Source organism: Sebastes fasciatus, chromosome 1 (assembly GCF_043250625.1).
Source record: "Sebastes fasciatus isolate fSebFas1 chromosome 1, fSebFas1.pri, whole genome shotgun sequence".
Taxonomy (NCBI): Eukaryota; Metazoa; Chordata; class Actinopteri; order Perciformes; family Sebastidae; genus Sebastes; species Sebastes fasciatus.
Genome location: NC_133795.1, coordinates 7,130,668 through 7,274,846, shown reverse-complemented (window position 1 = coordinate 7,274,846; position 144,179 = coordinate 7,130,668). Strand labels below are relative to the sequence as shown.

The 144,179-nt window shown below is 41.2% G+C and overlaps 4 protein-coding genes across 5 annotated transcripts; 2 read left to right on the top strand and 2 right to left on the bottom strand.

The window, feature by feature from the left end:
• Positions 1-28,265: 28,265 nt before the first annotated feature.
• On the bottom strand, positions 28,266-32,209 carry LOC141753859 (potassium channel subfamily K member 15-like). The gene is made up of 2 exons (XM_074612518.1): positions 31,927-32,209; positions 28,266-29,409 (listed from the first exon to the last, which is right to left on the bottom strand). The coding sequence occupies exons 1-2, from the start codon at positions 32,207-32,209 to the stop codon at positions 28,466-28,468; spliced, it is 1,227 nt and encodes a 408-aa protein (XP_074468619.1). The 3' UTR covers positions 28,266-28,465.
• An 8,523-nt stretch (positions 32,210-40,732) lies between these two features.
• Positions 40,733-46,392, top strand: LOC141753685 (opioid growth factor receptor-like). The gene is made up of 8 exons (XM_074612297.1): positions 40,733-41,329; positions 41,815-41,877; positions 43,353-43,388; positions 43,497-43,551; positions 43,928-44,006; positions 44,083-44,149; positions 44,234-44,382; positions 45,476-46,392. The coding sequence occupies exons 1-8, from the start codon at positions 40,808-40,810 to the stop codon at positions 45,858-45,860; spliced, it is 1,356 nt and encodes a 451-aa protein (XP_074468398.1). The 5' UTR covers positions 40,733-40,807; the 3' UTR covers positions 45,861-46,392.
• A 1,245-nt stretch (positions 46,393-47,637) lies between these two features.
• Positions 47,638-93,430, bottom strand: LOC141776449 (uncharacterized). Its single transcript, XM_074650066.1, has 35 exons — positions 93,177-93,430; positions 87,177-87,244; positions 86,770-86,915; positions 83,751-83,972; positions 83,469-83,582; positions 82,689-82,781; positions 82,502-82,589; positions 82,108-82,163; positions 81,122-81,199; positions 80,886-81,001; positions 80,293-80,801; positions 80,090-80,218; positions 79,770-79,925; positions 78,568-79,104; positions 77,916-78,434; positions 77,640-77,831; positions 76,733-76,809; positions 76,555-76,633; positions 76,218-76,457; positions 75,895-76,067; positions 68,208-68,292; positions 66,880-67,951; positions 64,600-65,002; positions 62,909-63,283; positions 60,444-60,666; positions 57,133-57,769; positions 56,860-57,019; positions 56,606-56,722; positions 56,353-56,514; positions 55,869-56,031; positions 55,393-55,774; positions 54,181-54,328; positions 53,974-54,063; positions 53,687-53,882; positions 47,638-52,606 (listed from the first exon to the last, which is right to left on the bottom strand). Exons 1-35 carry the CDS (start codon positions 93,188-93,190, stop codon positions 48,255-48,257), a joined length of 12,171 nt encoding a protein of 4,056 aa, XP_074506167.1. The 5' UTR covers positions 93,191-93,430; the 3' UTR covers positions 47,638-48,254.
• A 7,554-nt stretch (positions 93,431-100,984) lies between these two features.
• LOC141783381 (nuclear receptor coactivator 3-like) lies at positions 100,985-142,821 on the top strand. 2 transcript variants are annotated; one of them, XM_074660766.1, is made up of 23 exons: positions 100,985-101,123; positions 122,570-122,637; positions 125,262-125,369; positions 125,644-125,804; positions 128,373-128,473; positions 128,668-128,842; positions 129,143-129,334; positions 129,647-129,733; positions 130,710-130,853; positions 132,118-132,265; positions 132,361-132,983; positions 134,121-135,106; positions 135,191-135,314; positions 135,846-136,088; positions 136,213-136,425; positions 136,578-136,689; positions 137,463-137,634; positions 138,054-138,416; positions 139,051-139,269; positions 139,378-139,615; positions 139,712-139,904; positions 140,058-140,271; positions 141,061-142,821. In XM_074660766.1, the coding sequence occupies exons 3-23, from the start codon at positions 125,281-125,283 to the stop codon at positions 141,070-141,072; spliced, it is 4,809 nt and encodes a 1,602-aa protein (XP_074516867.1). In that variant the 5' UTR covers positions 100,985-101,123; positions 122,570-122,637; positions 125,262-125,280; the 3' UTR covers positions 141,073-142,821. The 2 variants fall into 2 exon arrangements, with proteins under 2 accessions (XP_074516867.1, XP_074516795.1); XM_074660694.1 differs by having other exon boundaries at positions 139,378-139,624.
• The last annotated feature ends 1,358 nt before the right edge of the window (positions 142,822-144,179 follow it).

The following is a 144,179-nucleotide window of genomic DNA, read 5'->3' as shown; positions in this document are numbered from 1 at the left end:
GAGGAACCGCCAACACACCCGCCTGAGCCAATCACAAGCCGAACACGGCCACAACTTGTTAGCGTGAGCCACCCAGCTTCTACATTAGTACCACAGTAGACTCGCTAGAAAGACACAACAACTAACCATAATATCTCTACATTTATGATTAAATTGACACATTTTCTATACTGGCATGTGACGGTTATGGAAAGTTAAAGTTACATCTCCTCTCTCATACAGTTCCTGAGCCTCCAGCTCCGCAACTACTTCACTCAGAGCAGCTGTCAATCATGACGTCTCACCCCTTTTTATAGCATCAAATAACTAATTTAAACCAAAGTTATCAGAAAAATTAACACTTGAACATACGTCAACATGATAAGAACTACCTAAACTTTGACTTTTTAGTTTGGCTCATGTCCCATCCGCTACCAACATGGAGGGGGCGGGCTTTATGACCTTTACTGCAGCCAGCCACCAGGGGGCGATCAAGATGTTTTGACTTCACTTTTAGGGAGCTGTCATGTCGTCCATCTTTATATACAGTCTGTGGTTTTATAGAGTGGGTGTAGGACCTTCAGATCTACAAGCCAAATGCCAACTACACAATCACCCGCACAAAGGTAAGCTAACGTCAGCTAATACTATGCTAACTGAATGCAAACAAAACGTCGGCTAATCCTGCGTGCATTAATCTAGCAGTATCTTGCAAAGTGAAACCCATAACGTTAGCCTAACATTGTGTCCGACTGTATACTATATATACTACATTTTGTGTTTTGAATCTCATTTGCTGTGACGTGTTTTGTTTTAGTTCAGAAGTTCTTTTGACACGTGAAAAGTAAACAGTAAACTCTTACCCTTTATCCTCCAAAAATGGCCATCCTGCCGTCGGTGACGTCACATTCCCGTTCCCTATACACCAGGAACAAAAGGTTGGAACGCCGGCTATGAAAAGCAAAGACGAACTGGCAACAGACAACAAGGAGAGCACAAAGACATACAGGGGAGGAAGGGTAATGAGGGACAGGTGAAACTAATCAGGACAGGTTAGGTAAACACACAGGTGGGAAACACACAAGGGCAGGAAGTGAGAAGTGAGACAAAGGTGAGTATACCAAAATAAAACAGGAAATAATACATGAAAACTGGGAACAAGGAAAACATAACCTGTACATGCCTCTCCTACTTCAGACCTTCCTCATATATAGTCAGCAATAGAGATATTTTGCCTATTCTCTCAAGTTTATGACATTGTTCAATAACATTTGTTTATTAATGTTGGTCATTAGTTAAGCGACTGGATGTTTTGTTTTGTAGTTTGCCATGTAATTACTTTAAAATGTTATGATTTTCTCATTTGTTTCATGAAGTGCAGAGCTCCTCTTGGCTGTAATATTGTGGCAACGACATTCATACAAAATTGGACGCAGAAAGAAATATTCTTTATGAGGCTCACACCAATATGAGGCAGATGAAAAAAAGGAATTTTTCTGTTTTTACAGAACGTCTTTTCATCCAAACTCAATTCCTCCCAATAATGACCAAGTTCATACTATCATGACAGCAGCATCGTATTCATCAAATGAGCATCACTCAGCCAGTTCATCGCCGCACTGAGTCGAACAGAGGAGGGAGAGAAAAACAATAATGTTTCTGAGCTCTAAATTGTGTTTGCTGATAGCGCTGCTGCTTGGCTGGCTGTTGATGGATATTACTTTCCATGCCGTTCCCCAGGCCGCCGTGTGAAGCAGTGCCTTTTTGAAATGAGCGATTGTGTGATGCTCCTCTTAAACTAGTTCAGCATGGCATCATTCATCATCTGCGGCACAGCCAGCGGGGAGCGGCAGCGTCCCCGTGTCTGCCAGTCACAATGGGGTTACAGGGAGAATTGCTGTGTGCAACCTCACAATGCTGCACTTTGCACTGGACCACTGAGATAGCACTGCTTTCACATTTCACATACGTCTGAAACAACTGAACCACAGCGGTAGCTATTTTAGGAGCTATTCTAAAAGGACTGCCACCCTGCATCCTGTATTAACACCAAAAGATTTGCCCAAGAGATTTCTCCTGAGGGCGAGGAACAGTGCAACAGCAATGTATCATCTACGCAAAAACTGGGACTAGAACATCTTTTACAACATATTGCTGTGTTTGAATAAACTTACTGTTATTTCACAGTTATGTCAACACATATGGAATGATGTTTAAGTCTATACAATCATCCAAATGGGCAGGATAAAGGTTTTTCCTCCTTACGTGTGAGGGATTTGGTTGCATCTAGTGGTGTGGTTGCAGATTGCAACCAACTGAGTACCCCTGCGCTCACTTCTCCCTTTCCAAGACTACGATAACGTGAGCCGCCAAGTGCAAAACCGTGGTACAGTGGAAACCGCTTATAGTGAATCCTTCCTATACAAATGCTTTAAATAATTTGCTTATAGTAATCAGTCATTTCATACATGACACCATATGGAAAAACATTTTAAAAGGCTGGTGCTGCGTGCACATTGATATCATGACGGGAAAAAGGAAAGTAATTTTCTCTGAATAAAAAACAAATGCTCACAGGTAAAGCACCTGTGGTTGAAGCCGCCCTCGTCAAGTGGATTGATAATGCCTGGTCATGTAATGCCCATCTCATCTCTCATCTCATCTTCAACCACTTATCCGGGGTTGGGTTGCGGGGGCAACAGCCACCCTCCTGAGAAAACCCATTTCGGTAGCTTGTACCCGCGATCTAGTTCTTTCGGTCATGACCCAGCCCTCATGACCATAGGTGAGAGTAGGAACGAAGATTGACTGGTAGATCGAGAGCTTGGCCTTCCCCTCTTTTTGTCACAATGGTGACGAAAAGCGAATGCAATACCGCCCCCGCTGCTTCCACTGTAACGCCGTTCGCCTTTAGGAACAACAGAAGTCAGACGGCGGCTGGCGGTACCACGGTTTTGCCTTCTGCAGCTCATGTTACCTCAGTTTCACAAGCACGTCGGAGAACTACGGTGGCCTTCAGGTAACGTAAAAACGTGAAAGGCTCTCTTTATAGCCAGTGTTTGGTTTGTCTGTTCTGGGCTACTGTAGAAACATGGCAGAGCAACATGGTGGACTCCATGAAGAGGACCCACTCCCTATGTAAATATGAAGGACTCATTCTAAGCTAACGAAAACAATTCTCAGGTGATTATACACTAAAGAAAACATAGTTATGAATATAATTTTTGCTAATAGATCCCCTGAAACGTTACCCACTGTTCCTTTAACACCTGCTGTTTACTGTTTCAGTCAGGTTGTTAGTGCTCCACTTTCAGGCTGTCCTTACTTTTTCTGCAGCACATTTAAAATCCACACCTGCCAACTCTTCAGTCTGTGTTTGTGTGTTTTGGAGAGGAAATTATTTGCATAGGGAGCAAACATATTGTTAGCAGTTAATTTAAGGCTGACTTTGGATGCGCTGCTATTGGGAAGCTTTACCCACAGTGTAAAGGGCAAAGCTGACCTCAGCAATTCCCAGGCACATCTGAATTCTGATTTCCAAAAACCTTTTTTCAAGTGACTTTTCTACCACATAATTGTCTCTGAATTTAATGGATTCAACTTGAAGTGCTTCCGAAGTGCAGCTGCTGCACCCACCACTTTCTACCTGCTGTATACGCGGAGCTGCAGCTCTGTGGGTTGATCGAGAGCTGTTGTTGTTGGCCATCAGAGACTGGCAAAAAACCTACATAAAACTGGCTGCCCTTTAAATGTACTGCAGTTTCAGAGTAGTTAAAGAAGAACATCCACAGTGTGTGAGATAGACGTAAGGCTTGGTTACACCAGCATTTAAATTTAATTTCGGAGGGAGTGCCGTGACCAGTAAACCATCTTCACCGTGCTGACCTTTGTAAGAACAAAGAGCCCGAGAGTCTGAAACAGGAGAAGCTCTGATCGCTTATTTAGCTCCACAAAATGTTTGAGAAATGTTTTATAGACTGTTCTTAGACTGGAGTCAAAGGTACAAATACGCCTCTTGAATTAAATGTGTAAACTTATTGTCCTGTTAGCGACTGACTTACATAATAGCTCGCTAGCTGAGAGTTAGCAAGCTTTCTACCACAGAGAGCTATTGTGACTAACTGACTCACTTATATTCCCAGCTGCCTTGCACATTAGCGGTTAGATTGCCAGGTTCAGTATTTTGCCAACCAGCATTACAAGTAGTCAGAAGTAGAATCATATTTATTTGTCAAGTATGTGTGCACATACAGGGATTTGACTTTGTTTTTTTTGCATCTCTCTCAATGTACTTACACGGAAATAAATAACAGCTATAGGGACAAGGACAACAAAGCTGGTAGACAGGACTGTTATGTACACAAGTATGTGAAAAAATAGGTGTATATCTATAAATATTATATAAACATTATATAAATATATAAAAAAAAGCACCAATGGCCAACAATAGAATAAGAAATAAAAAATATCCATATACAAGTCAAATGTTCTGACAGTTGTAAACAAAGAAAAAGTACAAGAGAGCGCAGCATTGAGGCTGCCATTCAATGTGCCATCTTGGATCTATCCATCATCTATCCATCTCCCTATAGTCACATCACAGAGCTTCCACAACCACACATTTCACGCATTTCGCTGTACCAGTTTCTGGTGTGATCGGGCCTTTAAAGGAACAGTTTGTAGGATTTTGGGGGCTTTATTAGCAGAAATTAAATATAACAGCCCCGTCGCACAGCAGTTCTTGAAATAGTCACAAAATTTAATGTATTGATTTGTGTACATAGACACAAATTTTAAAATATTTTCAGGGTGGTCAGCAAGAAATAAATTTGTATGTAATCCACGTAATTGTGAACCAGGAAGTAAAGAGAGCGTCGAACGCTGCGTAGCGGGGAGGTCGGGGTGTTGGGTCAAAAAACACAGGACCTTTGCCCAGGAGATCGTTGTTCATGTCCCGTGTGAAACCACAAGTCAGCATTAATTTATTGTCACATAATGTACATTTGCTAACTAAGTAGTTTTATTTTGAAAAGACTGGAGTGAAAATTGACACGTGTGTCAGGTGTTGGTGGACATTTGTAGGAAAATGCACATGTTGTTGAAAGTCGTGCTGAGCGTCCCAAAAAAAAGGGAAATTTGTGTCTATGTACACAAATCAAATAGATTCAATTTTGTTACTATTTCAGGAGCTGCTGTGAGACTGTGTTGAAGTAAGTATCAAGTATGTTTTCTATAATCACCTGAAAATAAGAATCGTTGTGCGTTCGTTAGCTTAGAATGAGCCGTTTATATCTACATACGAAGCAGGTCCTCTCCACGGAGTCCACCATGTTTCTACAGTAGCCCAGAACAGACAAACCAAACACTGGCTCTTTGCATTTGCGTTTACATTTTTTCGCGTCAGCCACCGTAGTTCTCCGACACGCTTGGCACACAGGAGAAGTTTCAGTTGGTTGCAATCTGCAACCTCACCGCAAGATGTCGCCAAATTCTACACACTGCACCTTTAAGGTGTTTTTAAACCCTAAATTATTGTGTTGAATATATAGGTTTAGTTCTGTACACACATACATGCATTTGAACATTGTCTTATAAATTGCACGCAGTATTAAGCTCATGTTATTTTCAAGGGTGAGAAACAACCCAGGCCGGGGTAGTTTTGATTCAATTATGATTAATTTACTGTTATTTCCATTCATGAAACACTGATAAATAAGCTTGTTTAAAATAAAAAGGGGGGTTCAGCTTTATTTCAGCAGCATAATGTGTTTTGTTTGTTGTTGTAAAAAAAAAAAAAAAGAGACAAGTTGCTGACACAGTCTTATCGTAGCTCGATAATGGTGCCTTCAGCTCAGTGTCTTCAGTCATTAGGCACAGTTAATCATGATGCTTTAAGGTTTGTAAAATGGTAATTGATTTCTGACTCACCCTGTGCTCTGTGTGGGATGATCCTCTCTCCAAGTGAAGACTCAGTCACTGGCTTGTAAGACCATCTTGGACATGTTTTTCTTCTTCTTAAATAGATTTATGACTCAGATTTCTTGGACGTGGAACACTTAAAAGACACAGTGTTTGCTTGTTTTTCACATATACTTTATTGCCAACACTTTTTCAATGCATGTTTTTTTTCTGTTATACCATACATAATAATGTTAAATACTATGTAGGCAGTGGATTGCCTAAACATCTCAAGCGACCATCTGCAAGTTGTTTTTCATACTGTGTGCACACACACCAAGGTGTGAAAAACGGACTTTTGATTCTATGTATATATTCAGCGCCAGGTGTAAATCTGTAAGATAAAAGCCAACAGGATTTCTCTAAAGGGCTGCATTTAGCTCTCAGCTCTGCCGCTGAATATTGTTAGCACCCACCTCTCTTATCCCTCAGCTGGCACCAGTGAGCAGGAAGCATTTGTTCAGAGGACATAAGTGGTGTTCAGCATCTCTCTCCGTTAAACTCTATAAGGAAAGGATGTCCTTTTTTTTCTTCAGATGTGCAGTAAAAACTGTATCTGTGAGATGAAACAGCAGCCAGAATGGAGCAGTGCCATCTCAACCTGCCTGTAAAAAAGGCTTTACAGCTTTAGGCTAAATTTATGTGGCCTGTCTAATTTTCAGTATTATGGGATTTGGCTAAAATATAGAATAGTGTGGGACCACATCCTAAATATATCTGCTCTCTCTGCATTTTTACATCCTGTAGATGTGATGTGAATTCTGATCAAGACACCCCAAACAAGTGTAGCTTGGCATTGATTCAGCGTTACATAGCTGCAGCCCTCAAAGGTCATTTACAACCATTCAGTATAATTTGCCAGCTAGTTTTGCATAATTTAAATTAATGTTCTTTTCTCCTTTACTCTCGGAGAAAATGCACCTTAAAACACATACAAACACACTTAATCAGGGGTTATCCTTTAAGGTAACACTTTATAATAACCAGCATTTATAAATGGTAAATTGATAGTTAATTTAACTTAGTTAATAGTTATTTATTAGTTATTACTAATTATTAGTAATGCTATAATTTCTGTTATTTTATCATTAGTTTATGTAATATGAAATAATTAGTTTAGAAATTATATATTGTATCATAGCCGATACGAGACGATAACAATTACGTTCTGATTACGTTAGTAAACTATTTATTAACTGTTTATTGTTGCACACATTATAACATTTTATATACTATATTAGGTATTAGTTAATGATTATCAGCCGATTTGTAAGCCTTATAAAACATCTATAAACATGACAGAGATAGATGGACCGGAAACCAATAATTAACCATTTATAAAACATTAACTATCTATAAAAATAATGTTCATAGATGATTTACAAACCAATTATTAACCATTAACAAATATCTATCAATGTAATATTTATATATGTTTTACAAACAATTTCTTTAAAGTTTACAAATAATATCTTAACAAATACTTATATATATATATATATATATATATATATATAGCATATAAAATAACATAACATAAATTATAGCATTACTAATAATTAGTAAATATTGTTAATTATCATTTCATTGTTTGTTAACAGTAAAATAACTATTAACTATCAATTTAACATTTATAAATGATGGTTATTATAAAGTATTACCTGTTATATTAGTTTTAACATTCAGTGTAATTGACAAACTATATTGCAGAATACACAGATAAACTTTTATAACATGTTTTCATTTAAAACTGCTTCATGTCGAACTGCATTTCATTTCACTGCGGCTTCATATTCGATTACATCAAGTCTGAAGTTCAATTACTTATGAGGGCCACCATCTGACAGCTGCTCCGTGAAGAAAACAAACACACTCTACTGTACTTCCTCTTACATACTGTAGGACTGGGCCTCTAAAAACCACAGAAGTGAACAAAAGCTGAGGAAAGACTACTGGTCACGTGACCGGTGACCAAAAACTGATTACTTTAGATCTGTGCCTAAAGACTAGATTTAGTGTGATAAGGAAAAATGCCACAACATTTGTTCTGATTGGTCAAAAGTCTGGAAATTTGGTGCAGACATACTTTGGGAAAGTATATAACAGTACAACTTCGACGTTTTTAGATCAAAAGAAATATCACACTTTTATTAATAGTCAAAGTCAGGATTTTTGGAAAAATTAGGAAAAACGCTAACATTGTGTTTATTAAATGTTTTAGAATTATTTATTTTTTTACACTGCATATGGCTGCATATGGCTCTATATAAATACCACAACATTACACGGACGTTCCGTTTGTCATGAGCATGCATTTTAGCCTTTTTGCCTGTCATTTGTACGCCATGCAAACGTCCACAGTTTGGTTCAGGCAAGAAAACCACTTAGTTAAGGTAAGGAAAAATGTCACGGTTGGGCTTGAAATAAGTACGTAAACTAAGTAAAATACATAGAGAAACAACTACAGAAAACACGTCATAAACATCAATAAAAACACGTGACAATCTTCACGTGACAAACGTCACTAACGTAACAAAACAACACTCTAGTCAACAACGGTCTGGAACACAGGTCTCAGGTTAAAAGTCCGGTGTTTGTTGGGTCTATCCAAATGGTCTTTCTTGCTTTTTATACTACGTCATTAACTCTTACCGTAGCATTTATAGCAGATGCATTTACATTGCAGTCAACACAGGAAACATGGCGTACAAATGACACACGAAAATCAATAAAGGCGTACTTATCATGGCATTTATACATCTTTTCGTGCGAACCGGCTGGCATACTGTATGTCTGCACATATTTGATATTAAACTTGTAATGAGTTCATAGATACCAAATACACGATTGTGCTCCTTGTAGTTTCTGAGATACAGACATTTTCTTGTCATATTACATCTAGTCTTTGGGCACATGGAACTACTGTTTTCTCCTAAAATATAACGAGTCTACTTCAAAAACTGTAGTCCCATGTACCCGAATACTATTGTAGATATAGTGTCCTGAGAAAAACTCACTTTACAGCCAAACAGTTTGACCGCTTTTGAAAATTTCTTCACATTTGTGCTTCGGCAAGCTCAGAGAAGACTTCCAGATTTATTCGTGTCACGCCTTTCATTAGCAGATATCACAAAGTGCATATAACGTAGTAAGACAATGAGATTTAAAACAACCACGAACCACACACTTGAACAAGCTATAAACTTGAACAAAAGCCAGTCTACACCGGCTGTGAGATGTTTTTTAAAAGTGTCTACAGTCCAGTGGGAGTGAGTTCCAAAGTCTGGGAGTTACGACCTCAAAAGAGTGATTGCCTTTGATGGTCTTAAAGGCTTCAGTGTGATACACGAAACAAGCCCCAGTCAGATGACCTCAGTGACCTCCTGACAAGATACAGCACTGTAGTGAGTCAGTCTGTGAGAAGGAGACGGACCATGTGTTGATTCTAAAGTGATAGCAAGGATTTTGAATTGATTTCTGAATTTAATGGGGAGCCACTGTAAGAATATCAATACGGGGAATCGCAAATGTGTCTGCGGCAACCGTTTGTGAAGCGTGACGCCGCCACCATTTGTGATCTTCGTTTAAGCAGCGCTTGCTTTTGTGAGACCAGCCCCTGGTACGAAGCAACCACTTGTAAACGATCGAGAGACGACCTGCGGAGTCGAGTAAACAGAGCGGATAATGAGCTCAGTGATATTCCTTGTGGTGGTCAAAACATATGCAAATGTCCTATAATTTGACTGTGCTGCTGGTAATAAACCTGATGTTCTACTATAGACAGTGAGTCAGTATGTATGTGGGACGTGTGGTTGATGTTAAGCAGAACAGGGACATACGTATTCTGCTGCACTCCAACAGAGAGAGACCTCTGGCTCTCAACTCTGTTTAATCACCTCTCCGAGGGATACACAGCTCCACTGAGCCAGGCTAGCTGCAGGTGTGACACACACACACACACACACACACACACACACACACACACACACACACACAGACACAAACACACCTACACTTACATCCCCCCACTTTTACCTAAACAACAAAGCAGTAAGCAGGATAGACTGCAAACCAATAAGGATGTGGTACATCAGTGGCTGCAACATCTAGTGGTGTGGTTGCAGATTGCAACCAACTGAGTACCCCTCCGCTCACTCCTTCTTTTCCAAGACTGCGGTAACGTGAGCCGCCGAGTGTAAAACCGTGCTAACACGGTTCACCTCACTTAGAGGTCATCCTTACCATAATAACACTACAATAGGAGCATCATTGGTCAGACGGCGGCTGGCGGTACCACGGTTTTGCACTCTGCGGCTCACGTTACCACCGTTTCACAAGCGTGTCAGAGAACTACGGTGGCCCTCAGGTAACGTAAAAACACAAAAGGTTCTCTCTAGAGCCAGTGTTTGGTTTGTCCGTTCTGGGCTTCTGTAGAAACATGGCGGAGCAACACGGCGGACTCCGTAAAGAGGACCAGCTCCCTGTGTAGGTCAAGCCCCCAGGAAGAGCACCAGTCGTTGATGCCAATTTTCGTAGTGGCCAAACGGCGGTACTACAACTTCCGTGTCTGTCACGTGATGCCATTGGGTCCAAAAATACTTTTTCCCATAGACTTACATTGGGAAAGAGACGTCTGTAACTCAGCGGATATTTTTTTTTTAGGTAAATCAACTTCCCAGTACCAACACTTGAATAGTCCTTCTTTAAATCATTAGGTCCTAAAAGTTGTAAAATGCACTAATAGCCGAATCCAGAGCTATTTCCCTTCATCCGTTCATGTGAATGAGACCCAGACTGAGGCTGGAGCGAGGGTTGGGAGGCGGAGTTAGCAAGCCGTGACGACAGCGCGACGGTTGTGACCCTGTAGCGACCAAGCGGACGCTACAGCGCCTGCTCTATGGGCCCAATGGATACGGAAGATCGCTGGAAGATCTGGGTACCATTTTGGCATCATGCGCCACTGAGCAACACTCATAGGAATGAACGGGCCCCACCACCAACTGTATCCAGTTCTCTTTATACATCCATGATGTAGATATGAAGGACTCATTCTAAACTAACGAAAACACAATGATTCTTAGTTTCAGGTGATTATAAATGAATGAAAACATAATTATGACGGGCAGACACAGAGCAACATTATAATTCATTTTGAGTCGTGTTTCTGGCCATCTGACGAATGTAAGTCTGATATTCACCCTCTTTTCACTGTTTTTGGTCTCCACCAACTCGTTAGTGACTAAATGATCCACTAGCTGCTCACTAGTTGTTGTCATATCGTCTACAGTTGGTTAAAAGCTTTGGTTGCTGCTGTTGAAATGATGCTGGTGGGAGCTGCTAAATTGCCAGTTTTTCCATTGTTAATATATAAACATAGTACAGCTTTTAATTGTATCATCTTTATTTCAAGGCTCAGATGCTTGGTTTTAAAACAGTTGGGCAGTATTTTGTCACAGTTACAAAAAAAAAAGTCCAGATAGGGCACTTCGCTCTCAAATGGATGAATCAGTGATAGACAGTGATTATCATTTATTTTTGGTCTCTTCCAACTCCTAATGGAGATATCTGACTCTTTAGCGGCTAAATGCTCCACTGTGTTCACCGGCTAGTCTCTAACTGTGTCTGTCTGCGGTTTGGTGCTCAGCAGGTGGTGTACAGTGGGTTTTTTTAACCTTTTTTGTTGAAAACAGCTGCCTGCTGCAGCCCAAAACTACACTGAGAGCGAACCAAAACAGCAAAGTTGCGGCCAGACAACGAGCTGAAACTCACTATAAAGTGAGTTATATCACTCTGTAAAGCTGAGGGGAACTGCAGATGCAGGTGATGAATCTCTGTAGGTTTATAATTCAGAGTGACCCCTTTCGCATTGTCATTGATATGATAAAAATGATTGATTATACAGACAGGGAAGAACACACACACACTGCCTCAACAGTCCTCGGATTGTCTGCAGAAATGCACAACAACAAGCAGCCCGGCACTCGCATCCACTCAATATGTGAACATTGTCAACTTAATCTGATCGTCTGTGTGAAATCAAACCAGATTAAGACGAGGGATTGATTCAGAACTTCATGTTAATTCAGCATCCAAATGAAGCTTAGCTGAAGTTCAATCAGAGGACTGTCTTCATGCTATTTATTTACATCCTCTCTCTTCCTTTTCCAACTCAAATCAGCTGACCGAGGGCGGCCACTCTTTCAGTAACACCGGTGAGAGTTGACCACGACCTCAGTGAGCCAATCACCTCGCTGCTGTCAAAACTGTTCTGTTCTCTGCTGCTGTCAGCTGTCAGTTCAGTGTCGGATCCGTACAACCCTCCTCCACCCCATTCACCTCCAGTTCTCCTCACCCATGGGTCCTTCAACTGAGCTCATACGAATTCCCACTACACATCACATCCATCCATCTTCAGCCATCGCTCTCCGGCAAAAACTCTCACATTTCAACCAGTGGGCAACCTCGGGGTCTGAAAAGTAAAGCTAATGCAGAAGTGCTTTAAACTTGTATTCTTTCTAATAGCCAGCAGAGGGCGACTCCTCTGGTTGCAGAAATAAGTCTGATTGTATAGAAGTCTATGAGAGAATGAGCCTACTTCTCACTTGATTTATTACCTCGGTAAACATTGTAAACGTGAGTTTATGGTCTCAATCACTAGTTTCAAGTCTTCTTCAATACAGCATGATGTTCATTTAGTAAATTATGGTCCCATTTAGAGTCAAATAGACCATAAAGCAGGGGATGCTTATTTGCCTTTTAGAGTTGTCCGTGTTTTCGTCTTACAACTTTAACCTTTTCACAGTGAGTTTTCAGTTCATGAAAGTTAATTGTAACATTTTGGTCGCCTAAAAATGTCTTATTGAGCGTTCGGTTGTGCTTAGCTTCACCCTCTCGTGTTACTTCTGGCTGCAAAAAAACAGGATGGCGACGGCCAAAATGCCAAACTCAAGGCTTCAAAACCATAGTCCACAAACCAATGGGTGACGTCACGGTGACCACGTCCACTTCTTGTTATATAAGTCCCTCTTGATTGAACTTTGTTAGCTGTAAAAATCCATATGCATCCAACACTTTTGAGCCAACCTGTGACATTTAAACTATACATTTCTGGTTTTGGGATTTAAGTATAAAATAAAATAATTTTGCAAGTTACAATTCAGAATTATAAATCAGCAGTAGCCTTGATTCGGATGATGTTTAGCGCTCCTTTATGCGGCACAGCAAATCTAAAAGCTGCAAAGAGAGCTTCTAAACAAAGAGACAAAACTCGAACCAAGGCATGCCTGCATTTTCTTTGGTGTTTCAAAGTGTTTCAAAGATGTTTTTATCTCTTAATGACTTGCACCTGGCGAACAACTGGTGTTTTGTGTGTTTTGAATAGCAATTATGCAAAGTGTCAAAGGAGCTATTATATAATAAGGATTTTCCCATAACAATCAGGTTCTCTGTATTGTTTTCCCCTGACACGTTCACACATTCATTCACACTTGCGTGGTTATAATATATTAGCTTGGCGCTGACCCTTGAGCTCAACAAGACCTGATTCTTATTCTTACTCTGACCTCCACCACCAGACTACATGTCTAAAGTGTCAAATTCAAGTCTCATTATGCAAAACATTAAAAAATTATCACTTTCCCCACACACATTTAAAAACACAAAGTCAGCATCCTCCAGCCTGACTTACAAGATCTCAACTTTCTTGTGTTTCTTGTGTGTTCTTGTTAGAGAGAGTGAGCGACTTAGAGAATCTCTGCAGGTGGCGGAGCAGTTTGGGGACGATGAGCGATGGTGTGTCTCGGGCCCATCTTTAATTCAGATGTCTTTGGTTCTGGTGGTGGAGAGAAAACAAGAGACTTAAGATACAAGATTGATGCTCAAGTGGGAGGCGTGCCGTGCACAGCCAGGGTGAGTCACACAGCTGAGGCATCGTGCAACGAAACAAGCGGTAGATTTACAGTTCATACGTCATGCCATATTGATCGACCGGGCTGTCTGGTTTGGTTGTTGTATTCGTAAATCACATCAGACGCTGCCTTCTTTATGGGGTTGTTTCTACTGAATCGTTGCTGACATATTAATAGAAATGCAGCTGAAATTAATATTTGAGAATTTGTCGTGTGAAGGACACTTTTGAAATAGAATAAACATGGCTGGAAACCCACAGGAGGGCCCTGGGGCAAAACTGAACCCCAGCTGACGCCTCTTCCTCTCACTCACTGTGTATTGGATCAACTTCAAGGACCCGTCAAGTAAACTACACTCCTGGCAGCTTAATCTGGAGCCACAGAAACACGCCAGCACTGTGTCAGTTAGTTTGTGATCATTTGATTGAATACAACATGATTTAGGATTAGGAGCCACATGAGTAAAGTATACACCAAAATAACAAATGTCTCAAAATGATCATTCAAATGGTCTCTGTACAAATTGGGGATGCAATGTCAGTTACACCTCACTATAGGGAAGTTGTTGGACAAAATGACCAATATAGACTGACATATACAAAGCTCGGCTGGTGTTCTGCGAATTAACAGAACATCATGTTTAATAACATGTTGACATTTTAACATCTATTTAAGGGATGTCAAAGATAAAACAACCGCCAAGGTTTCACTTCAAAGAGTAGGCCACAAATGCAAAACACCAGGCAGGCAGGTCAAATTAATGAAAGGCGAGCTTTAATTATAAATCTGGTAACAAAAACAAAACTGAGAGAGCTGGCGGAGGCAAAGTACAATGGAAAAACACCAAAAAAACTGGTATGGCATGAGGTACACCAGTAACAAATGCAAACAACCTGACACTGAAACATAGACTGCATGTAAGAAGTGAACATAGTCACTGTGACGTCACTCAATGGTTTGTGGGCTGCTGTTTTGAAGCCTTGAGTTCAGCATTTTGGCCGTCGCCGTCTTGTTTTTTTACAACCAGAGGTGACACAAGAGGGTGGAGCTAAGTACAACCGAACACTAAATAAGACAATTTAGGCGATCAAAAATTAACACGAAAACACGGACAACTCCCAGACCGGACAACGCCGTGGTAGCGACCTGTCAATCACAAAGTAGCCACACCCTAAAGCATCCCCTGCTTTATGGTCTATTTGACTCTAAATGGGACCATAATTTACTAAATGAACATCATGCTGTATTGAAGAAGACTTGAAACTAGCGATTGAGACCATAAACTCATGTTTACAATGTTTACTGAGGTAATAAATCAAGTGAGAAGTAGGCTCATTTTCTCATAGACTTCTATACAATCAGACTTATTTTTGCAACCAGAGGAGTCGCCCTCTGTTATGCATAATAAAGCATACCTGTATTAAAAAGAGTGGCTGTAACCTATTGAGATGAAGAGGTGAACAACCTTTAACTTCATTTCCTGTAATATAAAAGCACAAATTACTGATCATTGCATACAAATTTAAAAAGAAATCCTCCTGATATATGCCAGGTTGTGTCATTTTAAATTCTGAAATGTATCCTGCTATGTAAGTGAGAAGTCAAGAAGTCATATAAATCAGAAATGTGCTCAGTAAAGGCAATGGCAATCTGTTTATTTTATTAAGGGATATTTTGAGTTTAAAAGTTGACATTTTGACCTTATAGAGGAAATCAGTGGGTCACAAAAGCCAAACATGAATCATCTACTGGGGACTTTAAATATGTATCCATAATTGCCATTGTTTGGCCCGATCATATAGAGAGACAAGCCCTCATAATACACGACCAATATGAGCTCTCATTACCATAATTACCATGCAGGGCTGGATCACATGTTGTATAACTCTTTCTATAGATTTTCTTTCTAGCTGAAGTGTGGCCATTTCACAGTAAAATAAAACAAAGACATCCTTCAGAGGATAAATGGAAATGTAAGGAGAGGTACGAGTGGAGCGAAACTACAGGTGCTTGAATTAATTGTATGTACAGCAGTTCCCCATGTTCCCCCAGAGACAGCAAACCTCGGAGAACCAAACACAAAGGAAGCACATAAGAAACGCAAATCAGAATAAAGCGTAATGTCTCATCATTTGCCTGATAAACTGATTTCTGCCAGCTTCACATATATTCACATCTTGGCAATCCCATTTTAAATCCTGCTTTTTCCAAGTCCACTTTGTAAAAATGGATTGAAGCGATAATACAAGGGGTAGTGTGCCTATTTTAATACTGAAGTACAAAATCAGTGCACCATAAACTGGTGTTTTTGTGTGGATTTTTTTCTAGAGATTACTGGTTAATCACAGTACCAAACACTGTGAGGTCCTTTGTCTTAATTTTAATGCAGTTTAAGACTCTCTCTTGCTGCTTTTTGCTTTGTTCAACCACTGTGCTGCTTATACTGCCCAGTCCTACTCTTTTTATTTGAAGTAAAGCACTGTTGCTGTTGTTGTTCAATCAAAGATAAAAGCTTCCATAAACTGGAATCACTCCTATGATAAAAAATGAAAAAAGAAAGATAAACACCCACAGTTGTGATGTACAGCTGTCTACGAATGAGTGGGAGACTTTGTGGACTTAGTAGTCAAAGCTTAACATTCATTTTTATTCTCAGAAATATTATGATAATAAGAAAAGTAGTGCCTGTTGCTGACATAATTTACCATATGGGAAGCAATTATATAGAGTAATTATATTATATCTATAGACAGCTTGAAGGAATAACGACGTGCGAGTGGCATCTGTTGTTAAACTGTCATAGTGGGACGGATGTGATGTACGGCTGCAATGTGCTAAACACTGACATTTTTAAATACGGAAATGTCATGATGGTACCTATGATGACCATATGTGTGTTTCTCTTTGTGTGTGAGAACCTGTTTGAACCTTTAGTGGCAGCGTTTTGCATCCCTGATGGTTACAGGTGTGGTTTGGATAGCCTATAGGGAAGATTCGTAGTGGATTGTCTTCATAAGTAGAGAAATAATGAGTGTGTGTATCCACTTATTTTGTTTAGTTAAAGCTACAGTGTGTAGGATTTGGTGGCATCTAGTTGTGTGGTTGCAGATTGCAACCAACTGAGTACCCATCTGCTCACTTCTTTCTTTCCAAGACTGCGGTAGCGTGAGCCGCCGAGGGCAAAACCGTGTTAACGCCATTCGCCTCGCTCAGAGGCCATCTTTTCCATGACAACACTAGGAGCAACGGAAGTCAGACGGCGGCTGGCGGAACCATGGTTTTGCACTCTGCGGCTCATGTTACCGCAGTTTCTAAAGCGTGTCGGAGAACTACGGTGGCCTTCAGGTAACATAAAAACGCTAAAGGCTGATTCAGACTAAACAATAGCAGTCTGATTGTAGCCCAACACAGCCGTCGTAGGGTGTGAGCTCTGATCGGGAACGACAACCATTTTTTCTCGTATAGTGTGTCATAGCAGATGACAACCTGATGCCGTAGAAGTCTAGCATGTTTGATTTTTTTGCCTTCCATGACGTGTTCCGTCATTTTCTGTGACTTGCCACGCAGGCGCGCACTACCGTCAAACAATGGTGAAAGAGGAACGACGTTTGTGCAGTGAGGTGGAATTTTGAAATGGAGGAAAGATTTGTGGAGCTATGGCAACAACACCCCGGCCTTTTTGAGGTTTCCTCGAGGGACTACCAAGACAGAGCGAAAAAAAATAAAAAAGCTAACGTGAAATAGCAGAGGCACTTCAGCAACCCGGTGAGTTGGCTATGGCCATTAGCATCAAGCTTCCTTCCTAATGACTTCACGCACGACATGAAAGACTGCCAGCAATGATGTGGTCTGTCTGGTGACTCTCAAATCTGACATAGTGACTATCGTAACCAACAAAAATATCATGTAGTCTGAACCAGGCATTAAGGCTCTCTCTAGAGCCAGTGTTTGGTTTGTCCATTCTGGGCTACCGTAGAAACATTGCGGAGAAACATGGTGGACTCCGTGAAGAGGACCCGCTCTCTATGTAGATATGAAGGGCTCATTCTTAGCTGACGATTCTTAGTTTCAGTTGATTACACACTAATGAAAACATAGTTATGAATATTATATTACATTTCTACTAATAGATCCCCCAAAATATCACACACTGTTCCTTTAAACCGTTGAGTCCTCACTACACTCTCTTATCTCCTTCCATGCTTTAGGATCGGCTGTGATGGAGAACCATTGTGTTGTCCAACATTTGGCTTTTGCTGTCGCAATCCAAACTTCCACAGCCAAACCAATTTACTGCTGCCACCAGCACTCTTCATAGTTGCCTTGGAAACGAAACTTGCGGTAGCTTTTCTGTTTAGTGAAAGTGAAGTAATTGATGCATTATATGCTAATCAGAAATAACAGTGTGGGTAGGATGATGTGGATGTTCACTCAGTTGGCATACCAAGCAGATGCAGATGAGTGTAAAGCTGTCTGTTTCCTGGGCAGACCTTTGATGATGAATGCCAGGCGCGGCTCTGCTGATGGAAACGTCTGCTTCCTGCTCAGCAGACCAGCAAAGACACAGTCAATGGAATATTAAAATCATTATATCAGGGAATGAAAAAAATAGAGCGTCGGAGGCGGGAAATGATGGTGCGATAAACAGCAGTGATTGTTCAAAAGGAACCATTTCGCCCCGACTGTAATTTCTCAGATGCTGCTGTGGTCATCACCGATCTGCTCGGTGCAGGTAAAACGTCTCTATTTATGGTGGACAATGAAATGTTCTGCAGAAATGATTACTTTAATGACTTGTGAGACCCAATAAGGTCTTAATAGAGGAGCATATGCACATGCTGGAAAATCTATCAAAGTAAAACACATCACTTTTATGTCACCATGTGGACGAATAGCTTAAAAAGATGATCCCTTCTCTCATTGTTTCTCTTTGCTGTTATCACCTTCTCCCAAAAGGCTGCCCCTAATGAGCATAGCTCAATATGAAAAAAAATATACAGCAGCGCCTCAAGATACATGTTAGGCTCCTGACAGTTGACAGTGAGAAAAAAAAAAGAAGATGAGAATAAAACTGAAGTGCAGTATTGTGAATTATTTAGTGCACGAGGCCGTAGCAAAGATCTGACTCGGTGCTCATTTAGGAAGATTAACAGATGTGGCAAATCACTCCGTTGTCAATCTTTTACAGTTCCGAGCTGAAGAACTATGAATAAATCGGATTTCATATCTCCACTGGGAACTATTCTTTATGAGGGCCCTCTTTTCCTCTCTTCTCCCTGCACAGTATGTCTAAAAATAAAAAAGGATGCATTTGTTATCCAACCCGACTGAGGGCCATTGTGTTGCATTTTTCTCCGTGGCCTTATCTCACTCATTCAAATTCTGCCCCGACAGCAACTTCTGAATCAGTCTTACTGATTAAAGGAGGAAACAGTTCTATATAGAGCCGCACATAATGAGAAAAATACGGCGCTGCATGCTGGACAGGAGATAAGCGTGACCCGTACGACACTGGGAGGCCGACAGCCACCGATTTTGTAGAGTAGACAAATCTCACAAAGACGTATCTCTTCAAACTCTGTGTTGTTCTGAGACTCTTGTGTACCTTTACTGTCACGATAAGACGTAGTCCCAACTCACTTCTTACATCTTTACTCTTTATAAGCTGTCCTCCGACTGAGGAGCACTCAGACCCAATGAAGACACTTTCACTCAGACATTAATCTGCCACCGGCCCGCAGCCTTGCTTCACGGTCGCAGATATACCGTCCAAGGAGAATGAGAACCTCACTTCGCCACTTCCTCTCTCTCTCTTTCTGCCATCTCTCGCTCCATCTCCGAGCCACTGTTTAGACAGGAAGCCGAGTGCTCAGAAAAGCTGTTGTCTTGTTAAATGGTACAACTGAGGAGGAAATGGATAACAGCCAACCTTGATAATTGTACATCCTCTGCCTCAGACAACAGACTGAATCACTGGGAGTGATTTACCCCGAAGGCTTCTCTCCTTTCATGCTGCTTTATTAGTCAGCACCTTATCCAGCTTCACCGTTTACCTCAAATTCCTCAATATGTGACAGACAAGAGTCCATAGCCCCGCTAGCGGCTGTGTGAGGCTCTACCATCCAAACTCGTCACAAACTGATGTTTTATCAGGACCCCTTGGCGTCACTTTTTAACGCACTGGGTAGCCCAGCGCGTCAAACTATAACGCTCCACTATAGTCACAGTAAACACATGGTTAATGTTGTGAATTCAAACTAAAAACCCTTGCTTAGGTTTAGGTAACAAAACTACTTGGTTATGTTTGGGAAAAAACATCCTGGTTGGGCTTAAAATTGCTACGTTTAAGTGAAAATGAAACTGTGAAACACAACACATTGTTGGTTTCACACAGGACCCGAAACAACAGTGTTTTTCGCTCTTTAAACTTTGTCACCACACTCCCCGACCACTTTTTCCAGGCGTTTTCATATTGACGTGGCTGGGTTTACATTGTTGTTACTTGAAAGCCTGGTGCGTCTCATACAGACGCTAAAGGGTGCCTTGTGTGTCGCTATCACGCGTTGAGGGGCGTGACAAAGTGTCGATATTTGACGCCCTGGGAATGAGAACGGGCTGACTGTACTTACAGTGGTGTTTTGAGTTTAAAGGGATAGTTTGGGTGTTTAGAAGAGGTACTTATCGATAGTAGGTGTATTACCTACAGTAGACGGAGGTCGGCACCCCCAGTTTGGAGAAGCACACAGGAGTACCAGCAAGAGAGCAAAGCAATGTACTGCTGTGGACGGGGCCGGCAGCAAAACAGGTTTTAGTCACCTAAAAGAAGAAGAGTCATGGATCACCGAAGTCTGTAGGTTTTATCTTCTGGGGACCATGAATGTGTCAGCCCGGTCGCACTAAGAGGGCGTATGAATGACACAATAATTTGCAATTATAGCGTGCAATAAGAATGTAGTTCTTGCTTTCGGCGTGTCTTTTGTTCGCCATGTAGTCTGTACCGACTGCAATGTAAATGCATCCGTGTAAATATGCCACGTGAGGAAGACTGCGTATGGAGAGTGGGTGTTTGAGGCCGGTGTTTTGTTTTTTAAGCTACATTAGTGATGTTTGTCACGGGTTTTTTAGTGACGCGTTTTCTGTACTTATGTTACGTTGTTTCCGTATGTATTTTACTTAGTTTACATGCTTATTTTAAGCCCAACCATGATGTTTTTACTAAACCTAACTATGTGGTTTTGTTGCCTAAACCTAACTGCGGACGTTACCGTAGTTTTGTTGCGTGGCATAACTTACAAATGACACGCAAAAAGCCTGAAATGCATCCTCATGATATTTGTAATGTCGTGCTATTTATACCCCTTCCCATGAGATCGGGTTGAATGTGTACAAAATTCCATTATGATATATCTAATGGTTGTTAGACATTTCGCTCTAGACCAACCATTGCCAAACGTACCTGAAAACATCTTGGCTTCTACAGGACATAAATTCAGTGGAACATTTTGCATTAAGATGGAAAGACGAGGGGACGTTCGACAGTGTTTTGTTTGAGCAGTAAAAGTCAAACACCCAAAGCACACTAATGTGGTTACTTGAAGGCTCGGCTCTACTCACTCGGAGGTGACACCGACATTATGAGCAAACACAGAGAGTGGTCTCATTCATTTTACTTGAATGCCAGTTCATGATTTCTGTTATTAAATGTGGATGTCGTTATTGCGGCGATGTAGGCCCGTTGATTAGAGGCCGATTCAAACTCTCCTTTAAGACTTAATTTAAACTACGAGTGATGGAGCAGCGTGATCCCTTTGACACAAAATGTCAAACAGGCTCTGTGTGTCAAGCACGGCGTCTGATTGGAGAAGACAACCACGGAGTAAAAACAGCCCATTCACACTGTTCGACAGCAGCCGCAAATTGGCTGGAAATTAAAACTAATGAGCAATTACCCCACCAATGAACTTCTATTAATGTCTGTTTTCTCAATGCTCTCCAACTGAATCCTAATTTCTACTTATTTAATCAATCTGAATAAATATGACACTTGTTTTTAGTCCCCTAATCTTTCATTGTGCTCACTGTGAGTCACGGAGAGTGTGCGTTTGCATTCTGATGCACATCCAAGAAAATAACTCTTAATCTCCAAGCTCCTCCTGAAAGACTGGTGAATGCAGTGTACACAAACATATTTCTCTCCATAATCAAAACATGGCGAACGCTATTGGTTGTTTATTTGTACATTCATAAATACTTCATTTGCATGCGGCTTTTATTATGAACCTCCTGCCCGTATTTCTGCCATATAAAATGTATTGTTTACCCTTTAGAAAGAGATGAGCTGCACCCGGCTTGAACTGATGGCTTGTATCCGATTTAATCTGGTGTCCCTCACCATGAAACTGAACACATGAAAGACCCTTCAACACGGGACAGCAATGATTTAACAGGGTGTGTTCGCAAAGAGAAATATCTAACAATATACTCATTTATTCCCCCACTCTCTCAGCCCTGAGCTACTACGATACAGCAGAGGATAAGCATGTTTGCATCACTCTGATCAATGATCGGTGAGGTAATCTGAAGGTTATTGTTGTTTTTTAATGACCTAAAGCATTGTTGTGTGGGTATTAACATTTTGAATTACAAGTTTTATAGATTTTCTCTCCAACAGAGCTGAGCATCATGTTCAGCAACCTCAGCAGAGCTTATTGAGGAAACTGTGTGAAGATGCATCATTAAAAACAACCCATAACACCAAAACGACTGGACTTCCCAGAGGACTGCATTTTCTGTAAACGTGAACAGATGTTTGTGTGAGTGGAAACTGGACTCACCTGAAGAACATGGCTGTTTTAAAAAAGATCACTACCACCACCTGCAGCTCTCAGCCTGTAACAACATCCAAATATAGCATTACTTCTCTTATCAAACTGCTGAATGGATTGCCACTCACTGAGCCACATAGTAGGGATGGGTACTGTGGTATCGATACTCATAAGCTACTCATTTGGTACCGATTCCTTTGGAAATATATTGATATTAAAATGATATAAATACAAACGTGGGTGGTTGCATCACTTCCAAACGTCTTCACTACTTTTGTATGTTTGTGCCAAAACAACCCTGACATATTTAGCTGTGCTGTCTCACCTGAGTGTGGAAACCAATCAGAACCTGGCGCACAGCGGCGCACAGTCTCACACTTCCACATCAAACATGTGAGAGGATAATGTCAGAAAGGAAACATAGCGTGGTGTGGTGCTACTTGTCAACCGTAGATACAAATACAGCACTATTTCTGACAATAAAGTGCCAAACATAACAACACAAGTAGCAGCTTCACACATTTAAAAACTACACATCCTGAAAGGAGGTTTATTATTTAAAGCTGGAGTAGGCAGATTGGAGCAGATTAAAAAAAGTTATTTTTTATAAAACGGTCACTATATCCTGACAGTAGTGCATGAGACAGGTAATCTGAAAAAAATCATGTGCCTCTGTGTCCTCTAATGGCATCTGCAAGATTTCACAGACCGGAGGAAAACAACCAATCAGAGCCGAGCTGGAGCTTGCTGTCTCTGAGCAGCTGTCAATCACTCGTGAACTCCGATCAAACGGTCAAACTAGGCAGCGCTGATCAAATATGAATCAATATTCTGTTACTGTAATGCCTATTTCTCTCCTCAAATGTTTTCAGAAACATCTTGTAGTGTACTGTTTTGCTGTAAAATCTGAAAGTTTGTGACCCGGCCGCCATGTTGAGATCAGTTGAGGAAATACAGTACCAAGCATCGCGCACCAGCTGGAGCTAACGTTCTCATTTTACAGCTAAACAGTACGCAACAAGATGTTTCTGAAAACATTTGAGGAGAGAAATAGGCATTAACGTAACAATTATTGATTCATATTTGATCAGCGCTGCCTAGTTTGACCGTTTGATCGGAGTTCGCGAGTGATTGACAGCTGCCTCTGTTGAGTGTACAGCCAATAGGAACGCTCTCTCTCTCAATGACCTGTGATTGGTCAAAGTCTCCCATCACAGGCTAGATTTTCTGAAGCCTGAAAACAGAGGAGGTGCAGAAGTCTAGTTTTCTCTCAGAACACTTGAATTACAATATGCTGAAAGGTTATTATGGAATTTTTGCCCAATAATGGCAAAACGATTCTTCCTACTGCAGCTTTAATCACAGTATTTCTGTAAAAATACTGGACTATTGTTTTACCCTTAGTGGCACAAACATTGTTATTTAATTGTACTCTTATTTGCTTTTGTAATACATTTGTTTTTAATAGTTGCTATGTATCATGTGATTTGCCTTTGAGTGTAATTATCTTTTTTTCCTCTAACAATAACCATTATTTAGTAAAATCACATTGGTATCATTAAAACTGTAACAAAAATTATCTGTATTATATTGAATTAAAAAGGTTTGGTATCGCCCACCTCTGGAAAGCTTGGAAGAAGTTAAATCTCGGTGCTGCACTTCGCCACAGTCATGCATGAGATAATACAACAGCACAAAATCACCATACAGAGAGGCCTTTGTGTCGGAGGAAAGCTACTAATTCTGCATGTGCAATTCATTTCTGTGTTGTGGATATCTGTAGGTCTGCTCAGGCTCAGAGTGTTGGAGCAGCAACAGTCACAGATATGAGGAGGCATCTGAAGCATCATAACAGAATAAAGTGAAGCACCATCTGCAATATTAATGGGGTAATTATGCAAATTAGATTCCAGCTTTCATCACTCACAACATAGCGATCTTTATGTTCATTGTTCACACCTCTCCTTTCTTGTTGATAATGTTGGAAGGGAAGCTAATAATACAGCTTGTGCTCACGTATCTGAACATCTATTCCCGCAGACGTAACCTGTGTCATAGTTCATGCTGTCAGATGGAAACAAAGTCCTGCTGTCATGCTTTAATTCTGTATACAACACTGATGGCACGCAGGGGGAGTTAAAGCTCTCTGAGGACAAAGAGTCATCTCCTGTGCTGTGAAACACACAGATAATATGAGCATATAAGGTGTATTTACATTACTGCCATTCTTGAGCTTCCATAAATTCAACAATAAAACTTTATCATGCAAAGACTTCAGCAAACATGACTGCCTGTGTTGCAGAAGTCATCCTGACGTTTAAGTAGACCGATGCTGCCTCCTAGTGTCAGAAACGGGAACAAGAGGAACTTGAATGCATCGTTGGTTCCCACTAAAGCTTTCCAAAGTAGTCAAACTGGGAAGTACAATTACAGGCTGCTATCAGGCCCCACTGTCCTACCACCATGGCAAAGCAGTCCAACGCTTAAAAGGCAAAATCTTAGATGACCACAGCCATCCCTTACATCCCCACTTCAAGCTACTGCCGTCAGCGCAAAGGTACAGAGTCCCCTGTGCAAAGCATCTATAAAAAATATAGTTTGTCCCCGTTGCCATAAAGTATCTCAATCTGAAAGGACAGCCACTTTCTGAAGCCAGCCTTCTACCTCAGCACAGAGCACTTTATATCTATCTGACCTTGATTCAGTCCTGGTATGGTGCTTCTTTTTAATGTAGCTTCTATTGGTGTGTTGTGTTTTTATTTGAATCTACTTTAAAGCTGAAGTAGGCCAGATTGGAGTAAATATGATTTAAAAAAGTTATTATTATGGAGCGGTCGCTATATCGTGACAGTAGTGCATGAAACAGGTAACCTGAAAAAATCATGTGCCTCTGTGTCCTCCGGTGCTCCTAACGACATCCGCAAGATTTTACAGACTGGAGGAAAACAAGCAGTAAGAGCTGATCTGAGGTCCGCTGTCCATCTGCTGTCTATGAGAGCCAGCTGTCAATCACTCGCGAACTCCGACCAAACGGTCAAACTAGGCAGCGCTGATCAAATATGAATAAATATTATTTTACGTTAATGCCTATTTCTCCCCTCAAATGTTATCAGAATCATCTTGTAGTGCACGGTTTAGCTGTAAAATTAGAAAGTTTGTGACGCCGCGGCCATTGTGAAATCTGTTGAAGGAACGTCATGGAGCACAGCCAATAGGAACGCTCTCTCAATGAAATGACCTGTGATTGGTCAAAGTCTCCCGTCACAGGCTAGATTTTCTAAAGCCTGAAAACAGAGCCATGAGGAGGAGCAGAAGTCTAGTTATCTTTCAGAACACTTGAATTACAATATGCTGAAAGGTTATTATGGAATTTTTGCCCAATGATGCCAGAAATATATACTGACTACTGCCACTTTAATGTACTCTTTTAATAGCCGTTTTTACACAGGCAAACCAAAGACAAATGTCTGCCTTTTGTACATGAAAAGAAGACTATGAAGTATTTTCTATTCTATTCTAGAGGCTCCTGTTAATAATATAATATAATGCAGAGCTTGAGTGATCCTCCCCTCCACGGGGAGGTCAGAGCAGAGGTCAGATACAGATTACTGAAATATTAACAGAAGGAGATAATTATTGCTAATGAAGCTGTCCAGGGCAGCGGGCAGCGGGTAACCTTTACTGATTTTAAAATCAGCCACAGAGCAGAACTCCCGGAGCTTCTGTGTCAGTGGTGTTCATCAGGGCAGATGTTTGCAATGCATGAATATGGCTCCTCTGGTTAATGGACCACTGGCTCTTCTTCACGGTTTTTCAAGTACAACATCAAATGTGAGGTGTAAATTGGTCGCTGATTTGATTGCTACAATAAAAACCAGCAGGGTTGTTGTAATTGAGGTCAAGAATTTGTGAAACTGCTGCTCTCAGCACTGTGTCACCCTGCTGATTAAAGCAGAAAGAAAATAAGAAAAGATAAATGTGAGGCTGCAAAGGAAGAGGACTACACAAGCTGTTAAAATGTGTTTTACAGATCTGAGATCAAGCTATGAACAATCAACATGCCTCTCTTATTGTGTACGCCTTCTTGTGCCAGATTAAACACTCAGCTACAAGTGAATCAGAGATTTAAATGGTCACTCCAACAATTTAGTATTGCATTACAAGAAAGTTGAGGAACTCACAAAATTGATTATTAGTGAAGCTCCAAAAGCTCCACAGCCTACATTTCCCATAATGCAACGAATAGCATCATTTAGTTTGACCCTCCCTGCCTGGTTAATGCCCACGTTTTTCAACCTCCCGTTTTTAACGCAGGCTTTCTGTGATATATTTTCTCTTCTAAAGCCCAAGTCATGTCAACCCTAATGATGTAATCACCTGGTGATGTCATCAGGGTTATTTTTCAGACTTTAGAAAGCTCTTCCAAAGCCTCAGAGGCCATTAAACAACCATTGTCGCACGTTTAAAAATAAATACGACCTCACGTTGTTTCAATCACGTTTACACACCGACTCCGAAACCTTCTTCCGTCATCAGAGTTTGTGGAACAGGTTCAAATTTCTGCGTTTTTTCGCATCCGTTAAAAGGCAAAAGAGGGTTGTTTGACCACTCAGAGCTACCGTCCATGCAAACATCATCACCCAAAATGGCATGATAAACATTCACTTCGTCTCCACTTTAAGATAAAGAAATAAAAGAATACAGAGATGTGAAATTTAAAGGTAGATTACGGCAGGTGATCGCAGAACAGCTTAGAATCGAGGATGGTTGCAAAACAAAGGATGTAGGAAAGATCAGACAGTAGTGATTGTGCTCTCAGCAGCTAAACGATAGCTTCCTTCTAATGTCATTCATTCATTAGCCCCGTTTGGGGTAAAAAATAGAATAATAAAACGCATTGTTCGTAACATTTTTATTGGTTGACCGATTAAAAAAAGGCCTCTACATGCGTAAAACAAAAACATTAGTGGCCCTTTAAGTTAACCATTTTTACTAAATCCCTTATTTTCTACATTAAACAAAATCCTTTTTTGATTTCAAATATTTCAAAAGTCTGATTAAATGTATATTTTCCTTGTCTCATGTTTAGTATTCAAAACCTAATTTGAATAATTGCAATTTAACCACACATCTAAGACGGCAATTAAACCCTCATTTGGAGACTCATTTTCTAATTTGCCACTTTTTCTGTGCGACTGCTCATATCTCATATACTCTGTTGACACACTCATTCATCACAGAGAACACGGTTTGGACTGGAGGCTGCCTTCAGACGATCACCGCTCACTGTACTGTACGTGTCTGTCTCCAGTTTTCCACCGCACTAAGCAATGAGGATGGAAACGTTACCAAGGGAACCGGCCAGAGCGACGGCGTGTACGTTCCCTTTACAGGACACTGATAATTACTGACTGGAAATAACTGAAGGTCACAAGTGACAACACGGCAGAAAGTCTAACACCTAAACTATTAATGCAGATAACCACAACTTTCTCAGGCACATGTCACATTTCCTTTTATATAACACACAGTATACTGGGACAGTAATGGTGGAAAGCATAAGTTAATATATGACATACTTTAATTCGTTTTTTAAACATTTCTCTTTAGCGGTAATATTGAATGTAGAAAAATACATTATAAACTGTAGGGTTTTTATGATGTGCTACATTTTATCTGCTTTATTCATGACTAGGAAAACACTGAGCACTTGTTCCACCAAGCAGAAAATCAGACGGTTCTGTGTCGTGTACAAAAAGTCCAGAACAAAGGCCACTAAGTCAGAGGTTCAGAGGTTTATAAGGACATCCTCCTGGTGTGAGGGTTGTTCTGGCCCAGACACAACGCTGCGCTGCTGGGGGAGGCCTGCGACGACACGGTGCAGGAGCTGCACGAGCCCTGGTCCACCCTGTAGGAGATGGAGTCGTAAAAGACGGGGTTGCTGTGGCCACCAGAATGGTCGCGGCGTGGCGTAGAAGGGCTGTCGTAAATGTCCGGGCAACAGAACACGCAGGAGAACAAATCCCTGAGTCTGCTGGGTTCGGAGAGCTTTGGGTGCTCAGATAAAACAAGTCTGCGCTCCTCTACAGGAGAGGGGAGGAGGTTCATACAGCTGGTGCCCGCCTCCATGGGAAGGCTCAGGTTGCCCAGGCTGCTGTGTCCATCCTTATAGCCATCATCAGCAGTTTCTGCTTCCACCTCCCTCTCCGTGTCGTTAGGCTGCGCTCCCTGTTCCTCTGCCGCTGCCTCAGGCCTCACATCAGGCTCCTCGGTGCTGACGGTGAGAAACCTCAGGACTACCAGGTTAAGAAACGCCCCAATGACCGTCAGCCCGACCAAAATGTACATGAAGCTAAATGCCACGTAGGGGGGTCGCTTCTGGAGGGCATCCGTCTTCTGCAGGGCCACGAAATCCCCAAATCCAATGGTGGTGAGTGTGATGAAGCAGTAGTAGTAGGCGTTAAAGAAGGTCCAGTCCTCGAAATGGGAGAAGGCCGCAGCTCCGATACACAGGGTGCTCATGCACGACAGCAGACCCACCAGGACCATGTTCCCCATGGACACCTCCGTCGTCCGCAAACCCAGGCCCTGCTTGGCTCGGCGCAGGAGGTAGCGGACGAAAGTGTTGATCCTCTCGCCCAGGCTCTGGAACATGACCAGCGTCAGAGGAATGCCCAAGACTGCGTAAAACATACAGAAGGCCTTGCCAGCGTCAGTGCGTGGAGCAGCGTGGCCGTAACCTACAAAGTCACAGCATATTGCAGAAGTCACATAACGACAAGTACAACTGTTTAATGTCTAGAAAGATTTACAGTCATCACTGTTTTGGAGTTTAAATTAGGTCTCAAACACGGCTTAAACCAGAACTAATTAGATTTACTGTATGTAGCTGTTTCCATGGTTAAACCTACATGAATCAATATTTTGACACCATCACTTAATCACATGCCTCTGTATAATGCAAAACCGCTCATTGTGACAAAACTACTGAGAATTATCACCAAGCTCTGCCGCTCTATAGAGCTTTATAGCTCATTGTTTGAGCCGTTCTCATCAACCCAAGAGAGCAGGCATTTCCAAAGAAGAAAGTCAAACATTGTCTGCCCCCTACTGGCTAAAAAGTGATTAATGCTGCTTTAAAGGAGAGTGTAAAGGGCCTGACACACCAATTTCACCAGTTTCGGGCAGTTGATGAGCCTCCGTCTGCCTAGTTTTTGCGGTGTGTCCTGCATCGTCGGCTCTAGTCTGCCCGTGTCGGAGGCTTTTTGCCCGATTCAGCATATTGAATCGGCGGCGGAGCTCGTCGGTGAGAGAAATCACTCTGATTGGCTGTTCAGCTTAAACGAATCAGTGCACGAGAAGAGAAACGAAGAGGAAAGCAAGCTAACGAGTAAAACCACCACAGAAGGCTCGTCACATATTTTGACAATGACGTGGCCGTCTGGAATGAAGCTAAGCGGCGAGGGAGAGTGTTGTGAAAATGGTCGGCAAACGCTGCTTTATATCATGTACGTATCATAACAACGGCTTGTATATCCGTAGTCCTCGGTCTTTCAGTTCCCTTTTTTGAATGACGAATACAGACTACCGCCGCCTGCTGGTGTGGAGAGTTATTTCCTCTCACGCAGGCGCAGAACGTACATGGTAAATGGCCGTCGGCTGTAGTCTTTGTGGTGTGTTCGAGTGCAACTTTTTGCGCAACAGTCGACCTTCATCGCTGCCTGTTGTTTGATGTTGGTTTGGTGCATCTGGGCCTTAAGGTGGGTAGAGAGGTTAACCTACAGACAGAGAGCAAACATGTTTATAATATCTATAAAAGAAGAAAATGAAAGTCCAGCTTTTTATTATTAAAGGTCCTGCACACCCACACAGGTGTTTTCACTTAATCTGGTTTATCGGACCTCTGTTCAGGTGAAGTTGAGCAGGAATGCTGGAATTGAGGTTACCAAACTACATAAACTATTACAAATGAACGAAAGGTGTAACCTCTCCCACCCTAATGGAACGGTCACATTACACTCCACCCATTCACTTCTATTAATGCCCAAATGATGAATGTTAAATAAACAGGTCAAATGTCATGTACTGTATGTATATATGATGAATCTAATAAAGTTTAAATATAAGTTAAGTTATGAGGGATAAATTCAAGCAAGTGTTCACATTTGTTCAACTTTGACTGCCTGGATGTTTCCAATAGAAACACTGATGTTTGGAAGTTATTTTTGTAGCATGTTTTATCACCATGTTTACTACTTTATCACACTACCAAACTACACACTGGAGCATCCTCACACTGTTCACAGTTTGTGATCGATCTGTTCAATATTTATTTATAATCCACATCACAACATCATGTCCTCTCTGCGTGAGGGGCAATTTCATTGAACAGAAACTGAAATAGTTTTATTGGGTCAATTTTTTGCCAAAAAGGTAATTCAGCTGCTATTGTGTCATCATGCTTGTTTTGTATATCCAAAATCTAAATTATATTTAAATGCATTATGCATAAAACTTAAATAAGAACATTGGCAATTAAAATCTAGTAAATCTAGTAATTGAGTAACAAACAGTTACCATCTGTAAAAGGTTGTAGTTTCATCCTCAATGAGCACAGAGGCTGGGGGTCAGCTTGAATTTGACAGTTTCTAACAGTTTTTACTGTTGAATAAAGTTTTGAAAAGATGACAGAAACCTCTCAAAAATCCCTGTAATCCAACAGTATAATGTACTCCATCCATATGGCATAATAGGCCCACATTAAATAGGCCTATACCATCTCAATCCAGGTCTTGCATGAGGTTTAAGACAGGAACAGTGTATTTGGCACCGTATGGATGGAAAGCAGAAAAGTGAAATATGTTGTATGAGAAGTTTTGAGAAATGTTAAAGGAGTTTCTTAATGTTTTGATCATTTTTACCAAATGTGGAAACTGGTCATTGTAACCGCTGTGAATCCTTGTTGAGCACTTTTTTTGGCCAGCTATCAACCCTACAGAAGTCATGTTACACATCTAAAGAGTTTTGGTGGAATGTCCGTTTAAGAGATTGTAAGTCAAATTTCAGTTCTTATTTGCCAAATCACAATATACATGTTCATGCAACAGCTCCCACTGCAACACGGCTCTGGAAAGTTTCACCTGCTCCAACAAGTGGGCAGCTCCCTTTAATAAAAACGCAGAAACGCTGCATGCCCTCGATGTTTTTGCATGTTTTTTCGGATGATAAGTTTGCAGAAATCACTAACGCATACTTGCCAATCGTGGTGACGACCGTGATGGCGAAATAAAAGGATCCGGTGAACTTCCACTGGCTCCCGGCTCGGTGCGGCTCCGCCTGCAGGATGAACCTCTCCATGTCCCGGTAGTCCTCCTCCGTGAAGCCGAACCGGTTCTTCAGCTCGGTCAGCTTCTGCTCCAGAGTCTTCCTCCTGGAGCTCTCACTGTCCGACTCCAGAGCGTCAAACACGGCGGCTCCGATCAGCAGGTAGAAGACGATGGAGAGGATGAGAGAGACGGTCCGGATGTTCTGCTTCTTCATCCTCAACTCAACTCAGGAGTGAGCGGAGGAGGGAGGGAGGAGAGGAGGAGAGGATGAGAGGAGAGGAGAGGAGGGAGGAGAGGAGGGAGGAGAGGATGAGAGGAGAGGAGAGGAGGGAGGAGAGGAGAGGAGAGGAGAGGAGAGGAGAGGAGAGGAGAGGAGAGAGAGGAGGAGAGGAGGAGAGAGGAGGGAGGAGAGGAGGAGAGGAGGGAGGAGAGGATGGAGGAGAGGAGGAGAGGGGAGAGAGACGGTCCTGATGTTCTGAGTCTTCATCCTCAACTCAACTCAGGAGTGAGCGGAGGAGGGAGGGAGGAGAGGAGGAGAGGATGAGAGGAGAGGAGAGGAGGGAGGAGAGGAGGGAGGAGAGGATGGGAGGGAGGAGAGAGGAGAGGAGAGGACGAGGGAGACGGTCCGGATGTTCTGCTTCTTCATCCTCAACTCAACTCAGGAGTGAGCGGAGGAGGGAGGGAGGAGAGGAGGAGAGGATGAGAGGAGAGGAGAGGAGGAGAGGAGAGGAGAGGAGAGGAGAGGAGGGGAGGGAGGAGAGAGGAGAGGAGAGGACGAGGGAGACGGTCCGGATGTTCTGCTTCTTCATCCTCAACTCAACTCAGGAGTGAGCGGAGGAGGGAGGGAGGAGAGGATGACAGGAGAGGAGAGGAGGGAGGAGAGGAGAGGAGAGGAGAGGAGAGGAGAGGAGAGGAGAGGAGAGGAGAGAGAGGAGAGGGGAGGAGGGAGGAGAGGAGGAGAGGAGGGAGGAGAGGATGGAGGAGAGGAGGAGAGGGGAGAGAGACGGTCCGGATGTTCTGCTTCTTCATCCTCAACTCAACTCAGGAGTGAGCGGAGGAGGGAGGGAGGAGAGGAGGAGAGGATGAGAGGAGAGGAGAGGAGGGAGGAGAGGAGAGGAGAGGAGAGGAGAGGAGAGGAGAGGAGAGGAGAGGAGAGGAGAGGAGAGGAGAGGAGAGGAGAGGAGAGGAGAGGAGAGGAGAGGAGAGGAGAGGAGAGGACGAGGGAGGAGGGATGAGAGGAGAGAGGAGGAGAGGAGGGAGCAGGAGGAGGAGGGAGGAGAGGAGGAGGGAGGGAGAAGGGAGGAGAGGAGGGAGGAGAGGAGGGAGGAGAGGAGAGGAGATGAGGGCGGAGGGAGGAGAAGAGTAAAGGAAGGAGGAGAGGAGGGAGGAGAGGAGGAGAGGAGGGAGGAGAGGAGGAAAGGAAGGAGGAGAGGAGGAAGGAGAGGAGGAGAGGAGGGAGGAGGAGAGGGAGGACAGGAGGAGGAGGAGGAGAGGATGGAGGAGGGAGGAGAGGAGGGAGGAGAGGAGGAGAGGAGGGAGGAGAGAGGGAGGAGCTGCTGCTGCTTGGAGGACATAGGAGCATCCTCCATGAGCTCCTCTCCTCCTCAGTGATGTGTTGAGGCCCCTATAGGCCTGCTAGGATTACAGCATATGAGCCACAAACAGGTTGCGTGTTGAAATAGAAGCCTGTTAGCGTGTCAACAGGTGAAATAGCACCAAACCCGCATGTCTGCACAAGTTACCTGAGCTCAGCATCTGCCAGCATCTTGTCTTTCCACAGGATGTACAGTAGGTGTTCATATCATGACCTCATTTACTGTGCTTTAAAAGTATCTTACAGGTGCACTCACTCACACATGCACTCTATCCACAGATCAAGTAGAGTAAATTTTAAAAGAGGGAAAAAGTCCAGAGTGCTCGGAGGATCAAATCAGTGTGATGAAGGTGCTCTTTGGTGGGGTACACAAAGGTTAAAAAAAAGGGGGAGTCCAAGGCAAAGGCTCTTCTGACAAAAAAAATAAAAACCCTTTATTCAAATGTCAATTTCATGATGAAATGCTAAAAACAATGCTGGAACATGTTCAGATTGAGCTGAGTAACAACCCACGCCTCAAGTCAATTTTATTTGTATAGCCCAAAAGCAAAAATTTGCCTCAGGGGGCTTTACAATATGTACAGGATAAGATATTTTTATTTTACAGCTAAACTGTACACTACAAGATGATTCTGAAAACATTTGAGGAGAGAAATAGGCCTTAATGTAACATATTGATTTATATTTGAACAGCGCGGCCTAGTTTGACCGTTTGGTCGGAGTTCAGAGTGATTGACAGCCGGCTCTTATGGACGGCAGCTGGACAGCAGACCTCAGATCAGCTCTTACTGCTTGTTTTCCTCCGGTCTGTGAAATCTTGCAGATGCCGTTAGGAGCACTGGAGGACACAGAGGCACATGATTTTTTTCAGGTTACCTGTTTCATGTACTACTGTCAGGATATAGTGACCGTTTTATAAAAATAACTTTTTTTAATCATATTTGCTCCAATCTCGCCTACCTCAGCTTTAAGGTACATTTTGAACAGATAAAAAATGAGCGATCAACTATTTAAATCGATTGACAGCCCTAATCCGATTTTATTTAGTGTGTCACAGCCATTCCAGTGAGCCAGCATGCACAATACCAGGGCCCTGGTCCACCTAAATGAAACCGGGTCATAATTAATGTTATTAATGTTATTAATTACACCTGCGTTTACTCTGCAACAACATGTCAAAATAACTGCTGTGCAAAGGTCCTATCACATGTTTTCTGATCCAGGCAGCCCACAAAAAAACGACTGTGTCGTCTAATTTCACAGTTTGTGGGTTGGTAGGAACTCCAGATATCAAGACGTGTCTGCACAGCACCGAAAATGTGAGTTTTTCATGATATGTCCCCTTCAAGAATTCTACTGTAACTAGGAAATTGAATTTTTTTGTGAAGGAAAAAAAAACATATCATGCACAGTATTTATACTCTGTTCATAGAAAATTGTTATAATGTCAAAAACACGTCTGGAGGGGATGTTGCATTAATATAAATAACTAAATAAATACATATAATGAACAAACTTGCATGCATGTCTGTCTGTGAGCATGCATGCTTGAGCCTCCTATGTTCCCTAGGGAACACAAAGGCCACTTTCTGTCCCTATTTATTTAAATATTGTCCTAATTTTGTGCTGTAATTTTGTATTTATGCTGCAAACTCTCAGATTGACTCTCAGTTAATCACCGATTCTGTGGTTGGAGAGGTTTGGGATCCACAAGTATCAGAGAGAGTGTGTGTGTGTGTGTGGTGTGTGTGTGTGTGTGTGTGTGTGGGCGTGGGCGTGTGCGTGCGTGTGTGTGTGTGGTGTGTGTGTGTGTGTGTGTGTGTGTGTGTGGGCGTGGGCGTGTGCGTGCGTGTGTGTGTGTGGTGTGTGTGTTGTGTCTGCCACAGAGAAGCAGAAACAGCTGTGGTTCCCAGACTCTACTCTCTTGATTATTTTGCCCTGTGAAGCGTTCATGTGCGGAGTATTCACAATGCGCTCGGCTAAAGTATTACTCTGAGCAGTGAAGCATTAGCTGGTGGCAGCGCTGACCTTTATTGAGCACACTTAGTCACTGAGTGATCCAGCAAGCCTTCGTCATTAACTAAGTCCACCACACAGACTGAGAGAGGGAGAGAGAGAGAGACAGTAGAGATGATCTGTATCAGTGCAGCTACACAGAGGCCTGCTTCATGGAGCCTCGCTTTGGTTCTCAATAGGGCTGGCCTCTCTTAATCAATTAGTCGACTTGTCAGCCGTTTTGGTCTTAGTTGATTAAGATGTCTTTAGCTGATTAGTCGTTTTATATGCTTTTTTCATGCTGAATGACTTATTTCCAAGAAACTTATGAGCACATCTCTGGTGAACACCCGATTTAAAGGGGTGCTTTTATGTGATTCTTTGTGGAGGAACTCAGTTTCACAGATTTGATGATAAAATCATTTAATCGATTACTTGACAAAACCGCATGAGTGTCGACTAAGGGGCTGATCACACACAGAGACGCGTCGCTACAGGCAAAACAGCTGATTCGCCTGTGGCGTGGGCGGGGCTGTGTGCTGAACCAGGCGGAAAAATGTGCTCTCTTTGTCTCTCTCTCTCTCAAAGACAGTCGTCAACATGAAACTATCTCAACATGAGATATGAATTTCCCTTCCCCTCTCACAGTCCAACAGCTAACTAGCTAGCTAACCCTACCACATCCGGCATCAAAACAGCTTCACATTGGCCGCTCCTCATTTGCATAAAGTTGAAGTCTAGGCTACTTCATGCAAATCAGGGGCGCATGACGTGATTCGCCACCTCTGGAAACTCCCTAGAAACTTTTAAACTAACCGTTGTGGATCCAAAATAAAGACAGATTTGACAACTGCATAGATAATTTCTTGTATAAAATGTTTTCAGAAACACATGTGAACTATTTTCATAATATAAGAGCAGAAAGTTTCCATACGATCTGCCATGTTGGTTCTGGTGTGAAAGCTGGTAGCAGCAGCCATGGATGTATAAAGAGAACTGGATACAGCGTTGTAGGAGGCCTCCCATTCATTCCTATGATAGTTTCTCAGTGGCACTTGAGGCCATAATGGCTCGACTGCCAAGTGATAAAGTACCCGGATCATCCAGCGATCTTCTGCATCCATTGGGCCCATAGAGCAGGCGTAGTAGCGTTTCCTTTAACCCCGCCTCCTCATTCACATGAAAGGAAGAAGGGAAACAACTCAGCTATTAGGGTATTTTTACAACTTCTAGGACCTAATGATTTAAATAAGGGCTATTAGAGTTTTTGTACTGGGAAGCTGATTTAGCATAAAGTATCCGCTGATTAATGGACGTCTCTTTCCCAATGTAAGTCTATGGGAAAAAAAGTATTTTTGGGCCCAATGGCATCACGTGACAGACACAGAAGTTGTAGTACCGCCGTTTGGCCACTACGAAAAGTTGCATCAAAGCCCGGTGCACTTCCTGGCGGCTTGGCAGCAGCCCACGAGGGAAGGCGTTTGTCCAATCAGGTGCCTTGTGTCTAGTGACAGCCCATCAAGCGTCCAATGCTGGGAAGCGAGGCGATCCCTCGTGAGAAAAAACGCCCTTGTGGACATGAACCACCAGAGTGATCGGGGCCTAAGAATTTCTTTGGAGGAGGACAGCCCCAGTTTTTGCTCAGCGTCATGCTTACTGGGTTCACAGCAGAGCAACTAGAAAATAGGCCGACTGCTGTAGCTCCGTGCTGCAAGTTATTTCAGTTTCATATCCTGCAAGAAGTTCCCATCTATTTCAGGAGGACATTTCCAATTTGTGGGATCCATTCATGCACTAAAGCAGGCCATAAAGAGCCTGAGATCTGTCATTTGAATCCACATTTATTGCCTCCATCCCATATAGAACATATGGCTATCTCTACACTGTGTTTTTATCTTCCACAGACAGTACAGGACCTTATCCCGCTTTAGTAAGCACAAATGGATCTATTGCCGAGCAGATGTTAACAGTGTAACATGCAGACAAGTCTTGATTTTCTCTGCTGGCGGTAAGAGCAATTATCTCCTTTTGAAAGGAGTCCCTGGGAGATAATAGCCTCGCCAGAGTCCACTTAATGAGAGCGCACAGTGCTTACAGCAGTATTATTCAACATCACTTCTTTATGTAGATTTCACACTGTATATGTAGGAAACAAATAAACCAGAGGAGAAATCAATTCAGCAGTGTGCTGTGGAATCGCTGCGAAGGACGAGTGACTTTTTAAAAGAAGGATCCTGTGATTTAACAACTCTCCAGCCACGAAGTAATGATGCTGCATTATCTCATGTGCTCATCTCGTATCTCTCGACGCTACAGGATGGTTCATGCATCCTTTTATCTCCCACAGGAAGACATTAAGAGCAGGATGTCCACTGACTGGAGTCGAGACACTCATCTGTCCAAGTGCCTTCCCCGTCGAAAATGAGGCGGGGAAATATACTGCAAACATGATGCTATCTTTACACAGCAGATAACGGCGGTCGACGGCGGTGGAGATAAAGGCGGTCGTTATGAAGATCATACATTACAGACACACGGTGTATTTTGGTCATGAAAACAAAAATGCAGCATCTTTTCGAAGTCTGTTTAATTAAAAAAAAAGCTTTATAGGAACTTGCAGTCTCTTTGGAGACGAGTCGTTGATGTCACAGAGGGAAACAGGCTTGAACTTTGCAGCTAATGTGAGTCGTCCTTTGAGCCTTATTAGCCAAAAGGGCACGAAAGTGCTCTGTAATTCCTCTACGTCACCTTCAGGGACTCATTCTGGTGGAGGCACCTGGTGTGAGGATGGAGTCTGGTATTTTTTGTAGGGCTGTCAATCAGTTGAAATATTAAATCGCGATTAATCGCATGATTGTCCATAGCTAATCGCGATTAATCACAAATTAGTCACGCATTTTTTTATCTGTTAAAAATGTACCTTAAAGGGAGATTTGTCAAGTATTTAATACTCTTATCAACATGGGAGTGGACAAAAAATTTTGTTTTATGCAAACCTGTGTTTATATCTATGACTGGAAATCAATTAACAACACCAAACAATGACACATATTGTCCAGAAACCCTCACAGGTACTGCATTTAACATAAAAAATATGCTCCAATCATAACATGGCAAACTGCAGCCCAACAGGCAACAACAGCTGTCAGTGTGTCAGTGTGCTGACTTGACTATGATTGCCCCAAAACTGCATGTGATTATCATAAAGTGTCTGTAAAGGGGAGACTCGTGGGTACCCAGAGAACCCATTTTCATTCACATATCTCATATATAATACATGCCAGGGGTCAATATAAATAAATAAATAGTAACTGGAGTAAAAACAGTACATTAGGAGCACAGCCTCACCTTTTTACTAGCCTTTTGATATTTCGCTGAAGTTAATGTCTTAATATATAGTTCCATTACTTTCTTGAAAACATTAAAGTCCTCTCTATTTATTTATTTATTTGACAGGAAAAGTGCAAAGCTTCTTAGCAGTACATATATAGTAAATGAAGGGATGAAAATAAAATAAATTAAAAATAAATATATAAAATTAAATAAAATAACATAACATGATACATGCAAGGGGCCAATAATAATAAATTAATAAATAGCAACTTAACTAAAAACATTGAATTAGGAGCACAGTCAGCGTTTTGCTAGCCTTTTTGTTTTTTGCTTAAGTTATTGTTTTAATATTTAGTTATATTTCTTTCTTGAAAACATTAAAGTCCTCTCTGTAGAAGTGAAGGTATTTGGACGTCTCCACTGTTTTAACAGCACTGAAATAACTAATATATAGCAGTTATTTTACACTTCTTTACGTCTAAAACGTTACTTTTTCAACCACGTTTAGCCTAATATTAATATTAACCTGTAAAATACTGCTAATAAATTACATTAAAATGTCTCTTTCAAACTTTACCCACGAGGGAAGTAATACGTATTTGTTTATCTCACTTTAGCCATGTAACCTTTAAACTAGCAGCCTGAACCTGCTGATTTGGTGGTGTCCATTTTTTTTATTAAGTAAACTTTATTTTAATTTAGTTAACGATACAATAAACAATTAAACTGATGAATAGGTAGAAATATATAAAGGAAATGGAGATAAAAATAAAAACAAACAAACATAAAATTAAATAAAATTAAATAAAGTAACATAAATCATGCCAGGGGTTAATATAAATATATAAATAATTAGTAACTTAAGTAAAAACTTGAAATGGGAGCACAGTCTCACCGTTTTACTAGCCTTTTTTTTTGCTGAAGTTATTGTCTTAATATATAGTTATATTTCTTTCTTGAAAATATTATAGTACTCTCTGTAGAATTTTATTTAAATAGAATTTATTTGAAATGTAATGACATAATAAACAATTAAACCAATACATATGTAATATATATGTAAGGTATATATATATATATATACATATATATATATGTGTGAAGGAAATGAAGGGATGAAAATAAAAATACATTTAAAAGAAATATATAAAATTAAATTAAATAACATAACATGATACATGCCAGGGGCTAATAATAATAATAAATAAATAAATAGCAACTTAACTAAAAACTTGAATTGGGAGCACAGTCTCACCGTTTTACTATAATTTTAGTTTTTTTGCTGAAGTTATTGTTTTAAAATATAGTTACTTTCTTGAAAACCTTCTTTTTTTTTTTAATAGAATTTATTTTAAATGTATTGACATAATAAACATTCAAACCAATATATAGGTAAATATATGATACATGCCAGGGGCTAATAATAAATAAATAAATAGCAGTCCTCTCTTCAGAATTATTTTTTAATAAAATGTATTCTAAATGTATTGACACAACAAACCAATACATAGGTAATATATATACATAAAATAAATTTAAAATAAATATATAAAATGAAATAAAATAACGTAACATGATACATGCCAGGGGCTAATAATAAATAAATAAATAGTAACTTAACTAAAAATATTGAATTGGGAGCAGAGTTATTGTCTTAATATATAGTTATATTTCTTTCTTAAAAACATTAAAGTCCTCTCTGTAGAAGTGAAAGTATCTGGACTACTGACTGTCCTCTGTTTAGAAGTGAAAGCATGTGGACAGCTCATGTGTTGGTGTAACTCTGTAGCAGTGACTGCTGATGTGGGAGTTGCCGGCTGTCGACTAAGTTTCTGTTTAGAGTGAAGAGAGTTGAGTTGGTAGAAAGTGAAAGTGAACATGTCGTAACAGATGAAGGTTATGTCGCTGTTGTGTGAACTCGTCAAACTGCTGTTGATCATGAACTGGTTCACCTCCAGCAGACTTTACTCCGTGATCGAGAGTTTGTGGAGGCTTTTAGGGTCTTTATGGCGCTGCATGAGGAGAGGGATGAGAGGTATAGTCGGGTTCGCGTTTCTATCGATAGGCTGGAGGAAAGATCCAGGAAGTCAGAGGGAGCCTGAAATAAACAACGAAGACAAACTCACAGAGAGAAGCAGCTCAGAGGAGGTCCAGCAGGAGATCCAGGTCCAGGAGTCTCTCAGTGAGGGTCAACATGAGGCCACCTGGAAGAGGACCGCAGAGACCAACCAGGAGCTGACCAGCAAGCGTCCCAGGATTGAGGAAGAGGATGAAGAAGAGTCTGACAGCGTGGAAGACTACCGAGTTGAAACCACAGATGAGTTGTACTGCGACTATGACTCCACCTGGGACACCATGGAGCAGCAGGAGGACACATCCAGGAGGACCAGAGGACCAGCACCCTCCAGACATGTGAGTGAACCAGAGGAGGCCTGCTGGTGCTGGCGGGCCTGCTGGTGCTGGTGGGGCCTGTAGAGCAGCTCTGAGAGAGAGGGGGTTTATTTTAGGCCTGCACTGAAATCACTTTCTGTTTCATGATCTAATAGTGACCTTATTGTTTTATAATCTCCAGCTCATGTTGGGGAATTTATTTTACTGCAATTTTTTTATTTATTTAAATTTTTTTATGGACTTTTATTTTAAACAGAGTTTATTTCTGAGTTTTGTTAATACAACTCTGACAATCCATTGCAAAAACGTGTTTGGACTGATAGATATAATATATAAATAAATAAAAAAAATTTTTTTACTGCAATTTTAAGACGGTTTCAACACTTTTTTTTCCTTTTTTTGGCAAGGGTGACTTTACAGTGCAGTGTTTGTTGTTATTAGACCTCCTAAAACCATTAAATGTCTTGAGCTTAAACTAATATTGTCATTTATTTTCTGTGTACCAGTACAAGTTCAGCAGATTTGAAAGTTCCGCAAGAGACATGCAGAACTACAGGCATGGCTATCCTGTAAGTCACACACACACACACACACACACACCAATAACCATACTATTTAGTATGCCAGAAATAGATTTAGTATGTCCCAATACATAGTATGTCAAATGCAGTATGCCAAAAACACCAGGATGTCCTACTACATCCAGTAGCATTTTACAGTATGCAGGCCAGCATGCTTTTCTGGCTATTCTGACCCACAATCCTCTGCACAGCAGATATACAGTATGAGTAAGAGGGTCATGTCACATGCAGTTTGGGGCGAGTCATAGTCAAGTCTGCACACTGACTCACTGACAGCTGTTGTTGCCTGTTGGGCTTGAGTTTGCCACGTTATGATTTGAGCATATTGTTTTATGCTAAATGCAGTACCTGTGAGGGTTTCTGGACAATATCTGTCTTTGTTTTGTGTTGTTAATCGATTTCCAATAATAAATATATACATATATTTGTATAAAGCAGCATATTTGCCCACTCCCATGTTGATAAGAGTATTAAATACTTGAGAAATCTCCCTTTAAGGTACATTTTGAACAGATAAAAAATATGTGATTAATCAAGATTAACTATTTTTCTTGATTGACAGCCCTAATAATATTATGACATTTGAAAGGTGCTATTCTGCATAATGAGTACTTTTACTTTTGATACTTTCAGTACATTTAGCTGATAACACTTGTGTACTTGTACTTGAGTACCATTTTGGAAGCAGGACTTTTACATGTAATGGAGTATTTCTACACTGTAGTATTTCTATTTCTACTTAAGGAAAGGATCTGAGTACTTCTTCCATCTCTGACTAAACGTAACAAAACCATCTAAGTAATATTTTTTTAACTGTTTGTCATCGACAGTCACACTCATAACCTGCGCATCACACACACACACACACAATCTGTGCGTTCCAATACCCATACTACCATACTATTTAGTATGCCAGAAAGAGATTTAGTATGTCCCAATACATAGTATGTCAAATGCAGTATGCCAAAAATACCAGCATGTCCTACTACATCCAGTAGCATTTTACAGTATGCAGGCCAGCATGCTTTCCTGGCTATTCTGACCCACAATCCTCTGCACAGCGGATATATGAGCAAGAGGGTCAAAGTTCAAGATGAAATGTTATGATGAAGTCAGGTACTATGAAAGAGGCGGGGACACGGGTGTGGAGCTCTGTGGTATAACACAGCGCAGTGTAACTGGAGCTGCAGTCGTGCGTTGCTATTGGCTCAATTTCAGCGACTGCGCTTATGTTGTACCCCAATAATATGACGCCATGATGACGCATGACTTCTCCTCTTTCCACCCTCCTTGGATGAAGTAGCATGTCTCTATTGTATGCATACTGCCTGCAGCAGTACGTACTTTGTAAGGGCAGCTGCAGTAAAAGTAAAAAAAAAAACAGTATGTGATTGTGAACGTAGCGACAGTCTCATGTTAAAGCATTAACCAAACACACATTGTTCTTCTACATTTCCCCACAGTCCCAGATGAGGATGCAACGCTGCAAGCCAGTAACTGTAAGTACACACATGATGACTTTGTGTTTATGTGACTTATTATATTATGTGATTATTTCTAAGTATAAAAGAATAAACATCTAAGTGGAATTCTCTTCTGTTGAGTAGGACAACAAGCCTAATCTGAAGTTCTACCTCGGAGAGACGCCCTCTTTGCCCGACGGTAGGTCTACACTTACAAGCACATGGACATGACTTAAACAAGCTCTACATCAAATCAGTGTAACTGCAGTATAAATCTGCATTGTTTTTAATCAAAAATAAGGATTAATTCAAACAAATTGATGTCAGTCATCCCTCATCACAGAACGAGTCTCTGAGCAGTTTGACCAAAGAGTGATTTTCCCGTTTCACGTTGTTTCATTTGAATAACTTTTAGAGAGCAATTCGATATTTCACTAGAGAACAGCAATGACTATAGAAAAGTTAGGAAAAAAAGCATAATCTTGTATAGCAGAAACATCTGGATTCATCTTAATCTGTGTAACTATCCGAACATCTATCTACAATTTGATCTGGTGTTTTGTATTCGTTCTCAGGTGTCTATATACACAATTTCCACAACAACTGGTATCAAGAGTATGACAGCCTGGAGTATGTACACTCCTACATTCAATGGTAAGTTACTCTATAATAACACATGTCATTTAAAATGTTTAGTTGAGTGTTTATACAGTTTATTTGTTTCTCTCAGGTTGTTCCCTCTGCAGGAACCAGGCATGAACTATGAGGCCAGTCCACTGACGAGAGAAGAGATAGAGGTTAAACTGCTAAAAGCCACAAAGTTAAAACCTCAGAAGAAAGTTCTTCACATATTCTGACACAAGTTCTACTTTTTCCTTCAGGAGTTTCTTCAAAACAGCACCGCCAAGACAAACCTGTTGAAGTCGTACAAGCTCATGTTGGACTTCTATGGGATCCGGTTGTGTAATGAAGAAACAGGACAAGTCGAGAGAGCATCAAACTGGAGAGACAGGTTCAACAACCTCAACAGGTGAACTCTGATGCTATGCTACAAATACTTTTAATCCACTACATTTCAGAGGGAAATATTGTACTTTTTACTCCACTATATTTATTTATTTGACAAAAACACCAGGGCTGTCAAAGTTACGCAAATTTGTTTTAACGGCACTAATTTATTTAACACATTAACGCAACTTATTTTTATTATTTACTTATTTTTTAGGTTGCAGCGGGCTCAGTTTTAAAGCTAGAGTGAAGATACTGCATCATATGAAACTAGATAAATCTAAGAAATCCACTGGTACCAACCATGTCATACTAACTTGTTGTGAAGGAGGTTAAAAAACGCTCCAAACTTATGCTAAATTTTGGTGGGGAAAAACTGGCATAGCCATTTTCAAAGGGGTCCCTTGACCTCTGACCTCAAGATATGTGAATGAAAATGGGTTCTTCGGGTACCCACGAGTCTCCCCTTTACAGACATGCCCACTTTATGATAATCACATGCACTTTGGGGCAAGTCCTAGTCAAGTCAGCACACTGACACACTGACAGCTGTTGTTGCCTGTTGGGCTGCAGTTTGCCATGTTATGATTTGAGCATATTTGTTATGCTAAATGCAGTACCTGTGAGGGTTTCTGGACAATAGTTGTCATTGTTTTGTGTTGCTAATTGATTTCCAATAATAAATATATACATATATTTGCATAAAGCAAGCATTTTTGTCCACTCCCATGTTGATAAGAGTATTAAATACTTGAGAAATCTCCCTTTAAGGTACATTTTGAACAGATACAAAATGTGTGATTAATCAGCATTTACTATGGACCATCATGCGATTTATCCCGATTAAATATTTTTCTCGATTGACAGCCCTAATAATAATATGACATTTGAAAGGTGCTATTCTGCATAATGAGTACTTTTACTTTTGATACTTTCGGTACATTTTTCTGATAACACTTGTGTACTTAAGTACCATTTTGGAAGCAGGACTTTTACTTGTAATGGAGTATTTCTGAACTAGTATTTCTATTTCTACTTAAGTAAAGGATCCGAGTACTTCTTCCATCTCTGACTTAAAGTAACAACAATGTCTTCTTACTGTTTGTCATCGACAGTCACACTCATAACAACCTGCGCATCACCCGCATCCTGAAGTGCCAGGGGACCCTGGGGTTCCCTCACTACCAAGCCCCTCTGGTCCGCTTCTTCCTGGAGGAGACACTCGTCAACGGACAACTCCCGAATGTCAAGGACAGCGTCCTCAACTACTTCCTTTTCGCTGTCCTCGACAAGACGCAACGCAGGAGTCTCATCAAGTATGCCTATTCGAAGTACGACCGTAAAGATGAGTTCGTGTGGTGCCCAAAGAAGATTCAGATGATGTGGTCGAGGCGGTCAGAGGCCGAGCAACAACAGGGAGTGAAAGGCAACAAAGATGCTTGTGCGAGTGTTTTTATTGACGATGAAGATTTTACCGAAGACGAAGACAAGGAATATTAAGCTGCCAAAGCTTAATCTGTCACTGTGCCTGAAAAAGCCTTGTTTTATATATATTTGGTTTTACAGTAGTTTTAGTTTGTTTTTGTTAGGTTCAGGGATATAATGTCTCAAAAGTATGTAGCTATATACGTACAACATACAACTAAACTCTGTAGGAATGGCCATAATGTTTAATATTTGCGAAACATTGACTTAGGAACTGTTCATCTGTAATGTTTTCTTAAATCAGGTCCTAAACCTAATTACCATGGTTACCAAACAGTTAAGATAGGATCTGCAAGTTTAAAAAGTTTCTGTAATACGGCCCCTAGACTTTTATTATTATAATTTTATTCAGTTATATTCTTATTTGACTTTCACAAACTAAAAGGTGCAATATTTCCCGACAGGGTGGATATGTTTTAATCAGAAAAAGATCAAATGTAATAAAAGGGCTAATGTTGTAGTGTGTATAAGAAGGACTAATCAAGAATTGTAATAATTGCTCACCGGTTTGACTGTGGTTAATAAACCTGTCTTTCTATTGCCTAATGAATTCTATTTTCTTATTCAGTATGATCACATCCTGTTGTTTTCCCAATCACAGATTCCTCACCCTTGCATTTATTCCTATTAAAGTAATAGCATTATGTAGATTAATGATTTGATTCACATAACACTTTTATACAGATTATGGAGGAAATAATATCAAAAAGTGGTTCTGTACTGTAATCATAGTGTTGCATTTAAAGCTTTATGATCACTGAAAGAGAAGGTAGATATTACTATCAGTTTATCAGTATCATGTGTTTGGGGGAGTTGTGTTCCTGCTTAACTGCAGTAGAGTGATCTAACGGTTTAGGAGTAGTAGAAACTGTATGTTTTGATTTGTGTATTAATCCTGTTGATTAAATATAAGTGATTTAGTTCTACACATATTTCTCATGTCTTCCCTTAACAGGTTTCTCCACCTGGGTGCTCATATTTTGTATGATGATTTGGTTTTGTGCTTAGATAAATGTGGATATGAAGTTTAATTTAAGTATGGCCAGAATACCGAAAAGCAGTGAATTATTTCTCCTTTATGAACACTTTCATCAAGTTCGCATTTCTGCAGACTTTGCCTGAGGGAATTACCCACAATTCATAGCTTTGTGATGTTAAACACAGGGTTACCTGGGGAATCCCAGAGGCGTTAAAATAAAAGGTAACGCCTGGCATATTTAGATTTAAACAGAAATATTAAGGATTTAAGATGGTACATTAAAAACCACATGAAATCAGAGTAATGCAAACATTAGACTGTATTACATATCTGGTTTATTCATCAACCATTTATTTCCTTTAATTTTGATTATTGATATTGTTTTGACAAAAACGAGTAAATAGATTTTTTGACAATAAGGTTACCTCTCCTCTCGTAAGACGTTCATGTTAGGCAGTAAGAAAATGCAAAATATAAACCCACAATTGACGTCAAGATAACGTGATGTCGCCGCAAAGTGCTGTCCCATTCATATTTATACCATTTCAAGCACTTGCAGCCTCTCACACTCATTTACCAGGTGGCTTCAGTTAAATCCCTGAGGGTTCAGGGTTTAAGGCTTTACGGGGGACATTGGGATCGAAGACACCGTCATTGACATTGGCCTAACTGGCTGTCATGTGACTCCTCACCATCCAGAATCACATCTTTTATGTTTATGTTAAGTTAAGCAATTTCACATTTCTTTGGGACCAACACTTAATAATCTACTTTTTCTTTTTAACACGCATTAGCAACAACAACAGAGGAACATAGATGTCATCAAATGGGTTTAATTGGTTGAGCTGAAACAAAATCAGGACATTTCATTGACAACCATTGATGGGGTGTATACCGTAGATAGTTGGAGCCTTTAAAGTTCAATGCTGCTGGACATATAAACACACACTGGTGTGTCAACAGTGTTTCCTTTACTTTCACATTAACCATCTCAGATATATGGCTTTTATTTTCTCTACTTAGAAAAGTATGATTAAAAACATCAGTATATACAGAAATACATTCATATTTACATATTGCAAATGGTGTGTTACTCAGTTACATTATTGATTTCTTAAAAAAAAAACTGCTTGGACAGGTGAAAAGGTACATGTAGTAGGACTCAGTAACCTACTTTATACATGTTGTAGACAAGCAACTTAGATGGCCTTCAGTTTTCTTGTTCTTCAAATGTGATAAAACAAAGTTAGAAACCTTTAAGTGACAAAAAGAATACAAACAATGTCAAACTTTTTTTTCTCTAGTATGAACACAACTGGAAATTTAACAAAATACTGCTCATCTACATTTACAGTGATACAACTGGATTTTAACTGGTGAAAGAATGAAGTGTCTCTGAAAACCGTAATGTAGTGTCCATAAAACAGAGACTAGGACACGTTCTTGTCAGTTTCTGCCGTTTTATCTCTCTCCTTGGCTGCATCGTGTTTACTGTCCTTCTTCTCCTCTCTCTTTTCTCTGCTTCTGCTCCGGTCCCGACGATCCCTGTCTTTGTCTTTGTCCCTGTCTCTATCTCTCTCCCTGTCCCTGTCTCTGCCCCGGTCTTTCCCACGGTCTCTGTCCCGGTCTCGCTCCCTGCTTCGGGACTTGTCCCGTTTCCTGTCTTTTTCGCGGTCGCGTTCTCGATCTCGGTTTTTCCCTCTGTCGCGGTCGTGGTCCCTCTTGTCAGAATCTCTGGTTCTGTCTTTTTCCCTGTCTCTCTCCCGGTCTTTCCTCTTGTCTGTGTCTTGATCCTTGTGTCGCTCTCCCTCCGTCTCCCTGTGCTTCTCGCCCTCCCTGCCTCTGCTGCGCTCTCTTTCTCGAGTACGCTCCGGATCTCGATCTCTTTCTCGGGGTCGCTCGGGATCTCGATCTCTTTCTCGGGGTCGCTCGGGATCTCGCTCTCTTTCTCGGGGTCGCTCGGGATCTCGATCTCTTTCTCGAGGTCGCTCAGGATCTCGCTCTCTTTCTCGGGGTCGCTCAGGATCTCGCTCTCTTTCTCTGGGTTGCGCGGGATCTCGATCTCTTTCTTGGGGTCGCTCCGGATCTCGATCTCTTTCTTGGGGTCGCTCCGGATCTCGATCTCTTTCTCGGGGTCGCTCGGGATCTCGATCTTTGTCTCGGGTACGCTCCGTATCTCGATCTTTTTCTCGGGTACGCTCCGTATCTCGATCTTTTTCTCGGGTACGCTCCGGATCTCGATCTCTTTCTCGGGTACGCTCCGGATCTCGATCTCTTTCTCGGGTACGCTCCGGATCGCGGTCTCTTTCTCTGGTGCGCTCCGGATCGCGGTCTCTTTCTCGGCTACGCTCCTGATCGCGGTCTCTTTCTCGGCCAGGCTCCTGCACGCGGTCTCTTTCTCGGCCAGGCTCCTGCACGCGGTCTCTTTCTCGGCTGCGGTCTATTTCTCGGCTACGCGCCGGATCGCGATCTTTATCTCGGCTACGCTCCTGATCGCGATCTTTTTCTCGGCTACGCTCCGGATCGCGGTCCCTTTCTCGGCTACGCTTTGGATCGTTATCTCTTTCTCGGCTACGATCAGGATCGCGGTCTCTTTCTCGACTACGGTCTGGATCGCGGTCTCTTTCTCGACTACGGTCTGGATCGCGGTCTCTTTCTCGGCTACGCTCTGGATCGCGGTCCCTGTCTCTGGCTCTATCCCACTCTCGCTCTCTGCTCCACCGCTTCCCCGGGACCCTGTCCCATGACGGTCTGCCGGGGAGGGGGCCTTCCCGCTCTCTTTCCCTCCGGCGGTCCTCGGACAGCTCCCTCTGTCTCTCTTCAGAGGGTTGTGAGGAACCAGGAGCAGGTTCTCTGTGCCCTCCTTCAAAGCGACTGAAACGATCTGCGATGCGGAGTTCGGAGTCCTCTCGGGTGGTGCTGCTCCTCCTCCTCATTTCGGGAGAGAGGCGGCGCCAGGGGTCGTCCCGGTGCATGTCTGGACTGTGGGCTCCCATGCGACTTGGAGGACCTATGGGAGCCTCTGGAGGAGTTGGCAGTAGTGGCCCACTGTGGCGAACAGGTCTAGGCTCATCAGATAGCCTATCTAAGCGGTACCGCTCTGATCCTCCAAAACGCTGAGACGGGTGGGGTCTATTCTCCTGAGGCGGAGGACCTCGGTGCTCATCGAAAGATCCTCGATGTGGTGGTGAGGAGAGTGGTCTGGAGCTTTCGTACTGGCTATGTGGATTGAAGTGCGGTCTGCTCATCTCGCTGCTGGAAGGTGGGCCTCTTCTGTCCTCATACTGGTTCGGTGGAGGTCCCCGGTATGCTGGACCAGGCGGGGGACCATGATTGTCTTTAAAAATATGGAGAGGGTTTGGATTCTGGTCCACATTTACCTTGAAAGAGTTAGAACTGTCTCTGTTATACTGTTCTGCGGGGCCTCGAGGTTGATTAACCATCGGGGGTTGAGCCCCACGGTCACCATACTGAGAGGGCGGGGGACCCCTGGGCCCGGGGAAGTGGGACGGAGGAGGGAGTCTGTTTTCAAACTGACTGGGAGGTGGCCCCGTGAAAGGTGGAGGAAGACCTCTGTTTGCAGGGAAATTAAATGGTGGTGGTGGACTAGTGAACCTTGGTGGAGCTAAACTGCTCTGTCCATCAAAAGTAGGAGGTGGGGGGAGGCCTGGAGGGAGGCCTTGCTGTGCAATGTGCTGTGGGGGAATGGAGGGATTAAACATTTGAGGAGCGGGGCCTCTCTGGGCCATTGGAGGGAATGGTGGTGGTGGTCCTCTGAGTGGCATGATGTTCTGGGGAGGTGGTCCAGGAGGAGGAGGCTGCTGCTGCTGCTGCTGCTGCTGCTGCTGCTGCTGCTGCTGCTGCTGCTGCTGCTGCTGATGCTGCGGAGGAGGCTGGGAGCCTGGCCACTGGTTCTGATAGGGGGGGTATGCAGTCGGAGGTGGACCATATTGCTGGCTGCTGTCACCCTGCATGGGGAGAGGACCACGCACAGGGGGGGGGACATGGATGGGTGGAGGGGGTCTCTGCATAGGAGGGGGGCCTGACATTGGAGGAAGACCCTGCATGGGCGGTGGCATAGACATGTGCGGAGGCCTCATTACCAGGCTTTGTCCCTGCATCGAATGGTGCGGGGGGAAGTTGGATGGTGGGGGAATGTCAGCTGGAGGTCTGTACTCGCTGTCGAAGCTCGACGCCGACATGTGACGCGGCATGTGATGGGACTCGAGCGAGCGGGGAGTGTCAACCATTGCTGTGCTCTGAGTGAGTACTGGGATGGTCAAAGCTACTGCAGAGGTGTTTGTCGGCTCATCGTAATAATTTGCTGACTCTTGGCTATTCTCGTCATAATCCGAGTCCTCGCTAGCTTTTAAAATACTGGCAGCATTTGGCCAAATACTGTACTTGTCCATCTCAGTTTCTTCCTTCATCGGCTGCGCTTCCTCGGTTTTCGCTTCCGTCTCATCCATGTAGTTGTCCTCCATATCAGGTTCCACCTCCTCTCCTAATAACGGAATTGCTACCGACTCCTCGTCCGACTCCATGAAGGGTAGCGTCTCGCTTTTCACTTCCTCGTGAGGCGGTGATGTCTCTGGGCCTTGGGAGGAGTCTGGGAGTTCAGTTACTTTAGACGGCGGAGGCTCTTCGACCACAGGCTGTGAGACAGGAGTAGGATCCACCAACGGAGCAGGTGTCTCCTCTTGCTCCTCGGGTTCATCGGTCGATGTCTTGTCGCTGACAGACTGGCGAGGATCCCTGGTCTGTCGGGGATCTCTCCTCTGGTTGATCAAGGGGGCAACCGATGAAGACTTCATTAGTTCCTCAACCTTTTTGCCGAGCTGCAGTAGCTGAGTGTTGGCCAAAAGGGATTTGGTAGTTAAGAGTGTGTCTGGAAGAGTCAACGAGGCAACAGGTGTCCCTGTAGATGACATTTGCTGTTGTTCCTGTTTCTGGAGTGCCTGATCCCCAATCTGTTTAAGGCTCTCCAAGATCTTTTGTGGATCAGCTATAGATTCAGGTGCAACCTTAGCTTGACTTGGTACTACAGGTTTAACATCATCAAAAATGGAGTCATCCTCTGGGTCATATGCCACATCATCACCTTCATTCTCAACCACCTCAGGCTGCTTAGAGATTTCAGGTTTGCTTACTAACTCAACAGGCTTCTTAGGCACATTGTAGCCCCTACTGGGGTCATACTCTTCTTCTGGATCATACGGTCGGTCATCTTCATCTTCTTCCTCCTCCACCGGTTGCTCTTTAGAACTATGTGCATACTGCCGCACAATGGGGTCGAGCATCGTAGCGGGCGGGATGGAGAGTTCCCCACCCTGATCGGACGGAGAGTTGGAAGCTTCGGAGTCGTGCTTTTTCTTCCCGAAAAGGGAGTCGAGGATGGTCTGAAGAGGAGTAGCAGTTGGTGCAGAGGAAGCAACAGAGCTGGATGAGGATGGGGAGTCCTTGCCGGTGGTAGTGGATGGGGCTTTGACAGAGGACAAAAGGGACAGGACTGAGGGGGTGGCTACGCTGCTGCTTGACGTCTCAGAGGAGATAGATGGAGGTGACCCTGGAAGAGTTTTGCTGAAGGGGATTTCAAGACTCTGTCGTGCGCTTCTCTCCGCTCTGACTGAAGCAGATGGCTTTGGAAGGCCAGTGTCATCGACATCTTTGATTTGAGTCTTGGACCGCTTTTCCTCCGATTCCAACGGAGCACCAGAACGCTTTCTGTCCTTCTGGCAGATCAGCAGCCCCAAGAGGAGGTTGGGACGAGCTGGTTCAAGCCCTGCAAGATGGACAAAGCAAGAATCTTAGAAAACATTTGCACAGATACATATATATATATATTTCACAAAGCAGACATTAATTCTATGAAATTGCTAAAACAAAAGGATTGATTGAGTATTCCTGACTTGTCCATTAAAGACAGAAAAACAGGTGAAATGAGAGCTTCTAGAAAAAATATTTCCCCCGATACATGCATAAAGAATTTGATCACAAAAGGCTTAATCAGATATAAAGCTAAGTTCTCTCAACTCCCTCAAGTGTATCCTTTATACGACACATGGTAATGGTAGAAATGTGCAGTTTTACTGTTTAGTTAGTAGTCATTAAACTTGTTGGTGCACCTGGAAATTGATAAAACATGACTGCAAGAAAGACTGCAACATGTTAACTGTAATATAGTTCTGGTTATGGTATCTATTTCAACATGTGTAATTTTATTTTTCTCAAGCTACTCAGTTAATAAAAAGAAAGACCTTGTTCCTCTAATATTCTCTTTTTGAGGCACGATATGCAGCAGCAGATGTACAACCTTTTTACTTACCACAGCTGCAAAAGCAATGTGGGTAGTGTTAACTACAATCACTGGTTACAACGTTTACATCAAGTGCTGATGCTTCATTTAGGAGGACATGTTAAAAGCATGTTTGGTTTATCCCAGTGGTGCAGCATTTTACCATATGAACACCAGCGTGGTATAAAACGGTTGAATTTATTGATTACACAGTTGTTCAATTACGTTTCTCCAGGAGCCGAGTCTTAACAAACAACAGGCTGAGACTGGACTCAGATGGCACCAACCTGCGATGCAAACTTCCTTTATTAGAAATGTCTGATACAAAGTCAGATACACAGCAGAGAACACAGCAGCTGTTAAATTGCACAGAAGTGTGTAACTCAACAAGGAGTGTGAGTGCCCCCTACAGTACAAACCCATGAATCAACAAGCTCTCATTTCAACAACAAATATTACACTAAATATACTCACCACAGCTACAAAAAACAACAGCAATATCATTAACTAAATACAATTACATTCATGTCACCACTAAGGTATTTGTGTAACCCTGTGAACGCTTACCTGGCCCATCAAACGGTAAGAGTTTGGAGGGTAATGGGTCCTTTGAGCCCAGTGGGATGAGATAGAGGTCTTTGATTCGACGGTTGTTGTTGGCCACCACACCAAATTTTTTCCTGCTGCTGAAGTAAGAGAAGAGAGAGACATATGCCACCTCCTCTTCCTCTGTGGCTGGCTGGAAGCGGATCAGACACAGCTCCTGCAAACATAAAGAAACCAATATGTAAGTGATGTAAGGCCTTTAAATAAAGCACTTTTATACAAATTGTTATTAATCTTTCCAAACAAACCTTGGAGAGCGAAGTTCTCAGCTTCCCGACGTAGTCCCACACTGTGCTCGGAGATATCCGTCCTCCAATGTGAATGGTGTCTGGCAAATCCTGCACAACAATGACACGTAACACTAAGTATGATGCTTTTGCTTAATATGTATGACCAAAAGGTTTTGCATTCAATAATGATTAAGTTTGAAATTAAGTATCAGCCAAATCACTCACCTCCTTCAGGTATTCAAAGGCTCCTGACACCAGATAAGCCTTGGTCACAAACTTGGCCACAGCCTGCATGTTGATTATTCCTTTCCAAATCTTCTCTTGGCCATGGAGGAAGATTGCTGTCTCACCCTCAGGAGAAGGCTCGGACGTACTGTAAAAACAAAACAGTCACACTTTTAGAGAAAACCCCAAATCCAAGTCTCAAGCCCGTACAGGGTTTACCACATTCAGGGCTTTTCTTAAAGAATAGAACAGTAAATAACGGATGACGCTGCCCCATCATACTCTACTATAGCGCCACCTATTCTGTTTAAAAATACAATTTTACACATATTCATGCAATTTTAGCACACAATATAAAAACATATCACTAAAAAAATGTTAGTACAGTGGAAACCGCTTCTAGTGATCATGGTTTACAGTGATCAACCACTTGTATGGATCAAAAATCTTGGGACAGAACCATTCCTATATGAAGGATGTTTAAATATTTTGCTTATAGTAATCAAGTAGTCCGCTTACAGTGTTCATTTGGGGTCTTTTCATACATGAAAACATGTGGGAAAACATTTAAAAACTACGTTAGACTAACATTAGTTGAATGTTTGTTTTATTTTTTACTTCACACCCTTGATAATTTGCCTCGTGAACCGTCCGCTGTCCGGCTGGATACCTGAGGCTGATGCTGCGTGTATATTGATATCATGACGGGAAAAGGAAAGTCATTTTCTCTTAATAAAAAAACAAATGTGCACGGGGAAAGGACCAGTGGTTGGAGCCGCCATTGTCAAGTGAAACTTTGCCGATACTCAACCGGCTCTACGGCACACGTGCAGACCGGTGCTGGTCATCCCTCCATGCCGCTACCGAGTAAGGGAACGAGGCGCTACGGCAAAGGGGCGCCGTTTGCATGCACATTCGCACTGCAGAACCGGACAAAAATAACAATGCCTCACCCTCGGTGAGGGAAAAGCCAAAAGAATTTGCAAAAAGCCAGTAAAATTATCAAAGATGTCCGTTTCATTACTTTGTATTCATGTAATAAATATACAAATGTCAATTAGATGGTAATCTGCACAAAAAATTATGAACAACAACAAAAGTTTGGTTATAATAATCATCCGCTTACAGTGATCAATTTGACCCGGACAGACGGGATCACTATAAGCGGTTTCCACTGTACGCCCCTTATTTACAAAAGATGAGATTGAGCACCTTGTTTTCGCTGTTTTGGATGCAGCTACTGAAGACGGTGGCGCTGGGGGCATCGGCAGTGGAACCTTGGGTGCAACGTCCACTGGAGCACTAACGGGAGCCGGGAGCGGTTCTGCTGAGCTGTTGATGGGTTTTTCTGGAGCAGGGTAGGTGACGGTCACAGCGGAGTTGAGCCTCGCCATGCGTGGGTCTCTGCGGGTGATGCTGACAGAGGACAAGGTGGGGACGATGGCTGCGGGGACCTGGGGCGGAGGCGGCAGCACGTTGAGGTCCAGCTGCGGCTGTGATTCTGGGACAGCCGGCTCCGTGTTAGACTGGAAGGATGGAGGCTTCTCCGTCAGTTTGGCTTTCTTAGCTGCGGGCTCATCTTCTGACTTCTGACCTAGAGGGGCAAGATTAAAAAGAGTTATCTGTTGTATAACAAATCATTCACTGGATGAATAATAACCTCTGACACTTTCTGTGGCTCATTTTACCTGTGCATATTTTACAGTTGAGATCAAATAGATGAGTCCTGTGTTCAGACGTGGTGTCTTTGAGCATGGTGCTGAAGATGTCTGGCATGCTGCTGCCGCTGTTCCCCTCCGCAGTAGAGGGCTGAGCTGAAGCTGAAGGAGTGGAGCTGGACTCATCTTGGTCCTGTGGACACAGAAAAGAGGACCTCTGTCAACTCTTAGTAGGTGAACTGGAACAGATGATAGTCATTCACATAACACCCAGAAGACTCTGGATTACTTTGATGTAACACTGTATTTTGAGCAAAGTAGATGCGAGTATGCCTAACAATGATGAAGCTTCAAAAGGAATGAAATAGTATTGAAAAACAGGACAGTTGGCAAGATGGCTAACCTGCTATATCTTTGCTATACTTTGTCAGATTTATGTAACTGTTTGCTACTAAGCACACCATGCAAAGGTGAAAAGGGAAAGAGTGAAAGCTAAAGAAATGCCACCACTTACTGCAGCAGAAGCCATGCGAGTAGATGAAGTGGTGGCAGAGATACATACATCTCCATCCGATGTTGGCGGCGCATCCTCCATATCCACGCTAAGAGAGCCAGAGTCGTGCCTGTTGCCCAGTTTGGAGAGACCCAAAAGGGTTCGTGCACTGGGAGACGGCGCCTGCAGGAGACAACCACATCTCAACAGTGAGCTGTTTGAACCTCAGTTTGACCTGTGTTTGGTTTTTAGTTAAAAGGGATGTGACGCTTACCTCAGCAACTTCGGGCTTCTTCCACTCAGATATCTCTTTGGAAAGCAACTCCTCTGCAGTTAGTCTCACGAGTCTGTAGGGACTAACCTCCCGACCCACCACCCTGTAGAACAAGCCCTGAGACAAACCACACAGTGATTTAACATTTTAACATGAAAAACCAAAGCCTTTTCAGGCTTTAGGCACACACACAACTCCATAAACACAAGATGTGGACTGAAAATATAAGCTCATGCACGTTTATGTTGACTCACTTTGTTTTTAGGATCCTTCAGGTTGAACATGAGAGTCCTGTATTTGTTCTTGTACTTGCTGTCAGTGTGAAGGCAGAGGTTGAACATTTCCTTTTCAATGGCAATTGACAGCCTCGCCACCTCGTACTCAGTCATGCTCAGATCATCGCTGTCGCTTACCCTGGTGGTAAGGAACAGAACAGATATTGGTGTTTGGCGTTTAAAAAGGTGCTCAGCCAAAGATTTACAGAAACAACAAAAGTATTCTGAAGTAGGTTTTGTGGGGATTCTTACCTCTTAAAGATGATGTCTGTCAGCGAGCGGCGGATGTTCGTTCTCATCTGGTTGTTGACTGGCAGCGGAAAGGGGACCGCGGGGGGCGCAGAAGTGGCTGGATGTTGAGGTCTGGAGGATGTGGAGTGGCTCGGGGGAGCTGAAACAACTGGATGTGGAGGTCTGGAGGATGTGGAGTGGATGGGGGGAGCTGAAGCAATTGGATGTGGAGGTCTGGAGTGGATGGGGGGAGCTGAAACGACTGGAGATGGTTTGACTCTGGGGGGCGGGGTGATCTTGGGAGGGGTTGGAGCCTCCTTTTGTTGCGGCTGCTTCTTAGGAATGGTAAAGTTGGACTTTTGGACTCTCAGCGCTCCTGTGACGTGAATCGGACCTGGAGGGTAGCGAGATGGGGTTTGGACGGCCGACTGCCCTAGTTTCTTGGACTTTGCCGCGGTTTTACTCGGGGGTGTCGCGGGTTTCTTGGACGCCTTTGAGCCGGTGGTCTGAGGGGACGGCTTCTTGCCCTTCGGGGAAACCTTGGCTGCTTTAGTAGCCGGGGACTTCTTGTTTCCTTTGACTGGTGTCGCGGACGCTGGAGGAATCTCAGGAGCCGGGGTTGGTTCCTTCTCGCTCTGCTTCTCTTCTTTAGGGGGGGCTGGAAACCAAGAAAAAACACCCAACATTTAAAAATATGCAACATCATGTAGATAATCACTGCAGATAATCATGATTCTGGGGTCAATAATTCAGAGACTACAAACTAAAAAAGCTCCACATTGTTTTGAGATGATCAAATACACAACAAAATTAACCTTGATCATAAAAAGTGAAACAAAGTAGTAAATGTTACAATGAATCCCTCCCTCATTTGATCAAAAATGTCATTCACATAAGCGTTTGTGTTTGAACACACTGAAATAAACACAAATTTGACACCTGGGCAGTTAAAAAGCCCTCTTTATTTGTGGCAGTGGAGGGCAGATACATTGTGCCATTTATGCAGGTCCATTTGAGAAAGGTTTTACTCCCCAAACATTATTTAGTTCCAATGGTCTTCGTTCTTCGTTCTCCCTCATAAGACTGCTTACTTCTCAGTACCCATAGACCCGAACAGGAAAGAGGGAACTGAAGCGCTGGAGTCTTGTGCAAGATCTTACTGTAAACGTACTCATCAGCGGTTGCTGAAAAAAGACAACCACCAGGTTGAACTTCATAACTTGCTCATTCTCAAACTGTTAATTTAAATATTCATTCATATCATGAGCTCAGCCACAAACCTTAACCACTAACACTGTAACCAGCTGATAAGGCAATGACCCTAACTAGACCCAAATCTTGTTAATTGTTCTGTCAGAGAATAAATCATGCAGGTACACATGAATAATACATTTCTTTTAAACTATATGAAAGAAATTATATCAACCAATTTGTACCAAGACTTATATGGCAATACACACACGTTGTCAAATCTCTCTTCAAACTGTCATCTGCAGATGCTAGTGCGTCATCTATTATGTCCAAGTTGCATGCTAAAACTGCATTAGTACAAGCATTAACCCCACTTGGACACACAAACTATACACCCACAATTATATTGTGCAGAGCAACAGTATTGAGACCCAAAGCAACCATCAATCGATCAACCACCCTCTGATGATGTCACACCAATCAAAAATATCACTCAGCAAAATATGGGCTATGAAAGACCAAATCAATGAGCCATAACTTCCTCCTGTTGATCACACAACAGTCAGTACTGATCAATACTGATCTCCTGACCTGAGAAGATGCATTTACTAGATTAACACTTGCTATCTTATCAGTTACAATCCTCATGGTGCCTTCAATGACCCCTTGTAAAAAGAAACTGTCCACATTTCACTGCAACAAACGTTCCTCCCAATATATATCAGGTCTCATCAGCTGGAAAATGTGTGTGATAAATATGAGCATGGGTCTCCCTCTTCTTAGTCGGTGTGCTCAGCTGATGTCTTCAGCTTCTATCTTCTGCTGTGGCCCCTTCTGAACTTCACTGCTGTTCCCCCAGGTGGTCTGGTCTCTGTGGCTGGCAGCGTCCATCTCTCCCTGCGGTTTCACCATCTGGGGGGGGGCTCTTGGGTGTCACGTCTCCGCAGTGTGTGTAGATTTATCAGTTTAAATGCTTGTTTGAGCTGGTCAGGATATCCTACAGCAAGCCAACACTGCTCACATAATCAATCAAGGCATCCTAAAATCTGTTAAATCACCTTTTATTTCAAAGCCAGTTTCCCACCAGTAGTGATGCATCATATTCAATATGAATCAAAAACTTTGAAGCCAGTTACCCTTAAAAATCAAGGGTAGAAAAAAAACACAAAGTTGTGCTTTAACAGCTGATATCAGCTCAATGTGAGCTATGTTAGCTTCATTAGTCCACATTAACATGGGGGGGAATTCTGAGACACCTACCTGCTGGAGAAAGGGAGGGAAGGACTGTGTTTTATGGGGTCAACAGCTGAGGTGATGAACCCAGGAAGTGGAGACTTGTGCAGGTAATTTGAACTCACATCCAAACACACAAGTACCAGTCCATTCATCACGTCCATACACCTCATGGTAAAGGATAAGAGATTCTAGCCCTCCCATCTCTACCACGTGACCCTTTATGTTTTCATCCTGCATTTTAACTATGAGGTATTCAAAAGAGGCACTCCAGCGATTGAGTGTTGCACTTTCAAAAAGTTGAGGGACTTCAAGAGTCATATTTAAAAAAGGAATAGTCAAATTTGATGTATCAGAGGCCTAGGTATCCTGACCTTTAGGCCATAGCAAGATTTGGTCAAGATCCAAAAAAGGAAATAAAGCTGGATACTACATTTCCCATAATACATCATTTGTTAGACCCTCCCTGCCTGATAAATGCCTACATATTTCAAACTCCTGCCTCCAGTTAGGATGCAGGCTTTCTGTTAAGTCTCCCCAGGTGAGAATCCTGGTTCAAGGGCTGAGTACCTAATCAAATGATCTTGATGAGTGCAACCTGTGGAGTGCTCCTTTCAAAATAAATGTGTTCTGGATTATTGAATACTTACCCAAAGCAACAAATAGCACTTACCTTTTTTCACAGCTGCCAACATTTCATTGAGTAACAAAACCTTCACATTATCAAAATCACAACACTTTGCAAACAATTTTTAAATCTAGCGAACGGGGGAGTTCATCTCCGGAGCGTGTTCGTCCCCGTGTGTACGGATCATTTCTAAAATTACGTTTAGCACCACAGGAACCCCATTTATAATGGAAAAAATAACAATTCAACAACAGGCCGAGACCTTCAAAGAGATACATACACTTTTTGTTTAACACTGTTGGTGATATGGGTGTAGTCTTTTCTGGTGTTACTGCAATGTAATTATGGTCGCTGGACCAGGACGCGGTGGCCGGCGGGGGCGGGTGCTCCTCAGCGTGCTCATCTTCGCCATCCTCATCATCTGGATCAGCACTGTCGTCTTCCTCGCTGTCCGACTCCTCCTGAGTCTTCTTCTGCGTCTTCTTCCCACCAGCGGCGGCCCTCTGGGTGGACGGGAAGAAACACACATTCAGGACTTTTAGTAACTCGGCCAGCACTGTTTGATAACATTATGGTGAAAATACAGAAATGAGCCATGTTGGCTGTTAAAAATAGATTCCCTCTATGAAGTTCTGCCAAATGCCAGGAAAATCTGTTTATGGAAAACAAAAATAATAACTTTTACAGTCTTCCTCTCTGTTTTTGTCCCTGTATAACCACTGAACACACAGTGTGCATAGTACAATTCAAAGTAAAATAATTGCATTTCTGCATACAGCAGGCTCTGCATTGGCAGTCTTTTACATTCCTCTGCATGTAGCATCTAAGCTTCTGTAAACCTGGACATATTTCTAAGAAAAATGTACACTGTGTGTACTAAATTATTCCTGGTAGGTCCATTTTAATGGCTAAGGCTAGCGAGCCAAAAAGTTAATTTCACACATTACAAAGCAAGTTCAACATTGTCAGGCTTTCTTCCAGTAGTAGTTCTTCAAGGTTAAACCATATGAAGAAAGTTTCCCAGAATGTACACATCACTTGAAATAATGAAAGCTTGTACATCATTGTTTACTCGCTTCCCCGGCCCTCGAAGGTTCAATCTCACTTAAGTCCATTTGGGTTTTCAAAGTAATGAGACCGAAGGATTTTTTAATCCAGCTATGAGTGCACATGAAATAGGCAGGGTTTGTAACCAATCATTTCTAACAGCAGCATGTGAAAAGTATTTAACAAGAGTTGGACCGTTGAGTCCTGTGGGAGGTTTGTTGTTGTTGTTGCAGAGGCAAAATGAGGTCAATATTAGGCTTATAAAAAGATACAGAACATAAGCACAAAGCAGCAAAAAAATAAGCAAAACTTGAAGCATACAAAACAGTAATAACAGTAAAAGCAAGAATACTGTCCAGTTATTATAAAGGCTGTTAAATATGGTTGATATTTCCAAGCCTAAGTTAGTTCCCCTCTATACTTTCACTATTAACTATAACATAAATATGAATGATACAAGACATTAGAAATGCAGACAATGTGAATGCATTGAAATACATACTGACAGCCTGTAACGAAAACAGTGTGTAGGTTAGGCATCAAGAGCCATAATCATTTAGATATTCCTATTGTTTAATAAAAACAGGCTTATCACCTGCTATCATTAAGGTGCACTGGGAAAATGATACACTTATACAACCCATGGCATTGCAACTGCAATACAATTTCTACGTCATAAAGTCACCACATATTCTTTGTCCACTGGGGAACATCAGAAGAAATTGCAGGTGTCTAAACATTCTGCTAAACATCTTGAAATCTGCATAAAGTGCTTTTGTCCAATTCATGATCCAGTGGGAATTATGACGCCATTGTTCCCATGAGCTGACTGGTCAGTAGACAGACCACTTACTCATTTGGATCTGGTCCAATGAACTGAACCTGCTCCACTGCAGGTTACCATCACCTGATCCGACCCTGTTACGGAACAGCATCAGGCCCTGTTCAGACCTGGCATTAACATGCGTCCTGGGTGATACGATCACAAGTGGACAGCTGTAAGTACAGGTGTGAATGCACCTAGATGCATTGAGAGCAGATTGCTTAGACCACATTCGGAGGTGGTCTGGGCCGCATTAAGGACCGCCTACTCAATTGATGTCCCGCTTGGATCTGCAGGGTCTCACTGCGCTCCTCACGCAAATAGACAGGCAGACAAGCATGGAAACAGCTTATGTGCTATAGCAATATATTAAAATTACCATTTGTTAGGAAATTTCACTTCAAAGGAGTATTTTAGAGTAACAGCAAAGCTTTCTGAACCATTTTAGTCAGGCCAAGATATGACCTCTTGTGACAATATCAAAATGCAGAGGGTGCAGCCACAGCAAGGAAACTAGCCAAGACAAATCTCTTTATATTTTTTAAAATCCCAAATATGACTGTAATAATTGTGTAATAAAACATGAATGTTGGTTTTTCTGTGAAACAAAAGAGAGGATAGAAAAGTACTTGTGCCAGCCACGCTAACAATAAACCACATTTTAAAATGCATTTCAGGAAATAATTGTTCAAATATGATAAAGACATGAGATCAAAAGTCAAATATCTACATTACTATGACAGATTCAACTTCTAAGAAAGTGCTTCCCACTGCTACAGCTGATGTAACTCTGCTACCCTGCACAGCTTTTTCTCATTAGATGAAAGACATGAACAGCACAGACAAAAGGCATCATTTCAAGTAGTCCGGGTTACCTTTGGTGTAGACCTGGTTTTCTGAGCTTTGGCCTTGTCCTTCTGTTTGGGCTCTTTGACATCAGTGATGGACTTCATGGTCGCAGCAGCATGTCTCAGGATACAGTCGTTGCCACAGTACACAGAGTCCTGTTGGGCGTTCTGCTCACAGCCAGGCCCGATACATTTGGGAAGGGAAGAATCATCCTCGGCCTTCTGCACGGCCTTCTCCTCCGGCACCTCCGCCGTTGGTGTTGTTTTCACCTCCACGTTTGACGCCACTTTCTGCGCCGCGACTGGTAGCGCTTTCTGCTCTGCTGTGGGTGCCGCCTTCTTCTCCGTGGTCGGGGCCAGTTTCTGGGCTGCTTTTGCTTGGGCTGACTGCTGTAAGGCCTGCTTTAAGTCAGTACACAATAAAATTAACACCTAATGACGAGCACCATCATTTTGCACTGTATGATTTTGAAAAGTGTATACTATCTTTTGCAGAATGGTTTTCAGTTTCAAGTTGTGATGCCATCACCGTGACTTTAACAATTTATTTGTCCACATAGAGATTTAACTGCATTCTCTAAACACAGCAACACCACCCATGCAGACCCAAAACACAGTAACATTTGGAGTTCGGGCTGCACAATTAATCAAATATTAATCGCGATCACAATTTTGGCTTCCCACAATTAAATGAACATGATCGCATGCGATATTGAAGATTAAAATGTATGTTCTGCTCATAGAAAACTCTGCTTCATATCAAATCAAGCACTTCCCACACTAACAGCCACCAGCCAGTGGTTGAGATGTTTTGGCTTCACTCTCTGGTATAGATATTATCTATGCAACCAATGTGTTTATGAATAAATTAAGAGCATAAAATTGTTTATCTAGCTCTTAATGTTGCTAATTTTGCCTTGGAAGTGCACCAGATTAAAGCATTTAACTTTAAAATGCAGTGTTCTGTTTATTTTAATGTGAAAGTTCAATAAAAATATGCTGTCGCTAAAAATCAATGAATAATCGTGATAAATAATCATGGTATCAATATTGATCAAAATAATCGTGATTATCATTTTGGCCGTAGTCGTGCAGCCCTAGTTGGAGTAATCCAGAACTGTACTCTAAATCGCAGATTGGGGGTTTAATAATTAAAATTGACACTTCAACCACACATTAGACCCTTTAACAGTGACTGTGGTGAAATGGACTTCAATTTGGTTCAAGTATGAACTGTTTACAGCAGTGTTTCCAAAACTTTTTTCTGGAGACCCTTTTTAAAAATGACAAACCATCGCAACACAATTCACAACAGGCCGTATCTATAAATCATAAGAGTGAATTTGTGCGTAAATGAACGTTCTTAACCATTTACGCATCAACTATAAACCAGCAATTTCAAAGAGATACATTTCATAAATCACAATTTCGTTTCATGCATGTGATATTGAAAACATGTTAAATACTTTATAAATGAGACCAAATGAGTTAACAGGCTCTCGTTTGTTTCCTCTAAAACAAACAGAATGTATGCTAACTTCTCATATTAGATTCAATGTTAAAAGTAGGCTACAATAATCAGAACAATATTAACATTTAGGCTCCCTCATGTGGCTCAGAGGTGAATTGCAGAAATAAATGTTAAAAGACTAGGGAAGAAATCTGCAAATGAACACAGTAATTCAATGCTTTTAAGTTGAGATCAGTTTGTAACCTACCGGCTGAAAGATCTTTATCTTCTTTTTCCCCGTTGGATTAGTAGCTTTCTCTATCCTGCCTTTGATGCCCTGGTCCTCTATTAACGTTCCAGGAGTGGAGGACAGAGGTAGCGCCACAGCCTGAACCGCCAACAGACTGACGTCTAACCCACCGATGATAGTTTTCTCGCCAGAGGGAACAGCAGAAGCAACGAGAGTAGAAGTCAGAGCTTTGGGCTTTCCGAGATCTATACTCGTAGAGAGGTTAGACGTGGCGGGCCTCACCACCTGGTTTTTCTTAGCGGTGCAATTGGGGCAGATGTAGTCTTCCCCATTTCTCTCCATCAGACGCCCGCGGGCCTCAGTGATCCCAACACAGTCACCATGGAACCACTCCTCGCAGCGGTCACAGCAGATCATGAACCTAGTGAGCACACAACATTTACAAGAACGGGACATAAAATTAAACTTAAATATGAAGTTTAAAATGAAAAGAACAGCAACTGGTATTAGGTTCATTAAAATGACAGTTCATTATAGGGCTGGGCAATGTGACAATATACATCGTCAAAGCGATATAAATAAAGGTGTAGCGTATATTTTTTTCTATATAGTTTCTATCGCATTATAGGCTAGGACTTTATTAATTTCTTGCTTCTCTATAATTCCACTTAAAACTTTTACTCTTTATTTTGCACTTAAGTTCTTAAAAAGAGAAAAATACTGTACTTTTTTTCTTTCAAGTACTTAATTCACACAGGAGTATACAAAATAAGCTTTAATACATGGTATTTCATATACTTTTTATTTATTGAACTACCATAAAACATGTTATATCGTGATATATACACTGATCAGCCATAACATTAGGACAGCATGGACACCATGACCGGTCTGCGGCTACGCAGCCCCATAGCAACAAACTGCGATGCACTGTGTGTTCTGACACCTTTCTATCGGAACCAGCATTAACTTTTTCAGCAATTTGAGCTCCAGTAGCTCTTCTATTGGAACAGACAACACGGGCCAGCCTTCGCTCCACATGTGCATCAATGAGCCTCAGGTCTGACCCTGTCGCCGGTTCACCGGTTATCCTTCCTTGGACCACTTTAGGTAAGTACTGACCACTGCAGACCGGTAACATCCCACAAGAGCTGCAGTTTTGGAGATGCTCCTTCCCAGTTGTCTAGCCAGCACAGTTTGGCCCTTGTCAACGTCGTTCTCATTTACGCTTGCCCATTTTTTCTGCTTCCAACACAAAGTTCAAAATGTTCACTTGCTGTCTAATATATCCCACCCACTGCCAGGTGCCATTGTAACGAGATAACCAATGTTATTCACTTAACTGGTCAGTGGTCTTAATGTTATGGCTGATCGGTGTATATCGTTATCGCGATATGAAATTCACTATATCATGATAGAAGATTCTGGCCATATCGCCCAGTCCTACTTCATTATTAACACTTTAAAAAGGACCAGTGTGTAGACTTTAGGGGGACATATTGGCAGAAATGGAATAAAATATTCATCATTATGTTTTTCAATGGAATCGTATTGTGATTAAATCATATATGGAGATACACAATTACGTTGTCTAAATTGATAACAAGCACATACTAACTCAAATTTCGCAGAAAATCGGATTAAACTCAGTTAAATCAAACTAATGTCTTAATCCGATTACTCCGTACTTGTGTGCATGCACGTAAACATAGCCAGTGTGTATAGCTGGAAATATCTATTTTTTCTCTATAATTTCACTTGAAACTGTTCATTTCGCATTTAAGGTCTCAATTAAATGAGAAAATACTCCGTTTATTATTTAATTCACAAAGGAGTATACAAAAACAGGCTTTACCATAGACAATTTTTTTATTGAATTCAGGAAAATATGCTATATCGTGATATATATATGTATATATATATATAGTTATCGAGATAGGAAATAACCTATATCGGGATAGAACATTTTGGCCATATTGCTCAGCCTTACTGTCATAGAGGAGTAAAGATCCCCAAAATATTCATATTTAAGAAGCTGGAATCAGAATTTTGACTTTTTTTCCCTTAAAAATTACTCAAACCGATTATCAAAACAGCTGCTGAAAAATGTAATAGTTGACAACTAATCGATTAATGGTTGCAGCTCTAGCGCATCCAACGTAGGTTCAGGTGGGGTATTCAGTTGGTTGCCACCGCTACAGACCACTAAATCTTACACACTGGTCCTTTAAATATACACTGCAGTCATTGTGATCACAATAACACCAATAATGGATAAAAACAATGTATTAAAAATACCTTTTGTTGTGTTTCTGGCGACAGATGCAGTAAAGTGCATTGGGGTCATACCCTCCTTCATCAGAATCAATGGACGATGATGACGTGGAAGATGAAGACGAAGACGTTGAAGAGTCATTCTCGTCATCATTGTCCTCTTGTGTCCGGGGCTTGTTTGTCATTCCAGAAGCTTGTGTAGTTCTCAGCTTGGTCTTGACAGAAGTGGCGATCTTGTTGGCAGCAGCAGGACCTTTAACGGGGGTGGCGTTCTTATTGGCTACCCTCTTTTTATTGATGTATGTTCTTATTGGTCCACGTTTGACCAACACTGCCGCAGGCTTGTCTGTGCTTTCCTCGTCCGTCTCATCATCGCTCTCCTCTGTTTCCGATTTGTCATTTTCATCTTCGTGTTCGTTCTGCTCCTCAACAACCTCTTTCTTCTCAGAGTCCTGCTCTGGCTGAGGCTGTACTGCAGTAGTGCTCCCTACGTCTTCAGGACTGGGATTACCCTCTTCATCTTTATTCTCCTCATCTTTATCCGGTAACTGGTCCTTCTTGGCAGAGTCTCTGCTGTCTTCCTCATTCTCAGAGCTTTCCTCATCTTTGACTATCACTTTACGTGGTCTGCCACGTTTTTTCTTTTGGATCTGGTTCTTTGTGACGCTTCTCGTCCTCCTCTCTGGGGACTCTACCTTGTCCTCTACAGTCTTTGCGTCAGCGTTACCATCAAAGCTGGCCTCTGAGGCGGTCTCTGCATCAGTTGGGGTTTGGGAAGGAGGATCTCCGCTTTCCAGACTAGGAGGGGCGCTCCTTCTTGTCACTCTTTTGGCAGTCGAGAGGAATTCCTCTAGTTTGTTAGTGCGCTTAGGCTGCCTGCCACTGCGACGTACAGGGTAGCGGGTATCATGGCTGTCGGTTGCTGCCTCCACTGGCATGTCTCTCTTTGCAACAGTGGACCGTCGGAAACTCCAGGTCTTCTTTACTTCACTGTTGGCCTTGGAAGATTTATCTGGCTCTTCTAGTGTCTCTTTGGCCACATTCTCGCTTTCAGTTTGAAACTGTTCTTTCTGCTCTCTAGTCCCTTCTCCAAAACCTGTGAACAAACAATCAAAGAAGGCTGTATAGCATGCAACATAACAATATAGCCAGGATTTTTTTGTGATCAAACATACATATGAATCAAAAATGATTTCTTGACTTGGATATGACCCTTACTTGCCCTTCATTTTCACCCAAATTTACATTTTCACCCAAATTTAAAGTCACTCAAAGATCATAGAACCACAACTGTGCCTAGTATTGCTACAACGTCACGTATTGTGAGGGGAAAAGAAGCTCAGCCAAGGTACCTTGAGAGCAGGTATCCATAGGTTCCTGGCTCTGCTCTGGCTCAGGAGCTAGAGAGCTTGCATTCTCCTCCATAGATGATGGAGTCAATCACTACTTTCAAACAGAATGTCTACAGTTAAAAGAAGAGCACAAGAGACCAGCTATGAGTCACTCTTTTCATTTCATAAAATAGCAAATACTGAGGGCTGCCAGGTCTCTCCTGAATTAGGCAGTGCTGGGATTGCTTCCATGTCTTAACTAAAATGTAGATATACTTATTCCTATTACATTCTTGCTACAAAATAATGTTACAAATATAACACTAAAAGTTTGTTCGCACAATGCAGTACTAGTTCAACAATTTTTTTTAATGGCAGCTCTACTGAGGGCATGCAATGATTTTTTTTTCGCATTATGCTACCATCACCAAGTAGCTGAATAACCTTGTTATGGCTGCTAGTATGAATGGGGAGTAGGGCTGTAACGGTAACCAAAGTTCACAAGCGTGATTTCCACCCAGAAACTTTTAGCCGTACACCGTTAGCAACATAGGCTGAGCTTGGCACAACAAGCAGAGAGCAAGCGACAAACTTGGTGGAGCTAGCGCAAGTATACACGTGACTACGACCGTTTTCTTTGGTTGCTGGATTTTTTTTATAGAAATAATTCCTGTTAGTCAAATATATCAGCAATTGTCTAATTACATACATGCTGAAAATCAAACATTTTTACTCTATCATATTTAGAGATTGTCCAAAGTAAAAGTTCCTGGAAGTGTACGATTAAACTTTTTCCCATGGTCTAGTGTTAAAAAACATTTAACAAAAACCGCAATATCGAATCGCAATACATATTGAATCTGCAACGAGGTATTGTGATAGTATCAAATCGGGAGAAAAGCGTATCGTCCCAGCCCTATTGGCCAGATGTGCCATTCTCCGGGATGATAAATATTTGGGTGCTTTGAGTGTTTAAATATAGCCACGGCGGATCTAATTGAAACGCTCCTCCTAATGCATACAATAACACAAAATGAAATGAGTGCAGAGTGTTGTTTGGCATTTCTGCACTGAAATTGTTACGTATCGGTCAATATATAAACGATACATTATAGCTGCAATAATATAATATTGGCCAATATAGCAGCCAGACGGTTTATCTACTGATGGTCTTCACGTTTTCAAGATATATCAGTATTGCATCTCTCCCCATGAGAGGTCCTCTAGTCCACATGTCAAAGTGTCCATAACCCAGGATCGCTCCCGACGGCTGTGCCACCGGTGTGTGAATTAATATTTAGATTAGATCCTGATGGTTGGCACCTTGTATGGCAGCCTCTGCCATCAGTGTATGAATGTGTGTGTGAATGCTGACATGTAGTGTAAACGCTTTGAGTGGTCGGAAGATTAGAAAGGTGCTATATAAATGCAAGTCCATTTACCATTACAGTAGTGCAAGTCAGACACAACCCTCTTGCTGGGGGTAGCGTTTTACACACTGGCAACTTTGGTAAACTATTTTCATTATAAAAATAAGAAAGATTTCAAACAACTCTGTATTACACAGTACTAACACTGAACAAACACTTAACACTTTCCCAAAAGGCAACAAGTAACAATAGGCTATAAACCTGAAAAGCATCTCTTATGCTATGAAACTGAAATAGTATAATACATAGAATTGAGCATGACTTCCGCTGTACCGAACTCGCACCAAACTGTGACTCCTATAATATGGTATGAACCAAATCGTGACTTTTGTGTAGCGTTACGCCCCTAATGGGGAGAGATGCAATACTGAGAGGAACACAGACTTACTGTATCTCTTGAAAACATCACGGCCATCAATAGATAAACCACCTGGCTTCTATATTGGACAATATTAATATTATTTTGCTGCAGATATACCATATTGGTGTATATGTCTGTCAATAAATAACAATTTCAGAGCAGAAATGCAAAACTAGGGTTGACTTACTTTCGAAACAATCTACACTACATAGTTTGTCCACCAGAGAGCACTGACAAGTTGATTATTCAACTGCAAAATGTTCAGCATAGTGTTCTGGCTATTTGTGGTCAGGTTTGCAAAAATATTTACATGTAAAGCCTTCTGCAACCTATAAAAATGTGTGCCTGAATTACTTTAGTATGTAAATTAGTTTGCACAACAGCTTTTTATATTTATAGCCATAATTTCCATGTGAATGTACGAGGACAGATGCTGATGTTTGCTACTCAGGAGGGACTTACTGTGGCAGCTTCTGTGTATAGTCACATCACATGCATACCCTCTATAGTCTAATGCTGCAATTTAAGGTTGTATAATACTGAAAAAATAAACATTTTTGTAGAACAGTGCAATTCTTTTTTTAAATTTAAAATCACAGATGTTAAGGTTTGCTGTTTTAATAATTTGGAAATTAATTTATAAGCCAAAAATTGGGATGAGAACCAGAAAACTATTTTTAAAAGTCAGGAATTCATAAGTCTATAACCAAATTTGTTGTGGCCCAACACAAATCTAGAAATATTTAGAGGTGATTGTGATTGATGAATTATTTTTGTTAAATTTTACTGATAATTAGAATTCAAGAAACTGCACTTCACTTAAATTGTCCAGGGCCAAACTTGCTATTCTTTAAGAGCATATAATGAAAATAGCCAATGTCTGTACCTGCGGTTCAGCAGTGATGAGTTGTTCTTCAAACAAAACAAAGGCCTTGCACCAGAAATCATCGGTCTAGGTTAAAGGATCTGCCAGAAAGAGGAAAACACAAGTTAGGATCCAATACTCCACTCCAACTAAGATGCAACACCAGTGAGGACTTGTTAAGATGATAAAAAATAAAAATATATCATGGGTCATTTTCTGGAAATTTAAGACATTTATCAATTCCACAACTGCTCAATCGAAGTTTTAACTTTATATGATCAACATAAAAATACACCAAACTAGGGCTGGGATGATACACATATGTCCCGATTTGATTCTATCAGGATTCTTGGGTGCCGATTCGATATGTATTGAGATTCTGCAAGTAGTGTGATTCGCTATTACGATTTATTGCGATTTTTGTTAACGGTCTGTCCATGACAGGATTAGCATGCAGCTTTAGCCATGATGTCTAGCTCTGCTTTTCCTGTCAATGTGTGAAAGTGTTTCCATACTTTACTGTATGTGTAGTGTTTACCAGTTTGGATTTAAAAATGTGAAGGTCGTATCCATGTGGACCATCCACCGTTTACTGCTTTATCGTTTCAGCCGGCTGTGGTTTGTTTTGGTTGACTGATACGGAACATATGACGTCCCATTACTCAGACCACAACAATAAAAGCGGTAACTTCTTTTTCCCTCCGCATAGACTCAAATGAAGGAAATATATTGATTCTTGCATAAAAAATATATATTTCAGAATCTTAAAAAAAAATCTCAATACATATCCCCCCACCCCTACACCAAACAAAAGTGAATTTTGAATAATGATTTAATATGCTGCAATGATGACTTTGCAGTGTTATTAGAAGTGACTGCAAAGGATAAAAGAACCAAATGTGCAACAATTTGTTGAAAATTGACCATAAATAAGAAACTTCAGGGAATCATCTAAAGCTTTTAATAGTTGAATGCATTTATATACAATTCTGTCTTTTATATGTGGTTTTAAATTGAGAACGTGATGAGTCTTGCACACTGCTGCACCGTCAACACTTGAAAAACATCCAACCAAAACACTGAAAGTGATTAAACGGGATCCCTCCAATGGTGTGTGTGTGTGGTCACGACACCGTGCCACGTGAAAGGCAGGAAAACTGTTACCATGAGAGGAGGAGGGAGGGGCCCAAAACCAAGATGATCTAATGCAACACTATCTGACACAGCGATGAAATCAACTTTATAACATGCATGCACAGATTCAGCGATATAACATGTTGACACAGTGATGCTACGTTTGTAATTGACGTTAGTTTCTGCTCGACACCGAGAGATGGGAGGCTGCACAGGGCCTTGGGTGCGCATAATATAGTACTGTAACGTTAAATCCATGCATCTTTAACCTTCCTGTTGTCTTCCCGTCGACCATGCAACTTTTGTCTTCCCGGGTCAAAATTGATCCGGTGTGGTTTGACTGTTTATAAAGCATACAGTATAAACTATCACTCAATTCTGTATTACACCTTTTTGGCCAACTTCATTCCAATTCATTACCACAAGTTTTATCCTTTTTTTTGGAATTCATGGTCAATAATTAAACCTCATTTTTTAGGGGGAAAAATGCAGAAATTATGAATTATTTGGACTATACTCAAAATTGGAGGAATAATGTTGATAGATTATCACAGACTGGTATATGTCAAAGTTTAGTCCGAATATTACAAATATTAAAAAAAATGTTTAATGACAGTGTGAAAGTGTGTTTTTTGCAAAGACCATATAAGGGAACTATCCATTTAATTTTGAGGAAATTAGGTGAAAGACATCCATATTTATGATATAATGAAGGTTGAAAACGGGAAGACAACAGGAGGGTTAATCACACGCATGCTCTCAAACGTGACCTGTAAATATGCATGAAACTAGCCGGACTATAATGGAGAAATTAGACAACAAACAGACTTATTGCGTGACATCATGCACGCCCCAACACATCCAATGATGGCCGACATCCTGCTAAACAACCATCTACAAACACAGTGGCACACATTGTGCTGCAGGATTGGGCGGGGCACACCCAGCATATACTCCCAATATATATATACAACGTGATGCACGCCTTTTTGCATGCTTTACTCTCTCCTTTCATTGTCGTTTATTGAGAAACTGAGCGTTGCAGAAACGTGCACTTGATGCTAACAAGCTATTAGCCACCACGAGCATGTGCAAGCTAACGACAAACCTGTAGCTATTAGACATTTAGCTAACCTTCAAGATGTAAACACAATGTTAACTAGAAAAAACACGAACTAAGAGAGACTCTTGTTGTGTAGAAGGAGACGTATCAGATGAAACAAGAGGAGAACGACCGGAGTCACATGTGATGGCGTAGTTTAGCTGTTAGCTCAGTGAAGCTAACGTGAAGCTAACAGCCGTTACAACATCGGACTACGACAACTCTGACGTCAGAAAACACAACTAAGATACAAACTTAACCCCAAAACATGAAATCAACAGTACAGTAACATTGTTCCGATATTAAATAGTTGGTTTGTACGCACCTACACGCAGGAACGACCGATGAAATGCCCTCTCTTCGGTCAGTCCTCCATTTTCCGTTCCCGCTGGAGCTCCGCTAGCTGCTAACTGACTGCGGCAGATGGCGGATGACGGTTTAGAGAGAACTCATAGCTCAGTGTAGCGACAGCGCCACCTACTGGTCAGGAGGGGAACTGAAATGAAGGGAGCCCGCAAAACGCGAAATCTGCACAAACTCTCGCGAGACTTGCTGCCCGATGGCCTCTCCTCAACCTTAACTATTCGAGGTCAATACCTAACCTTAATTATTTGAGGTCAACGCCTAACATTATCTATTCGAGATCAATGCCTAACCTTATCTATTCGAGATCAATGCCTAACCTTAACTATTCAATATCAATGCCTAACCTTAACAATCTCGCAAGAGTTTCCCCAAGTTTGCTGGTTCCCTTCTAGCCACTACTCAACAATACCGGGTTTGTTTAGCTTGTATGCTAGGCGCACCAGAATAATATAAGTACACAGCCTTCCAGCATTTTTAGTTTAATCCCAAAATATGTTGAAGACTGTAAAAAAAATAAATAAATAAATAAATAAATTTAAAAATATATATATATATATATAAATATATATATATACAGAAATGCCCAAAAATATGCTTGAGGTCATTTAGAAACTTAGTTTGTCCACCAGATACGTCAGCATATATATATATATATATATATATATATATGTATAAAAATATTTAAATGGAAACAACCTTACACTAATTGGGAATTTGCCTGCAATTTTGAACACTTTAGTCACCTGTATAAAATTAGGGCTGTCAGAGTTAACATGTAAATTTGTTTTGACGCCACTAATTTCTTTAACGCATTAACGCAACTTTCGATTTTTAAGTTTAAAAAACTGGCACGGCCAATTTCAAAGGGGTCCCTTGACCTCTGACCTCAAGATATGTGAATGAAAATGGGTTCTATGGGTACCTATGAGTCTCCCCTTTACAGACATGCCCACTTTATGATAATCACATGCAGTTTGGGTCAAGTCATAGTCAAGTCGACTCACTGACAGCTGTTGTTGCCTGTTGGGCTGCAGTTTGCCATGTTATGATTTGAGCATATTTTTTATGCTAAATGCAGTACCTGTGAGGGTTTCTGGACAATATTTGTCATTGTTTTGTGTTAATTGATTTCCAATAATAAATATATACATACATTTGCATAAAGCAATTCACCCACTCCCATGTTGATTAGAGTATTATATACTTGACAAATCTCCCTTTAAGGTACATTTTGGACAAATAAAAAAATTTGCGATTAATTTGTGAATAAATATTTTTATCGATTGACAGCCCTATAGAAAATATACTGAATATATTTTATATATAATATAATATATATATTTGTTATTTTAACATACTATTATACTATGGGTCAGGTCAGTTTTTTTTAAATGTGTCTGTCAGGTAACCTTTCATTCTTATCATTAATAGTAAGAATTTGAAGATGTAGCGGAAATTTGCCAAATTCGCAGAATTATTCATTTCTATCTGTGGCTGTTCTTCTGATATTTTATACAGAACTGCAGAATTTTGATCTCTCATAGGTCAGTATTTAATGCCCTAATAAACCTGTTCTTCAGGACTCCTGACATACAAAAGTCCTGAAATTTCAAAGTGTGCCACAGCTGTTAAGAGTTAAGAATACAGTCAGAGTGGAGCTGACAATGCAGTCTTATACAATTACCATTTACCAAACTCAATCCAACACATGAACAAGTTCCTCTGTGACAACTATAAGATGAAACTTAAGATAGCGCTGTTTGTGACAACAAACAGTTTTTCAAGATGCATCATCTGAACTAGAGTTCTCTGTTTAAAACCAGCTACTCAACCTTTAGTTCAGACTGTGCTAATTTATTGCAGACTGCTTCATAACTAATTAGACCACAGTGTAACCATAGAAACAGCTTGTTTAAAATGTTTGTATTTGTTATTTTCTTTGCAGTGTACAGCAGGCAACATTAGAATAACAAATAAATTAACATAGAATACAAAATAAGGAATTTACAGACATTTCTGTCAACAGTCTAATCTAAATCTGGGTGGTCCATTAGCATGGGTTACATTTTTGCAGTCTTTAACTGTTGTCCTTTACACTTTGTGTATGTTTTGTGACACTCAGGCATGCTCTTAAGATTTTTATACTGACAGCTCTCTATAGACTGCAAAGGAGTGCATGAATATGCAGTATACATTTTTTTAAACTGCCCCCTCTAGTGGTTACTAACTATATGCTGTCAGGCTTGTTTGCACATTTAAAATGTAAAGACCACTGTGCACTGAGGGCAGTATGTGAGCCCTGAAAGGCAAACAAAAATATATAAATAAAAAAGAATTTAGATTGCTCCCTTAACAGCTGCTTGAACAGAACAATTTACATAGACATATCCTTATAGTGAAAAAAAAAAATCTATACACATTTACATTTTCAAGTATGATAAACTCGTTTAGGACAAGGTGACGGCAACGTTGTCAGTGCTCTTCTCCGTGTCACAGTCTTTATCTGGTGGTGCAGACGCCGGTGTTTCCCTCAGGGGGTTCGGGCCACTGCTAGTCGGCCCTAAACCTTTGTTTGGGAGGTCTGCTGTCGACTCAGCCTCGGGTTCTTGCTGTGGAGCTGTGGCTACAAATAGAACAAAAGTGAAAAATACACATTACATTTATGAAAATGTGTCATGTGGCATCCAGACAGGGTTACGAGCTGCTGTAAGAAAATAAACAACCAAATAGCTCTTATCTTGTGTGAATGTCATCGAGTGGCACGTACTGTTACCTGACTGAGTGCAGGACTTCATGTGTTCTGGCCAGTGGGCTTGCTGACAGGGGTAATCACAGTAGCTGGTGTTCCAGCAGCAGTAGAAGATGGCCTCTTTCCTGCAGTTAGCACACCACTGCTTCTTCTTTGTCTCATCCACCGCTTGCTGCTTCTCCACCTCCACCTGTTTCTTAACCTCAGACACCAACCTCTCTCGCTCCTGTTCCAGACTTTGCCTCATCTCTGCCATTGTTAGCTCTACATTGAAGCACACAAACACAAGTAGAACTCATTACACAGGTTTGGGGAGTGAAGACTACGTGCAAAGTATTTTACTGATCGATGAAGTTCTCACCAAGATTGTGCTTCATTTCTGACAACTCTTGCTGATGCAGCCACTGTAATTTTTCTATTTCGATTCTCAGTCGTCTTATCTGAATTAAAAACCAATGGGTAAGGGTGAGTAAAGGGTCAAATGAAAAGCCACTGTTATGATCTGAAAAGCCTCTACAGGGCCAAGAGCAAACACCTACCTCTGCTATTGTATTCCCTGAAGTGCTCTTAGAAAGGTCATTGTAGATTTCAGTCATTGTACCTTTGATTGCATCCACTATCTGAAAAAGAGTAGACCATAACATTCTGATTCAAGAGAAAAGTATTTCAAGGATGGATCCACTCAGCTGGTTTCTTTGTCTTGTCATCTTCAAGTCCCATTTTATGTAAAATATGTAGTTTGAAAGCTATCAAGAACTGGTAACTACTGTATCTCAGTGTATTAGGGTGCTTTCACAAGCCAACATTTAGTCGGTTTTAATTAGACTCTGGTGCGGTTTGTTCAGGCGGTTGTGAACGCAGTAATCATACTCTGGTGCAAACCAAAACAACCGTTTTCCAAGCGAACCAAAAAGGAGGCTGCCTGTGTAGGCATTTGTTGAGATGGACACAGGAAAACAACAGGTTAACATGAGGAGGAGAGGACTGACTTGGACTTCTGCAGAAGTCCGATGTTTGCTTGAAATCTGGGCCGAAGAGAACGTACACAAAAATAGTGACGTTTATAAAGTCCCTTGAGCTAAATTGGAGGAGAAGGGATCAGTGTCGAGTCAAAACTTTTACAGGAATATAAAAAAGTCCTCAATTCCCTGCATAGTAGTGGCAGATCTTGAGACAACGTACACGCCCCTCAGGAAATTAATCTTTTTATTTGGTCCGCTTTAATTTTTGCACTGTGAAACTCAACCAGACCAAATAGAAAACAAACCAAAAGTACCAATTTCACTCTGATTCAGACTATAGCTCGTGAAAGCACCCATAGACACCAGAAATGTGTACATTCCCTCCCCTCCCCCAGAAAAATAAACCAAATTGCTCTCAGGTCTTGTTTTCAGGTTATAGGTGCTAAATTCCACTGGATTTGGCACCTTACAAAGTTAATTATACTAACTTTATTTGTGTACTTGGCAATGTCTGCAGCTACATCTGCTGAGGCAGTGGGGATATACAGGTCTGTTGAAGATGTAGCAGCTGTGCCTAAACTTGATGCTGCCATCATGGCAACAGAAGCTGGACTACTGGACACCAGGGTGACAGCCGTCGTGGATGTGCTGAGTGGAGTGTCTTTTTGTTGAACAGCTGGAATCAGAAAACCCCATTAATAGGAAACATCATTATGGACCAACTGACATTTGTTGCTGTAGAGGGTGAATTGTCATCTACCTTTAACAGCCTGTCTGGTCTGATAGCGAGTGCTTTGAGAAGACTGCTGTGCTGAAGATGAAGATACGGCTGTCGAGCCGTTCCCAGCGGCCTGCGTCTGGGTCGGCGCTTGAGCCTGGCTTTGCTTGGGTGACGACGACGACGCCTGCGTGGTTGCCACAGGTTGCTGGTTCTGCTGCTGACGCTGCACCTTCTGCATGTGCCACTTCTGAGAGGAGGTTTGAAACTTGGCGCTGGGATTCCACACCACAGCCCTCTGCACCACCGGCACTGTCTCTCTGGGTAGCAGAGGACGCTGTTTCTTCAGAGCTGGCGTGGTGGAGGCTGAGGAGGAGGATGAAGAGGGGGGTGTTGCGGTGGCACTGGACACGGTTGCGAGGCTTATGGTTGCGGGTGAGGGAGCGGTGAAGGAGACCATGGTGACAGGAATGGCCATAGGGGACTGTGTGGAAACACTGGAGGGTGTGGAGGGAGCTGTACTGTTCTGAGACGGGAGTGTCGATGGGGTCAGGGCTTTTCCTACAAGGGAAAGTACACACATTATATACCAGTTAGAAAGTTAATGATGTTTCCACATGTTACATCCACTAAAAATGGTCATAACTTTCAGTGTGTTTGATTATTTCTCAGCAGAGAAAAGTACAACACTCACCTTCAGGTTTACCAGCAGATGACTCTTTGACAGTGCTGTTGTCTTTTCTGCTCCTCTTCCTGTCCTTGCCTCCCTGTTCCTCTCCGAGGTCAATAACCAGCTCTCTCTCTGAGTCAGAGTCCTCCACCGGCACAGGCTGCTTCGCCTCGTCTTTCCCCTGAGCCTTCTCTCTGAGACCAGGAGATGCTGAAGGTGCTTTGGTCTTCTCTGGGCTCTCTTTTCCAGAATTGGTGCTTATTTTGTCTTTAGTTGGAGCATCTGATGCAGTTGCAGTGGCGTCGCCGCCTGCTGTAGTCTCGGATGCCATGAGGGAATCAGCGTTACCCTCCTTATCTTGACTCGGGGAAGGTTGGTCTTTGACTTTACTTTTGGTAGATTCCTTCTGGGCTTCGTCATTGGGTGCTGCATCCCGGCCATCCTTGGTCTTTTGCTCCTCGTCACTGGCATACTCACTGTCACTGGAGTCAGATTTATCAGAGTCTTCTGAGTCGCTGTGTTCCACACCTTTATACACATCAACAGAGATCTCATCGATACCTGCAAAACAAAGTAATAAGAGGGGTATATCACACCGCCATTCAATGTTATAGGGTTGTGCTACTAAGGAGCACACAAAAGTAAGCAAGTAACTGGATCAAAATGATTCAATACCACATCATATACGCATCCCCACAATGTGTTTCGTTGAGCAACTTTTCTATTGGGGCAATTATAATAATAATCGAATCTATTGCCCGCAAATGTGGAAATTTGCCCTCAGCTGCACAGGTTGGTTAAAACAGTTCACAGTAAATCACAATACATACAATAAATAACACAACATGCACAGTACAGACAACAATAACGGACGTGGTCAAAGTGTGAATTGTGTTTATGAAAGACTTTTTGTAAATGTTCTTGGTTGCTGCTGCGGATCTATAGCGTCTTCCCAAGAGCAATTTCATAAAAAGGGGATGAATAGGATCCGACACAATCTGTTGTGATTTTTGTTTCACCTGTGTTTTATATATACATCTCAGTGTTTTTTGCTCTTTCCTAATAATTTTACTGGCCATGTTTGTGATTCTGGATAGTCTATGCTTGTTCTTAGCCGCCAGGTGCTCATTCCATGCACACATATTTAATGTTAAAACATTCTGCTGACTTGCAAAAACAGAAATATTTCAGAAATTGCTAATTTTTTTTATGCGTTTTCTACTGACCCAACTGTGCCTTGCAACTCTCAATGGTTTTGTCCAAGTTCAGCTGGAAACGGCTCTTGATCTGTCTTTTTGGAGAGGTGAGGACCGGTGTGGCTCCTTGTTTCTGCTGAACCGTTTCACTGAGTTCCTTCAGGTCCATTTCTGCTTTACTCCGATCTGGAAGAATACAACGTAAAATAATTCCAAACAGCAACATCTGTACAAGAGAAAGAATTTATTTCTAGCAGAATCTCGTCCAGCGGTGAACTGCATTTGCTCACAGAGAATGGACATTATTAAACACTTTCATGCAAATTACATAATTGCCATAAAAGATTCACCTAGATTGAGGTTCAGGATGCTTCCTGTCGGTGGCGTCTTCTCCTGCTTGGGGGCGCCAGGAGAGTGGAATGGTTTAGGGCTGTCCAAGGAACTGCCTGCAGGACAAGGTCGAGGATGGGCAGGTGATGCTGTGCAGAGATATTTACTATTAAATGAAGTCGCCTCCAATTAGACACGACATACTTGTTGCTACAAGTAATACCTGAAATACCTGCACAGTCCATGGACTCTTCTCCTGTACTGTACTGGCTGTTCGGGGCTTTTGTTTGGGACTTGTCCGCCGTCTCCGTCTCCCCATCCGAACCAGTATGGGCAGATGAGTTGGTGCTCATGGGGGAGCGAGGCATATCACTGAGGGGAAGCCGTCGGCCTGCCGCGCTCCCTCCCACCCCAGCCCCGGACAACATGGTCCTGGCCAAAGGGATCTTGGGTGATGCCGTCATGTCAAAGCTCAGCTTGATCTTCTCCTGTTTCTCAGGTTTGATCGGGGTGGACGAGGGGTTGGAGGGATCCAGCAGCATCTGGAAGTTGTTGTCAGGAGTGTAGGGTGTCCTGAAGGGGGCGTAGTTAAACACTCCAAACTTCTTCTTCATGTTCTCCACATAGACCTCCATCTCTTGCATGGCACTGTTAAAGATGCTCTTGGTCTTCTTCACAGAGAACGGGATCTCTTTGGACATGAGGTAGCAATTGTTTAAAGGAACCCAAGCCCTGAAGGATAAAGATTCACATCATAAACAAAGCTTGACATCTGTCCCTAAGTAACTGAATAACTGAAACACAAAGGGCTGATACCTGTCATGTTGACCAAAAAAGCGAGCATCCACTTGTCCATCTTTGTCCCGCAGAGCTTTAGCAGGCCAGAATGGAAATCCTTTCAGTTTGGCCCACACTAGAGGGTGTGGGTTACTCTGCAGACATACAGTAAAACACTGGAACTAAGTGCTTATATTCCAGTGATTGATTGTTTAAATGGGTGAACAATCTGGTGGGATCATCAACAGAAACTTCAAGTTACTCAACTAGCTTACACAAGGCTCACAGAACCAGTTGTCTCTCTTTTGGCAAGCAGACAGATAACACTCGGGACAAACTTCAATCTCGTTCATCTGCAATTAAAGAATCAGAAGGCAGAATTAAATGAAGTGTCAGGTGTCAAGTCTAGTGTTTTAAATCAATCAATAAATCAAATACAAAAATTAGAGCTGTCAAATGCGATAATAACGCAAATTAATTTTAAAGCCACTAATTTTTTTTAACGCAACTTGCGATTTTTAATTAACCTCTTAAATATCCAACAGGCCACCGTTGGCCTTTCTGAGGTTGTAGAGGGCTCAGTTTTAAAGCTAGAATGAATATATATGTATATATATATATATATACATACATACATACATACTGGCATCATATGAAACTAGAAAACCTAAGGAATCCATTGGTACCAACCATGTCATACTCGCGAAAGAGGCTAAATAACACTCCAAACTTACGCTGAATTTTGGTGAGGAAAAACTGGCGTGGTCATTTTCAAAGGGGTCCCTTGACCTCTGACCTCAAGATATGTGAATGAAAATGGGTTCTATGGGTACCCACGAGTCTCCCCTTTACAGCCATGCCCACTTTATGATAATCACATGCAGTTTGGGGCAAGTCATAGTCAAGTCAAGTGACACACTGACAGCTGTTGTTGCATGTTGGGCTGCAGTTTGCCATGTTATGATTTGAGCATATTTCTTATGCTAAATGCAGTACGTGTGAGGGTTTCTGGACAATATTTGTCATTGTTTTGTGTTGTTAATTGATTTCCAATACTAAATAGATACATACATTTGTACAAAGCAAGCATATTTGCCCACACCCATGTTGATAAGAGTATTAAATACTTGACAAATCTCCCTTTATGGTACATTTTGAACAGATGAAAAATGTGCGACTAATTTGCGATTAATCACGATTAAATATTTTTATCGATTGACAGCCCTCATAAAATATTTTCTGACCCAAACCACATACCCACCTCATGTTCACAGATTTTTACTATAACTTTAGCTGTAGCCGTGAGTTTGTGATTGCCTGAAACAAGGACAAACATTCATGTTAAACAATTTAAATACACCATAGACAGGGTGATGACTCAATATTATTGATTATAACAACATGTTATCATTTTACAAAATTGTCTTTTCCAAATGACAAATGTAATTATAAAACTAACAAAATAAGTAATTTAATTCTATATAAATAAACAGTGGAAAACAGTTGATTTCAATGAACATCAATTAGACTGTTTCTTGACAGAGTTTATATATATATATATATATATATATATATATTCATTCTTATTAATAGCATTGTATTGATTTAATCTGCTGGATTATTCCTAAATATGGTTTCCACACAATGAAACATACCTCCATTGTATATAATACAGTTGTGCAAAATCCATTTTGCATCTGCCAAGAAGGCCTCTGTGCAGCCATACATTTTCTTTTTAATATTCTGCGGTGCAAAAAGAAAAGATGGTGCCCGACTGACAAACTTTTTAACGTTGCTACATTCTTATAATCAAGGAAAAACATGTGACAGCTTGTGGTTTACCTTCTCAAGTGTGCAAAGATCCATAGGGTGGAAAATGTACTCTGCATAATCTGGATGCTGCTCAAGAGAGACGGGTTTCTGGAAGGGTTCGGTCTATAAAAGTGAGTAGACAGAAAAGAGAGTGAGGGAAAATAAACTCTCAGGCCAAACTTAATGCACAACCTTCCCCTCTACCGCACATGAACATGCTACTACTCAAAAAAAAATCTAAAAGCCGCTTCAAACAAAAAGAAGGAAAACTAGTGGAGGAAGAAATCATGACGGGTTCTTGTTAGTGGTGTAATTGATTACCCAATTAAAAGTCTTTCTCTGCGTGGAAGCTGCATGGGGGGAGCGAGATGACAAGCGGGGATGATCCTGAAAGAGAGTGAGAGGGGCAGCTGTATCCTCACCGCCAGCTAGCATGTTTACCTTCATGGTTTCCAGCCATGACAGGCCCATTATATTACAATGACTTGTTAGTTATTAGAAACAATTTGCACATGCGAATCAATAATATATCATGCTGGACTGTGGACAGATTTGACTTCAGGGTGCAGATCTTAACATCTGGCACGACTGATGGGAACATGATGGTTGCATAAGCAATCTAAAAATTAAGATTGGCCAGAAAAGAAGGCATGCCAATATCCAAGTGATAAATCTGGATGTACAATTAGAAAAGGCAGAAATGAGAATATACAGTGTACCCCATCTGTAATTAGAATGTCTGCCACAACACAACATAATCAGTTTGGTAGCATGAATTTCCTAGAAAGACAGAGGGACCAGAGTACTTACACCTGGCTGTTTCATCTTCTGAAGAGCAAACTTTAGTAGGTAAGACAGCTGCTCTATAGTTAGCATCATCATGGCTTTGCTCTGAGTCTCTATACACTCAGCAACTGTTATTTTCTGAAAGACATCAAGAGGAAAATAGTTGAAAGCTTTGTTCTTATCCCATTATTGCACACAATGTACGTAGGCTCAACATCGTCCAAACTCACTGAGAAGTAAGTAATTAAACACCGCAGGTTTTGCTTAAACAACACCCTTACGCTACACACATTCCTGGGTGAGTACCTCACACTCCGGACAGAACCAGTCGCCCTCGGGCTCGGCTGGTAGTTTGAGGCACTTGGCGTGGTACACCCTGGGGCAGAGCTCACAGCAGAGCACCTGGCCCTCGCGGTGGCACAGCCAGCAGTAGAAGTCGTTCCTGCCGTCCTGCGGTACAACATCAACAGGGTCTGTGGTGAGTGCTGGCTGCTTCACATAGTAAAAGGGACCATGTCTTAGTTCTGACTGGAATGCGGGCAAAAGAAAGACAAAGTTGGGGAAGGTCAAAATCAGGCCAGAGATTAGAGAAGCCAAGCAGACATGCACAGCATCAACAAAAGGCACAATAAAGTCCAAAACACAGACTGTTGTGAGCCCTGATACGTACAACTGTTACACACTAACTGCTGCATGATGAGATGAGAAATTTAAAAGTCACATTGTTTCATTGGTATGGAAATGACCTCAAAAGACACCTGGTCTGGATGTTTACTCTAAATCATGTGACTTGCTCTGATCTGAGTCTGTGTTTCAGAACACAACCATCACCGGTGTGCAGGAAGGTAAACAGTGTGGACGGCCTTGATTATACTGGCAAAGGCTCAGATTCTTACAGTGGCTACTAATCATTTACAAAAGGTCAGCTTTAAATGTGCCAACTGTAAGATACTAGCAATCATTTACCTACTGGGCATTTGTGAACTGCTTTACACACAAAGGAAGCAACACATGCACTTAGCGCCTTCTCAGATTGCAGAGAACTTTACTAAAATAGTGGAAACTAAAAAAAGCATTTGTTTGAATTAGAGGTGCACCAATAGCAATTTATTAATCTCTATAAACAGATTCTGCAACGGGACAAGATTTTGTTATCGGAAGCGTTCTGGTTTTGTATTATTAAACAATCACATTCAAGCAGGCTTTTGTTGATTGCAGGTTAACAGTCCATGTGTAGAGCAAAAGAGGTGGAACGCATTGGCCAAAATGTAATCTAGGAACCCACCGGCTATCGTCTGACGATGATTTCGCTTTTTGTTGGTTTAAAATTAGCTTCAATCCGGTTGTACACGTCGTCGCTTAACTCCAACCTCACATCTCAAGTTGCTAATCAGACTGTAAACAATGAGTAGCGTGTGGAAAACCAGTAGTATCCAATGAGATTGAACAATTACGTAAAAGTGTACAACAACAATATCTATTCTTATGGCAGACAATCCTAAACATAACACGGTAAAAAACAAAGTGACATAACACGCTAATAGGCTATAGCATATGACATACTGTTCATGAAATACTTATTAGATCTCAATTGAGCAGACAAGAGGTGGGAATCACTGGGTAACTTATGATATATTGTAATGATATCACAATATTTAGCCCCTGATGGAATCAGACTTATAGCAGCTGGAATTAAACAGCATGTATCAAAGTGCAAAGAGTTTCAGTTACATGAACACATGTGCCATTATTCAAATGTAAAACAGACATAAACAACCAAGAAATAAAACAGTTCAGAGTTTATATGCCTGCAAAAAGGAAAGAAATACATCAGTATCACAAGAGAATGTACCATTGATGCCAGTTTAGCAATAATATAAAGCAGGACACATCACTTTCACCCAACCCGAGGGCAAACTGTTGAGTACTGGTGAAAGTTAATGGGGCTCATTTAAGAAGAAATGGCTACATACACAACATCTCACTTTTTTACAAGACATTAAATTACTTTAATTGAAAGAACTTCACGCCTAAGTGGCCAACCGCTCAGATTGTGGTTATGCTGGGCAGCTTCCAGGTGTGGATGCGTGTAACTGTGCCTAATGAGTGTTGATATGGAGCTGGGCGTTCCTGCAAAAGAGCATTCCTGCTCAGTGAACCTACCCTGAATTCAAATATTGACAGAATATGAATTACTGATCACAACCAACCACTTCCTTCTCCACAGCAAAACGATTGTGTCATCAAAAGCATCCGTCATGGTATCTGAGATAGCTTAGATGTACAAGAGCTCTATCTGCTCTTATAATTTACTGAATTTGAGCTGCTGAATGTGGCAGCTTCTGATATTTTCTATTTAATTTCTGAATAATGTAATTATATGAATAACAATATAAAAGCAGATTGTTTTAAACTGATTTTTAACAGGATTTTGTATCCCCACACCTCCAAAATGTTGTGTTGAAACAAGATAGTATTCACTGTAGTTTGAAGTAACGAAAGTTCTTATCTGGCATCTACAGCAAAGAAAACACTTCAAGTTTATGAAAGTGACAAAAGTCAAAGTAAATGAAAACTAGCAGCAGACTATGCACTGCAAAACAAGTTTGTAAAAATTAAAATACAGAGCTGCAAATGTTTACTTGTTTAAGATTTTCACACATATTTATTTAAGTATATTCCGATACTTTTATACTACTACTTAAGTCAAAATTTTAGTGCAGGACTTTTACTTGTAACAGAGGATTTCTACTGTTTGGTATTACTTTTACTTAAGTAAAAGATCTGGTGCAATGTTCATGTGGGGTTAAATTAACCCCCAAATAACAACAAATAATGTGAACTATTCTATAGTACCTAATATTAATTCAGCTGTAATCACTGAAAATAACACTGACATCCTCACCAAAGTTTGAAAAACAATGTATTTAATATCTCATATTTAATTTATTATGAAAAAAAAAAATATATATATATATAAATGTAATATCTCATTTGAATTTAATATTTTTGGATGGTTTGAGCATCACAAAGTTTCAAGTTGAGGGTTGCAGCAGAAGGCTCAGTTGCAGACATGTCAGCCCTAAAACCAAAACTATCCACATTGAGGGTAAGCAAATAGACAAATATTTTTAGTGATTTGGGTGAACTGACCCTTTAAGACAATTGCATAAACTGTATCTATGTTATATTAAATCTAAATCTTTCTTTAATGAAAGATCTTTAAAATGATCAAAAGTAGTTGTCTAGTGTACTTCGGGATATATAAAAGGATCAGATTGGGAGTGACAGCAGGTTTGAATCCTGTTGTTTTGGTGATTGTTACCTGGTCTTTGGTGCTGCTAACAGCACCTGGTTTCTTCTTCTTTTTTATTGGGGAGGGGGATGTTTCAGCAGAGGAGTGACCGTTAGATGAGTGAGAGGGACTCGGCATCTTCCGTTTGTGGGTCACCCGTTCTGTGGACCCCGTGTCTGAAACGGCAGACGAAAGGTCAGAGATTACACAAACCAGGAAGACCACACTGATAAAGCAGGAAAGAATACCAGAAATGACACACCACAGTTTTCCTGCACGGTCACTGTCGGGTGAAGCCAGTAAGCTTAGTGAGTTATATAATATATTGCATAATACAAAACAAAGACAACCACAATAGAACCACTATAAACATCACTGCAAACAGAGCTTTGCCAACCTATCCACAAACAAACCTGTATAGCACTGTATGTTCTCACCTTTGGATCGTGTTGAGATCTCCATTCCTTCTGTTGTAATCTCAGTTTTCTCCTCTTCCTCTGCCACACTGATGCAGAAAAGAGCATCATCAAAGGTTTATCAGTCAAACACAAGCTGTAATCTATTACTTGTGCTATTATCATTGAGTTAAAGGGATAGTACAGGTATTTTGAAGTGGGGTTGTATGAAGTATTTATCCATAGTCAGTGTATTACTTACAGTAGACGGGAGCAAAGTAATGTACTGCTGTGGACGGGGGCAGCAGCAAAATATCATCTAAATATATACAAATAAATCAGTATCCATTCAAGTGTACGCTATATTTTGAATATTTTCCGACGGGGAACTGAACTGAAAGTAAAACGTATCTATACTGTTTTTGTCAACAGATTCTGGCTGCTTTGAAGAGAGCATTGATAAGTTTCACTGTCAGTTTCGCTCCACGTCAGAAAGGGCTGTCTGCTGGCAAGATAAAGAGATGAAAATATTTGATCCATCTATATATTTATTTATCTATATAAACAGTAGATAGATAGAATATTTTCACCGTATATATAATATATATATATATATATATATATATATTATATCTACTGTAAGTAATACACCGACTATGGATACAGTAGATGGCAGTTGGCACCGGAGCAAAGCAATATAGTGCTGTGGACGGGGGCAGCAATACGTTTTGCTGCTGCCCCCGTCCACAGCACTATATTGCTTTGCTCCGGTGCCAACTGCCATCTACTGTAAGTAATACACCGACTATGGATACGTACCTCATACAACCCCACTTCAACCATCCCTTTAAGAACGTTATTTTAAATTGTTCCTTAGAACAACACATTGTTTAGAGGTATACTCTAGTTGGGGCATCCTGGTGGCCAAGGGGTTAAGATTTTGGTACCTCATTTCCTGTCCTCTCTCTACTGCACTTTATCTTATAAAAGCAGACAATAGCCCCCCAAAGTTGACATACACTATGGCGTGTAAAGACCAATTAGTGCAAGCAACATTATAGTTTATTAGCCCAGAAAGTTAAACAGCCTTTGAAGGCCAATTGAAAGATCCGGGGATTTGATCGATATATTTACCTAGTTTCTAAGAGTTTTATATCACCAAACACAACTCATTGTGTGTCTGACAAAGTGCCAACAAAATCCAAACAATTGTGATTATTAGTCGTCTCCAGTTGTATGCTAAACTAGTGGCAATGTAAATGCTTCATTTTTCAGTGTTATGGCTTTAATACATTTATGTAGAAGTTTGTTATTAAACAGTCTCACCTACTTCTTAATACATTTCCCTCATCCTACTACAATGGGGTTATTCGAGACAAGAAAGGTCAAGTTGGCCAGCAGGCGGTCTCTTTGACATTAATATAATTCTGGTTAGAACTGGGGTGCTCAGTTGGCAACAGAAGCATCATAAATCATCATTAAAAATACATATTAAAACCCATCTTCAAACCACTACTTCTGACAAAGCACTATCCTCATAACATAGGTTTCAAAAGAAGAAGAATTGAAGAAGAATTAAGTCTCTAAACTAAGTTATCACCAGTAATGGATTGCTATAATGTGTCTTTGAATCGTTACGTTTTTCACCAAACATTTATGGTCTGGGATGGTGAAATAATGAAACATGACTTGTAGATTCTGTTTCCTCCAGCACTGTGTGCAGTTGACAAAAACATTGTTTTCAACATTTTCTAGTCTACTGAAGGTTTCAATAAACTAGGGCTGTCCTCGACCAAAGAAATTCTTAGTCGACTAACATTCATACGATTATGTCAACTAATTAATTAGTTGATTTAATTGACAAATCTGAACCACACAAAAGCACCACTTTAAATCTTGTGTTTACCAGAGATTGGCTCATAAGTTTTGGGTAATAAATCATTCAGCATGAAAAAAGCATAAAAACGACTAATCCACTACAGAAATCTCGAAGTCAGCTAAGACCAAAACGACCAATTAGTCAACTAATCGACTAAGAGAGGGCAGCCCTACAATAAACACATCAAATCTACACAATTAACTATGTTGCATGGAAACAACTGGAAAGAGTCTCCAAAATGCCGAATGCCAGACATTTATATTCCAGACATGATACAGGTACTGTATAGACCTTTTACCAAAAATGAACTGCAACTTTCAAGACCCACATGACTAACAATACTGGTAACATTATCACTCAAACCATACATCAACAGCTTAAAGACTAGAGCTGCAACAATTAATAGATTAGTAGTCAACTATTAAACTAATCACCAACTATTTTGTTAATGGATTAATCGGTTTGAGTCATTTTTTAAGAAAAAAGAAAAAAAATGATCTGATTCCAGCTTCTTAAATGTGAATATGTGCTGGTTTCTTTACAGTAAAATGTCATCTTGGGCTTTGGGAAACACATTTTTCACCATTTTCTGACATTTTATAGACCAAACAACTGATCGATTAATAGAGAAAAATAATCAACAGATTCATTTACAATGAAAATAATCGTTAGTTGCAGCTCTATTAAAGACACATGCAAAAAATAATGTTGAGCTCTGAAGTAGAATTAGACCGCAGCTTGGTGACTCAGTCAGACATCTTCCAAATGTTGATAATATTTTAAACTCGATTAAAGTTCACCAAGACTGGAGCACAGGCGGCTCAATGTTTAGGGCCATTCTCCAATCATAAATAGCAGGCACCTTTCTCCACTGACCACACATCTATAAATAGTAAACATGAAAGTGTCTGAACCGTCTGATATCCAGCAAGTGAAACGCATGTAAATAAGACTTCCCTGCTGTTTTAAAACAACCACGTAATATTCACTGATCACTCGACCTAATAACAGACATCATATCATGATGTATTGCACAATCACAGTCTCAGTTCTGTTGAGCAACATTTCCTTGTTGAAATGTAAGCTGCAATGTGCCGTGAACCACCTTCTATTCAAAATCTGCCCAACAGGTTTTTCCTCAGTATCAGTTCAACATGATTCACCTTGGTTTGTAGGCGCCGTGTTGTCGATCCTATTATTATTGCCATTTTCTCTGACACAACAGCAGATGCACTGGCCTCGCCGTTCAGATGGCTTCAATTCTGCCAATTTTCCTTTCACTTACTCACCGAGGAAAGCACCATTTGAATGTTTTGTGTGAAAAATAGAGACTGGAAACAAAAAGATACTGCTTCCATTTCAATAATCTTGTTCACAAACCCCCCCCCTCCCCAACATCTCCTGCTCCTCCATCACTAAAGAAGAATGAAATATACAGGCAGGAGCACATCTGCAGAGACAGACAGGAGTGCAGTGTGCAGTGAAATGGCTTTACCGGCCTCCTCGTCTAACCTGTCTGGACAGCCTCAGACAATCTAGCCCAGCAACATCCTGCCCTGTCCAGAGCAGGAAATACAGCAACAGAAGACAAAGAGAAAGACAGGGACAAGCACAAGGACGAACATCAATCCTGGCCATCCTGACAAAAACATTTTTAAATCACAGAGCACAAGATCAGCCTATTGTAACCTACTGATACAACCCTCCCCACACCCACCATTACCACAACATCCATGCTTCAATGTAGGAAATCAACAGCATACCTTTTTTTTTTTTTCCTTACTCACATACAGATTCTTCAGCCTATTCTTTAATCTTTTTCAATTATTGAGGGCGTTGGGGGATGAGGGAAAAGATGGGTCCAGGTTTCCCAGAAGGCCTTCTCTCCCTGCTGCTCTCTCCTGCAATTGTCAATCTTTAACCTCGGCTGCAGGCTGCCGATTGGCTTAAGCACCACACGGAGGCGCCTGATTGGGTGCTCGGCTCGGTGTGCCACACAGGCTCTCTTCTCCCCGCTCTCCTCAACCACAGTGCTGCAATGCAGAGAGGACTGCTCTTCACTGTTGCTAACAAACCTCCTGAAAACCAAGTCTCGCACTCCCTTTAAACCCCATACAGACACACACTGGCCGTGTGCCTTTTATCACACATGTAAGATGCAGCTCTTGACAGGGAGAGGATCAGATTCCCTCCCTCACTGTGCTCTCAGCCAGTGTATGTGTATGGCATCCATTTTGAACACTCTCTCTCTCTCTCTCTCTCTCCCTCTCTCCCTCTCTCTCTCTCTCTGACCACAGTGTGCGCCGCACACACACAGCACTACACACGGCACCACTCGAATCTGCTGTAAAAGACCACATGCAGCTTATTATGTGCCCCAGCATGTTGATATGCAGCATGGGCCTAATACTGGACACAAAGACAGGACTGAAAATGTCACAGGCCTCCCAGACAGCATGGAAGGCATAGCCCCCTCCCTCCCTTCCTCTCTCTCTCTCTGCAATGCTTCTCCAACATATAATGTCTCATAATCAATATCCGCCTGGAGATCGGTGTGTGAGCAGTAAGCCGACAATAACGTGAATAAACTGAGAGCGACGCTATTCATTTCTCCATCTCTCTTTGGAAGTTATACCTGTTTGACCAAATGTATGCATAGAACTTCAAAGCATGGATACAAACAATGCACACGATTGGTACACATTGAGTGCAACACAAGTATAAACCATCCTTCAAAAGAGAAACTCATCGAGGCCAAAATGTCAAGGCCAACTACATCATCTAAGCACTTCCAAGAAGGTCAACTGGTGGATATTTCAAAGACAAGACACACCAAACTAAATAGGCTGTGTGCTTCGGTCTACACCAATCCTCCCACCATAGTGGAATGAAGGGATTAGACGAATTACCAAGAGCCATTCACAAAACACTGAGGGGGGATTTGCTGTTTCAGTCAATGCAGACTGCTCCTGGTCAAGCAACATTATGTGCGCCATTATATCCAGGCCATAGTTCCCCCTGGTTATATTTAAAACAGAGCCTTTGTATGACATCATCCACTAGTAATGACAAAACAAATATCACCTGGAATATATTAAATGTTCAAGAATAAAACAACAATATTGATAAACTGGTAGAAATAAGACACAATCTATAACTAAATTTAATCTTTTTTTTTTTTTATCTGATTCATGCATACAGAAAACTAACACCATTATATATAAACAGAATCTAACCTTGTCGACTTCAAACAGGCTTTCAAGCCTCTCTGGATGAGATGAGGTTTCTATGCAGAGCCTTTTCAGAGGAAGTCCTTCCCTCCTTCTTTCCTTCTCTCTTACATACAAACACTCAGTGTGCTTGGAGCAGAGGGACAGAAAGGGGAAGCTCTCTAAAATGGCTGACACTCGGCAGCAGAGAACAACACTGGGAGGCAGTGCACACCATTAGGCTCAGGCAATTCCTCCAACCCTGTGATATATAAGCTGCTACGGCATATTTAGTCCGTAGATAATTGGTATTTTAGAAAACTGGTGAGCAGCTTACAGGTTTAGGCCTGTTTAAAGCATTTATTCACCAAGGCAATCGTGGTGGGTGAACTGGGGGAAGTGTAGAAAAATGTTACAGTCTGTTTCATTGCCATGTTAGTCTAGCAAACAATTACCAACAGTGCCCTGCTGCCTTGCTCTCATGCCAGTTTGAGGCCTAAATTAAACTTGCTGTGCTGTCAGTTTACCATCTGTTAATTCCTCTGGGGACTCCCCTCTGCACTGCTCCCTGTCTCTCCTGGATCCCTCACCAGGCCTGCCATCTTGACAGCATAGGCCTGGGGCAGCCACAAAAACCCATTCCTCTTTTGATCTTGATAAAAGAAAGCAGGTTATAGTCAGTATACTATGAATACACAATGACCTTACACTTGACCTGTGGGCCCCCTGCTGTGTGTCCAGACAGCCACCCAGTTAGCAGAGGCAGTATGTTGTACTGTAACATGCTATGCTCTCCTTCCAGGCTCCACTCCTATGCTGTGGGGTGACAAATACTCTTCCCCCTCCCCCAGTCTGTCAGACAAACCTGTATTATTACTCAGGCACGGATCACACACAGTGGCTGGTGCCTTATCAACAGTGTTGTATATGTAAAAGAATGAAAATAAGGCTTACCTCTGTGGATGCATGGCTACAAACTCTGTGTGATATGTCAATGCTTATTAAAACATGGAGGACAGCCCTGTCAGCCCTCACCCTGCTCAGAGCACACAGCCACGGCTCTCCAAGCTGTCCGACTCACTGCTCTGATATAAGGCACTCTGAGACTGGCCGCGCATGCTGACAAAATGTAAGGCAGCTGCTGATTGGCTAGTGCATTTCCTGGCTGCTTGTCTTTTGTTTAGCACGGGCAAGCTAATAAAACGCAGAGCAAGAGGAGCTAGGCCAGGATCAAAATAATCACCCTCTGCAGACCTCTCAGCTACCAAGAAGACTGCACACAGCTGCTGTTGCTTCATACGCTTGCTGTAAAGTAGTTGTAGCTGTGAGGGGTAGTCAGCAGATGTGCACACAAAGAACAGGCCTGTGGCTGTTCAAGCAACCATCAATGGGGAAGATAAAAACTGCTGTATAAATACAAGCAATGAGTAAACAGGAACTAACTGAAATGTACTCTGTTTCTTTGGCCTGTAACGGTTTAACAACAATGCTTAAAACGCAGACTAAATTACAGTCATGTGATTTGCCTGAAACTGGCTTTTGAACTGGTGTGATCACATGTTAACAATGTGGTTCCACATAGTAGGCCACGATTGTACTGTTAAAGAAACAGTGACTCAGTGTCTGCATGATTCAACAAGATTTTAACAAGATTTTAACAAGATTTTTAATGACCTACAAGAGAATTTATGCTACCTCAGAATACGTTGTAAGCACAGTTCTCCTGCATTTATTGCAATTTTGCCATTAGGAGCTTCTTGTTTTCTTTTTTGTTTGCCTTATGTATATCTGTCTCTAGAAACATGTGATCTTATATTAACATTGGGGATGTACAGATACCTATACCGGATTGGCCAATACTGACTCAAATAGCTGGATCGGATATCGGTAACAATGGGGCTGATCTATTCTATATTTATATACTATATACATTATATACTGAAATTTTAATTGCAGTTTATTTCTGACCAATTTGTTGCTGCATTAAAAAGGTTTACACCTGAATTGTAATTCCAGTTAATTTTGAAGATTTTCTATTACAATGCTGGTGTACAATTTGTTATTTTAATAATAAATAATTCAGTAAATTGATATCTATCTATTTATTTGTTACATTTTGTCTTACAAAGTTAAGTAAACAATGTTTAAGTTGAGCCTGATGTTGTCTTACACCTAACAGAATGATCCCAGTCACTTCCACACAGAGAGACATACAGCTTATTAATTAAACACTGGTATCGGATCGATACTCAGTAATGGCCAATACCCAGAGCCCAGGTATCGCTATCGGGACTGAAAAAGTTGTATCGGTGCACCCCTAATTAACGTTATTACAGTTTATAACTTTGCTTTTGAAAATTCAATTCACATAGGTCAAGGAGGAAGTGTCATGTTGCCTTTATAATATTTTCTCATCTAATCTGATTTTTATATTCACTTCCACCATTTTGTTAAAAATTAGCTATTAAAGAAAAATTCAGTCTCATTTTGAGAGATTTTTTTTTCTTACATATTTCACAGTGTTATAAATAATTTGTGACTGCATGAGCCAGAGAGCTGTCAGCACAGACACAGCTAGCAGCTGCAGCAGGGAGGGATTTAGTGTCTTGCTAAAAAGACATATATGCTGAATGTCTGATGGAGTGAACCTAAACATAAACGGATTATTCAAACTTTATAACCATCATTTTGTAATGCAATATCAAAAGTAAATTTTTAGGATTGAACATAAACTTTGTGAAAAACTAGCAAAGCAAATTACAATAGCAACACTATCACTATCAATTTTGCACACATTACAGAAATTTGTACAATGTATGCATGGGCATACTTATTTACTTCTAACTCTTTTTGTTAATACTGTTTTGATTTGGTTTTTTTTGCAGTATTCTTTGATTGGCACGGTTCTTTCTTGTACTGCTGCTGTGACATGAGAATTTATCCCTGAGGATAAATAAAGTATCTATCTATCTATCTATCTATCTATCTATCTAAATGTAAATCTGAGAAGTGCTTATCAAAGATATTTGGATGACGCTACCTGTGAGCAAATTATCCACTGATGTTTCATATAAATCTATAGAGTTAATGGGTAACCACTTGGGTAACTTCTTATCTCCATAATACTGTCCCTGTCACTGATAGGATCAATGTACTCACTGTCAAAACTAAAATGGAATTGGTGACTTACAACACGATAACAGTAAAGCCATCTACTTCACACTGAACAGGCACTTTAGGGCAGACATAAATCACTCTGTTGTTAATTTGCATCATGGCAGGAAGCATTAAGATGACAAACAATATATTGGGTTAATTTGTTTTAGGGGGAAAAGAAATGATTGCTTCTCTGTAGGTAAAAGCTTATATGCTGGAATTCATTGTTTGTTTCACTTGGCTATAAAGCTAATTGCAGTCTGCTTTTTGTGAGGTTTGACTGCTGTGAAGCACCTGGTTGCACTATTCAGATTCCTGTGGCCTTTCCTTCTACAGGAAGAAAGACAGCAGCGACCTCTGGTGGGAAAACTATAGAACAGCTCAGTGCACACTGTAGCCCAGATATTCTTAAACGTATTCATTAAAAAAAACACCAACACATAAATAAGTTAACCAAAGAGCCCATTTGTCAGCCTTTGTCAAAAGAGAGCTTTTGCCATGATAATACAGGGTATGCATGGGGAGTATTCACTGTAGGGTGGATTACAGGCCTAATGGGTGACGCCTGCATCAATGTAGTCATCATGTAAATTAGCATTATTCATTCAGCTCGATAACAGTTTGAGCTAGTTACCTGTTAAATATGTAGGATGATATTACTCAAACAAATCCTCAAATCGGTGGGTTGCCTTAGAAAGAGTCAGCAAAGTATGGATACCATTTTAAAGTACAATATCTAAATGTTAAACAACAAAAAGTTATGATGTATGTTAGCTCCCAGAAAACTGCAGAACCGCTCCAACTCTGAGTTCTTTTAAATCAAAGCTTAAAACTTTCCTGTTTGCTGCTGCCTTTTATTAAACCAGATAATGATCTTATACTGCACTAGAGCTTTCACTCTTGTGTGTTATATTCTATTTTAGATTCTATCCTAGCTTTTATTTTTAACTTGTTTTTATTTTCTAATCTTTTAATATCTTTATGATTTTATAACTTTTTTAATTATGTCTTAATGTTCTTTTGCACTTTGGCGCAATGTTCTTGAATGTTTATGTAAAGCACTCTGAATTGCCCTGTTGCTGAAATGTGCTATACAAATAAAGCTGCCTTGCCTTGCCTTGCCTTGCCTCTGCCTTGCCTTGCCTTGCCTTGCCTCGCCTCGCCTTGCCTGTGCCTTTGCCTTGCCTTTGCCTTTGCCTTTGCCTGGCCTGTGCCTTTGCCTCGCCTGTACCTTTGCCTGGCCTGTGCCTGTGCCTTTGCCTTTGCCTTTGCCTTTGCCTTTGCCTTTGCCTTTGCCTTGCCTTGCCTTTGCCTGACCTGTGCCTTTGCCTGACCTGTGCCTTTGCCTGGCCTGTGCCTTTGCCTTGCCTCTTGCCTTGCCTTTGCCTTTGCCTTTGCCATTGCCTTGCCTTTGCCTGACCTGTGCCTGTGCCTGTGCCTGTGCCTTTGCCTTTGCCTTTGCCTTTGCCTGACCTGTGCCTTTGCCTTTGCCTTTGCCTTGCCTTGCCTTTGCCTGACCTGTGCCTTTGCCTTTGCCTGGCCTGTGCCTCGTTGCCTTGCCTTGTTGCCTTGCTTTGTTGCCTTGTTGCCTTGCCACTTATTTGGTTTAGCTAGCTAGTCTCTCTCCACTGCTAGTTAACTAGCTAGCAAAGGGAAGACTAATAAACCCCATCCCCTGTTAAATATGTAGGATAATATTACTCAAACAAATCCTCAAATTGGTGGGTTGCCTTAGAAAGAGTCAGCAAAGTAAGAGTACTATTATTTAGTACAATATCTAAATGTTAAACGACAAAAAGTTATTATGTATGTTAGCTAGCTACTTATTTGATTTAGCTATTCTCTCCGCTGCTAGTTAAGTAGCTAAGTAAGTAAAGTTTATTTGTATAGCACCTTTCACAGATACAAAATCACAAAGTGCTTTACAATAATAAAAAATACATCAGTCAATATTAAAAGTAGCGATGGCAAGCACAGGGCTGTCAAGCTAAAAACACAACAAGACAAACAAATGAGGACAAAGACATAAACAGGTAACAAATACAGTCAAGAAAAGGTAAAAAAAAAGCAATAAATAAGCTATAATAATAAAATAAGTTAACTAGCTAGCCAAGTGACGACTAATAAACCCCATCCCGTTAAATATGTAGGATAATATTACTCAAACAAATCCTCAAATCTGTGGGTTGCCTTGGAAAGAGTCAGCAAAGAAAGAATACCATTTAAAAATACAATATCTATATAATATATACAATATTATATTTTAATATAAATGTTAAAACAACAAACAGTTATGATGTATGTTAGCTAGCTCTCAGCTGCTAGCTAACTAGCTAGCAAAAGGACGACTAATAATACAAATGTGTGTAGCTAGGAAAAATGTTGTGTTTCCTACTTTCAACTAAGGTTACTTTTTATAATTGGGATGCTTTTAACACGAGTCAATTTCCATATATCTCGCTAGTTAACGCTAATAGCAGAACTGACTGCTCATTAGCTTCAGTTAGCTTAATGCTAACTAATTAGCCATGAGCTTCTGCACAAAACACACTAAATACGGAGATATCAGCTAAAGACGTCGTGAAAACTCTTCATTTAACGATTAAACATTATTACTCTGGTGACACCACACGTAAAAAACTTATTATAAGCTATTGTTTTATGTATTTTCTGTCACCTTTGTCAATCAAAGGTACATTTACCTGCAGACGATGACCTGTGAGCGGACTGGTGATGAGCCCTGCAGTCCACCAGATGGCGCCCTGGCTAGACTTCTGCTCAGGTCAGTCCTTGAGTATAGCTGTAAATCTTCCTTGGATTCAAGGCCTTGAATATAAAACATGCTCATGTGGTTTTAGGAGACTTCTTCCATCTTTTTCCTCTCAATGTGCACACACTGTAAATCTGGTCACTTTCTGTGCTGTGCTCTAATTCATCAATATCATTATTTATTTATTTATTTTTCACAGAAGTTCTTGACATTTATCATTGTAAAAGGAATTAAGTTAACCTGCAGAAAGTCATATCAAGCAAAATGTTTTTTTAATCCACTTCTTGAGATTTGCTAATAATAATTAGACATGGGCTTATGCTTTATTGTTTTGTGGTTTCTAAAAGGCAATAAAATCTATTATATTCATGTTGCCATTTGGGGCATTTAAAAACAAAAGTGTCAATGTTTTTTTTGTCTTTTTGTTTGTTTTTTCCACAATCAAAGTATTGGGGAAAAAATAAGAAAAAAAGCATACCTTTAGGTCTAACTCTGTTTTCAGCTGTGTTTTAGTGACTTGATTTGACTAGTATTAAAGTTTAATTCAGAAGAGAAGCCAGAGGAATTATATCAGTGATTTGCCTATAAATTAAAAATATATATACATTTTACTAGTAACTGAAAAGACAATCAATGTGTTTTACTGAACTTTAAACTTGTTATCATTTTTAGACCCACAATATCATGGAATGCACACAGTTCACGAACCTGGATTTTATATTTTAAAATGATTTATTGTCATCTTGTTTGGTTATAACTTGTGTTGTAACTGATCTTGGTTATGCAAGATGTTTTCAGTGCTTTACTGCATCTGCATATTGTGTTGAGAGTTTGGGGGATGGGGTTGGGCTTGGTGCAAAGAAAGGCATGCTGTGTGCTGTTTGCAGGTAAACTAATCTGAATACATTAATGATTATGGGGCTATCTCCTGTCCTTTCAAATTGTTATCTCCTGTCCTTTCAGAGTAGAGAGGCTGAGTAGGGAGGGGGGATGGGATAAAGTGTCTCACATTCACACTCATTGAGGGGGGAGGTCAGTTTGCCGTGTTTTGTGGGGGAAGGGGCACAAACAGAGGGCCACTGGGCCCCTCTTTGGGTCTCCATGGAATGTAATTGAGGCTCTCTCACTCAAGAAGACATACAAACAGACCAAAAAACACACACAACAAAAATGCACAAGGCTTTTTTTGTTTTGTTTTTGGTGATTTCATCATGTCTTGACATGAAAATCATCTGACATTAGCAAACAATCAGCATAGATCTGGGTTAATCTACATGTAATCATATGTTTCATCAATATTGTGAATAATGTATGAATTACTTATTATTCATCTTTAGTAGTTGTAACATTTCAGGGAGTACTGTATGTCTGTCAACATTAACTTTGACTGAGTATAGCTTTTGTGAATTGGTTGCACAACATAAAAGGCTGTGACTTTGGTAATGAACCTTCACAGCAGCTAAGCTTTAACCAAATAAACTGTATGGATATTTCTGTCCTGCATACACACCCTTTAGTTTTATCACCTCAAAGTTTTAAATCTGTTTGCAGAAATATGTTCAGGCAGGAAAGAGCAAGTAAGGAGCTAATTACCTAGTTTTTAACTCTGCCTCTTCTCTTCTTTACTCCCCCACTCCCATCCTGCTGATCTCCCTCCATCTTTGGCCCTCACTCCCTCCATCTTTGGCCCTCCCTCCCTCCTTAGTAAAAAATCAAACTAGTGTGCCTGAGAGATCACCATGGAGACATTCTTCCATCCTCTGTGGCTACTCAGGGGCCATGGCATGGTGGCTCCACACTCACTCCAATTAATATAACTGACACTGGACCCCAGAACCTTGTGGGTATCATGCTGCACATGGTGGCATGTATGGCAGTGGCAGTCACTTTATAACTTCAAGGAGAGGAAAACATGCACATTCTCAAAATTTGTTTCTGGTGCTGGGAGTAAATCCCCTCCAATATGTACTTTTTTTTAAAAAATGACTTGCTCCCGCACACACTTTTCTCTGCTTTATTAGTCAACGTTTCTTTCAACAAGGACCTTCATCGGGACATTAAGCTTGAAAAGTGTGCTGAAGCAAGTCATTTTTGGAAAAAGTCACTTTATAACTGACATATTTGCAAGGTATTAAAAGGCCAAATGTGAGGCAACGGATGGAGTGTTCCGATTAACAAGATAGAGACAATAAATCATGATTGCAAATTAATATTTGGCAATTATATATTTATTACAGCTTAATTAGAATCAGAATCAGAATCAGAAAGGTGTTTATTGCCAGGTGTAAGGGGTATACACGAGGAATTTTCTTTGGCTTTGTTGGTGCGAGACAAATAGTATAATAACAAGAATTAAATTAAAGACCACATTACACATCATACACCCTTTCAAATTGCCTGGACATTTGTAAAGTCCCAGAAAAAATAGCTTTTACACTATTTTGCTTCACTAGAAGTCAACCCTCATACAAGGTGCACATGTTTCTGTTAAATAAATCCCCACTTGTGTTCTCTTCAATATTTAAAAAAACAAAACAATCTTCAATTATTTACATTTTGTGAAAAAAAATATATAATTGTATGTAAAGTGAATAACATAATAATAATGTAATGCCCTAGGGTATGATTTGCATAAAGCTGCTTTTCTGCCAGCCTATAAATAAGTTTTAAATCTCTCCCCCATAATAATATCAGTGACTTGCTGCTCATATCGCCTATGGGGTATTAGTGTAGTTCGTTTGCCGAACGTGTCAACACAGTTTGAATGCGGCTCGCGAAGACAAACAACCCCATTACCCAGAAGCCCCATTGGCAGTGCGCTCTGCTCTGCTATACAAGCTGTGCTCCCTCCTCTCCGCTCACTCTGGGAGTGTTTCGCATTTAAACAAACACGGTCCTTTTACTGAAGATGGCGGAGAGTTTTGTAGAGGCGTAAAGAAGAAACTGCTCTACTTCAATGAAAAGCGTCGAAGCCGGTGAGTTTTCTGCAGGTAGTTTATTAATCTGTTATTACTAAGTTTTAAACACTAACGGTTGTGTGTGTTTGAACGTGCACATTTTATCAGTTGGTGTTTGCTCCGCTTCAGAGCAGGCTGTTCGGTTTTTATTAAGCTACCGTGATACAACGAACCATCTTATACCACTGTTTTGTTTGTTATTAATGTCTATTATGATATGTATTATCTCTTAAACTATTAATATAGATGATAATGTGTGTTAAACCTGTGTTATTCTAATCGGTTTCGGTGTATTTTCTCATTAACTAGCTGCAAAGTTTACGAGATACATGCTCTCTTGATTCGCTTTCAGAGAGGGTGAAATAGCCCAACATCGTTAGCTGTTTGGGCTATTAAACACTTGTTTATTGTTCATTATTAAACACTGCTTATGAGTGAACTCGGTTGTGTTTCTAAATGTTAACTCTGTTAGATCCAAAGGGGCTTTTATTTATTCATTAAACACAACGCACAGCTGAATAGCTGTGGGCTCTGTATTTTTCGTTGTATCAGACGGTCTGACTCTGCGTTGCAGTTTCGGTACCAACGGGGCTGCAGGAATTATCAGTGTTCACACACAGCTAACGTTAGTTACACCGCTGTAGTTGTGTTGGGTAACAAAATAGAATTGTTTATTGCTCGTTTGTTACGGTTGTGTAGCATCCAGTATGTATGTAGTGGAAGGTAAACACACTTAAAGACGATGTATTGTACATGCATTTTGTTTGTGGAGTAGTTTTCCTACCTTTTAATTTGACACGTAAATGCAACACCATCTAAACAAATAATAATACATTTATTTATATAGCACTTCTCAAAACATGTTACAAAGTGCTTCACAAGACACAATAAAAGCAGATAAATAAAGTAAAAGATATGGTAACTGCTAAAACAGAACATCAGACAATGAAAGCAGATAGAGTAAAACAAATATGGTAACTGCTAAAACAGAACATTACATAAATAAACACACTTAAACACGGTGTATCGTACTTGCATTTTTGTTTGTGGAGTAGTTTTCCTACCTTTTAATTTGACACGCAAATGCAACACCATCTAAACAAATAATGATAATAATACATTTATTTATATAGCACTTCTCAAAACAGATGTAACAAAGTGCTTCACAAGACACAATAAAAGCAGATAAATAAAGTAAAAGATATGGTAACTGCTAAAACAGAACATCTCAGTACATATCAATAATAATAGAAGTGAATAACAATACATTTGTTTATATAGCACTTCTCAAAACAGATGTTACAAAGTGCTTCACAAGACAATAAAAGCAGATAAATAAAGTAAAAGATATGGTAAATGGTAAAAAAACTGAACATCAGACAATAATAGCAGATAGAGTAAAACAAATATGTTAACTGCTATAACAGAACATCACATAACATATCAATAATAATAGAAGCGGTAAAATGGTAGGACAAGTTGATAAAACAAATATACAGTATATATACATAAATGTACACATGCGTCCCGAAACGGATGTATACATACATATATTTATACCCTTCTACTTATAGGAATGCTATCCTAAAAAAATTGTTTTTATAAGTTTTTAAATAGTAAAATAGCAACAAACTAATTTGATCATATATGAAATGAGATACGCACAAATTTTTAGCTTTTCAGAAAATAATAAAAATATTTTCTTGTTTCGTGATTTATACATTTACATACATTTATTAAATATTTTTTTTACATTTTCACTGCTGGCAACCAAACTTGAACTGCCTTGCTCAGCGTGGCTGCTCTGGAGAATCCACAGCATCTGTTAATTATTTGCATGGCTGTAGTGAGATTACGTATCCGTGATTGTAATGGTTGGTATAATAGCCCATCACAGTATGATAAATGTTGCTTTTCACCGCTGATAAATCATATTTAGGTGCATGTGTATATGTGTGAGAGAGAGAGAGAGAGAGAGAGGGAGAGACAGAGACAGACTGGCAGAGGGAGATGGATGTGTTTCAGTGCAGGGGGAGGATGATCACACACAGGGTTCAGGTAGAGTCCAGGTTTGCTTTCTCTCTGCTCGACAATGTGTATGCTGCTGAGCACTCAGTTTTTGAGGTGGTAAGAGGACATTCTTGGAGAGGGTGCTCACATGTAGGCAGACAATAAGGAGCAAGGTTAGTCATTCCACTGAAACGGTTAAGGTCTAGGTGTGCTGTCGCTCTCTTCGCCTGGGGCCATCCCTGCCAATACTTGCAGGTATTTACAGCTCAATGCTCATTTCCACGTGAGAGTTTCTGAAATCATGTTTTTTGTCATATTACTACACTGTAGGATGCTGGTCACTCATTAAACAAGCTGTAATATCGAAATAATGTGTGCATTTAAATGACATATAGCTGGGAAAGAGCAAGAAAGGATGAGCTAACTTGTCTTTATTTCGAGTCTGATGGAATGCCATTACTCAAGCCCACGTATGTGGTATTTTTGTAAGTGGTAGAATGACCACTGTGGGAACCTGTCCAATGAACCGCTTCTGCTCATATTCTTGGCAAATGGAGCCCCCTGTCCCCCATTCTCTGTCCCTTTATCTACCACTTTCTTTCTCCCTCACACAGGGTGTCAGGCTGCGTTAACAATGAATCAATCTTTGGGGGGATTCTTTGACTGCAGATGGGGTGAAGAAGTGACTGGGATGCATGGCTTTCGCTCTTTGTCTGCCGGCCCCTACGCTCTCAATAATTCATTAACTTATCACTTTTTCTCATGGGACCGGGAGAAGTCTCTCTCTGGTGGCAGATTCTGTGCTTACATCAGATTGCCTGATTGATAATTGAATGAGCATACGATTAGTGGCATTACTCGATATTTAGGTATTACATAGAGGTTACTTTTTGATGTTGAATATTTTAGCATCCAGGCAACAATACAATAAAAATGTAAGAATATATTTTTTGATGAGATATTAACCAAACTGATTTAGTAAACTAATAAATCTGGGGATCAGGCATGTCAGATAATACATCTGTTTGAATGTAAGGTTGCAACTAACGATTATTTTCATTATCGATTAATCTCTCCATTGTTTTTTTGATTAATCATTTGGTCCATAAAATGTCAGAAAATAGTGAAAAATGTTCATCCCAATTCCTCAGAGTCCAAGGTGATGTCTTTAGATGTCTTGTTTTGTTGACTTTAATTGTTTTCGTTGACTTCAATATGATATAAAACAGAGAAAAGCAGGTCATTTTCATATCTGAGAGCCTAAAAACGGCATTTTCTGACATTTTTGCATGAGAAATTACTTTAATGATAAATCGATTATCAAAATAGATTAGTCAACTAATCGTTGCAGCTCTATTTGAATGTATTCAGTGACATCTGTACCAGTGTGGTAGGATAATGTTTGGATTTTGTCAATCCTGAATCTGTATTTATTCCATGTATTATAAACACTATATATTTATATGCGTAATTGTAGATGTATATGGAAGCACAGTCGGTTCAAACTGGATTTCTGAATTCCGTACGCCGAATTAGAAATCATGTTTCTCAATGAAGTTCTTATAAATTAGGATCTGTGTTCAAAATTAAATCTTTTTAAATAATTAAAAACTTCATTTAGCTACATGATCTCCGTTTTTAACGGGCTTGGGTAAATATTGGTGCTATGTGGTTGCGTTGAGCTCTAAATACTGGCTGGTATCATAGACAAACAGGAAATATAAGTGGAGAACTTGCCACTTTTTGATATCTGTCTCTAATCTGTCTTCTGTCAAGCTGCATTTTTGCGTCACTGATGTCTGAATACACGGCATTCTTTTTGTGTTTCGTCCGTCTGTGTGCCTACAGAGAGACAGATAATGAGTTTCGTTTCGAGTAACTGCCAATCGGTCATGTGGTGGGCCAATGTGTTCAATTTAAGATTAATAGCTGTGTGGGTGAGCAGTGGCTCTGAGAAGACTCTTGGTGACACACAGAGCTGAAAGGAAAGCCTGATTGTTTCCCCTAATTGAAATATGACCCCTTGGTCTTAGTACCTTTTTTTTTTGTTGGGCAGCAGTACAGGTAGTGTAGGGTTAATCAAGGAGTTGCTGCCTCTGATGGATAACTTTCAACTAGTACTTGTAGCTCTTTACATTTTCCACTAATCTTTTTGTCTTTAAAGTAAATGGGATTTACCTGTTTCCAAGTTATTTAACATTTGATTGTGATTCTCGGAAGTTTTACTCCATACCATTTAGGCTCCAGGAGACTGTTTTACAACCAAGCTTTAAGAAAGTTTCCTGTGGTCAGCTCAAGCCGTATAAAACATCCTGTTTAGTCCCCACATCTCAAGGTCACTCATGCAGTGACAGCGATCTGTCTTTTGTGTTTGCTAAAGTGAACAACCCCCTTACTGGTGTGGTAGTAAGTACTCAACAGGTAAGTTCTGCCTACCTCTGTAGAGCTAAATATAGAAAACTCTGCCCAACAAGACAGTCGTGTTTCCACTGCTAAAATATTTACAGCTACTTCGCCCAAACAAGTGAGAGTGAGAATATGAGCTGAGCGCTGCTGGAACCAGATTGTTATTCACGAGTCAGAGGAAGCCAGACAGCCGGTCCAAAGTCAAGCGGTGCAGTTTGCACTCTGACTCTATTTGAAGTCACATCTCATTCATCCCCTCTGTCCCCTCTTCTTCAACTCTGAGGTAATACCCAAGTGTTAGGCTAGCTGAGCCATATGTGAGCCATGCACACTTCTAAAAAGCCAAACGGGCAGCCTGAAGCAATCATTGCACCCAATTCCAGTTTATAACCAGCAAGGATTTGGAACAGTTCACTCTCTGTAGTCCTCGTTGATTGGACGAAGGCAAGAGTTTATTAGGGAAGGGGGTGCCAAGAGCTTTGTCCCCCCCTCCCCTCCTTGCCCTTCCTCTTTAACTTCAACTCCCCCTTTAACTTTCGCTCCCCCAGCTGAAGAATGCTCGTAAAACGGGTTCACCTGAACAAGCCAGTGGGAGGGTAGCTCCCTGGCCTAGTTTTGTTACCATTGTAAAATGTTAGCAAGACCTTGTTTGTGTTTTGTTTAGGGCCCCCTTTTATAAAAAAAAAAATGCTTTGGGGGAGAGACAAGGGTGAAAAAAAGTTTGGTTTGTGAGATAACTGCTACCAGATGCTCTCTGTCTGTCTAAAGAGAAGCAGAAAGAGACGCTGGTAAAGAGGGGAAGAGAAAAGACACACTGTCACTTCTGGATGAACTTCTCAACTGCTACATGGACACTCTCTATCTTCTTCCTGTCTACCATGTTCTCATCGTATGTATACTCCATTAAATACATTAAAAAAAGGTGTGTTAGCACAGGCAAAATAGTTACTTTGCAACCAAAACAATAAGGGGCTTTGGCCTCGACTACTGCAAAGTCCACGGTTTCTCTGTCCCAAATGGTTGGTTGCGTTTATTCCCTTTGTTTACATTGTGTTCCTCTTCCTCTCTGTACATCTCCGAGATGAAACAGCTTGATGTTGGGCTTATGTGGCAGTGGGGTGTGGTTTTTCTAGGTCTGTCTGGATTGAGAGGCAGCTGTGGCTGGCATGGCACTGCAGTTGTAAGTTGTAAGAGGATATGTACACGTATGTGACCATGCAAGCAGGAATTGTAGGAGCGCTGCGTGTCTGCCTCCTATCTCATAGTTCACCTGCAATTTAAAAGCTCCTTTCATTAAAGAAAATTACCATTAATTGCAGTGATTGTGCAGACGTTTGCTCACAACACCGTACTAGACAGCATTTTGATTTTCCACATGCGATTTCTACTTTATTGCAGCCTTAAGTTCAAAGAAAAGTCAAGTTGTGAATGACAGACTTCCTCGCCATCGTTAAAGGCTCCAGACTTACTACGGCATGTCAACACTGGCAAGGCATGTGTTGTATAATTTATTACTATCCATTTTTTTCTACACCATTTATTTCTTAATTGGACTGATTTTTTTTCCCTCTCCTTTCTGGATAAAGTGGAAAATGTTCCTTTCACCATTACTGCTCTTCACTCTGCCTGTTGGTGACGTCACCCCTGTGTATGTGGCTTGTCGTTAAGGCAACGCTCCAATCGAAAGGCCTCCTGAGATTGCCACATCACATTAAGCTTTGCACCAATGCAGTATTTTGTATACCAAACAACACTAACAAAAGTTGGCCATTAGTCCGATCCAGTATTTTGTATGGAGGTTGCTCTACTTTTGGCAAGTGATCACCAGGTTTTCCATTCGTTTGTGGTGCTCATATATGTTCATCTGATTGCTATTGCCATACTGGAACAAGTGATTCTATTTGACTGTGGTTCAATTGGCACCACCGTCTGTACTACTACCCTGATACTACCCTGTTCCATGTGGCCACCCTTCGAAATTGGATGAAAACTCAACATTATTTAGAGCAATTTACGAGTTTGGTTTTAAGCAGAGATGGCAGTTTTGACAGTTTCGGGGGCCAAAAACACAGTCAGTGGGGCAGATCAGAGTAAGTTCCTTTGACAGACAAGCAAATATAGTAATCACAAGTAGTGTAACAAGGCATTAAGTATGGGATACACGGTTCTAGGGCTGCAACTAATGATTATTTTCATTATCAATTCATCTGTAGATTATTTTCTTGATTAATCGATTAGTTGTTTGGTCTATAAAATGTCATAAAATGGTGAAAAATGTCGATCAGTGTTTCCCAAAAGCCCAAGATGACGTCATCAGATGTCTTGTTTTGTCCACAACTCAAAGTTATTCAGTTTACTGTCATAGAGGAGTAAAGAAACCAGAAAATATTCACATTTAAGAAGCTAGAATCGGATAATTTGGACTTTTTTTTCTTAAGAAATTACTCAAAAAAGTATTCATAATAGATAAATCTAATAATATTTGGCGATTAATTTAATAGTTGACAACTACTCGAATAATCGTTGCAGCTCTACACAGTTCAATACTTACAATTTTTAATTTTTAAAAATAAAAACTGACTGACAAAAAGATTCCTTACTCATTCATAAACAGGCATTAAGTCCAGAACAGTTGTTTTTAAGTTGAATCTCTTAAATATTCAGATGCCTATCTACATTAAATGAAACTGTAGAACAAATTTCAATGTCTAGTTGTTAGTACTAGTTGAGCTTTTCAGCCTACATACTGTATTACTTGCTTCACAGATGAGCAGGATGTAGGTGGCATGCTTACTAAAGCCATTACATAATTAACGGCAAGAAATCCATCATCATGGTGAACAACATGATGCAGAATACTGTATTTTTCTTATCCTGCTGATGTGATTGTGTAATGTTTTTGATATAATGGGTTCAGTGTAATGAAAATATGTATCTGCAGATACTCGAGGGAAAATGTGTTCACCCTTTCACAGCAATGCTACAAACAACATGTGCTAACAGGTTACTATTAAGGTGTTAAACCTGGCATTCAATGTGTCTGACAGGAACCAGTTCTGAGTTCTTCTGACTGGGAGATAATAAGTAGGCCGCACAATTAGTTATGTAATAATTGTAAAAAGACTTCACAATTCAACTTGATCCGGTACAGCATTGATGCTCTGTGTATAGTCCGTGTTCAGGTTCAATTTAACAACTTTTACCCCAAATTGGAAGAATAATGACAGTTATCACCTAAATACTGCACAAACCTAATTGATATCAGTCATTTGATTGTTCAGCCTCATTTTTACTCATCAAAACACCATTAACATACCATGAGCTGCAATATAGCTGCACAGTAATGCAGTATTATCAAACACAATTACAAGACACACAAGGAAAAAAAAACAGTAGGAACTACTGACTTTAAAGCCCAAGCACAGCAAGACCGAGGCAGTAGTTTTCTGGTAGGAACTGGTATTATTACCAGTGATGCTTATCAATATTACTAATTATTGGTATTTTACTGCTACTTCTCACTGATTTAGTAAAAACAAAAAGAGGGACATATTCTGAAAGCAGTTAACTGTTTTTGTTTTTTTTACTTCTGGCAGAAACCGTAAATACATGTCTGCAAACTTTGCAGCTTTACAACAAATAAACTAAACTTAAATAAGGCTATGAAGAAGCTATTATTGCTAGCTAGGATTCTAGCAACAGTAGATGAAAAAAAATTACGGGCACTTTCACAAGCCATAGTCCGTTTGGCTTGTCTGAATCAGAGTGAAATTTATACTTTTGGTTTGTTTTCTATTTAGTCTGGTTCGGTTTCACAGTGTACAAATTAAATTGGACCAAATCTTAAAAAACAATAGCTGAAAGGCATGTACGACGGAGCAAATTTATCTTGTTTTCCTCGAGAGCAGCCACTTCTATGCTGGTAATCGCGGACCTTGATATAATGTTGTTGAAATGTTTTCATCACTTTGACTCGGCACTGATCTACTGTGAGCACAAGTCCCTTCTCCTCTAGTTTATCTCAAATTACTTTATAAAGTCACTATTTTTGTGGACAGTTCACTCCCACTCATGTTAACCTGTCGTTTACCTGTGTCCATCTCAACAAATGCCCACGCAGGCAGCCTGCGTTCTGGTTCGCTTGGAAACGGTCGGAGACCACCTCTCGGACCGGTTGTTTTGGTCCGCACCAGAGTACGATTACTGCGTTCACAACTGCCCAAACGAACCACACCAGATTCTGTTTAAAAAGGACTAAATGTTGGCTTGTGAAAGTCCCATAGAGGCTCCACACTGGAGCTATTTAGCTGAGTTTTGCGACTATGTGGTGGGTGTGCCAACATCAGTTTGACAAAACTCTCACACTTACTGTAACAAAATTGTTGGTCTACCGACCAGTATAGACCATTTCAAACTTGACAACAGAGACATTCTTTATGGGCCCCTAGTATTTCCTGTTGGTTAATGCAGTAGCTGACAGGAAGTAAATTTGGACCGAAACTGTTGCCCTAGCAACAGAATGGCAATGTAAAGGTCTAAAGGAAAAAAATTTGATTTGACAAAAGTTGAGTCCAATCCAAGGCACCTTACAGGCTCTTCCATGAAGACATCATAAAATGAAAAGTATATTTTCTTTTGTTCATACTTTTGGTTTGACAGTTTGAAAGCCTTTCTGAACCCATCGCATTTGATATCATTCGGAGCAGTATGTGGGTCTGCAAGAACATTGACCCTGAACCATTTCTTTTATGTGGCTTAAAACTAAGAAGGCAGTTTGAAGCAAAAGGCCAGCAGCGTGTGTCAGCGTGTGTCAGCTCGATCAGCGTGAGTCGTCCTTTGCCTGCTCCCTGTACAGTGTGAGGGACTTGATTAGCAGTGCAGGCTTAATCACTCAGCAGATGGGAACAGAGTGCAGTGTCACCAAGACAAAAACAAACCCACTGTTGGATTATAGCTCAGCATGTGTGTGTGTACATGTGTATCAGCGTCCAGTCAGACTGAGCAACTCTGATTTTGATTCCTAAACAGATTCCTGAGTGTTGTGATACAAACGCAGCAAGGCTCCTTGTTTCTTTTTCACCCATTTGTCTTTTCAACACTTGGTACTTGTGACCTTTGTATCCAGCCTGTCCTCATAAGTCATTTAAACACGCTTTTAATAGTGTTAACCTGGAACTGAGCGGCATGTGGTGGGAAGAATGTGTTGCAGGCTCTGTAAAGCATTGTAGATTAGGGAACGTAAAGAAAAGAGTACTACACCTTATTAAGTGCACAAGTATTAGGTTTATATTTTATCTTTTTATAATCCCTAATTCTGTGGGGTTTTTTGCACTGGGATTGAAACAAAGACAACTAAAATGGCCTCTACTTGTGCGTCAGACTGTAAAATGATCCTTGTGATTCTCAGATTTTTAGATAAATTGTGTCATTTATAGGGCTGTCAATTGATTAGAATATTTAATCGCAATTAATCCCATGATTGTCCCTGATTAATCGCACATGTTTTATCTGTTAAAAATGTACCTTAAGAGGGAGATTTTCAAGTATTTAATAGTCTTATGAACAGGAGGTGGGCAAATATGCTTGCTTTATGCAAATGTATGTATATATTTATATATTTATATGTGTATTTAACACAAAACAATGACAGATATTGTCCAGAAACACTCACAGGTACTGCATTTTGCATTAAAAAAAATGCTCAAATCATAACAAGGCAAACTGTGGGCATGTCTGTAAAGGGTAGACTCGTGGGTACACACGTAGAACCCATTTCATTCACAGATCTTGAAGTCAGAGGTCGAAGGACCCGTTTCAAAATGGCTATGCCAGTTTTTCCTCGCCAAAATTTAGCGTACGTTTAGAACGTTATTTAGCCTCCTTTGCGACACGTATGACATGGTTGGTATCAATGGATTCTTTAGGTTTTCTAGTTTCATATGATGCCAGTATCTTCACTCTAGCTTTAAAACTGAGCCCGCTACAACATATAAATAGCAAGTTGCGAGAAATAAGTGCTCACAAAAATAAGTGCTCACAAATTTGCATTAACGTGTTATCGTAGCCCTACTCATTTAGTTTTTTTTATTTTTACATGTTAGCTGTTTGTCAAACTGGGAGATGAAATAAAGCATGTATTGATAGTTTTCTAGTGAAGCATGGCTGCGACTCAAAGATTCAAAACCCCAGCTCTGCTCCTGCTCTCCGTTACCCCTTCGTACCTCTTTTCTGGAATCTTTTTCACCTAGGCTCTGTCAACACATGAAACCGGCCAGTTGAAAGAAAGGAAAAGGAGTAGTAAAGGGAAAAACGGGAGATGGGAGGGGGTGCAGTTGTGAAACTGGCGTCAGACCATCTTTTGAGTGGAATTCTTTGCAGGGGTCAGAGTTCAGGCGCTGCAGCGTGGCGCTGTGATTGGCTGAGGAAAGGTGAAATGAAAACCACAGTAAACTTTTGACCCCGGCGCAGGAGCTCTGCAGGAACGCCCAGCCCCAGCTCTGGCGTGGTGGAACAGAGCCCGCTCTCTTCCTGTGTTTACTCCACCAATCCAACAGGGACGGAGGGGAGAGGAGGAGGAGGAGGAGAAGGGGGGAGGGAGGGAGCACAGAGAGGGAGGAGAGAAAGACACAAGAGCGAGAAGGAGGGAGGAAGGGAAGAGAGAAAATCGTCAGAGCTGTGCTGCGGTCTGAAAATGAATATCTGCTTTTTCACTGAGTGGCACAGTTGAAACGTGTACACAAACACACTGCTTCTGAAAAGCAAAGTTAAAACCATGTGAGATCTTTTTAGAAATATTGCCAAAAGTAATTACGATGGTTGACATATCTTCACACTGAATTATCTACATGAGATTTCTCTTCTCACTGCATCTCCATCTAGTGAAGATGTGTGTGTTATCAGAACAGGCAGTATGGCAGCTGATCGGGCCCCGGCGTTCTGGCTCTCCAGATAAAAGGCTGTTTAGCCATTGATTGATGAACTAATTTCCATAATATTAGCCTTGTGTGATCACAGCCGCCTGCATTTTGTTTGGTCGCCGTGGTCTCCTCCTGGACGACGCCGTGTCCTCGCTCTTATCACCTCACTATAAAATACACCAACATGTCGCTATGCTTATAGAAAATGAAGAGGTTATTGGAGGTTTAGCTGTTTGGATCAGTGCCCGTGTGGTCCTCCTTTCTGTTCTTTGTCCGTATTAATGATGGATAGTTGTATTAGATGCATGTGTGACACACACACACACACACACACACACACAGTGGAATCTGCCATCTCTTTGTTTCCACCTTCATTTATTTTCCCTGGTTTTTCTACACGATGCAGTTTGTGTGAGAAAAATGGGGAGATGCACACACACAGCCTGTGTGTGTTGTGTGCGCTGGGCACGGGTGGGGGATGTTTTTTTCTAGGGGAAAAAGCAATCCTATGAAGGCAGTTTCTCTTTGCTTTGAACTCTCCCTCACCACATTCATCTACGGGCATCATGTAGACTACAAGTTTGAGGAAAAAGCCACCAAGACAAATATAACTGTTTTGTGTTTTTATGCATCAAATGTTCTTTATGTGCCCTTGTAAATCTCTTCAGGCCGTTCTCATACACCGTTCGTAGCTATACCTACGAAAAGTAATGCACTGTAATTAGTGTATATGCCACAAAATCAATTAATCCACGTAATCGTGAACCAGGAAGTATAAAGAGTGAGAAACGCCACATAGGGAGGAGGTCGACGGGTGGGTCAAAAAATACTGGACTATTGCCCAGGAGACTGGTGTTTGTATCCTGTGTGAAACTAGAAGTCAACTTTGATTTATTTGTCACGTCATGTTCATTTCCAGAGTTATGTTACCCAAACCACGATCCTTTCCTAAACCTAATTAAGTAGTTTTTGTCACATAACTTCTGTACTTAAGTTACACCACTTCCGCTGTTATTTTAACTCGAATCACAATCTTTTCCTAAATCTAACTAAGTAGTTTTGTTGTTTAAGATGTATCCTGTGAAGATGGAAGTTCATTTTGAAAAGACTGCATGCATGTAACAAGCAGAAATTGACATGTGTGTCACGTGTTGCTGGCAAGCATATTTGCCCACTCTCATGTTGATAAGTGCATATCAAATACTTGACAAATAACCCTTTAATGTACATTTTGAACAGATAAAAAATGTGATGATTAATTATTGACAATCATGCGATTAATCACAATTAAATATTTTTATTGATTGACAGCCTAATGTTTTAATATAACTTACGTCAACAGTATGTTGTTTTGCAGTCAGTGTAAATGAGTCACAGATGGGCTAAGTAGTGTTTAATGTATTGATAATTAACCCCACATTTATTTTTCATCTGCTGAGGTTGTGTGCAACTTAGATTATTAGATTTGGAAATGTATATAGCCTAGAACATAGCAGACCACATTTATGTTTGTCCCATATTTTAGTCCCTGATTGGTCAAATTGAGCATTCAAGTCCTCATTAAAGACCGAGGCTTCTTACTGATGCTTCTCTGAAATGCTTCACAAACTCAAGTAAGCTTCTGTGAGGTTGTGTTTCTGTCTGCTTTCCCAACTCCTCCTCCCCGTCCTCTTCTTCGCTCACATTTGCGTCACTGCCATGGTTTTGAAAGGTGTGCTTTATTCCACTGTGAACTGCTCCTTGTGTGACTTTAACTCTACATCAGTCAGACTTGTTGAGGCTTTTCATTTGAAAAACTTTTCTGAGTGAGTGAATTTGGTCTAAATGAAACAAATTTGGCTTTCTATTAGTTTTTTTTTGGTCTGTGTCAATTCACAACTCACACATGGTTTGAATGGATCATCACATTAAGATTATGCAGAGGAATAAAGAGAGAGAAACATCTTGTTCTACCACCAGACACACTACAGAGAAACATAGAGACATAGTCTTTGTTTTCAGTCTGGTTTTTAGGCCTCACTGGAATTTCACAGCTGCCTCAGCACATAAATGGAGGCTTTCTCTGAACAATTTACTGCTTTAAAATCCACACTTGTACACACACACACATGCTTGACATGTGTCTTCCTCATCCCCATCCCTGAATCACATTGTGTGGCGACACTCTCCATCTTGCCATTAAACATTCTGGCTCCAGTTTATTCCCACTAGCCCATGTTTCATTAAAATCATGTGTAATGTTGGCGGGAAAACAGCTAATAAGCAATCTTCAACAACAAGGGTGCATTTTGACTCTATTTTATGGAAGTTATCTTCTCAAAATTAAGGGAGAATCCCCAAAATGTCAAGATGACAGATGGCTGCTAAACAAAGTGAAATATGGTGCTAAATGATGAAGCAAGAGCAGTAATGTCGACCAGGGTTCCCTTGTTTTTCCTGCCATCTAGAAAGGGTAAAAAAAAATATTGGTTCCAGCTTGGAGTTCACGGCATTGAAAGTTCACAAGTGTCAGACACTGAGGGTGGGCTGTAGCAAGGATCATTTCTTAACTTATCTTCTGATGCAAAAAGTTAGTTTTAAAATCTGATTTCATTGTCTGTTCATCCACAATGCAAACAGAACTAATTAACTCTCTTAAAAAAAAACTTGTGATTAGAAAAGTGCAAAGAGGACACCAATTTTCAATGACTTTTTTTTAATTACACTGACATTACTTGCTCTCAGCAGTTGGACCGTTTAAAGCATTTCATTTATATTCACTTTTGCATAGGCGTGAAGCTCTCATTCACTCAAACAAATGGAAGTTTGTTGTGGCAGCACCTCTTTTTATTGGTTGTAATGACCATTTGATTTCAACCATAAGTTGATTCCTCATCCTATATTCCAGAAGAGCTCAGTACATACTAACTCAATTTGTCATAAAATCTGATCAAACTCCATTAAATCAAACTATTGTCTTAATCTGATTACTCTGTATTTGTGTGCATGCATGTAAACATAGTCACTGTATAGCTGGAAATATTTATTATTGTATATATGTCACTAGAAACTATAATGTTAATTTTCCACTAAAGTTCTTAATTAAATGAAGAAAAGATGCTTGTGATAGTTATTTTTATCAAGATATGAAATTACCTATATCGTGATAAAAGATTTTGGCCAGATCGCCCAGCCCTAAATTGGAGACATAAAGAAAGACAATTTGCTAAATTCTTCGCCTGAACATTGATTGTCCAATCAGAGCTTTTTTTATGCCTCTCTGAAAGCGCAAAGCTGCAAGGAACAAATTCAACGGCTCTAAATTAAGCTTCTAATGTTTGCATGCAAAGCTATCTAGCTTGTGATTATTTAATTTCTCAGTAAAACAATGTGTCTCTCCCTTTCTTTGTCATGCCCCTTTACCTACAGTACTAACCCAGCATAACATTTCAGTGTGCCCTTTTTACACATTAAGCAGTACGCCACAACCTCATAAATCCATCATGAAAAGATTGTGATTTATTTAGATTAATTAAGTTGCACGGAGTTGCACAGGATTGATAAGGTTGAGTGTCGTTAACGAGCTTCACAAGGTGCTCCTCGTTAACTGCTCACTGGTGTGGACAGTATTTTATTTAGTGCAAAATTACAACAGGTGGGTTGTAATAGACAACACATTCCTCAGCCTGTTGACCAGTTATAAAGGCAGCCCTACGTCTTATAATGTGGACAGAGCGAAACTGTGACTCACAGGTGGGTTCTCTTAGTTCTAGTTTTGCAATCACATCCACAGAAATTGTGATGAAATTTAATAACATCAATACATAAATAATCTGAGATTTACCTCAAAACTTGTTTTCATAATTATTTAATTTTATTCACAACCGGGGTCCGAGAGGGCCCAGTTTGTAAGTCTGAAGGCTCATCATTTGGATTCAGCTAAGCATGGCTTCAAAATTTACCCAGGAAGGATTTGGTCTTGGAACAAAAACACTGAGCTTTGGGGTTTGTGTGAGAGCTCCAGTTGCACTTCACCCAGTAGCTGGTTGTGTGCTCAGCAGGAGGTGGTGAAGTTCTTTGAAGAAAAACAGGAAGTCATTCTGTCCTCTTGTTTCTTTTTGCTCTTGATGTCCCAAATTCTAGTGGACACCTTTTGTTGCTTTATTACCTTGTCTGTGTGTGTGTGTGCGGTGTGTATGTGTTTGAGTGCAGTGAAGTAATGACGCTCTAGTAGCTCTTGTCTGCCATGATTTTGAAAAGAAAGAAACTCCTATTTGTTTCAGTTTTTTGCTAGTGTTTTTCCCCTGGGCTGTTTAACCTGCTCTCTCTCTCTCACACATACATACACAGTTATATTGAAGACAGTTTGGGCAAATGTGCTCTGGGTGTGTTTTTGGGGGTCTGTAATTGTGTGTATCTTTGTTTTGGGTGGGCCTCTGTTTATTGTTGGGCCTGCCACTCATTGTCTCGGGGAGCTCAGATTGCAGGCTTTATTTCAGGCTGAGCAGGAATGTCCTCCTCACTATTCTGGTCCTGACTGACTGCCACTGCTGCCACTCTGGCCTTTAGCCAAACGCCTGTGTATCGAAATGATTTACTTTTATAATACTAACTGAAGTGTTTTGATACTACGGAGTGCAAAAATGCAGTCATTAAGTACCAAGTTTACCTAAGTAAGTAAGAGAGTAGGCATTTTTGTTTTAGAGATCCACACAAGGGTGATTGGCTTTCTTGCTTATACCTGGTAGGTACAAAGGAAAAACAAAATCGCTCATATAGTCCCTTCAAACACGTTCACATTTTCAACACGTCATATCATTTGAAACGCAGAGAGTTGTCTTGCATGTTTGTACCTCCCCAACACCCAAATCATTCACTCAGGCTGCACAATCGCTGAGATGATTCAAATGAAACCTGTGTGTAAGATCCAGTATGTCTGAAAAAGTAAAGCCAATGCTGAAGTGCCTTTAACTTGCATTCTTTCTAACAGCCAGCAGGGCGCCCCCCTTTTCCTCTGGTTGCGAAAAGAATTCTGATTGTATAGAAGTCTATGCGAAAATGAGCCTACTTCTCACTTGATTTATTACATCAGTAAACATTGTAAACATAAGTTTATGGTCTCAATCGCTAGTTTCATGTCTTCTTCAATACAGCATCATGTTCATTTAGTAAATTCTGGTCCCATTTAGAGTCAAAAGACCATAAAGCAGGGGATGCTTTAGGGCGTGGCTACCTTGGGATTGACAGGTTGCTACCACGGCGTTGTCCCATCTGGGAGTTGTCCGTGTTTTCGTCTTACAACTTTTATCCCTTTCACAGTGTTTAATCAGTTCATGAAAGTTAATTGGAACATTTCTGTCGCATACAAATGTCTTATTCAGTATTCGGTTGCACTTAGCTCCACCTTTTCATGTCACTTCTGGTTGCAAAAAAAACAGTATGGCGACGGCCAAAATGCCAAACTCGAGGCTTCAAAACGGCAGTCCACAAACCAATGGGTGATGTCACGGTGATACGTCCACTTCTCAAATACAGTCTATGATAAGATCACACTCTCTCTCTGAGGCATGCAATGCTTGCATCAATGTAAGATAATCATGTCGCTGATGAATTAAATACTTGTTTTTGTAACACGTGATTGGTACCATGGTGGTTGCAATGTGGGCGGATAGTTTTTAATGAAGCAAAACCCCTCACAGTCAAAGAGGTTTGTAGTACAAGAGACTGTCTGTCCCTTCACTGCTCACTGTCACTTCTGACAAGCTGAACAAGCAAATGCACTGTCCAAGCTCAAACAGCGTCCTTTTAAAAGAAGCTCTGTGGCCGTTTAGTCATTTCAAATATGGAAATACTTACATGTAACTGTTAATTAAGTTACTAATTCAGAGTTGTATAGCTGTTGCAGTCAATATCTTAACTTCATAACTGTGGGGATTTGAGTGCCCACTGCCAACCTCAAGATATAAGCAGTACTTCGATGTAAATTATGAGTCTTTGTTACTTATAAACAAGATAAAAAGATTATTTATTTGTATTCATTACATTAGCAGTTTAATTGATCTACGACAGTATACTTGCCTGAGCAGCAGTTGCCCCTCATCTCCACTTTTCAGGAGAAATGTCTGGAAAGGCTTAAAGAAAGCCTCATTTACCCATCACAAATCACTAATCAGTACTCTCAACACTGAGACTGTGTCTGAAATTACTTCCTCGTTCACTCATTCACTACTCTCTATATGACAGACACTTAATAGTTTTCTCTATAGCGAGCAGTAAATTGAGAATTCAGGCACATAACTAATCGTTTTGCATCATCACTGACGGGCGTAGAGTTGTACGACTGTAATTTTATCACTTCTGACACTCTTTTCTCAATTTGTACTCCCACCCAATAGCAAACAGTAAATTTAGTGTACTATATAAAATAAATAGAGTGATTTTAGACCATAGAAATAGAATATAAGAGTAGAACGGACATTCCCATTCATATCAACGTAGCAGGATGGTCAGAGCGGCTGACATTTTTATGTGTACTGTTGCCATAGCGACCGTTGTAGCTAGCAGACTGCCGACTTGCGACAAGTTTCGGACTCAGAGGTGAAGTTTTGCAGTAAAGACAACTAAACAAGCAGTGGAGTAGATACGTTACGAGGAACGTAAAAAATGTAAATGAAATGAGTCAAATTCGGAGGAAAGCACATTGTTGTCGCCAGCTGAGTGAAAACTTTGTTCGGCTCGTTTTCTGTAGGAAGTGTAGCATTGAAGCTTGGTGGAATTAGCTAGCTAGCTAGCGGACAACTGGCTGGTTAGCTCTTGGGATGGTTCCGCCAGGCTTTGGTGCTGCACTGATTACGCAAAATGAGCTGAACAGCGGGCCGGTGGACAGCAGCAGCGCAGGGTCCAAACCGTCCTTCCACCTGGGGAAAAGCTACAAAGCAAACTAGCCAGCCAGCTGTCTCCGGGAGCTGCGTCCATTATCTTCTCTGCGAGCTGCGACCACACACTTTACGTGTGTTCTGTTGTCACCATAATAACTTAATAACAATCGCCATTTTCTTTTGTACTAGTCAAATTACCACAGCAAACAGTTCAATGACCATTCTACTCTTATTTTATTTCTATGTTTTAGACACCACCTGAAAGATACTTGCTAGCCTTGCGTGTAAAACTCCGGGTGCTCTTTCTAAACAGACCTGATTAGCAATAACAACCCATAACTTCAGTTCTTACCCCTATAATAACTCTACTCAACAGCAGTCAGCATTAGCCACACGCAACTTTCTGTTTTGCATTTAACTCTTTAGACCATTTTACTGTAGCTTTAATATTTAGTTCCTTTGTAGTCTGACTTTTTTTTGTTTTCATTGATTATTTATTTTAAAGCAGTATATGAAATGCTTCCTGTTTTTAAAACTATACAAGTTTAGGAACTATCTCGATGTCAAATATCCGTTGCTACCAGTATTTTTCTAATGGATACCTACCTAGGATACCTAGCACTATTTATGTCGGTGCTCTGTGTCTCCTCTCTTCTCCCCTCCCCCTCCCTGTTCTCCCGCCTCCTCCCCCACTTTATTCTACTCAATGTGCCCTGACTCCTCCTCCTCCTCCTGCTGCTGCTGCGGTCCATATTCATACCAGTGCTTATATCTCCTGGTTTGAATTACATTTCACTACCAGAAGTCACTCATGCATGCGTGGTGTGTTTGTGTGTTTCTGTCAGTAAACAAGGACAGAAAAAAACAGGGATCAACAAAGTTGAGGATACAACAAAACAACAAAATCTCAAAAATGTCCACACGTTACTTTCTCACTATAGTTTCTGTGAATTGTTGTTTTGGTGTCGGTGAGAGTCGACTCAGAATGATTAAACTGTGTTTGGACAGTTGACAGAAAGGGAACGCTTTTCTCTCTTTCTCTGTGTTAAATTATTCAGCTGCAGCATTAGCTCAGTAGCAGCCCTGCGTTTAGGACTGATGTGATCAGTGGTCTGTGGTGGAGGATCACACACACACACACACACACACAGACACAGACACACACACACACACACACACACACACACACACACACACACACACACACACACACACACACACAAACACGGTGGGCAGAGTAGGTTGCAGGCTTGCAACTACTGCCTAAGTGTGGCTGCGATGATAGTATGAGTTAGACTTATGACTATTGAGATTAAACCTGAATGGAGGTAACATCATAGAAATAGTTTTTCTTTGCAGGAGTTGAAACATCAAATCCGCTTTTTTATGTTTTAAATCTATTATTTTTTTGTTGCATGTCCTTAGAGAACATCAGTTGTGTATTTTTTCAGTGAATCTTAAAGTCAAATATTGTATGTAGCTGACTGTATTATAAGAATTTTAATTTAGAGCAGTGTGATTGTTATTAGATTTCATGAAGGAAAGGACATCTGACAGGCTTATCTGTGGCAGTAGGATGATGGTGCTAAAGGTCACTGGTTTTGGGAAAACCAAACACTGAATGGCAGGCCCTCCCAGTTTTTGTGTTAGGACATTTATTTATTTAATTTAAAAGGGACCATGTACAGTTTAACACATAAATGTGTCACCATTGGATGCACCGTACCAGATTATAGCTTTAAGGCCCAGACACACCAACCCGACATCAAAGAACTAGTGCCGACAAAGCGCCATGCGTTGCCTCATGTCGCCTGCGTCTTTGCCAAAAAGTTGCACATGAACACACCGCAAAGACTACACCAACATCCAACTACCACATAAAGTTTGTGCCTGCGTGAGATGAAATAACTCTCCACACCAGCAGGCGGCGGTAGTCTGTATTCGTCATTCAAAAAGGGAAACCGGAAGACCGAGGACTGCAGATATACAAGCAGTTGTTGTGATTCGTACATTAAACAACGTGGCGTTTGCCGACCATTTTCACGCCACCGTCACTCACCACTTAGCTTCATTCCAGATGTCCATGTCGTTGTGAAAATATCTGTGTATTGGAACGATCAGATGAGATGAAGATGAAAAATGAGAAAAGTCTTCTGTGTGTTTCCTCTTGACTTTACTCGTTGGCTTGCTTTCGTCACGTTTCTCTTCTCGTGCACTGATTCGTTTAAGCTGAACAGCCAATCAGAGTGATTTCTCTCACTGATGGGCACCGACGCCGATTCAACATGCTGAATCGGACGGGAAAAAAATCTGAAATGTTCCTTTAAGCTTATTTGCATCTGTAGTCTCTTCTTGGCAGGTCAAAACAAAGAAAGCACAATATCAAACGGTACAGAGTAAAAACAGTATACAAAAAAGAGCACACAAGACGCGTAATACAAAGCTACACACAATACCATGACAGTTTAGTAATATTGTAACTGCTACTTTGAAATGGAAAAACGTTTCACAGATGTCGGTGGCCAGCTCAAGAGAGACTCCTCTCTGTTGCTTTGATGAAAGCTTATCCATTTGCTGTGATGAGAAAACACCAAACCCCAGAGGGCCTTCTTTACTGTGATTATGAACAGGATTGCAAAGCACTGAAGGTTATGAAAGCTTTGACAGAATGGGTACTAGGACGTGTCATGTTTGACAACTGATTGTCAAAGTTGTATAAGCACTGTATATAAAAAAATGGTAGGAAAGAAAGGTGACATAGCTTCTTGGTTATCACGTAGCAACAAACCTGCTAAGTTATGTGCACAGTGAGGAAAGTGTTTAAAGTTAGTGTTAGCAACCATCTGATTATTTTGCAGGAGTTTTCTGACCTTTTGTGAGGACAGGGTGATTTCCACACTGTGTCGTTCTCTTAATGCTGAGTTAGCTGAGCTTTGGAAAGCCTCTGATGGCCAGTAGCAATCACACAAGGTGTGAGTGGGAACAAGGACAACAGTGGTCCACCAGCCTGATAAACAGAATATGTAAATAGGGAGGATGAGTGGCCACATTTCCAGGAAAGGGAAGTGGTGACGCAGTGGAACGGGCTGAGAGGAGGACGCAAACAGGATGCTATCTGCTGTGGCTTCCTGTGCAATTTTAGAAATCATTTTTTTCCCATGAATTTATGTGAAAGCAAAACACAAAGAGCTCATGCTATTTTCATAGGGAGCAGAGTCATGTTGGCGACATTCAGCGGACATTCCAGCTCATGATTTTCTCTTTCTGTTTTCAGGAGATGTTGAGACATTGAAGCGACACTAGACCCTGAATGGAGCTTGACTGGGGCTTGTGCTGGTCAAGGTGAGCATGTGGTATATGTACAAAAACACACACACACACAATCTAGACAATCTGTAAAAGATTCAGACCATTTTATTTTTAACTATGAGTATTTCTCACATGGGCAGCTGCTGTTTGTGTGCCCGATGGTTTGTGCAACATACTGTAACTCATCTTGTCCCTGAGCAGGTTTCACATTGTCAAACGAAGCTGATTCAGGTCAGTGGCATACTGCCAGGCCTGTTGAGACTCATCTGTGGTTTTGGTGGGCTGCTGCTCACAAGCTCTCATTTTGCTCTAGAAGTGCTGCGTACTTAAGTTATCAGTTTTTAGATTTCAGTCAAGGCAAACTTTTAGAAAGTGCAAAATGTCAACAAGAGTGAACTTATTATAGTAAACTCTAACTGAAACTAAAACAAGATTTTTACAACATTGTTAGTTGAAAATAAATAAAAAACTAGATCCTTTAAGAAAATTGAAACAATATTTCCTGATTAAACAAAAATTAAAATGTAAACTAATTTCAGTTTTAGGTTGTTGTTTTTTTAAGCTATAATATATCGCCATTGAAAAAAGGAGACAGCATGAGTTTCAGTCAGCTCTCGTGACATTGAACCACAGAAACTGAACAGACATTCCCGGAGATGGCGCTGTGCCACAGCTCATCACTAAAGTAGCGCGAAGATTAAACATTATGGTCATTCCTACAGTTCTCTAACCATGTATTTTGTATGTATGTGTAGCTACATACTTCTGAGACATTATAGCTGGCCCTACTTAAAGAAACTAAAACTAAACTAAAACTAGCAAATACACTCTGAAAACTCACTAAACCTAAACTAAAATGAAATCAAAGTCAAAACTAAAATTCAAAACTATTCTAACCTTGGAATGAATTAATGAAACATACTATTATGAACAAAAAGCACACTAAATTAAATTTTGTCATGCAGTTTAAATCCCATGAGGAACATAGTTGTTTTGGTGAAGTTGTATACAAAGAGACTCAGAAGTTTTCAACATTGTTTCCTCATGACCAAAGTAGAAACCGTTGTACGCCGCTCTGCGTCCCCTGTTCTCAGAAAGGCCCCCAGCTCGGCTGTTTGTCCGTTTCAGGATGTGAAGCTGACTGAGGGCTGATGTCATCTTTCTCCACTGCTGCAGAGGTGAGCCGTAGGACAGAAAGAAACCAGGAAGGAAGGAAGGAAGAAGGAGAGGAGGGAAAGGCAGTGAGAGTCACAGCCGGAGCAGGACCGGCAGATTTAGAGAGGGGTGGTGAAAGGCAGACAGACAAGAAGCATGCGATGCAGATTTATGGCGCTGAGTGCGTGTCTGAGACTTGGTGCTCCTCTAGTAGGAGTAGGAGTAGGAGTAGTGGTGGTGGTGGTGGGTGACTGGGCTGCATGTCCTAGCCTGCAGTTGCGGAGCAGGAGTTGCATAATGGCTCCCATCCGTTCTATACTTTTCCACTCTGGAATGAGCTCACTCTGTGTTTAAGAGCGTTTGTGTGTGCGTACACACACACACACACACACACACACACACACACATGCAGACACAGAGCCGAGGATAGTCGAACAATCTGGTTGTGCAGCGACACGCTACACAGCTTTGTGTGTGTGTTTCTGGGTGGGAATAGGAAAGAGCATTGACCTTAGAGGGTTGGCTACAGAGGTTTCCTCTAACGTGAACTCTGAGGGGGTCAGACGCGGGGCAATGCCAGAGCAAGAAAACAAGGGCAGGGTCCACAGAGCAGTACTGCTACACCCAGGGAGGGAGGGGAAGAAGGGAGGGGTTGTCTTAGGATGGTATGGGGAGGAAACAGCAGTTAAAACCTATTGGAATAAAGAGCGGATGTAGCCTAGTATGGAGAATGCAGAGTAAAGAGAATGCGGAAGACAAATAATTCTTACTAGTCCCTGAAATGCAGTGTGGAGCCTCGCCTGGATTGTTTCTGGGCTCCACAAGCTGAAGCAGTGTGTTTTTTTTTTTCCCCCGTGCAGTCCCAGGCAGTTAGACAAAGAGGCAGGCAGGTGGGACAGTAGCTACCAGCAGCTCATCTCTCTGTGTCTGTGCCGCGACATGCCTGAACATGCAAGAGTACTGGAAACAGTTTGTATATGCAGTGTGCTGCTGCTAGCAGAGTGGTATCATTCTAGCGGGCAGGCTGGCTGAACGCAGGATGACCCATCTCCCCCGAGGCTCCGAATCACTACATCATCATCAGTCGCTCCTCGCAGTGGAACAGATGAGATTTCACTCCCATCAAGCACTAAGCAGGAACCAAGGCTGCTTTACTAACTGGATAGTCCATCCTCATAAATCTGTAGGAATCTACTCTTCCCTCGGAAGAATCACTTCATTTATAACCTCAATGGCCCGGGGATTTTGTTGATTTTTTCCCCCCCATAACTTGACACTAAGCTTTTAAGGTTTGACTGAATTTTGCGTCATTTCTGAGTGAACTTTGCAAAGAAATGACAGCTGAGGGCACTTTCCAATCCACACTTATCCTTTGATAAGATTGTACCACACACATATGAGCATATAAAGCCACAATCTCAGTTCATTCCCTCTGATCATGTTGCACCGCCTGTATGTGGGTGTATACATTTGTATATGATGTGCATTTTTTGTGCTTTCAGGTGCTGATATGCGCTGAAGATGAGTGGCATAGGAGACAACTCGTTGGAGCCGCTGTGCTCTGGCGACCGCAAACGTAAACTGTCCACCTGTGACACACCGGGCTTAGGGTGAGTTCTGTTAAGTGTCCATCACATATCAATCCACTTTGTCTGCTGCTGTTTTTTGGTGTGAATGTCAGCAAGTGCACGAGGTCGCTTCCTTCTTCCTGGCCTCCCGTAAACATCCATAACCCCCTCCACCTCCCCATGGTTCACACGTGTGTCTGCTGCTTGCAAAATATCTGAAGCATCTGAGCCAAGGCCGTATGGCCTGCATATGGACGGGGCATGGGGAGGTGAGGTTGTCATGACAACATGTCTAATCCCCTTGGCGCCCCGGCAGGTGTGACAAGCGTCGGAGGGAACAGGAGAGCAAGTACATCGAGGAGCTGGCTGAGCTCATCTCTGCCAACCTCTCCAACATCGACAGCTTCAACGTCAAGCCGGACAAATGTGCCATCCTCAAGGAGACCGTGAGACAGATCAGACAAATCAAAGAGCAAGGTACTACCACCATGCAAAGAACACCCATGCACTTCTATTAGTATTATTATTAGTAGGAGTATTTATATTATTATTTGTATTATTTAGGGCTGTCAATTGATTAAAATATAGAATCACACATTTTGTATCTGTTAAATGTACCTTAAAGGGAGATTTGTTAAGTATTTAATACTCTTATTAACATGGAGTGGGCAAATATGCTTGTTTTATGCAAATGTATGTATATATTTATTATTGGAAAATCAATTAACAACACGTGTTTATCATAAAGTGGGCACGTCTGCAAAGGGGAGACTCGTGGGTACCCATAGAACCCATTTTCATTCACATATCTTGAGGTCAGAGGTCAAATAGCCATGCCAGTTTTTCCTCGCCAAAACTAGCGTAACTTTCGATCGTCATTTAGCGTTCTTCCCGACAAGCTAGTATGAAATATTGGTACCAATGGATTCCTTAGGTTTTCTAGATTCATACGATACCAGCATCTTCACTCTGGCTTTAAAACTGAGCCCGCTACATCCTACAAATTGCAAGTTGCGTTAATATGTTAAAGAAATTAGTGGCGTTAAAATGAATTTGAGTTAACACGTTATAGCGTTAACTTTAACATCCCTAGTATTATTATTTGTATTATTATTATTATTCATTTTGTCTTTCTTCTGTATTTGTTATGGGGAGTAAACAGTGAGTTAAGTTGTACTGAATCTTGTTGAGCGCCCTGCTGCAGGACAGATGATGCCAGTGATGAAGTGGTGTGTTTGGTTCACGGCCAGGCTGCCTCAGACTGACAGCCAGTTTGGCTGTTTGTATTGCTGGGGGTAAACGAACACCAGTAATTGAGACCAGTCCTTGGTGGTCGTGGCTCAAGGCTGTCAGTGACAGTGTGTATCTGTTAGTGCCAAACCGGGCTTCTCTCTGGGAGACAAATGACAACTGGTGACTCAGAAATCAGACCTTTTATAGAGAGTCGCTCCTATCCATAGGCCATTTTCCAATCGTTTTGCAGATTTGATACTGATTGGATACGCAAAAGAGGATATTTTCTTCCACCTGTTTTAGCTCAGTTGAGATTAGATCTGTGCGGTTAAGTGGGTAAGGAAGAGAGAGAGCAATCATATTGGAATCTACCCAGAGGGTCACAGCTGGCTACTGCTGGCCCCGGTGTTATGCAGCCAGGTTGCCATAGTTACAGGATGGGAATGATGGAGGGCCTCTGTTTTTTTTTTTTCTTCTCATTTCAGTCTGTTGTCCATTTAACACACCTTTTCCCTCCCCCCTGTTTACACATCTTTACAATCAGTTTCTCTGGTGTCTCCTTTTTTACATCAGTCTCAGCTTTCTCAGCTCTGTTTGCTCACACAGCTAGTTTGGCTGGAAATTGAATTAAATCCAGTGTGGTATTATTTGTCGTCTTGCTCGGCGTCTCGCGCCACAGATGGCCCTGCTATATAGAGTGGTATCTAACAAAGCCTCAGACACATGCTGATTTTAAAAATAGAAAGGCATGCTAATCATTCATCCGTGACTCATGCTGCCACCTGCTGGCCAAAAATTTTTTTTATATATATTTTATATTTCATTGTGTTAAGGAAGCATATCCCACAGCTAACTGGACATCATAGAATAGTTGCTCTTTCTAAACTCTAGTACTAGAAATAAAACTTTATTTTTTATACATTTCCAGCCCGCTCATCTAAAAGGTCAAGGAAACTTATTTTAGAGTAATTTCTTTTATAAATCCAGTCGGAGAAATTTTGCAGAAACGATTTGGATTCATATCCGAACCGTGTACTTTCTGCACTCTTTTTCATAAGACTGTAAAACACATTTTTTTTTTTTTTTTATCGTTTCTCACAACAATTTTAGATGGATGTACATGGATGCATGTGTATTACAATACCTAGTATTCCCATATTTAGCCTAATAGATGTCTTATTTTATATGTAAAATCTAAACTATCTCATTTCTTCTGTAATTAAACCAGTAATTCTAATGGGAATGCATTATATCCACATTTGTTAGTGGTAAAACAGAAAGTCTTATTCTATTGTTTAAACATTGAATAAAATACTTATTCAAATCATTGAAATTTGTAAAAAAAAAACATGATAGCCATAACTACTACTAATAACTACTGAAAAATTTTAAGGATCACCTTTTGTTATAACATATAAGACGTTAATGTATGTATTTCTTATAGTTTGCTTCTTCAAAAGTCCCCTGTAATTTTTTTTTTTTTATTGTTTTATTTACCGTTATGTTTCTCTATTAGATATGTTATATATGATGATTACATTGTAGTATGGTTGTCCTGAAATTCTGACAAACAGTATGATCTGGGAAAATACTATGAAATAACATCTATTATACTGTGACTGACTGAAAAAACATGCAGGTCATGTGCACTTCTCAAAGTTAAGGTCACTGGCACCAAGTGTTGCCTGAGTTACACAATGAAAATGATTTACAATATGTAAAGTACAAAATAAAGAATTTAAAGGCATAGATAGCTGTTGTAAAATGACAATTGTCTTCATCAGTTGTGTAATGTGTTTCATCCATCCTCAGGAAAGAGCTCTTGCAGTGATGACGATGTCCAGAAGGCGGATGTGTCTTCCACTGGTCAAGGGGTCATTGACAAGGACCATCTGGGACCGCTGCTCCTACAGGTCAGCGTGGGGACAATCACTGGGGGGCAAAAAAACAACACTAATTAGCTGTCGCTCCATATGCTGGACCAGTGGTTTGCTGTCACTTTTAGTTGATAGAAATGTCTCAGCTGGTTTATAGGAAATCGTAACCAAATAAGGTGAATATAAAGTTGATATTTTCATTGATAAATCTTCCTCCCTGCTGTTCTCAGGCCTTGGACGGCTTTCTCTTTGTGGTCAACCGGGAGGGCAACATCGTGTTTGTGTCCGACAACGTGACGCAGTACCTGCAGTACAAGCAGGAGGAGCTCATCAACACCAGCGTGTACAACATCATCCATGACGAGGACAGGGAGGAGTTTCACAAGAATCTACCCAAGTCTAACGGTGAGACAGAAGTTTATATACATGTGGGGGCGCAAACTAGGGCTGTCAAGGAATATTCTTAATTTGAATATATATTCAAATAGTAAACAAACCACATACCGATCAGCTGTGCACCTGATGGACAGATGGACGCTAGGTATTCAAATAGTTCGAACCTATTTGCTTTTTTTTAATGTAATTTTTCTCCAATGTGGACAGCCCTAGCGCAAACACATTCAAGATCACGAAGACTCACTTACTTAAATGATTGAACACCTGAACCTCTGAATGCTCTTACCCATTACCTGTTTCTCTTCACAGCACCAAATGGAGCATCGTGGGGTGGAGAGGCACCTCGGCAGAAGAGCCACACCTTCAACTGTCGTATGCTGGTGAACTTTGTTCATGGTCAGGGTCATGGGTTGTCAGAAGAGAGGCCTGGAGGCCAACGCTATGAGACCATGCAGTGTTTTGCCCTCACTCAGCCCCGGGCCATGATGGAGGAGGGAGAAGGTAAAAGTCATTGCTAAAATATATATATATATATTTGTTTTAATTTTCAGATTAAAACAATGGGAAAATACAACAGTTAAACATGTGACAACACATACATTTATTCATGCAGAGGATATGATTTAACTAGCAGCTACAAAGTAGGACTCGTACCCTTGGCTTACATGTAGTGTGTATCTCTGCCTTGTACTGTATTTATTGGTCAATTTGTCCTGAAATGTTGCAAATATATCTATACCCACAAGATTATGAATGTCCAGTTTCCAGAGCGTAGTCGAATGAGGATTTAACGTGTCGTCTCTTTACTTTTAGATTTGCAGTCATGTATGATCTGTGTGGCACGACGCATCATTGCAGTAGAGAGGACAGAGAGGTTCAGCACACGCCATGAACTGACTGGTAAGTTTCCACTATGTTATATCTAATAGATGCAAGTACTTTATCAATGTGTATTAAAGGGTAACTTCGATATTTTTCAACCTGGACCCTATTTTTCCATGTTTTTGTTTCTAAGTAACTAATGGGGGCAACAATTCTTGAAATTGGTCCAGTATTGAGGGATTATACTGTAACCGGCAGCTGTGAAAGGAGCTGCGAGGGGGAGTGAGCCGCGTCAATGTAACGTTACATTCACTGAAAGTGTCTCGATGTGAAATCTGAATATCCGTATACTCTGGCTCAAATAAATACGGACGTACATCATATTCAAAAACCTCGTCCCCATTGCTGAAATCAGCTAAATATTCAGCCATGACATTGAAAATCTTTTAGATAACACTAAGCTACGCTTTCTGTACTCAAACACAACAAACGCTGCCCGGTTGCCACTCGCGTTTCCACCATGGATGTATTCCACTATTCCATCGTTGTCTTCCAGCAACACGTCACCTCGCCAGATTTCAGAATGAGACTTCTCCTTCAGCGAGACTCTTTCAATAATGTCGGACACTTATAATAACAATCAGAGCCTGTCATGGCAAAAACAAACACTGTTACTGGACGTAGGTGACGGTGCCAGCTTGCCCCGATAGCACCATATTGCAGCCTGTGAGCAGCTGCTGTCTACATTTCAGAAAATGTCCCCATTTGTCAGTTAGACACAAAACATGGGAAAATATGGTCCAGGTTGAAAAATACCGAAGTTACGACACACCAGCTTACAAAGGCCTTAGTCAAACTAGGGTAGGTTATAAATGTTGTGTTAAATTCCCCACTTGTACTGATATGACAATGTGACCTTTCAAGCCATGTCATTCTAGATATTTAGAGATGTACACTGTCGATTCTTGATAGACTTAGTCATACACAATACATCTGAAATTCACCAGTAGCCATTATCCTTTGTGTAATCCCAATGATGCATCTTCTTTTACAGGTAAGCTGATTGAAATTGAGCAGCAAACCTCTCTCAGCACCACCATGCGTCCAGGCTGGGAAGACCTGGTGAGGCGCTGCATGCAGATGTTCCTCCATCGAAGTGAGGGACAACCGTGGTCCTACAAACGGCACTATCAAGACGGTATATAACTGCACCTCTCTTGTCACCATCACTTAGTCGCTACCACAAATAGCGTAGCATTTGCATATCTGGTGCTACATTAGCAGGTGTATAATAATAACAATAGCAACTTTATTTCCGCACTCGTTTTGCATGTGAATGGATTACGTAGAATGAGAGCCATTATTATAGGCATTAGGAGGGCAGGTTGGAGACGTTATTATAGGCATTAGGAGGGCAGGTTGGAGACGTTATTATAGGCATTAGGAGGGCAGGTTTCAGCTCCGTCAAGAAGGCGTCATTAACAAAAGTATACTAGGAATGCAGCAGAACACAAGTCACCTCATTAAAATGTTTGGTATGTGGGACACGGCCCTTGCTAGATGAATAAGAGGCTCAAAGCATTAATGAGTCATCTCCAGCTCAACAGGAGATATAACCGGATTTGTAAGACACAATGAGTAACCCTCTTGACTTTATCGGATGGTAGAAATAAAACACATTTTTTTAAAATCTCTGCATTAAATGTTTAGTACCGTTGTAACTTAGTTTAGTGCTGTATAATGTCAGAATGTGAGTCTTTGCGACTCGGAGACGGCTGCCTGCGATCTTCTTTGCTTAACTATCACAGCTGTAATTGGCGTGTTAATTCAGTCAGCTTCACATTAAAAGCTGTCAGACAGGTATTACTGGAAGCTACATGACAGTTTTATTTTTTACCAGTATTAGCGACAATAGGTGTAGTGTTGTAGTAATGTAGTGTTGTAATAGTGTTGTGACCAGGGTTATTATAGTAAACTAAAACTGAAACTAAAACAAAAATAAGTAAACTAAACTAGAGTAAAAATGTTAAAGTAAAGATTAAACATTAAATATTATGACCATTCCTGCACAGTTCTCCAACCATGTATTTGGTATGTATATGTAGCTAGATAGATACCTGACCTAAACAAAAACTACTGTAAAACTAAAACTAAACCTTTCTGAAAATCTGAGACCAAACTAAAACTAGCAAACGCACTCTGAAAACAAATTAATCTAAACTAAAATGAAATCAATAAGTCAAAACTAAAATAAAACAAACTTATTAAGAATTAAAAACTATTATAACCTTGGTTGTGATTGCATCGCAGCACTCACAGTACAGAACAATAAGAATATATCAACTGTATGGAAATTCAGCTTAAGTCCCCGCAGCTGTTTATTAGCTTTAGTTTTCTTTTTTATGTTGTTAGTATGCGCAGCTATTTTTAGGGGTTTTAATTCTCCTTTATTTCTGCTCTAGCTTTCCGTACTGGCCACGCGGAGACCCCACTCTACCGCTTCTCGCTCTCTGATGGCACCCCCGTCACAGCCCAGACCAGGAGCGACCTCTGCAGGAATCCCAGCACCAATGAACCGCACTCGTTCCTCTCCACACACTTGCTACAAAGGTGCAAATGCTTTAACAATTGCAACTAGCAAGAATGATTTCTCCTCTCATTGTGTTGTATGTGCTTAAATTTTGTTCTGTCTTAAATTTTTGTAGGGAGCAGAATAGTTATCGTGGAAACCAGGGCGGAGGTATGAGGCCTCAGAACATAGGCGTGAACAACCCCAACCAACAGATGAACGTGGGCCCAGGAGGGGGCATGGGCATGAACAGGGGCTACGGCATGGCAGAGCAGGGCAACATGCCACAAAGAGGAGTGCCTCCATACACCGGGGGCAACCGCATCAATCCCATGAACCAGATGAATCCCATGCATCAGATGAATCAAATGAACTCCATGCATCAGATGAACAACATGGGTCAAATGAACCAGATGAATCAGATGAATTCCATGCATCCAACGAACTCCCCAATGAACTCCATGAACCAAATGGGGCCCATGAATCAGATAGGCCACCATGGCATGCATCAGCAGCAGCAGCATCAGCAGCATCAGCAGCAGCAGCAGCAGCAGCAGCAGCAGCAGCAGCAGCACCAACATCATCAGATGGGTCAGTTCCACGGAAGTGGAGGTGGACCTGGAGGTGGAGGGTACGGGATGGGAATGACCAGCCCGCCCCAGGCCAGTCCAGGGATAAATGGCCCCCCACACAACGTCATGGGTTCACCCAGAGTCCGAGGAAGCCCCAAGATGGGTGCCAGCCCCTTTTCTCCCGGAGGTATGAAGCAAACTTTTGTAGATCTCTCGTTAACCCTTTAATGTTCTGCTCGACCATTTGGTAGAGCACATTTTGAATCACCATATTTTTATTGGAAAATGTGTTAGAGCCATCTCTACCACTCAGTTTAGGTATGTTATGCTAAAATATCCACTAGATGTCGCCGTGTCTTTAAATAGCATTCCTTTTTAGTTCTTTTCTTACAGAAAATTAGCAACAAAAAAAAATACTCCAGACATGAAGACTCTGGTCTAATTTTCAAAGGTAGACATAATTTTTTGACATAGTTTCAGAGGTCTTACTGAACAGAATTTCATAAAATGAAATGCCTAATAAGGGTCAAATAATCTTCTAAAAACATGCTCTACCAAACGGTGCAGTTGTCCTGATATGGTTAAGGTAGTAAAGGTAGTAAATTTACTATTTTGTACTAAATGAAAAAAACTTTTGATCATTCATTGTTGTTAATATGATACATTTAATGTTATTCCATTATATATATGCTTACAAAAATGTATCTAAAGTCTAAAAACAAGATTTTTTACCATTTCTGAGATGCTAAAAAGTAGCCTACTTTAAATATGGTAAATATCTAGAATAAATACATGGAAATAATACTAGTTCTGGTAATTAGGGCTGGGCGATATGGAGAAAATCAAATATCACAATATTTTTTACTTTTGATTTGATTTTTTTGAATTCCCTGATATCGATTGCGACGTTATTGTAGACTTGACCATTGGTGCTTTAACAAAACATTTACTCAATGAGATTTTTGATAAATAATCATCAGTAATGTGGATATAATGACTAAGTATGTAAAGGCAAATAATAGAACAGTCTGGTAAGTCCAGAAAATAACATCACTTCACTGTAATGCAGCCTATTAAACCAGGAAAAGACACTTATGCTATATTACCCATTTTACAATATCCAAAATCTAAGACCATATATAGTCTCATTGACATACAGTATGTTTGTATACTAACCTATTATTATCATAAGAACAGTGCATATTTGATGTTTTTTTCTTAGTGATTAAAGGGTTAATTAGATGTAGAAAATCAAAACTTCTTAACTTACATTGTGTGTTATTAACTTGGATTGATGGCATGTCTCTGGTTGTGTCCTTGTCAGGTATGAACTCTCCCATGAGCTCCAGTCACCCTGGTAACTCTGGAGGCGGCGGAGGAGGAGGGACCACCTTCTCCAGCATCTCCTTGAATGCCCTCCAAGCCATCAGTGAGGGAGTGGGCAATCCGATGCCCTCCCCCCTCACCTCTCCTCCCCCTCACAAGCCTGACAGCTCCCCGAGCATCAACTCCACCAACCAGGCTGCAGGGGGACCCTGTAAACCAGGCCTCCCAGCTTACTCCGACTCCAAGAGCCCGGGCAGCTCGCTCGGGGCTGGAGGAGAGCAGCAGTCTCTGCAGCATCCACGCACCCCCACCAGCGAGGGCCCTCCTGACAAGCCAGACAGCCAGGCCAGCAGAGAGGTGGGTCCGGCCGGGGGAGAACCCAACCGACGGGGCCCTGACACCAAGAGCCACAAGAAGCTCCTGCAGCTCCTCACCTCCCCTGCGGATGAGCTGGTGCCCCCTAATCACACGCCGAGCTCCGGGCCCGGCTCCTCGCCCGAGGCTAAAGACGGAACAGCCGGCGTCACCAGCCCCTCCTCAACAGGAGTGTCCTCCTCTACGGGCGGGAATCAAGGCGCCGTGTCCTCCTCTGGCGGCCCAGGACATTTAACAAGTCAGTCACTGCAGGAGAAGCACAAGATCCTCCACAAGCTCCTGCAAAACGGGAACACTCCCGACGAGGTGGCTCGCATCACAGCCGAGGCCACTGGGAAGAGCAGCCTGGATTCAGGGGCACCAGAGCCTGGTGCTGCAGCCACTGGAGGGGTTAGGGGGTCTGAATCAAAGCAGGAGCAGCACAGCCCCAAGAAGGAGAAGCCCCACGCCCTCCTCCACTACCTCCTCAATAAGGACGACTCTAAAGAAGGTGGTGATATCAAGCCAAAGCTGGAGGAGCTGGAGGGGAGAGGAGCTCAGGGGCCAGGGGTTACCAGCTCTGACCCCCACTGCATGGATGGGAAGGTCAAGTTGGAGCCATCTGATGAGGTAAGGCTTTTACCCAGAATTACAGTTTGTTAGATGCAGTTAGAAATATTGTTGTCTAATCATTGTTGTGTCTTGACGGTTCAGGCGGAGACCCTGGAGACCATTCTGGGTGTCCCAAGGAACAGCTCTAGCTTCTTCCCTGAACCAGACTCCAGAGCAGGGAAGGAAGTGGGAAACAAACAGGGAAATATGCCTGACAGTTTACTTGGTAAGTCAGTCATTTGAGTCTATTTGAGTATCTTGATCAAATCTAACAGCTAAAAGGTTCTTGCTTAAGGCAAGACACTACTGGCATAAACATTGTTTTTTCATGCACTTGTCAGTTTTGAGATTTTGAGCTATTTTGCTTCCATATCTTCTTTCAGACTAGTTGAAAGAAAACATCCAAAATACAAATTTAGGTGTTTATTTATACGCTTTGTTTATTTGCGTCTGTAGATTTCTCCTAAATTTACCAAAATTAGATAATGGCCATTTGCATATTCAAATATGCAATTTCAGAAAACTTGTAATACAAAAAATGACGATGATGATGTTTAACCTGCAGTGTCTCCCCTTAATGTGGAAAAACACAGAAGAGTATGCATAGCCAAGATACTACAGCTTGGCACATTGCATGTCAGATACTTTTTAAAGTCTTGCATGAAGTATCACACTGGATATGCTTCCTTTTCTTAATCGTACAACCTAAAAGTATGAAGGTATGCAATCATAACCTCTTGTATTGTGTGTGTTTCAGATGGGGAGAGAGGCCCCATGCCCCCAGCTCAGCGTAGTGCCTATCAAAGAGCCATGTCCATGGAGGCCAAGCCCATGGGTGGAGGAGAGGGAGTAGTAGGAGTTGGGCTAGCCGGGAGAAGGAATGTCCCCTGTCCCACGCTGGTCAAACAAGAGAAGATGGATGCTCCGATCCGACCTGGGCCCGTTCCCAATGGCTTTCCAGGGGGCATGGGTGTGTGTCCACCACGGGGCAATCCAACAAGTAACTTAAACACTTATTTTTTTATTTTTTGTTTTCATTTTTTAGATAAACTGAAGCTTAGGGTCCAGTATTCCATATGCTTCTAATCTTACTGATGAATGTTTATGGTCTTTGTGTTGATCAGGAGCTATGGGCAGAGGAATGGGAATGCCTCAGCGGCCTCCCATGTCAGCGCCAGGGGACTGGGGGATGTCGAGGTCCAGTGGCAGCCCTGTGGCTGGACCAGGACACCCTGGCATGGGTCGCTCTGGTCCAATGGGAGGACCCATGATCAACCGGTCCAACAGTGTACCCGGAAAAAACAGGTCTATGCTGCAGCAGCAGCTCATGGATATGGGTATGTCACAAGTTGTGTGTGAATCTGTAACGAGTGAATGTTTGGTGCTCGTACGTAATATGATAGAGGAATTGGAATCATTTTCTGTGGATAATGTGACTCACTGTTTCCACTCTATATTGATCATACACTACCCATATTCACCTCTGCAGGTACCAATGAAGCCAATATGGGTATGAGCCCGTTTGGTGAGCCCTCACCTCGGTCCCCCTCCTGGCCAGTCTCTCCTTTGGGAATGGACAGACCACAGACTAACACAAACAGGTAAACCTTTTGCACTGGTCCCAACCCTATCTATCTGAATCTTTGCCATTCAAGACCTTAAAGGGATAGTTTGGATGTTTTGAAGTAGGGGTGTATGCGGTACTTATCCATATTACCTACAGTAGATAGTGGTTGTCACACCCCCAGTTTGGAGAAACAGACAGGAGGACCGGCACAGGAGCAAAGGCTATGTACTGCTGTGGACGGGGGCAGCAACAAAACGTTAAAGTGGACGCTATATTATATTTTCACCGCTTTACCTTGCCATCAGACAGCCCTTTCTGAGCAGGAACTGAAGCTGTTATATCTATGCTCTCTTCAAAGCCACCAGACTCGTAGACCAGCAACTCCTGTGTTCTGTGAGGTAAATTGCTGTTTTTGTCAAAGGAGTCTGGTGGCTTTGAAGAGATCATAAATGACAGCGTCATACCTCATACAACCCCACTTCAAAACATCCAAACTATCCCTTTAAAGGAATATTTCCCCCACAAAATTGAATTCTTGAATAAAACTTTGTTTTTCTTGCATGCCTCCGTGGTAATCGGAGAATCAGAAAAGTCTCCTGATATAGTGAAGTAAATGGAGGCCATGTTCAAACTGCCCCCTTGGATTTCACTTATCTTCGTTATTTGATTCTCCATTCACCATGGAGGCATTGTGTGGGTGAAATATACCTTTAAACTGAATTCAGGAGCTGGTGTTAATAGTGTCGGTGATTGCGGTCTCCTTTTCTTGAAGTGATTTAACATTTTCGGTGTCATCTGTTGTCTTAGGGACCAGTTTGGGCACCCGCTGGAGGAGCTGCTGGGGCCCCTGGTCAACAGCGAGGGCCCGAGTGATGAACGGGCACTTCTCGACCAGCTGGACTCTCTGCTCAATACCACTGATGTCATTGCTCTGCAGGAGATAGACCGAGCCCTAGGCATCCCTGAAATAGTGGGCCAGGTACAGGACTCACTACATTATACATTTGCATATACTCATTCTGTTAACAGGAAATGGTAACGAACTTCAGTTCTTCTAAAAGTAATTCTAATTTATAAAGTGATTGATTGTGATATCAAATATGGATTCATAAGTGCAATGCAAATTTTAAATGCATAGTAGTCCGTTAGATTATATGACATACACAGCTTGTGGCTCAATGTTATTTGAATGTGGGGTCTCGGTGCTAAACTTAATGTTAGCTTGCACTAAATGTTACTAAGCTCCCAATGTTTTGTAGCTTCTCGTTGTGCAGGTCTTCTGTAAGCCTGATGTGATACTTGTGGTTCTTATGCAGTTGTTTTCTGTAGCTAGCTTTGTGTTGATATTGCAGTTTACTTGTCCAAACTAGCATGACATGCAACCTCTTTGTACCCCAGAACCATGGACCTGAAGGCCACCAGCAGGTCCAGGTTCGAGGCCAGGTCCGGCGCCCGCAATCAGAGCCTTTCCCAGGGCCGGACTCCTCCTTAGGCATGGACCAAAAACCCATATACAGCCAAGGCTACCCTGGGCCCCCCGGGCCCTCCTCTATGGGCATGCAGCCCGGTTATGGTGGCAACACGATGCAAGGCCAGTCTCCTGGAGGCTTCAGCCCCATGATGAATCAAGTGGGCCAGACGGGGGGCTACCCCGGCATGACGGGTATGGGCAACCCCCGCGCAAACATGATGCGACCTCGCATGATGACTGCCACCAAGCCTCTCCGACTGCAGTTGCAGCAGAGACTGCAAGGACAACAGGTGATGACACAGATATTGTTATATATTAATATATTGTTATATTAAAGATTCAGCAGGTCAACTCGTGTCTGAGGAGAAGTTGGTGGCTTCTTCATGGATGTATAAAGAGATGTGGATACCCTTGTAGGCGGGCGCCCGTTCATTCCTATGACAGTTGCTCAGTGGCGCAGGAAGCCAAAATGGCTCGCCTGCCGAGTCATAAAGTACCCGGCTCTTCCGGCAATCTTCCTCATCCATTGGGCCCATAGAGCAGGCGCAGTAGCGTTTCCTTTAACCCCGCCTCCCAGCCCTCAGTCTAGCCTCAGGCTGGGTCTCATTCACATGAACTGAGGAAGGAAAATAACTGAATTTGGCTATTACTGCATTTTACAACTTTTAGGACCTACGGATTTAAATAAGGGCTATTACAGTGTTCGTAGTTGACTTACCTCAAATGATCTGCTGATTTACGGACGTCTCTTCCCCAATGTAAGTCTATGGGAAAAAGTATTTTTGGGCCCAATGGCATCACGTGACACGGAAGTTGTAGTACCACCACTACGAAGGTTTGCTTTGGGGGGCTTGGACGTAAATAGTGAACAAAAATAAACAAACTGGCATATTTTAACTGTCTTTATCTTGTTTTATCTGGCAGTTTATGAACCAGACCCGACAAGTCATGAAGATGGAACATGCCCCCGGAGGAAACCCTGCAATGCATTCAAGCATGCAGCCTGGCATGCAAGCTGGTATGCAGCCTGGTATGCAGCCTGGCATGCAGCCTGGCATGCAACCTGGCATGCAACCTGGCATGCAACCTGGCATGCAACCTGGCATGCAACCTGGCATGCAACCTGCAAACATGGCCGGACAGGTATGTAGGCGGCACTTCTAATGTAGTGTGCATTCACACTTCATTCAATAACATCAGACCGGTCACCATTTGTAGATTTAAAGTCAAAGTATTGATGTTTGTCTGCAGCCTGGTTACCTGAACGCTCAGATGATGGCTCAGCGCAGCCGGGAGATGATGACCATACAGATCAGGAGGCAGCGGATGATGATGCTGATGCAGCAGCAGCAGCAGCAGGGTCAAGGGCAGGCTGCAGCAGCAAGAGGCTTCAGCCCTCCTCCAAATGTCACCGCACCAGGAGGCATGGACAGCCCCATCGGAGGCCCCCCCATGAACCAGCCTGGACAGCAGGGCTTCAACTATGGAGGTAACTATGGTGAGTTAACTGAGACAGAGCTCTCTATTATTTCCTCTTGGACATTCAAGTTTCACACTCAAGTTGTTGTTGTTGTTGTACTTACAGGGATGAACCAGCAGGGGGACCCATCATTCATGGCTCCAGGTAGCAGCCCACCAGCAAACATGATGCCAGGACGAATGGGAGGTCCTCCTCAGAACGCCATGATGCCAGGGATGCAGGGCAATCCACAGGGAGGGCCCATGTACACGTCTGGAGACATGAAAGGCTGGCCACAGGGCAGCATGCCACGCAACAGGTATGTAGCGTCAGTCTTCCCTGAGCTAAATTATTTAGAGTCTTTAGTGTTTGTAGTTAATTATCACCATTTTAGCACCATACTCAAAAAAGATTTTCCTTTTGTGATAATTCTATAAAACATAAACATATTTTTATTTTTCTGTCTTTCCAGCACATACCCCCAGCAACAGTTTCCCCAGCAGGGCAACCAGGGCCAGTTTGCACACATGATGATGAGCAACTCCATGGGTGGACCAGGGCCGGTCAGTGGGGCACCCAGTGCGGGTCAGATGGGCCAAATGCCAGGACAGAGGCAGGGCCAGATGCAGGGCCAGATGGGCATGAACCCCATGGGAATGGGCAGAATGCCAATGGGACCTGATCAGGTATGTAATACATTGACACAGTCTTAAGGCCCAGACACACCTAACCAACATCAAAGAACTAGCGGCGACGAAAGTTGACTGTTTCGTCGCCTTTGTCTTGGCCAAAAATGCACTCAAGCACACCGCAAAGACTACAGCAAACAGTCAACTACCACGTACGTTCTGCGCCTGCATGAGATGAAATAACTCTCCACTCCATCAGGTCGCTGTAGTCTGTATTCGTCATTCAAAAGGGAAACAGGAAGACCGAGGACTGCAGATATACAAGCCGTTGTTATGACACGAAAATTAAATAAAGCGCCGTTTGCCGACCATTTTCACACCACTCTCACTCACCACTTAGCTTCATTCCAGACGGCAATGTCGTTGTGAAAATATCAGTGTACTGGAATGATCAGATGAGATGAAGACAAAAAATTAGTTTGCCTTCCTCACTTCCGTTTCTCTTCTCGTGCACTGATTCGTTTAAGCTGAATAGCCAATCGGAGTGATTTCTCTCACCGACGGGGTCCACCACCGTTTCAACATGCTGAATCAGCCAAAAAAAAAACGACATGGGCAGAATAGAGCCGACGGTGCGGGACACACTGCAAAACCTAGGCTGACAGACGCTCACAGACAGCCCAAAATTGACCAATGGCCGACCGTCGGCTTGGTGTGTCTGGGCCTTTACACAAGGGTCAGCTGATATTTTAAAACACAGTTGAGATATCACAGACATGTTAAAAAAAAAAAAAAAAAAAAAAGCGTAGGAGAGATTGCACATCTCACTGTTTTTTCTCTCTGCAGAAGTATTGCTGAAGACGTGCGGCTGAAAGCAGAATCTGTAGCCTTTCAGCTGTGGCAGAGCGGTCTGAGCCCCGAGAAGAGCTGGACCTACACACACACACACACACACACACGCACACATAGTAGGAGTCCTCCAGCATAAAACGTGACGGCACAACACACCGCTGATCCTGGAGGAAGTGGGCTACAAGGACAACTGAAGCCTCACACACTGTTACCCTGTTAAGGTGATGCACAAACACAAAACACCAGTGTATGCGGGTGCGTTCACGCGAACGACCTGGAGGCTGTCGGGCAGTATTCAGCGTCGCGGGCCAGGCTGCAGAACGGGACTATGGTACAACTAGCTGTGGCTGCACTTTACCTGGAAGCTTCTGTGTGGAACAAAGATTGATGCAATATTTCTTCATCATTACAGCCTTACTAGAGATTCAATGCCTTCACAACGATGGGTTTCTTCTTTTTCTTTCTTATCCTTTGGATGCGCCTCATTCTTGAAGTCGTCGGAAGCTAAAAAGCACAGTTAAAACTATGTTATGCAGATCGGAGCAATAACTCTCTACGCCTCTATGCTTTAGACTGTAACTGAGCATCGTAACACCTGTTATAAGCAAACAAATGGTACTGCAGTATTAGATGTCTCAAATGTCCTCTGTGAATATGAATTGTAAATATTCTACAAAATATATCAGACATGCTTTTCAAAGGCCCATTATTGCACAAAGTATGAGACCTGGTTGTATTTTTGTGTCCCATAGGTCAATACTGATTTGGTTGATTTGCTTTTTTTTTTATGCCCTTGCAAATATTGCAGGTGTGTTTGGGGTTTCCTTCCCTTGTTTGTCATTTTCTGAATGCTGTATTTTTTAAGATTTTCCTCATGTATTCCATGTTTTAGCGAGCAGTTTTACTTGTGACGAGTATCTGATGAGTTGAAGGTTTGAGCTTTCACGCTGTCAGAGATTTTATTGGAAATGAATTTTGTCAGTCGATTACATAAAATGATTTTGTTGGGTCGTGTGTGAGCTGTACGGGTTTTATCTGCAGTACAGTGAGGACGGGAACACGCCCTCCTCAGTGTACCAACAACAAGCCCGGTCCTTGCAGTGTTCTCCCCCTCCTCACCAGCTCTGTCTGTCGAGTGTATTTTTATTCACACCATCTTCTTTTTGACTGTTATTCTCAACTCGCTGAATCTACCTTTTCAACGTGCGCAATCCAAAGATATTTTTCCACATCTCTGTATAGTTTCTGAGATTTCTGGTGTACATTTTTAATGATATGCGTTATATTAGTCTGATGGTAAATGGGTACATATCATGGATCTGTAAAAGCATTTGATGGTTTTGTACTGTAAAGCGTAAGGAGCTATATGTTGTTCCACAGCGGGAGGCTGTCGGTGCAGTGCGAAGAGGACTGGAAACCCCCGCAGCAGAACGTTTCTACATCCAGAAAACAAACAAACAAACGAAGCATGTTTTGCTGTGAAAGAGAAATACCAATGGAATGAAATCCACTTCAAGACATATCAATATCTCTTCTATCTTTCAGGAAACAACGTCATTGTATGTCCAGATTTTGTTACTTCAGGAAAAAGGAACTTTGTAGAGTTTGAATGAAGTGCAAAAAAGATGCAAGAGATCATTTGGTTTGTTTTTGTTTTTCTTTGTCTGGAGGTAAGATAAGCTGTCATCTTACAGGATGTATATTACAGATTTTTTCTGTTGTTGATATTGATGTAAATACAAATTTCTATTTAAACACTCTTGACTCCGGTTCTCTGATTATCTTCTGACTCTGACTGCAATTGACTCGTTCGGTAAATATCAGCCACTTTATTGCATTGACGAATCATCCCGTTGATCAAACAAAGCTGATGAAAACAGGTTTATTGCGAGAAGCTAATGAAGGATTCATCCATTCTCATTTTTAGATCTAATGTTCTTCTGTCAGAAGAAAAGCTGCTTTGCTTTGATTGTTTTTTAATATTACTCTCTGCTAAGTATTATAATGTAGAGAACTTGGATATAATTGCCTATTAATAATAATATATTTAGGCTTTTATAAAGCCCATACAGTGTGATGCACTAACAGTGTACACAAAGACAGTGGTTGAAGAAACATCCTGTAAAGGAACGTATATAAATACTTGAGAAGAGATGTGATACACTGAGGCAGAGTGGTGGAAGCAGTATTAGGATCTTTTATTAAATAAAGGTAGTAATATCATAATGTAAAAAATACTCCATTACAAGTAAGAGTCCTATATTTTCAAAATCTACATACATACATCCTGAAGTTTTATTAGCAAATATACTTTTAAAATGATTTATTAATAAAATTACAAAAGGTGACAGTATACAATTAAAACAGTAACAAAAAAAAAACATTGAACGAAAAAATATATATTATGGAACAACAGAAATGAATTGTCTAAATAGCCTTTTTGTTAGTTGAATTAGAAATTAGTTTTACATAAAGTTTAACATCCTTCACAAAAATACTAAAAACAAGGTTTATTGTTGCTAAATATACATTGATGAATAAAACATTTAGCTAGAATTATCATCAAATTTATTATAAAAACATATTTGTGTTCTTTATTAGTTGATTAATAACTAATTGTACAATAAAAATAGGCATTAATAAATGTGTTTACAAATTAATTTATTAATTTTACAATAAAAATAGGTATTAATAAATGTGTATACAAATTCACTTATTAATCTAAAAATAAATGGAAAAAATTACAAAGTTTTTCATTATTTGACATTTTAATAGGCAATAAAAAGGTGAATTATGAAAAGAATTTACAAATGAAATATTAATCCATCAATAAATACTTCAAATTAAAAAGGGATTTACAAAAACATCATAAAACAGTCAATAAGTACATCATTTAAAAAATACATTAATTAATTAATAAATAAATAATGGAATTTAAAATTCTATTTGAAAATGCAGTTTAAAGAGAAAAATAAATTACTGGATTCACAAATTGAATTAAGAATACTGGTTTTAATCAGGTGTTTTTGTAAATTCCTTTTGATATAAATATTGTATATTTGCGACATCACAAATGGACATAAATCCTAACGGCTTGTTTCAAACGAATAATT

Coding starts and splice junctions, on each gene's coding strand:
- LOC141753859 (XM_074612518.1), bottom strand. CDS start 32,209: ATGAAGAAGCAGAACATCCGGACCGTCTCTCTCATCCTCTCCATCGTC. Junction 29,410..31,926: donor CACGGTCGTCACCACGATTG/GCAAGTATGCGT, acceptor GTGACTTTGTAG/GTTACGGCCACGCTGCTCCA.
- LOC141753685 (XM_074612297.1), top strand. CDS start 40,808: ATGAAGGTTATGTCGCTGTTGTGTGAACTCGTCAAACTGCTGTTGATC. Junction 44,150..44,233: donor TGACGAGAGAAGAGATAGAG/GTTAAACTGCTA, acceptor TTTTTCCTTCAG/GAGTTTCTTCAAAACAGCAC. Junction 44,383..45,475: donor AGGTTCAACAACCTCAACAG/GTGAACTCTGAT, acceptor TGTCATCGACAG/TCACACTCATAACAACCTGC.
- LOC141776449 (XM_074650066.1), bottom strand. Junction 83,583..83,750: donor GGTTCTGTCCGGAGTGTGAG/GTACTCACCCAG, acceptor GATGTCTTTCAG/AAAATAACAGTTGCTGAGTG. Junction 52,607..53,686: donor CTTACCGTTTGATGGGCCAG/GTAAGCGTTCAC, acceptor TCCATCTTGCAG/GGCTTGAACCAGCTCGTCCC.
- LOC141783381 (XM_074660694.1), top strand. CDS start 125,281: ATGAGTGGCATAGGAGACAACTCGTTGGAGCCGCTGTGCTCTGGCGAC. Junction 125,370..125,643: donor TGTGACACACCGGGCTTAGG/GTGAGTTCTGTT, acceptor GCGCCCCGGCAG/GTGTGACAAGCGTCGGAGGG. Junction 125,805..128,372: donor CAGACAAATCAAAGAGCAAG/GTACTACCACCA, acceptor ATCCATCCTCAG/GAAAGAGCTCTTGCAGTGAT.